Genomic DNA, 109,875 nt, shown 5'->3' on the forward strand with positions numbered 1-109,875 from the left:
TCGAGCTGGATCAAATGGCCAGAGAACATGGGAGGACTCTTACCTCGTTGACTGGTTTTAGGATCATACAATCATAGAATAGTTTGGGTTGGAAGGGGCCTTTAAAGCTCATCTAGTCCAACCCCTTGCACTGAGCACGAACATCTTCAACTAGACCAGGTTGCCCAGATCCACATCCAGCCTGGCCTTGAATGTCTCCAGGGATGGAGCATCCACCACTTCCCTGGGCACCCTGTGCCAGTGTTTCACCACCCTCAGTGTAAAGAATTTCTTTCTCACATCCTGCCTGAATCTCCCCTCTTGTTTAAAACCATCACTTCTCATCCTATTGCAACAGGCCCTGCTAAACGGTATCTTCCCATCAAGATAGTGCTACCAAGCAACAGGGGAACCTGTTTCAACTCCCTCAGTGTCAGGGTGGTTCCCCTAGTGGGAAGAACCTGTCACAGATCCAAGAGTTTCTGTGAACTCCTAAATACCATCTTTGTCCCTCTCACCTCAAAGTGCTTGTTTCTTTGGTGAGAAAGCTCATGAGTACCTCTGAAAAAGATATTTCTTGCCCTAACCACTGTCGCCCTTCCTTAGCACTCCTTGTGTGAGTTGGGATGCCCACATAAGCGATCTACTGTTGGTAACTGCTCAGGGCAGGGTTAGAAGTGTGTGAGGACAGCACAGGGGTCAAAGCTCCTGGGTCTACATAGGAGTGGATGGGAGGAGGAGGTATTTAGATCCAGAAAAGCAGAATGCAGGCTCAGCTGAAGTTCGTTGTTAACTGCCTCAACCAGGCTCCAGTGTCATCAGGCTGCTGGGCCTAGATGCTCACAAGGCTTGCTGGCTGCAGTAGGCTTAGTGCTTGTAATCACACGCTGGCCTTTGGGGTGGATACCAGCAGCGTTTCTTGTCTCAGTGGTAAGAGGTGGGACACTCGAGCTGGACAAGCTGCCTGTGGGGAAGTGGCTGTCTGGTAATGCTCCCTTAGCTGAAAGGCACATCCAACTGACACTGCTTGCAGCCAGCCTCTGATACCCTGTTCTGCACCATCTGGCAAACATGTGGTGCCTTGGACAAGCTGTGGGGGCAACAGGAAGTGGGAGACAAGCTCCTGCTTTCATACTCAGTGCTGGAGCCTGCCAAGTCTAGCAACAGCTTTGCTGCAGCAATGAATACAGGTGCAGGGCTCCTCCAGATGCTCTTCAGCAACGTGGCATTTCAGCAACACACAGCAAGAAAATGCAGTGGCTTTGCCAGCCCTTGATCTCTGTGTGAGACAATCCAGGCTGCCGAGCTGCACACAGCAGCAATCCCTGCTGGCACAAGCATCCTTGAACTTGGCAGCCAGGGAATGTGTCATTCCCGGTTGGTCCAAGCCCTGCATGGGCAGAAATTAAAAAGGAAATGTAGCTGTGCAGCTGATATCCAAGAAGCCTGCCCATCCTCAGCGACGTATGAAATATCCTAAGCCAATAACTTCTTACCATGTTGGTGCTCCTGGGTAACAAGGGCTGGCTGTTACACAAGCCTTGTGCATAGCCATGGAGTCCACAGGCTGGAAAGGATTCGTCTTGTCATACAATCACAGAATGGTTTGTGTTGGAAGGGTGACCTTTAAAGGTCATCTAGTCTTCCCAACTCCCCCCACAGCCTGGCCAGGCATGATCAGTGATCCCGATATGGCAGAGGGCCAGCTGCTGTTACAGGGTAGCCCATGGGCACCCCAAACTACTGAACATAAAAACACACTGCCACATTTCCATGTCTCAATTGCTCCCTTTGCACTAAAGAAGGGCAAGACAAAGTTACCTGGCAGTGGTTGGGCAGTGAATGGAGAGGAGGTGAGCACAGAGCATCTCTTCCCAGCTCTTTCAACATGTGAGCTTTCTTTCCAAGGGTAGCAATGGCAGTAGCAAAAAGCCTGAATTTTACTTCCAGAAGGAATCAGCTGTTGAGCTGAGCAAATTGTGTGATGCTGTGGGGTGGGTGAAAGGAAGGGAGGGAAGGAGGGAGAGCCAAGCCTGACACGGGCCAGAGCAGGAGGGGAGGCACTCACAAAGGCCACTGAGGCAGGATGGGGAAGACAGTAATTACATAAGCACACTTGGCAAGCATCTGTGTGGAGTCAGCTGGGCCCCAGCAGCCCTCCCTCCCCGCGCTGCTAGCCAGGAGCAGCTGAGGATACAGATAACACAGCGCGGGACCCCTCCGGAGGGGACCGGAGGTAAGAGCTCCTCCGCTTCCCCTCCCGGCTTGCAATGCTCTCGGATAGTAGGGACAAAGGGGTGAGGAAGGGGGGAAAGGGAAAGCAGCTGGAAGGGAGAAGCATCCAGGAAGGAGAAGAGAAGGGGGTGTTTCTCTGCCTCTTGGTGCGGTTGGTACCTATGCTCCGGAGGTTTTGGGGAGGGAGGAGCAGTGGAGTGTGAGTGTGTGTATGTTAGTGGGTGGATGCAAGTGTCTGTATGTATAGCAGAGCAGGGGATCCACGTGTGCAGCAGGGAAGCTGAGCTGTATGCATGAGATGGACAGGGAAGGAAACATCAACGTCATTTCCTTCCTTCTATACCTGAGGTAGAGAGGGTTGATAGGATGGAGAAGTCCCTGGGGAGAGCCAGGCTGTATCCCCCTATTTAGTCTGTGTTGGGGGGGTTGCAGATAAGGGAGGAAACGCAGGAGGAGGAGGAAGCAGCTGGTTTTGAGCAGGGATCATTGCAACCCAATCTGGCCAGAGCTTCCCTGGGCTGCCTCCAAGGCCAAGTGTGTGATGAGGAAGAGGGAAGATTGTTGAACACACAAGGTGCCTTCAGGCTTGGTTTGCACTTAAAAGCGTGGCTGGCAGAGAGCAGTTGGATAGCATTATCAAAACTTGTATCTTTGAGCACTCGGCTGTACAAGCCAAGACCTCCTGCAAAGAGGGCTGCCCTGGCAAAACGTTGCTGGTACAGACAGTTCCTTTCAGGGGGCAGGGTGATATTACCCTGGCAAAAAGTGTCTTTAGCGGCATAACTGCTGCCCAGCTGGGCAATGCCACCAGGGCAAGTCTTTGTTTGCTGACTCCCTGTGGGTCCCTATTCAGCTTAGACAAGATATTAACTACAAAGTCCTGCTCGCTGCCCACTGTGAGCTGTTCTTACAGTCAGATGAGACAAAAGCAAAGGCCCCAACTGATGAGGTCCTCTACAGAGCACATTTGCTTGGTTGTAAGCAGGTCAGGAGTGCAGATGGAAATGTCGGATGGAAATGAGGACAATGGCCTCCCTGCTACCTGTTTCCCTTTGGAAAAGCAGAGGAGGGTAGACATAAGGTCAAGGGCTGCAAAAGGGGATAATATAATGGTTGGAAATAAGCCAGGCAGAAACACCCAAGGGAGTGAGGGACTGCAATAGCTTTGATGGGACAGAGAGGAACTTTGCCTTCAGTGTCAGTGTCTGAGCTCTCACGCACCCCAGAAAATTTATTGGCTTTCAATAGTACTGTCAGCTGCCAAAATCCCCACCGGCAGCAGGCAGGAGCAGACAACACAATGGGTCACAAAAAACAGCTTCTGTCAGCTGGCAAGGCTCCATTAGCAAGAAATGTCGCCCTGGCCTTTCCCCCTCTCATTTTCCACAAGGGGAAACTGAGGTACGGGCAAACATGTGAGACTTGCAGTGGGGCTCACTGAATGTCAGTGCTGGAGCTCAGCTAAGAGCTCACGAGCACAGCAGAGGATTTCTTGGTCCTCTTCCCATCCCGGCTGGGAAGCATATTCAGCCCATGTTCATTGAGCTCCAGGCTGACAAGCAGCCTGAGAATATCTCTAGGCTTCCCAGCCCCCATTCCTCCCTTCCCCCCAGCTCGCGGCACATATTTTCCCAGAGTTTTCCGCTTGCTTCTCCAGTGGTGCTGGGGTCCTGCCAAACGCCAGCCACTCTCTGGTAAGCGGGGCCTCCCATTCCCAAACCAAACAAGTGGGAGAAGGAAAACAGCAAAGAGAAGTCCAAGCACACGTAGACACGCACAGAAATCCTTCCCCCTCAGAAACCTTGGAGCCTTCAACAGCTTCTCTTGGAAACTGCTGGAGGCACAGTGCTGACTTGGCACATCTAGGCCCTGCAGGAGAGAGCTTCCTTCTGCCTCCCAGAGATAAATATGTGCATGCTCCCTAGGGTATATGCTTCCAAATCCATTTTTGCTGCTGGGTAGAATCCCCAAAATCTTCCAACAGATTCTGCAGTGTAAGGAAAGCCATCCTGTCCATCCCTCTCTGCACTATGCCCTTCATTCCAAGGTACTGGTGCAGCCACATAGTGCTTACCCCAACAGCATAAGCACGTCAGCTCGACGCCAGGCTGGGGGCAAAGATCACTGCCAGGGTTTGCTTCAGATTCTCAGTTTTGCTGGCAGGCAGCTGGACTCTAACCAGGGAACATGACCGGGTCATGACACACACCAGAGTGCAAGGCTTGGGGCTCTGCCCAGGGAGAGGGGATGACCAGAGAGGGAAAGGACTGATGCCTCTCCCAGTTGGCAGATAAACCTGCTAGAAACTCCATGTGTGGGGCGAGAGGCCACAGTGACGTGCAGAAGAAACAGTGCAGGAGAGAATGAAAGATCAAGAGTGGAGACCAAGTGCGACAAGCACAGCTAGGGAGGGAGTGTGGCCAGGCAAATGAAGGGCTGGGAACCATAGCCCATGGGATAACAGACAAATACAAAGGAGAGCAGAGTCCTGCACCATCCCACCTGAAGGAAAGCATTGGTGCATCTCACCTTGCCTATCCTGAGATGCTCAGGGTGGGACACTGCCCTGCTGCCTGCCCACCGTTTGCACGGGGAGCCTCAATCTGTGCTGCCTGAGTTTGGCTGTTGGAAGAGAGAAGGCAGAGAAAAAAGAGCAAACCACAATACATAAAGACAAGGCACTACCTAGGAAAGAGTTAAAAGGCGCCGAAGCCCAAGCCGGTTTGCAATGGAGGGCGCCCAAAGCCAAGGAGGGAAAGGGAGGGAAAGGAGAGGGGAGGGAGCCGGTCCAAGCCAGCACTCAGCAGTGCCTGTGCCAAGAGCCAGCTTTCTTAAAGCTATGGGCTGTGAGGCCGGCCCTGCAGGCAGAGGGGAGCCCTGGATCAGGGGCTGGGAAGCACCGAGGGGAGCCCTCAGCCTCCCGGGTGAGCTGCCACGCTGCACTGGGGCGCGGGCAGAGGGAAGGGGGGCAGAGACTGCGAGAGGGGCTTGCTCGGCTTGTTTGCGTGTCTGTCTTTCGTAAGCATACTTCTCTGCAGTCTTCCTGCTCTGTGCTTTAGCTCCCTACCCGCTGCAGAGGAGCAGCTCCCCTCGGGTCCGTCCGCAAAAACCCGGCACTGCTCGCTGCTCCTGGAGGAGCCGTCATCCCCTTGGAAAGGTGCTGGGGTTTGGCTGAGAACCCAGCTGAGCTTTGGGACTGGGAGGGATGGGAATTGGTGTGGGGAATGGAAAGAGGCCCCTATGAAGAGAGAGGTGGGTCACACTGCAGCTGGGACAGGGGGGTTGTTGGGCTGGACTCCTGGGAAGAGTTGATACCTGCTGACTGAAGGACTGGAGAAGTGTTTTATAGCCTCCTCATAGATTTAGCAGCCTACCAGAGCATGCTTTTGCAAAAGAGTGGGTGTGGTTTGCTGTGTCTTCTTCCTGTATCCCAGCCTGGAGACTGAACCATCTAGTGGCTCCAGTGGTTTGGCTAATGAGAGTCAAGCCTTCTTCGAGGGCACCTAGTCTCCATTGGTCTGGGCAGAAGGGCATCCTCTTGGGCCATGTGGTTGCTGCGCACATTGAGCCTTCAGGGACTTCAAGCATGTGAACTCCCTCCACAGGACCACAGAAAGCCACAGAAAGATGTTTTGTGGTGATTTCTTCTCCATTGCCCGTATCCTCCGCTTCTTACACCTCTGGCACTTCTTCGTATCCTCCCAGGTCACCATGGACATAATTTACCTGCGCATACCCCTGGCCCTCCTACTTCTCCCTCTTGTGCTTGGGGCACCCACTGATGAACCCAACCTCACAGAACCAGCCTCTGGTACTTGCAAGCGCTGTTGTGACCCACTGGACTCTTCCACAGATGACCCACAGCTCCCCCCGAGGCACCATCACTTGCCCTACCCAGTGCCGGAGGTCCGTCCCTATATCAATATCACCATACTGAAGGGTAAGTGCCCATCTTGGCCATGGGATGTTTTGTGCTGTGACCAAGAGTAATCTGAGCAAAGGGAAGTCAGTGCATCCATGCTGTGAGCTCTGTGTCTCAGGATGCTGCCTGTAACTACCTCTTCCTCCCTCCTAGCACAGGAGTGGCAGTGGGAGTCACTTGCCAAGATGGGAGGACACCTTCCTTGCTTCAGACTTCCAGAGTCCCATAGTGCCTAAGGGAAAGAGAAGTCTCTATCCAGCTGCAAAATAAACATGTTTGGAGGGTAGACATTGGCACCTGGGAAGGCTGTGGGAAAACCTTCTCCAGCTCCATAGATCACATGCATTTTGGAGCAGGAGGAGGGCAAAGGGAGGGAGCAGCTCTTTGTAAGCACCTCCAGGCTAACTGGCAGCAACCCCCAGCTCATTCCACCCTGCTTTGGCTGACTTGGCTAACGGGAAAAGGCTCCCTATTTTAGATCAGCTCCTCCCTTCAGGGCTCCCCTTTTAGCCTTTGCTGTGGGCAAAAGCTTGTTCCCAGCTGGATGCTGCTCCACTCACTTATTGTTGCTCTGTGGTTCCTCTGGGCTAGCTGGGCAGATGTTCCCCCTTCCCTGCCCAGCCTAGAAATAGCTGCAATCCGTCAAGGCTCAGAACTGGGGCAAATAGAAGCCTGGGCCAGAGCAGGGTGTTGCAGGGGGACCTGCATTACCATGCAGGGAATGGAAAGGAGGAAAAGAACAAGACACAAATCTGAGACGCTGTCACTTGTGCTGGAGGCTTCTCTCTGACTCCCATCTCTTCTCTCTATACACAATGTACGTTCTGGTGCTGCTTTCTCTCTGTATTGATGTCTGTCCAAACCCCAGGATAGAACTGCAGTATTAACTATGCAGGACACCTAAAGGATGCTGGTATTGTCAAAGTACCACCACTCTAACTTGCACTGCATCATCACCAAGCCCATCTTGGATCTTTTTCCTCTGACCAGCCTCATTGTTCCTCTCTAGTCATATTCTCCCACAGGCATTAGCACTTCTTCCCCTTCTCCAGCCTACAGCAACAACAGTGTGCACACTACATGGGTAATTGGGCCATAGGGGAGGTGTGTAGCAGGGCAGAGTCAGTCCCTGCCTCCTGTATGCTATTGCAGCATCCTCCTAGAGATAAAGGAGTGTGGAGGACTAAGAAGAGGTCAAGAGCCACAGTAGTACTTTGTACTGCTGGGCTCACTCTCAGGCTGAAGTCTCTTAGGGACAGGTTCTCCTGTCTCCAGCAAGGCCATATCATGTAGTAAGCAGGCAGTTCATAAAGAAGAGAGCCCAGTTGCACCCAGATCTTTGTTAGCTCCTTTCCCATGAAGCTCAATGATAGAATCATAGAATCACAGAATGGTTTGGGTTGGAAATGACCTTAAGATCATCCAGTTCCAGCCCCCCTGCCATGGGCAGGGACACCTCACACTAAACCATGTCAGCCAAGCCTCTGTCCAACCTGGTCTTGAACACCACCAGGGATGGAGCATTTTCAGCCTCCCTGGGCAACCCATTCCAGTGCCTCACCACCCTCACAGTAAAGAACTTCCTCCTTACATCCAATCTGAACTTCCCCTGTTGAAGTTTTAACCTGTTACCCCTTGTCCTGTCACTACAGTCCCTAATGAAGAGTCCATCCCCAGCATTCTTGTAGGTCCCCTTCAGATACTGGAAGGCTGATATTGAGACCCTCATGAGTGTTCCTTTTTCTAGCATTGCCCCATTATGGAGCAGTCCTCTGCCTCCTCATTAGGCTTTCTCTCCACCACTTCCATCTCTCCCTCTGGTATCACACAGGAGTTGTGTCCTCTGCTTTCTCTTGCAGGAGAAAAAGGAGACCGGGGAGAGCCTGGGATGCCAGGGAAATGGGGCAAAGAAGGACCACGAGGTGAGAGGGGAGCCCAGGGCCAGAAAGGCAGCAAAGGACAGATGGGCTTAGCAGGAGACCCGTGCAAGCATCAATATGCTGCATTCTCCGTCGGTCGCAAGAAAGCACTGCACAGCAGTGAGGGCTACCAGGTCTTGATCTTTGACACTGTCTTCGTCAACCTCTACAGCCACTTTGACATGTTCAATGGAAAATTCTACTGCTATGTTGGTGGACTTTACTATTTCAGCCTCAATGTCCACACCTGGAACTTCAAGGAGACCTACATGCACATCATGCACAATGAAGAAGAGGCAGTCATCTTGTATGCCCAACCCAGCGACCGCAGCATCATGCAGAGCCAGAGCCTCATGCTAGAGCTTCAGGAAAACGATGAGATCTGGGTGAGGCTCTACAAGCGAGAGCGGGAGAATGCCATTTACAGTGATGATGTTGATGTGTACATCACCTTCAATGGGTACCTGGTCAAGCCCAGCATTGAGTAACTGCCTCTCCTCCTCCTTGAGGCCTCTATGGCCTTTTCCTTCTTTTTTTCTCTCTCTCTCTCTCTCTCATTACTGCCCGCAACCACTGCAAATCACTTAGAAATGGGCCTGTCAAGTCTCAGGCACTGAGTGTGAAACTTGCCACACTGGCTCCCACCTCACGCTCTCTTGTAGTCAGGCCTGTATCTGTCCACTTACAGTGTGACACTACCATCTCTTGCCCCCTTCCTCATGACCCCAACTTTGGTTATTGGCTTCTTCTAACTCTGCCAGTGAGCTGTGTCTGGCATTCTGGGTCCTAGAGCAGGAGGAAAGCTGAAGTGCTGCTCTTGGGGATGCATCCCTCCTTGGAGCTTTATACACAAAAGGCTGCTGTAGAAAGGGCTAGAAAGTCCCCACTGCTGGGTGCATCCTGGCTTCTCTCCGTCCCAACTAGGCACGCCAGTTTTGCAGCCTGCAACACAGCTTTAATGTCACCTCTCACACCTATAAACCGGAGCATGGACTGGGTTCTGATGACCTCCTGTAGCACAAGAAAGATGTGGGACTGGTGAGAGATGATACTGTCTTTCTAAAAAGGGGACTGATGGCCTTCTGAAGTATGGCATTGGCTTTCCTTAGACACTCTGCTAGGTCACAGTGTCCAGACTGGCTGTAAAGTCTAGGCCTGGTGGCATTGTACTCCTCTGTGCCAACTCTGGTTCTTTGGAGAGGTGAAGGGGCAGACACTCAGCCAGGCCCTTCAGAAGCATCTGCCATTGAGTCAGTAGAGTCCACCACTCTATTTCCACTAGGGATCATAAATACAAAACAAAAGAGAAAGACAACCCTACCATACTTCCCTCCTAAACCTCCCCTGGGGTGCTACTCGGTCTCAATTCCCCAGTAGTGGGAAGCTAGTCCAGACAGTAAGCTTGAATCTGCTTGTCTCTGGCAGATGTACCCCCATGGCCTTCTACTAGTATCACCAGTCACCCCTGACATTTACTGATGCCTCCTGCATGCTATTACAGTGTCCTCCTGAAGGTGGTTCTCCCACACTGGTATTGAGGGACTGCTGTTTCAGAACTTGAGCTGGAGGCTGTAGGGGCAATCACTGCTAAATCAGTTCCACATCTGGTCAGGTTGGCACTTCTTTGCCTCTGTGATGGATCAGAGAGAGAGGTGAGACTACAGCACCTCACCCCCAGGGTGAAAAGTCTTTCCTGCCATTTGGTCTGTGCCCTTTTCTGGCAACCTCATCAGAGCAATGGAGAAAAACATGGCTAAAACAAACTTTCCCTTTTCACTAGGTTGTAAATATCACAGTAGGAAAGGAATGTCAACGGTAGGTTTTTCTAGTACCATTTTTACTGGTCTCACATCCCTCTGGGATTGCTGTTATCCTGGGAGGAGCAGGTGAGGCTGACTCAGCACTTTGGGAAACCTATATCCACGTGTTGTGGTGCTCCATAAACATCAATGCCAAGAGTTGTCTCTTTTTTGAGTCTCAATACAGCATGTATTGAGAAACTGTGAAACTGTATTGAGAAACTGAGAAACAAGCAGGAGAAACTGTATTTCTCCACTGCCCACCACTGATAATGAAGTCTTTTGACTTATCTAGTTCCTGCAGTCTCATGATTAGCTGTAATCTCTGCCTGGGACTTCCAGAGCTCTCCCATAGGAGATAGTCATTGTTTTTCAGGACTAGGTCCAGTACACTCAGCCCAGGCTGGCAAAGGCAGAGGGACCCAGGATAAATGTTAAAAATGAACTTGAGAAGATTTCTGGACATTTTCTCTCTTACCCTCTTCACTTACCCTCCCTGCTTTGCTAAGGAAGCTGTATAGACTGGAATGAATTTCAGGCACTTTCTGCCCTGGATCCTCCCCACCACTGTCACTTGAGGCAGTGGGTATAACAGCAAGGTTTCACTGAGGCAAAGCTGGGTTTTTCCCAGGCAAACATGTGATGATGGGATCATGGGAATGAAAGGAGACTGTGAGTTTCTTCCCCTCCCTTAGTAGGTCAAGCACGTGGAATTGCTCAGTGGCAGGATTTCAGGACATAGCATGCCTGAAAGCAGCATGCTGGAGGAGATGCTCAGGTCCAAATCCCTTTCTCTCTTCCTCAACTGGCTGCAAACCCAGGCATTGTCTATTGACAGTGTATAGTGCCCTCATGTCCCACTGGAGAGAAAAAAGCCTCTCTAAAACACAGTATCTCCAGAAACAAGCTTCCTTCTTCCTCCTTTTCTCTTTGGTGTTTGAATGCCAGTGACAGGTCTCCTGAGCAGCCAGATGGTGCCTGATGCACATGAGAGAGGACGGCAGGGGGACCAAAGGGTGTGTTTAACAGGCTTCTTGGTGCTAAACAAGATGGCAAACCCTTGGTGCTAAATCAGATTTCAGGAGTATTGAGTGCTTTCTGGAAGGTGTAGTAGGCTGAGTTGTAATGTACTGTGGAATTAATGGTGCTTTATGTTACAAAACCAAACAAACTCCAAGAACTTTTGTATATATATTATTTTTTTCAGTGGTATTAAACTTTTTTCGCTGGTTGTTTTTGCACTTACATCTGCTTTTTCCTCCCAGCCTATTCCTTCTATCTCTGGTTATCGCCAAAGAGTGTGATAGAAAAGACAGTGAGCTGAAAGAGACAGGTACAAAATTTAACTGAGTTCTGAAACTTCCCATGACAATCCTTGGCAATATTCTGTTTACTTTGTGGAGAACCGTTACCCTAAGAATATTTAGGGTAGTTTCCTCTTTGCTGGGAAAATTTTAAGCAAATTCAAGGAAAGATTCTTTGGAAATTACCAAAAAAACCCAGGACAATACAATGGGTTATAGGATTAGGGTTCAAATAATTAATTATATTGAGGAAGACTGTGCTAATGCTGGGGTTCTCTAAGGGTTATCAGACTCTTGTGACATTTTCAGCACATCCTTCTATCAAGTACTTTGTCTGTGTATGTGCCTTCTGTTTTCCCTGGGGTGTTTCTCTTTTATTTGGGGTTTGAACTGAGGAGACTCCCGCTGAAGTGGAGAAGTGGACAAGAAAACAAGAGGAAAATCCCATATAGGACCTTCTGGATTGAGTTTAAATCATCTTCACATAGCTTCTCCTGTGGTTTGACATGTACCAGATGCTTTGTTTGGCAAGGGGTGGAAAACATAATTAGTCCAGAGCTAGGGCTATATATATCAAGTAAACGCAATACTTGTCCGGTCAGAGCTCAGCCTTCTTCACAGTTTTTATTTACTTCTCAGAAAACAGGTAGAAATATGTCTTCAGGAAGTGCAGGGGTTGCGCTTGTGCATGTCCCTGGCCCCTTGAGGTGAGATGCTGGTAGATTGGATGCGACTTTATCATACTTACAAAAGGTGAGGAAGGAGGGAGGAGAGGAAACATGTAGCCAGACCTTCTAGAAAAGACTTCTATGATGCCCTCTTTCAAGCTACCCACTTTGAGAAGAAAGCACCACCTGAAAAGCCTCTTCAGTGAAATCCTTTGGGGCTAAGATGCATGGTAAAAGCTGGGGTCTGTAACCAGTGCCACTCATCACACTATGGATGCCTGACCAGGAATTGCTGTAGGTCAGGCTCAGCTAAGGCAAGGTGGAGCCTGCAATGATGTAGAAGGAACAAGGGGTCAGACCTGCTCTGCTGCCCTGCCAGTGAGTGCAGCTGTGCCCTGAAAGCCACGAGATCTCCATTCACCCAGGTCTGGTCTGTTTTCCATGCAATGGCACTGCCCTGTGGTATGTGAGCCTGGGGCTGGTGACAGTCAGGACCTCTCTCATGGGCTGAGAGCAAGAAGCATGACCTGGCATGGGCAGATGCAGCTCTGCTCCTGGGGCCATTCCTCTCTTTTACCCTGACAGGGTGAAGCTCCATTGCAAAGGGCTCTGCGGCCATGTCTCAAGCTTGTTGAAGGTATCTGCCAAGGGGATGGCCCTTTAAACTGGTTTCCTGCTGGTTTGTGGTCTTGCAGATATGAAAGAAGGGGGAGAGTTGGAGAGAGGAGGTAAAGGGCAGGATATGGTGCTATCTCTGGGGAAGAAAGCACATGTCAGGGCCAGCTCAGGAGAAGCTGAAGGTTCTGCAATAGCTCCTTGTCGTGTAATAGCTGTGGGAAATGGGAAGAGAGAAGCAGGGCAAGAAAAGGAGACCTTTGCTTTTACTGGGGGCATTCAGATAGGCACTGGTGAATGTGCCTGCATCCAAAATACCAGGGAGGGCAGGGGCTCAGCACAGCTGGACCTAGCTCTGTATCTCCCTCAACTCTCAGTCACAAGAGGGGCAGCTGTGGGAAAAGTCTCTGGCAGCCCCTTGAGCATCATGATGGTGCAGAGTCTGCCCGACGTCAGGCATTTGTGCACCATTCAGGTGGCCACAACACCAAAACACGTCAGGTTTCCCCTCTGCTCCAGCCTGCTGTCCCTATTCCCCTCCCAAACCACCTGGACAACCTGCTTCACTCACACCTCAGCCTTATTTATCTCACAGAGACCATGGAGGGAGAAAGGGGTGATACAACACCCAAGCCAGCATTGCTCAGTGCTGCAAGCAGAGCCTCTCCCTCCCTCCATGCAGTGCATCGCAGCCAGATACCAGCAGTGGGTTGATCCTGCCCCAGCTCTCCTGTTTTTATCACCTTCCCTTTCCCACTGCTGGCTGGGAGCTGCTGCTGAGCCCAAAGGGCTGGATGTGAACCATGCCTGTGGCTGCGTGGATGATGGGGCAGAGCTGCATCACTGAGGTCAGTCGTTCTACTGCCTCACACGGCATGGCCCACCTCTGACCACAGTGGTGAAATGAGCACTTGCTGAGCCATGGTGGGCTTCAGAGGCCAGCTCAGTGTGCATCCTGCTGTGGCACCCACATGTGTACCCATGCACGTACGAGCCCCATATGGACATCTCTCACCTTCCTGCCAATGGAAACTGTTGCCCTTTGCAAGCCTGGCTCACTCTGAAGATGCTATCAGGTGTGTAGAGGGGGGCTGATGCTCCAGGACTCTTTGGTACACACACTGCTCCCTCACCTGCTGTTGTGCCTCCCCCTTCTCCCACAAGCTCTCTGTGATCTCTTTCCACTCAGTTATATCACAGTGACTGCTAGGGCAGAAGGTTTAAATCAAAGGCTTCTGACAGTTTATCAACCCGCAGACCATCGTGTCGCTTGAGTTCATGTCACTTAACTCACAAATAACCAGGGGATTATTGCAAAATCTCACACTTTTCCCAAGAACTCTTGGGTTGGATAAACTAGGGAGCAGGGGGGTCCCCATCCACCTGGGAAGGCTGGGAATCCAGCTGTGGGTGAGTGGGAGCTGTGAGACTGGGTTGTTTCTTGATTCATTTAGCCTACTTGCATCCATGCCTTCGAGATGCTGACCTCCATCCACCTGAAAGCTGCTGAGGTGCCTCGTCTGCCAGGTAGCCCAGGCAATGCAAACTGGAGTGTACCTCTGAGGTGGGAAGTATGTCCAAGCCTCATTGGATGCTACTGAGGACAGTTGCAACGCTTCAAAGTAGCCAGAGGAAGAGAATGACCACAGTGAGGAAGAAGAGCAGGTCTCCTGTCTGACACACATCCTGTAGGCTTCATCTTCACTGTTCTGGTCCCTGCTCTGAAGTCCTGACTACCTCCAGGTGTTTGGCACAACGCATCCTAGAGCAAGATGTGGGCAAAGCATCTTCCATGGGGTGCCTGAGGCTCTCTGAATTCTCCTGTTTGCCCCACACATGCTTTCCTGGGCTCACGATATTCTCCTGCTCACCCTCACAGAGATGGTTTGATTTTTGCCGCCATATGTCCTTAGTTCTTCCCCTGAAGTAGTGGAGTGGGGCAGATCACTAGGAAGGACTTCCCAGGCAACCAAGCCCTGTGCCCTGCCACCACAGGCAGCAATTCAGCACATCTTCCAGGCCAAGGACCCATAGAATTACGATTCCACACACAGTCCAAAGCGCCTCCCAAGCCCTTGCTTTGCCCCAGCTTCTGGTTCTCTCCATGTGGTACGCTGGTGGCATTGTTTGGCTCTTCAGAAGGCTTACACAGGTTTTTACAGTTGCGCCGTGTTTCAGGCTTGGTCCCATGAGGGTTTGAAGTGGTTTTTTTTGTGTTTCTGAATTCCTTTTGTTCAAAATATGCCAGAATCTGAAGCACCCCCTGACCCTGAGACAAACTTGCTTCTCCTCCTTTATCCCCAGCCCCGCCAGCTGTGGAGGTAGAACAGCTATGCCATCATTGCAATGGCTAGACCAGGCAGGAACAGTGGTGCCTTGGCTCAGCCCCTTGCTCTGGAAGGTGACAACCTGAGCTCTGGGGAAAGGGATAGAAGATTAATGCATTGCCTTCTTTTTGCTACAGGGCTGTTCTGAGCTTGTTTTTCCACTCCTCCCTTTTACATTCCTGTGCCAGCCCTCCACTGCAATGCACAAAGAGGGAGAACTCTCAGTTCAAAGTGCAGGGGAAGCAGTGGGAGGGTCAGGTGAGGACTGAGGAGGGCGAGAGGAAAAGGTCAGTGACGCAAGCCCGAAGCGCTGGCTCTCAGCTCAGCCGTGCTGCTGTTCGTCCGGGTGTGCTATTTCTACCCTGCAACCATTTGCACATCTGGGACCACAACTCCTTCCACTGCCCACGCTCTTCCTCCCCCTGCACAGGGGCTGAGGCAGGGGAGGGATCCTGCACCAGGCTGCCAGCATCACTTCCAAGACCAAAGGGGATAAAAAGGAACCCCAAGCAATCCCTTTCAGCAGCCGCTGGACAGTGAGCATCTCTGATGAAGGAACCTGCTGCCTGCGAAATGGGTGTGGAGAGCAGGAAGAAAGGGGGGATCCTTTCTGGGGAAATGTACTGACACCCTCATCCTTAAAACATGACAGCAATAGTTTAAGTTTACCCTTAGAATTAAGGTCCCTCCTGGGGAGACCATGGCTGAGGGAAGGGACCCCGGTACCTGCGGACATCTGTTGTCCTTGGGAAGGTTCCAGGGTAAGCATTTGAATGGAGCCAAGTGCTTGACCCCCTCCGCGTTACCCCACTGCGTACGTGCGTACGTGCGTGTTTGTGCTCATGGATGTGTGCACAGGTGCAGGCAGAGGCCATGCCCCTTCCACCACAGCCTGCTCCCAGCTGTGGGGCACAACACCTTGCCCAAGATAGCCATCCTAGCCCCATGCTGGCTGCGAGGGAAGCAATTGTGCTTTTGAGCTGCAAGGAGAGGGAGGATGAAATGATGAACTGCTTCAATGCGCTGTGCCTTTTCCTGCTTCCTATGTGGGAGGTACTGGAGCAACAGGAAATGGCGATATTCTAAAGGGCATGCATGCCACTGTCAGGAACTGAAGAGGAGGAATATGACACCCTGGTTTTGTCTTTCTCTCAAGGAATCAAATCCTATTTCCCCTGAAATCTCTTCATCCCATGTTCCAAATACAGGCACAGGTGATGAGATGTGGTGAGATGTGGTTTGGGCTTTGTGTTACAGAAACAAAACTGGAATGTATCACATGTAAAGGCCTCTGTGTCACATCTCTCAATGTGCACCTTTAGGGTCCTCAGAGACCGTAAGTGGGGAAAATAGTAATTTCCACACTGCTTGTTTTTTCTCCCAGGGGTGGTCTTTCAGCGTTCATCAGGATCTGGACTGCCACTAACAAACACTCTTTCCTATTCCAGCCCTGCAGCCAGAAAACAGGCTTTAAATTCCATGCAGGCATACACAAAAGCCTCCTCAGGCTGTAGAGCCACTGTGCTATGGGCAGTTCACCTCAGAGAAAGGAAAAGTGCTCAGAGGAACAAGCCCACAGCTGAAACACTGAGGGATGAGGAGCCCTTTGTGCTGACCTGTTTCACAAGGCAGTACATCTCTTGGGGGAGTGAAGTGTCCTCAAGCCCTTGGGTCAGGTTGTAGACCTGGACTTCACTGTTCCCTTCCATTCCTTCCATACAGGCACACTGGTTGTGGCCATTCCTTATCATATGTTCTGCCTCCCAAGGTGGTGAAGAGAGAATAAAGGGATCCTATGGAGCAATATTAGAAGGGTAAATGGGAAGCCTGGACCTGAGAAACCACAGAGGAGGGGAAAGAATGGCTTTCCTGACTGAGCCTGAGCACCAAGCTGTGGGGAGACAGCTACCTCTAAACAAGTAATTTCTGTTCAGACATTTTAATGACATGAAAGGTAATAACTGCCATAGCCAGAAATCAGTGACCCCAGAAGAGCTTAAGGAAGAGCAGGGGGCTGGCCCTTGGATAAGCATGACATCATTTTAGAGCAAAAGCAACCACCTAATTAACTCCCTTTCTAGGCGCTACTCAGGCACAGAGATGAAAACGGAGAAGGAGCAAGGAGAGCTCTGAGCAGAATGGGGGTGGTTGTTGTAATGATTTTTTCCTCTAGAGAAGGAAGGGAAATGTGATTAAATTGGGAGCAAGCCTCACTAATCAAAGCACTGGAGGGTTTATTCTCAAGAATCTCCTTGCAGTATCATGTCTTGCCTTCAAGCAGTTTTCAATGTACAATAAATCTCTGAATTCTTCTCAGTTTATTAGGTCTGAAGCCATCATTGCTTCATATTAGGCTTGTCAAGCACATAAGCCCCTCTAACTTTAAATAGAGAGAGATAGAACATATTGGCAGGCTGTGAGACAGAGCAGGGCTGTATCTTTCCAACACCGCCCAGGTAACAAGGTAATGATTTCCCTCAAGGACGAGAGCAGTCACTGGTGCTGAACAGCAAATTGGCCAGCATTCAGCTCATTATCTTTCTCAGGCACAGATTTGGCATAAGGCTGATCTCTGAATCAATGCTGCCCTCCTGTAGATCATATATCTTGCACAGGCACTCCATCTTCAATACAGGTCCATGATCTGTAGATGCTCTGGCCATGCATCTTCAGCATTCATCCCCAGGGAACCCTCAGGTACTTGCACAGGCATGGATTAATACTGGAAGTCAATAATATCCTCACAGACACCTATATGTGATGAAGGATCTGGTGCCTGGTCTGTGAATCTCAGTTCATGAAAAAGATGGGAAGATGTCCTTTACGCCCCTTTCTCTGTGTGGAAATTGAGACACAGAGAGGATATGAGAGCTGTACAAAGATGTTGACACTCCCATGGGTACACCACCTTCCTTCCAGTTCACACTGGTGAGTTTCCCATCGCAGGTGCACCATACTAAGACCATCTGCATTCACAGATGCCACATTAGATTCAGCTGACAGAGATCACTTGCGATACTGCTGTGGCTCAAATGCCTGCTGTTTGTCCCATACTATGTCCACAGGATCAGAAAATGGCATAGGTACTGGTATTCTTTCATATTGCTGAGCCCAAGGGCACTGAGAAACAGAGAGTGCCAGGCCCAGGGTCTTCAATAACCCTTCTGTGACAGCCCAGGTCTTCCAGGAGTGTGTGTATGCAGGGACTCCATGTCTGAGCAGCCCTTCTGGCACCACAAGCACCCATTAGGGGGGCAGGCATCCACACAGAGTACCTTTCTTAAAACTTTAATCTGCTGCATGGGCTCCAGCCCTTCTGACCAAAGCCCTGGCACTGTCTAGTTCAGCCTAAACATAATGAGGGGCCAGGGCTCAGGTTCTGAGCCGAGGCGTCTCGTGATTGTCCCATGCTCATGCTCATAATTTCATAGCTGCATGTTCACAGCCAGACAGGCTAAGAGTGAAACTGCTCGAAAGCAGCATGCTTTCCCTCCCACCCTTGTTTCCCCACTTCTCTGGTCCTGTGACCATCACTTTCAGAGAGTGAAAGTGAACACCTCCTCCATCCCCTCCCACCTGTGGCCCCAGACCTGCTGTGGGTGATGGTGCCTGTGAATGCCTCAGCTTCCTACCCCTTCTATCCATGCTCTTCTGCAGCCTGCAAGGATAGGAAATCCCTACTTCTGAATATTTTGTGTATTCATGCATATATTTGATGTTTCCTGCTTTTATCAGGCAGATCTATCAGGACACTTTCTGTGGGACACAAGTTGGAAGGGAAGGAACAGGATTATCATCTGGTGTGTAGGTGGGCCTAACACTTGCTGCCCAGCATGGTTATTCCATTGTGGCACCTGATATGAGAACTTAAACTCCATTGCTTAAATGCCTCTTCACTTTAACATGGCAATGAAGATTCACCCAATGGCTATATTTAGCCTGAAGCAGCAATATTCCTAGGGATGATCAAACAGGAGGAAAAAAATCCTCTTTAACATGGGCCCAAGGTTGTCATTTTGATACAAGTCAAAGCCTCTTTTAGACTTGTAATGTGAACAAATTCAGTAAAAAGCTCACTGATACACCAACCAGTGGTTCCCCACAGGGCCATTTTTATAGTTATTTTTCAGAGTAGAACCACAGTTTAAGGGGAAAATAAGGGCAGATGTAGACTGATGTAGTTTTCAGAAGCTCGCGTGTATGAATGGCAGGAAATTAAATGTAAAGGTTATAGTTTAAACAACATTATTTGGAAAGTACCAAGCCTACAGAACGTCTAGAGGCCTTCACAATGTATCCTGTCAGGAAGCGAGCTTTGGTGGCCATTTGGGCGTCTCTGTCCTCATCCCCTCACCTTCTGCTTGCTCTGCATCCTTCCCACTGCTCCACTCCAGAGCACCGTGGGGTCAGGACACTGAGATGGATCTACTGAGCCTCCCATTACACTGAACTCACCCCTGCTGAGCTGGATGGTTTGTAAACCACAGGCAAGGCATCCCAGTTAGCCTGGGACTCCAATCCCAGCTGAGAGCCAGCAAAGGGAAGGGATGTGCCTAACCTGATGAGAGCTGCTGAATTGAGCAAGCATGGTGTAGTTCGACATCACACAATGCTTCACACTGCTTTGCTCTCTTTATTCTCCCATTCAACTCTGCCATTCTGCAGAGACTCTCATTAGACACGCAACTAGAGATTGAGAAGCTTCAGCAGTGCTGAATGAAAGCAAAATGAAGGAGAAAAATGAGCCTGTGAATAAAAACCTGTCCCAGCCTTGAGGATCTTTAAAACTTACACTGCCCCTGAAACACCATTCTGGCCCAAACAACACCTTTAACCAAACCTCCAACAGCACACTTTTACCGGCCTGCTTTAACACCAAACAACAATGCCGACTAGTGAGTTCACCTATCTCAGTCACCATTATGAGGACAGGAAGGTAATCGCAAGAACACCTCGCATGTGTTTCTGACAATGTGGTTTTGTTTGGCTTCTTACATTACAAATGGCACCATTCCTATCAGTATTGGTGTAAAGAAGATAAGAAAGTGCTAAATTCTCAGCAGCACAACATCCCCGGCAATCAAATCTGAAAACTATGCTTATAGCAAGTGTGTCTGCATCACATGGAGTCTGGACACAGCCATGGTATCACGCCTGGGTAGGAAACCCTTTCCTAATTATGCCACACAGTTGTTGCTTTAGAACATTTTAAATTGTGTTTCCAATGGAAACCAGACATGCTGAGCCTGTCTGTGCCTACACACATCAGTGTTTGTCTGCCTGTTAGCTGATCCAACAGAGCATTCCCCTTCATTTCACGGTTTTGGAAAAGTCAATCAATTCCAGTCACACCTGACAAAGGCAGATCCCTTACTACTGTTAAGCAAAGGTGGAAGGAGAGCTGGCTCTAGATTAGGAGTCTCAGTGGGAAAATCTTCAAGTGACATCAATTCTTCCTAGGTACCAGAAAATCTGCATGAGTACCTAGTGTAGAGACCCAGATCTAGAAAAAAAACAGTCTCCAGGGAATTGGCTGCCCTTCAGCTTTCATGAGACCCCACCTGGAGTACTGTGTACAGTTCTGGTGTCCTCAACATAAGAAGAACGTGGAGCTGTGAGAACAAGTCCAGAGGAAGATGATCAGGGACTGGAGCACCTCCTGTATGAAGATAGGCTGAGAAAGTTGGGGCTGTTCAGCCTGGAGATGAGAAGGCTGCATGGAGACCTCATAGCAGCCTTCCAGTATCTCAAGGGGGCCTATAAGGATGCTGGTGAGGGACTATTCATTAGAGACTGTAGTGATAGGACAAGGGGTAACTGGTTAAAACCTAAACAGGTGAAGTTGAGATTGGATATAAGGAAGAAGTTATTTACTGTGAGAGTGGTGAGGCACTGGAATGGGTTGCCCAGGGAAGTATTGAATGATCCACCCCTGGCAGTGTTCAAGGCTGACGGAGCCTTGGGTGATATGGTTTAGTGTGAGGTGTCCCTGCCCATAGGAGGGCATTGGAACTAGACGATCTTAAGGTCTTTCCAACCCAAATCGTTCTGTGATTCTATGATTCTCAGATGAACAATAAAAAATTGTCTCTTTGTGCTCTTGTTTTCCCAAAGTGATCTGTAGTTTAAAGGAAACTGCTGATTTCTCAGTCTGAAGGACAAATGGGAAAAATGATGGTTAACGTGAATACTCATTCCATTGCAGCCACAAAGTTGGTGATACCAAGAGGATTTCATTGCTTCAGCTGAGGACTTCTGCACCAAAGCAAGCTGTGTTCATTTTAAGAGTTCCTGAGAAAGCTGGTCTGTGCCCTGATAATACATGCCATTACAGCTCCATCCTGGTGGGAACCTCCAGGCTTCAAGCAACACAGAGATTACCACTGAGAGCATCAGCCCATCCTCTCTGCTGCACCTCTTCAACAACTGCTGGCTGATCAGATTCCCTAGTTGCTCACAATGGCCATAACAGGAGTCTTCAGATGATAAGCAAGAGCATCCAAGTGGCACCTTTCAGACTCCTGATCCATGTCATGCATGGTAAGGAAAGAGGTGTTGCACTCCTGACTGCTGGTTAAGTGAGCGTTCAATGTTGGATTAACTGCAGTGCTCTCCCAGAAGTGGCCATGAAGATCCACTATTGCATCCTTCAAACCACTGTTTTGCTCCAACACTGTTTCTTTTTGCAGTCTAATATCTTCCGAGATCCAGTCTCTGGGCTGGTTGCCTGTGACTAAAGACTCATCCACCTCCCACACCCCTTTTCCACTACCTGAAACCAAGATTCCTTTGTTGTTAAAGGAGTTCCCATCCTCCATGTTTATAGAGTCTTTAAAAAGGACCTGCCTGTAGACCTGAGATTAGCCTTTTACAACTTTTGGTCAGCAAAACCTGCTTGCTGGACCTCAGCTCAGGCCTTGAACTGCTCTAGGAGAGAAAGGTGAGGAGTGTGGTTACCATGGTGTATATAAATGGAGATTCTCATCATCTGGCCCCACATCAGCGGCCATCTTCGTGCAGCCCAGACCAGACAGGAAACACAATGTGCTGCACTTCAGAGAACTGTATTTGTGTATGGAAAAAGAAAGGTGTGCAGGAACACATATACATGCACATGCCTATCTGTGAAATGGACAACTATCGGGCTGTGGATTTGCATCTGTGCATCTGTCTTGGCATGGGATGTGATGGCAAAGTCTTCACCCAGGGTAAGATGTCTGTCTGTGGTGAAAGAGTCTTCTAAAACTAACTTGCAGGGCCCATTAGAGGTTATCTGTCTGTGAAGGTGAGGGTGCATTAAGCTTTGGAAGAAGCTGGATGTATTTTGTGCGTCCCTGTCTGGCCTGTTGAGTGGACAAGCTATGCCAAACAGGCACTGAAGCTACTGCAGGGTGGTGCTGCCTGCCTGGACTAGCTGCAAGGCTCAGGTCGGAGGCGGTGATTCCTCATTCTGTGGAGTGAGTGGGGTGTTCCGCTGGGTAGGGAGGCCACAGGATGGGTGTCCCTGTGGTGTCACACCATCTGCAAGCGTGAAGGCTGTGCCTTAAGTTTGTTCACACTCAGCACTGCCGTCGTTCCGCTCCTGCTCAGACCCAGGATGGATCGTCTGAAACTGGGGCACTGACATGGAGCCTGGTTTCATTCTAGTGTTGATTAGGTCAGTGTCTTGAGTTATTCTTCGTAAAGTTGTCCATGGTATTTCTATGACAGACAAACTGCTATCCTCCATTTCAAAGTGATCTGTGCACCTGTGCGGACCATGAGAGTGATATGAGCAATCTGCTTGGGCGTATGGAAAAGGAAGCTGTGGGACTCTTGCCAGTGTCCCAAGAGAATAGGTCCTCCTCTCTCTCTCCCTGGCTCCCCAGCAATAGTTGCAGACTGGTCCCAGTATATCTGAGCACTGCAAACTAACACCTGATCCCTCCACCCTTGTTTCTGCACCTATTGCTTTACCAGCAGGAAGTAGGACGTGGTTTGGGGCTTTTTATTCTCGGCCTCACTAGCCTTTTCGATACTCTGGGGCCTCGTCTCAGTCTGACAAGGCAAGCGAGTGGCAGCTTCCTGTGCAAAGGTGAGAGGGAGAAGACAAATAGAGACTGTGCCTGTACAAGAGGAGCGTACATGCAGAACTGCCAACTCTTGTGCCAGCAGCACTGGCTGACACCTGGACATGCACTGAGCTAGGATATCTGCCTCCATCCCTCTCTTTTCTCCTATCCCTGTTCCACTCACTGATGTCCAGCACCTGCATCCACCCAACTCTGACCCTGCGACCTGATCCCCGGGGACTTCCTTCATCAGGACCTCTTGGTGCCTACAACTGGAAGGTAAAGGGGGTGATGCCAGCTCTCTCCCACATGGGGGGGGCTGATTTGAAAAGCATCTTGGAAGGAGTTTCAGTCTGACAAACTGAATGTCACTGTTGGGGAGGGATGAGCATGTATTTATCTCTCTGTCTCGCCACAGTCCTTTCAAATCATACTCTGCATCTTCACAACCACACCGCCTGCTTTCTTTCACTCTCTTTCTCTCCCCTTTGTGTCTTAATGCATTGTCGTCATGTTTTTCTTCCTCTGAACCTAATCTTTAATCATGAGCAGAATCAATATTATGCCTCATGCCAGCCCTTTATAAATCCTCTCTTCCCACCCCCCTGGTAGTCCCAGTAGGGTCCAGCAGGACTATGTCTTATTTAGCTCAGCTCTGCCTGGGCTCCAAGTTTGGTGAGAGGTAAGCACAGCAGAAAAGCACAGCTCCTTCCAAGGCAGTGCAGGGTCTGCTTCGCAAGGATGGTTCTTGGTTTGTACATGACTGTGTAATGTTTTGTGGTATACTAAAGCCTTGACTTTCCAGAACCCGGTCAACTCTTCCTTCTCCCAGATTTCCCACCCTGTCAGAAACAAACTATTCAAAATCTACCTCCTAAGCCATGAGCTGTGTAACTAACTTTTGTCAGTACCAGAGTCCCCACTTACTCAGCAAGCACCTAGTTATTTCAGCCCTGGTAGGCTTACCAAAGAAAAGATCCTCTTCAAAGCACAAGCCATGTGCAACCAAGGCAGCACTCTCTACCTGAGTCAGCAAGCAGCCTGAAACAGCACATGCAGACTGCTGTGCACACACACACGCATTTTCAGGAGGCATTACTCCTGCAAACAGCCTATCTGTGCTGCACTGCAAATTGTTTCAGTGCTGAGCAAAGCACCCAAGGCAGGAAAACAATGAGGTGGTGAGGGGGGAGCACGGACTCCGGAATGGGAGAGGTATGAGTTCCTGATCCTGGAATATTGCCACTGGCTTTGAGCCCTACCTGAGGACAGTGGATACCTTCTGTGGGATGACATCTTCCTAATTTGCACTGCTGAGACATGTTGGGTAGCATCTTCTCTCTTTCAGTGTGTCACCAGTACAGATGAAGCCCTCTTTGCTGCTTCTGTGTCACCTCTGGCTATTCAGCCTCACACCTCTCTCTGGGGCATCAGACTCAGCACAAGGTAAGAAGTGATTCTCTTCACCTATGCCAGCTATACAAGCAGGGTGGGGAGTCAGACAGAGGAGTGTTTGTGCCAGTGTGTTGTTGTGCAAAGTTCATGTTCTAACATACAACCAGAGGAGTCTATAACAGCTACAGATCTCTTATAAGCACATCAGCCTCCAAGGACAAGAGATAATGGGTTCAAATTTAAACAGGGGAAGCTCAGGTTAGATATAAGAAGCTCTTTACTGTGAGGGTGATGAGGCACTGGAACAGGTTGCCAAAGAAGTGGTAAATGCTCCATGCCTGGCAGTGTTCAAGGCCAGGTTGGACAGAGCCTTGGGTGACATGGAATAGTGTGAGGTGTCCTTGCCCATGGCAGGGGGATGGAACTGGATGATCTTGAGGTCCTTTCCAACCAAACCATTCTGTGATTCTATGACACAGAGGAGTGGCTCTGCCTTTCTTACTTGGAGACAGTTATCCAGCAGAGGAGTCAGTCTGTAGTTTGGGACAGGGCAGGATTGTCTGGTGTGATGGTTAATGCTAATTCAGCCACGTTACTGTCCATATCTTCTCTGCTGACAGGCACCTCCAGCCTCACTTGTTGGTATGATTCACGGGCAGCCCTCTTCTGCGACTGGACCCCAGGCAAGGACCTGGCTGAAGCACCATGCCAGCTGGAGATTTTATCCAGGTTACCCTTCTGTGACAGGTGGGTGACTGGAGAGGGTGAAGAAAGCCAATGTTTTGAATAGGAAGTGTCCTAGGAAGTTTAGCTCTTAACAACAGGCCAGGCGTAGTGGAGTCACAGAGCCAAGTGGCTTTGTCTCGAACTCCATCTCTAACCTCGCATGGGCTGAGATGTGGGCCACTGCTCAGTGTTTGTCATCTAACAGTCCTACACTGTCTAGCACAGCCCACCTTCCAGTTCCATAGCTGTGCCTGTGCTTCATTTCCCAAAAAATCCCTTTTCCTTGGTAGCCACTCCCTGGACTGAAAGGAATTTTTGGTGGAAAAGGAGGATAGGGCAGCTGGAACTAAAGTTATACAAAGTCCCATTGCCAGGATGAGCTGGGATGTTGCACCTTGAGTAACAATAAATGAAGTAAAATAACTTTCCCCTTATCTGCCCTGGCCCCTTTGTCTCTCTCAGTTCATGGTGTTTTCCTCTCCCACATGTCTCCCAGTAGAGGGGTAGGTGTGTGACCAGCACTGCAGTGGGAGCTGGCTAAGTCTGTGTGCTCTCCAAGTATGACACCTCCAGCCAAGAGACTCACCAGCCTACCCCAGGGCTTCCCTGGTTGCCTGTTGTAAGGAAAGGCTCAGTGTGATTCTGGCAGTGGGTAGGTTGCTCATGACAGCCATAGAGACACCTTCAATGGGGTGAGATGGGTGAATGTATTCTGAGGCCTGGTGCATGCACCTTAGAAATCCACATTTGTGTTGCTCCATGGATGTGAATCACAGAGACTGGGGCTGGAATTTGGACCTAATTTGGAACTGTGTTATTGCTTGACCAGCAGGGCTCTAGGACACCACCTCTCACCATCATCAGCAAGTCCAGGCTTGATCTGGCCTTACAGCTGGAGCAGGCAGCTCAGTCTGATACCCCCTCAGCTGTAACTCCACAGATACTTTCCCAACCTGTCACCCCCTGTGCCATGCAAAACAGCTTCCAGCTCACTGGAGTTCTGCTTAAATCCCAGGTTCTCTCTCTTATCTGAAAACATCAAGGAGCACTGTGAATTACTCAAGGCAGAACACACAACAGGACTGAGGAGATGCATCAAGACCTTCAGCAAAAACAATAATGTGTGTAATTCATTTGGGATGTCCTGGATAATGACAAAGTGGACTTTCACATGAGTTTTGGGTGTATAAACAGTGTGACGTCCAGGAGCAGTATAAAAAGCCCAAACCTTACTGCAGTTCTGGAATTGGATTTGGTGTTGTATGCTAATATACATCGCCTCTGCGGGTTCCCTTGCAGGAGAAATTGGCTTCATTGTGAGCTGGGCCATGCTGGACAGACCACATTCAGTGTCCCATGTCCCGGCTACTTGGGCTTGTTCCTAATCCCTTCTTCTGAGGAGGGATGGACATCACCACCAGCTCTGGAGTCACCTCTTGACCTCATTTCCTTGAAGAGGTTAATACCATTTCCCAGATAATTAATTGTGATAAACTCACAACCAGGTCTAATGACAGACAAGCTTTCTTACATTTGCACATCAAGTGCAAAGACAAATTGAATGGTTGGTAAACAGCTCCAAAACCTTTTCATTTTAATCAAGCTGATTTCCTATTGCTATTTTATTACAATTTATTTATTGCTTATTTTATTACATTCCGTATGTGGGCCCTTAGTATTGCTGCATTTCAAGAGTAATATTTAATATTAATGTCATCTCAGTATTACCAATGAAGAAAATGTTTTAGTAAGAGTATTTTTTCTCAATAAATGTCACTCATAGAATGTAACTCCTTTCCTCCTTAGTCAGCACATACAGCAATCCTTGCAAACAGGCATGTTTTTGTGCCCTTCTAACCAATGAACAACAAAATCCAACTACATGAAATCAACTACAGCCACAGATATCACCCATATTTGTTGTCAAGTGTTCCTAAACCTCTTATGTATAGGCAATGCTTAAAAATATGGGTGCTTATTGATGAGACATCAGTGTAACTAATGGTAAATTTTCTTTGCAGGCTCAGTGCTTCACCACTGCAGACAGTCTTACCATGTCAGTCCATTGCCAGGTTGGAGAGAATAGGTCTATACCTGCGCGAGTAGAAGATTTCAGTCCCCTTGCAAATAGTGAGTACCCATCTGTCTTGCAGTCTCTGAAACTTCTGTATTAAATGATAGCTAATTTCTCTTCCCATCCACCCTATGCAGCACCATAGCTGATTTTAGACCAGTGTCTTTTCCTCATCCCCTGCTACAACTAACACAGATGAACCATGTCAGCCCCTGCCACTTGCACCTCTAACATGCAGCACCATGCCAGCCACTTCCTTCCCTGTATCTGGGGCAGTGTTAAATAAGAATGCATTGTGCTAGGACTTCTGGCTTCAATGTCAGCTCAGCTGACCTCCTGAAAAAGGCATAATGTAGGAAAAAAGCAAAGTCTTGCATCTCTTCCCCTGCCCCTCCTACCACATGTGTGCTTCCACCCTCTTTTAAGCCAGCTTTGGCATGCATCAGTCTTTGCTGAAAGGGTTTAACTCACTAATCCAGCAGAAAAACATCTGCTTGGGTCATTTTTTGTTGGACGTGTGAGTTTATCTCTCTCAGGGAGACATCCAATAGAGCTGCTGCAAGGTAAGGCATAAGAAAGCATGGAGAGATTCAGGGGCTGGGAAGGATCAGCCTGGACAGTCTCTGTAACTCCGTGCCCTGTGGCTGTAGGTCTGTCCATACAGTTGCCTTATGGATCACACTCAGAAGACAGGATGCACGGCCATGAGGGATTGACTGCACTGACATCAGGGGCCACTCTCACAGGCTCACAGGAGGAGCTGCCTTTAATGTAGCCCAGAGAGGGCCTTTTACTGTCAGTGACAGTGGGGAAGAAGAGGAAAGAGAGGGAGAGAGCTCCCAGACTCTCTCCCATCGCTGGCTGCAGCCTTCGAGCACAACCAAGACACCAGCCCTGCTGCAGTGAAGTCCTGTTATGGACAGACAGTGTGGAGGTATCAGCCCTGTTCCTTTTCTCTTTCCAGTAAAGCTGAGGCCTCCAAGCAATCTTCAGCTGGTTCACGAAACTGAAAATACCTACAACTTAACATGGAGTCTGAATATCTCCTCTCACTATTTGGATGGGGAGCGGGAATACCAAGTGCGGTACCGAAACACGAGTGAGTCCTGGCAGGTGAGTACAGAGAAGGGTACTGGGACCTGTCACCATACAAAGGACCTGCTCCTGTACCACCCCTCAGGATGAAACCAGCTTTGGTGAAGCTGGAGAGCAGATGACACCCCCCATTCTTTTATCTGTGTCACCTGCTGCCAGTGTTTGTTGATGACATGGAGGCAGATGGGAATCCTGTTTTACTTAGTGCTGTCACAAAGAAATCCAGACAGCTCCAGGACAGAGTGAAAGGGGTGAAAAAAAGCAAAGTGAGGAAGAATTTTCCTCCAGGTTGAACAAGCAGCGCTTGAGGTGTAGGGATCTGAGACAGGTCCTCTGTGAGGGCCTTGGAAGGGATGGTTATGTGAGGCTGTAAGCCAGGATTGTTGATGATGCTCTAATTTTACCCTGCTCCCAGGAGGCCAGGAACTTCACCATTATGCAGGACCAGATGTGGGTGGTGTTTGAGAGCCTTTCACCCAACATGAAATACGAGGCAGCTGTCCGTGCAAGGCCAAGTGCCTCAAGTATCTGCAAAGGCGTGTGGAGCGACTGGAGCGAGACGATACTGTGGAGGACACATGCTGACCGTAAGGATCAGAGTCAGGCAGTCTGACATGGAGGGAAAACAGGGACTCAGGGAAAACAAGGTAGAAGCACCAAAACAGTCTGAGAAGCTGAAGGAAGATGGGTAGGGAGGATGCTGTTGACAGCTTGAAAGGTTGGAAACCATCTGTCTCTCCTAATCTGTTAGGTCAGGCTGGCTCAACAGAGCTTAAGGACAAAGACTTCCTCTCCCCAGCAGAGCCCCTCTGATTTCCAGAAGCCAGGGAATATCCACAAGATGTAAAACAAGGACTGCTTCCCCAAAAGCAATAAGGCCAGATGTTTGACCTGCAGAAGCAGTGGCCAGGACTGGCAATTTCCCAGGTATTAATGTGAACTAGTGACATAAATCCACCTTTCTAAAATGGCCCATTTCGTTGGAGCCATTGATTGATGAGATGAAGTAAAACAGAATGATCAGCTCCTGAAACAAAGGACACTGGAATTGGGAAGCAAAGTCACGCAGAGAGTGGAAGAGACTTACACACATAAAATCATAGAAAGAGTTGGAAAGGACCTTAAGTTCCAACCCCCCTGCCATGGGCAGGGACACCTCAGCCTAGACCATGTCACCCTTGGCTCTGTCCAACCTGGCCTTGAAAACTGCCAGAGACAGAGCATTTATCACTGCTTTGGGCAACCCATTCCAGTGCCTCACCACCCTCACAGTAAAGAACTTCTTCCTTATATCTAACCTGAACTTCCCCTGTTTAAGTTTAAACCTGTTACCCCTTGTCCTGTCACTACCGTCCCTGATAAAGAGTCCCTCTCTGGCATCCTTGTAAGTTCCCTTCAGATACTGGAAGGCTGCTATGAGGTCTCCACACAGATTCTCTTCTCCAGGCTGAACAGGTCTGTTGAGACTTACATCAGTCATTGCTGTGAACCTCATCATTGAGGATACCTCCAGCTTGAAAGACAGTGCCCTGAACAAATCCCTTCAGTGAGTGATTTGCTGTGGTCTCTGTCATTTCTTTCCCAAAAGATAAGCAGATGGAGGTTATTCCTTCTCATGTTACCCCCACTCTGCCCCTGCTCAGCCCCTCCTTGTTGTGTCGCCTGGTGCTGGTATAAACAGAGGAGTTATGTTTAGAAAGGGCACTGTGTTGCTGTGGTGATCAAATTTTGACAGTGTGATGTCAGTGAATAGGATACAGCCGCAAACAGTTGTCATAGCAACCAAGACCCAAAGATAACCAGGGTACCAGAGGCAGAGGAGACAAAGTGATCTGAGTAGTGACTCAAGGACAGGCAAAGAATGTCCTAAAAATGTCTCCTCCTTCTTTTACTCTTCTCTGCTTCCTCACAACTACTCCAGAGATACTCTGCATGCCCAGACCAAGGGCTATGAGGGATGGAGGGAGATGAGGGGGCAGGCAGAGGAGGTAGGCACCAGAATATCAAGACCAAGAAAAGGTGCACTATGAAGATGTGTGTGAAAGAGACAGATTAAGAAAAGTTTGAGATGACACCAGGCAAGCCTGAGGAGTGCTGGCAGCACTGGCAATGTGGGAACTCAGTCTCTTTCTCCTAACCTAAGTGCTAAAATATGATGGAAAGCTGTAACCTAAAGCTTTCCTACAGCCCTCCAAAGAAAGAAGGCAGTCCTTTGACCCCTAACCTTCTCCATCCTTGGCCCTCCTGCCTTCTCAAACCCCATGACTCTGTCTCCCCCATTGACTCATAACACCATTTCAAGTCTCCAGTCCCACTTCAGCTGATTTTAGGACTTGTTGTCTTCCTTTGTAAAGAGACAGACATGTTGATGGGCATTTCAGCTAGTAGACTGTGGCATCTTATCTGTGGCAATCCCCAGCTGTGGTGTTGTTATAAACAGAGAGTTCAAGCTGTTTAGCACAAATTACCTACTAAGTAGACTCTGAAACCCATAGCAGCTCAAAGGCATTCTATATAACACAGCAGAAAATAGTTCAATTTATCTGACCTGTATATTATATATATTATAAAATTATAATAAAGGCCCTGTATATTATAATTATACATAATTTTGTACTATTATATAAAATCATGATAAAGGCTCGCTTTGATCACCTTGAACAGCCATGGAAGGGCTGCAGCTCCTACCTCCAGCATCCTGGCTAAATTTTTACAGCAAATCCCTTTTCTCTCTCATCTTGCAGAAAAATCCCAGCTGGTGCTGCCAATACTAATAGTGAGTACTTGCATCTTTGTGGCCATTGGAACTGCTTTCCTTATTAACTTACGGACCCTGAAATGGTAAATGATAGTTGTTTTCCTCTCTGTTCCTCTCCTGTGTTTTGTGTGTCTTCTCAAAACCCAGCCTATTTTTCACCTGGTGTGATTCAGGATAGAGCGATGTAAAAATAGGGTTTATAGACCAACCCTTTGAGGTTGACATTTGTCTGGGGAGATATATCACCACCCAAGATGATGTGGTTTTACCACCATCATTGCACTGTGCCACGCTCCTGTGACCTTGTGCCATGCCCTCGCTGAATTAAAAACAGCCGCCTTAGAACTTCTGTTGCACAAGGATTACAGTGAGAAGTACAATTCTGCCTCTTCCTTGTCTGTGCAGTCCTGAAGTATCTCATCACATGCTAGTAAACATCTGCCTGACACTTTAAAGATCTCTTTGCCAGCGTTTCTCCCCAGACATTGCTTTTGTTCAGAACTGAAAGTGTCTCACAAGGTTACCCCATGCAATAACACAGAGAATGATGGTGAGGTTAGAAAAGACCATAGGTTTTCTCATCCTAAGGCAGGGGCAAAGAAGCAGGGTGCTGATGTTCATGACAGGGAGCAGGGAGAAATATTCTCAGGGATGAGGTAGCCAAGCCTGGATGACTTCCCTGTAAGGATAAGAGGAGAAGCATTCGGAAGGAAGATGGATACTGAGAATGTCATTGGTCATTGTGTTTAACTTTAAGTCATAACACAAAAGTGAGGAAGTGTTAGCTATATGGCACAGAGAGAGATGAAAAAACCTCCTTTCTTCACAAAGTATAATTAACCGTGGGGAATTGGATGGAGGATAATGCTGAGGTAAGATACAAGGGAAGGATTAGACATGCATGAATAAAAATAGCATCTGCAGTGATGTAAAGTATTTTATATGCAAGAACTAGCGAATTCTGATGCTTCAGAGAGTACACTGATTGCCTCCAGAGGTCAAGAGGGTTTTTCCTCAAAACATCCCACAGCAAAGCTTCAGAAAAGAGCTGACAAGATCAGCCAACCTCTCTGAGAGGCCAAGAAACAAATTAGATCACTTCATGATACCTCAGGGTGACAATGGGCTGGTTCCAGTACAGCAGAGGCATCTGGACTGTTGCAAGACATACTCAGATGGTTTTCATGGCCAGTGTGTCCTAGCAATACCATGTAGCATCCTGCTAACAGGGCAGAGAGTTGTGGCCACAGCTTTGCCAGTGATGGTCCTGCTCAGGCCACCTAGTGCTCAGAGTCACTGTGGTGTCAGCAAAGCAGAGAGGGGGCAACTCACAGTAGCTGAAGCTTGGAAGCAGGGGAGACCTGCCCAGCTTGTCACCAGGACAGGGGCTTAAGGGGGCGGGTGGAGAAGTTAAGGTGACCAGCCAAGGCAGGGAAGAAACCAGTGAACTGTTGGTTGTGCTTCCCCAGGGAAAAGGCTAAGGGCAATGTATTTTCCAATACCAGATTTAACTACCCCATCTCTATACCTCTCATCCCTCAGCTACTACTTTTCAGTCCACTCAAGAGCAAAGACAGCCCTCAGCCTTGCTCTTATTTTACCTGTTCTCCACACCAGAGTAACACCCATGAGCTGCAATACTTTCTCCTACCCCTATCACAGTGCCAGATTGGTCAGGATCAGGGCCCACTTCAATCCTTCTTCCCATTTTCTTTTCTCAAGGTTTAAGAAGATCCTGAAGATTCACATCCCAGACCCTGAGAAGTTCTTCCCCCCACTTGTTTCAGTTCACGGAGGTGACATTCAGGTATGGCACTGGGGATGGAGCCATGTGGATACGAGTGAGCAATGAGGGAAGAGGGTCCAGATAAACACGCCTAAGGGCAAACAGGCAGTTTGGAGACCTACATATGCACACCCAGCACATGTGCCTGTAGCACCAGCTGCCGAGTGCCTTCCAAAACCTGACACTCGGCTGAGGCATCTCTAATTAAAGAACTGAGAAATGGCAAATCACACAAACCTTAGCATGCTGCTCCCTTAACAGGGAGCCCGAGAGAAAACGAGGGGCTTGCAGCAGGGAGCTTGGCCTCTCAGGTCCCCTTCAACACCACTTCAGTCCCTCCCTGACTGCTCTAGGCTGCCTAGATCCTCCTCAGATTTCCTGCTGTGATCTCCTCCTGGCTCTGAGCCTTTCCTCTGCCCCTAACATGAATGGCCATCACTCTGGGTGATGCTCTGCTGTTTTCTGCATGCTTGTTGTCTCTTTTCCTTCCTTCTCCACCTCCACTTTCTCCCTTCTCCTGGTCTCACTGTGAGCACAGGCAGCTGCAAGTAGACAATTACCATTCTGTGCAGCACTAAAGGGAGTGTCAGATGCAAGGCGTGGGAGGTGATCCCAAGGGGCATCTCTCTTTAAGAAGGATGGAAAAAAACTGCAGAAGGTCCAGAGGACAGCAAAGCTTTGGAAAAGCCTAAGTGCAAAAAGGCTTAGAAAGCTTGAACTACAGGGGAAGAGTGCAGAGTAGGGGACTGGGGGTTGTGCAGTGGGCACTGAAGACACTTTCTCAGTGCAGAAAGGACTAGGAAAAGTGGCTTTACTGGCCATAAAGGTAATGAAGTTGGATGTAACCAAAACCAGTTAATTTTTAAAGATACCGATGCACTCATAATGAGTATGGAAATCTAGGCACAGGGGGCCTGGAAGAGTATTTGAGACAAGAAATCTGCATAGTGCCATGCAGATGTATCAGAAACTGGTTCAGCACCTAGGAACAGATTGCATGACAAGCATCTCAGTACTGCTTTTCATGTTTCCACCTTCATCTTACAGCCTTGTGGGTTTTTTTTCTTCCTTTAATTTTATCCTCCATCTTCCATTCACCCTCCAGAAATCTCAAAACATAGGCTTGCAAGATCCACTTTTGATTTCAAAGTGACAGAAAGACATCATTTCTCTGTAAATCCTGCAGATAAGATATCATGAATGCGAATTTCCCTCCCCACCCCCAGCAACGCTTGCTTAGACAAAGAAAAGGTCACTTGATGGCTGTGGGCACTCAGGAGAAGCACTGAGTGTTAAACTTTGTGTTTCTTTCCCATCAGAAATGGCTCTCCTCCCCATTCTCCACATCTTCCTACTGTGTGAACAGCACAACCCCAGAGATCTCCATGCTTGAGGTGATGCAGAAGAATGACCAGGAATCACAGCTTCTACTTTCCAAGGGCACCCTAACTCCTGAACCACCCTTAGAAACCAGTGGCCACTCTGTATCCAGCTGCTTCACTGACCAAGGCTACTTCTTCTTCCCCCTTTCCAACTCCTTTGAAATTGAGCCCTGCCAGGTATATTTCACCTATGAGCCTTTCACCCAGGAGAGCACTGGCAGTGGGAATGGTGAGCCTTACCATGCTTTACCCTCCCCAGGCCTCTGCACACTGGCAGAGGACATGTCAGTGTTGTACCACAACTTCTTGCACTGTATCAAGGCGACCCAGGGCTTACAGAGCAGCTCCCCCATGGAAAAGATGGAAGGAGAATCCCAGCAGGCCATGGTTATTTCTGGGGTTCTCCAGTCAAGTAAAGGCACCTCACCAACACCAGTTCTGAAACAGAATGAGAAGGTGATGGACAAAGCAGCTTTACAGCCTCCGGAGGCCCCATGCCAGCTGGACACTGACTTTCCTGACCCACCAGACCTGGATAACAGCAATACTGTTCATGTAATAGCGGAGAATGGGGAGGCAGACCCTCCAACTGACCCTTGTACACCAGCAGTACATGATATCTCTTCTTCCTCTCAGCCTTCATCTCTAAGGCAAAGCCAGAATGAGGACTCATGCAGAACAGCCTGCTCCAGCCAGGTCCCAAACACTGGTGCCTACCTTTCCCTGAGGGACCTCCAGTCCCAGTACAGCTATTCCTCTGTCTAGGATCTGCCTGGAGGAAACCCACAGGTGGGAAAGGCCTTCTCTGCAGGGAAGGCTGAAATGACAGTTTTTCTATTCAGGGCAAGAATGTGGCTTCAGCATCAGACCCATTGGGACTGTTCTTTAATGAGACTGGAGAGCACAGTTACTCTAGAGGGTTGCAAAACCAGAAAACGGATAGGATGGACAAGGTGTACATTCATGGATGTCTAAATGGGCAAACACCAGTTCCCAAGGTAAAGTGTTAGTGAAACAGACCACTGGAAATGAGAAGACATTTTGTATGGAGAGCTAGGCTAGCAGGCAATAAAGCAACAGATGGGAAATGATAAAGGCACATTAAAGCTGTTCAGTGGCAACACAGCTAACAGAGACATACAAGCCTGATTCTTAGGTATACAGGTCAACAAGGACCCACCTTCGTAACTGAACCTGTTTCTCTGCTGTTACTGTATCTGACAGCATAGAAATCCCTTCCTGAAATGCTCTAGTGCCATCCCAAATTGCACCAGCTTGTTTGTTCATTCCCAGCTCCTTAGTAGGAGGCTGTGCCAGCACTTCCATGCTCTGCATCTTGGTGTGAAATAGCACTCAGCTTTGATGCTGAGCAGCCACATGGTCCATTTGCCTCATCCCAGCCTAAAAACTTCTAATGGGAGGGAGAAATGCCTGAAAAGGTAGATATGAGATTTTGTACAAGGGACAGTAGCACTGCTGGTCAGTGCTGTGGCCAGTGATGAAATGGACGGAGATGTCTGACCAAGGGTATAACTTTTCCTGTGATGTCCCCACTTCAGGTTTAATCAGATATTACATTCTAAGCTACTCAGTCCAGCTTTGGACTTGAGTCTCTAAGGTAGGCTCAGAGCCCCAGCTGTGTCAGCTCTCTAAGGCAATGCCATGTGAAAACAAATCCCCATTATTGGGTTAAAAATAGTGGGGAAATCCCCCCGCACTCTTTTCCCTGGTCTGATGATGGCAGTAAAGAGAACTCACACAATTTCCCATTCTTGCTGCAATATTTTTCATGAAATCGAAAGCCTCTCTGCCATGCTGGCAAAATACAGTTATTTGACTACGATAAGCTGATTGCAGAGTAGATCATCCCACATCCTGTATTAGTGGAAAACATCACAACACTGCTGCCCATTCCTTCCATTGCTGAAGGGAAACCATTGCCTAATTAGCAGTGAAGACGTGGTGAATAAGCCCAGAAAACTAACCCACAAATCAGCACCTTTGCTGAAAAGAAAACCCCAATCCACTCACAAAGAATGGGGATAGCAAAGGCCACATTATGTTTTTTAGTTTTTCCTCTGCATTTGCTGATCTCATTTCAGAAAAAGCTGCTCAACATGGAAGAAAAGTGGCAAGGCAAAGGAAGACAAGCTGTTCTGGTTACACACATCCCTGCATTTAACATCTGTACTGTCTATCTGCTTTCTTGCATATTTCCGGACTACTCAGCAGTGGGAAAATATCAGCCCTGTGCTAAAGATCCTTCTAAGATTTTTTATATCAAAAAGGACAAAGATATCAAACACATTACTTCTGTCACCCCTGTATCACCCAGAACTAATTCTTTCTTACCCCTGTTTGTACAAGCATTGAGCTTCCCCATTGTCACAGTTATAAGCTGTTACCTGACCTTGCATTATGCAGACAGAATGTCATTATGAGTCCCAGCTATGGGGTACCCACTGGCTCGGATTTCACCTCAAAAGTGCTGCTCAGAGGAGCTGAACCTGAATGTAACTGAGAGGGATGGGGGAGCTAAACCTCTCCTCTTATCAGCTTCTTCACCACCTGCATCAAGACGTGGACTGCTCCATTGCCTGCAGGAGACTATAGCTGAAGAACACCCTACAGCTTCCTAGATAAGGAAGCAAAAGGCTTGCCCAGCTGCTTGTTATACATTGAGAATCTTCCCAGATGGACTTCAAAAAGACATGCTGAATACCATGTCCCTGACAGGCAATTTGCTGGTTTACATGGGCCAAGTATCCTAGTTGTATTGATGGTTATTCTGTCCCAGTGTAGATCTTCATAAGCTTTTTAATTTTTCTCTCTTCTGAGTACAAAAGAAAAACTTTGCCTCTTTGCAAATAAAATAAATATTTAGGAATCTACAGTGGGTTTTTGTCCTTTGGTGTGGGGGGAAAGAATTAACAGCTTTTCCAAATAGGTGACTATGCAAAGCTTTGCTCAATATACCTTTAGCCCACCTTCCTACTTGCTCCCCTCGAGGAACCAAACACCTAAACAGAAAGCAGAGTTGGAGGTGATTCTGCCACAAGGCCCTGAGGACCATCCTGCTGGCTCAGTACTTTTCCCCCTCCTTGTGGAAACGCTGACAGGTTTCGAGCTGACAAGCTGTTAGTACTGCATTCGCAGCCATGCTGGGTGTGAATGTGTGACACACTGCAGCAGGAAGTGCTCAACATCAGATCTGATGATAACTGGACCTTTCTTCCAGGAAGACAAGATCATGTGGTCTTGTATGTGAGTAACCCAGGTCTCGAATACTAGAAGCATAACACTCTCAGTGATACAGCACCCTTTCTCTGCTGACTCCCCAAGAGCTCCTCAGAAACATCACACGGGGAGCGGTTCCCTCCAAAGCCGATGTGAAGGCATAGCGTATGGTTCACAGAACCACAGAGATGCTATGATAGTGTCCACCAGTACCAGAGGAAAACCGAGGGGGAACACCAGTACTGTGTGGAAAATACTGAGCTAACAGCCACAAGCATAAGTCCTCTCCTTACCTTAAGGCTAGGGACAGCAATGATAGTAGTCACATCTCTCATCAACTTCTTCCCAAGATACCTTGTTCATACACAGACATTAACTCTCAGTCCTCTCACACATCCCTACTTTTTTTTTTTTACTATGGAGAAGCAGAAAGTAAAGGGTACTTGCAGTAAAGGAATTCATCTGAAGTCAGATCTGATCAAGGTTTTGGGTCCTTGGTTGATTCAAAAGCCTGCCGTGATAGATGTGGTGAGTTTGCTTAGATAGATCAGATTGAGATTCTACATTTTTTATTCTGCTGAAAATAACAGAGAAGGAGGATGTTCCTTTCCAGGAATGCTGGACACAAAAAAGTAAGATCTCTGGATAATACCCTCAGCTGCGTTCTGACCCACTGTGACAAACCCTCATAGTATAAACTTGGGAAAGTTGTATACAAATAAATATATATGTCTACAGAAGTAGCTAGTCCCCAGTTATCTGGGGAATTTTGGATCAAAGTAACTTCTAAAGAGAAACCTGGTCTCTTCAATCTCTTGGGCAGTTCTGAAAGCAGCTCTTAGTGCCATTGCGTGCCTCATTTTCCCATATGTACAGCAATGAGTCAGTTGGGCTAACGACATTGACATATTCCCAAACAAACCCTGCAGCTTTTCATCCACATTTAACATTTATCTACTAGAATCCACCACAAGGCAATGAGAGCAATGGCTTTTTGATCTTCTTGCAGTCCTGAACTAAACCTGAAATAGTGGCAGAGCTGAAAACAGCTATCCCTGCCCAGCTTCCAAACAAGCCCAAATGAGCTCTGGCACAAAAGAACTCAGCCCCAGGTCAATGCCACTGGATGGAGCTCAGTCCCAGGTCAAGAGCTGCCCATGTCCACATTCCCTCCACCCATTTATTGACAGAATAACTCTATTTGCTCTGCTCTAGCTGGATTGTGCTTCCTTTTTTGGAAACCAAAGGGGCATGTACAGAGCTGCGTGGCTGTAAGTAGAAAGTGCTGCAGGTAAGGTAGGTGAGGAGGACCTGGGGCTAGAGAAAAGCAGGTGCTGCAGGGAGGACTGAGTGGCTGTGCAACAGAGTGCAGGGAACCCAGTGCCTGGAGAGTGGCCACCAAGAAGAGCAAGAAAACAAGCCATAGACAGGTTGGGACTGAGAGACACCTGCATGACCACTGCAGTAACCGGACCCACTGCCTACTGTCATCTTCCCTCCTTCAAGCAATCTACACCTGCCAGCCAGCATCTGCTCCATCCCTGTGCTGGGGAGCACACACCATGTGCTTTGTCTCTCCCTCCAATGGGACCAAGGAGGGTAGCTAAGAAATACAGCAGTTGCTCAGCAACAACTTGTCCCCCAAGGAAGACAACGTAAGCTATCTGCACCTGCCTCCTGGGTTGTTCTCCACTCACAGCTGGAGGTGCATCTACCCTGACTTGTTCCAGGCTCAGCCTGTAGATCTTATCCCTGCCCGAGCCTCTGAAACTTCCATTTCAGAGAAGAAAAAACCCATTGTACGGGGTGCACTGACCCATCGCAGCAGGACGGTGCAGGACAAAGGTCGAGCTGAAGGGATATGGCACCACATTATTGATTGCTGAGACAACCTTGAGCTTGGGTAAATAAATGACCTCCTCTCTCCCCCCTCTCCATGTGTGTGTGAGCTGGCTTGCATAGGGGGTGTGGGCCAAGCCTCCCAGGTGGCAACAGGCTTAAAAGGTAGGTGTGCAGCTCCAGGGGAAACCCCAGGCCTACCATCAAAGCTCTTACCAAAGAGACTCTGCTGCTGCTGTTTCCTGCCTTCCTACCTTCCTGCCCTTGCCCCTCTGTCTGCGGTTCTTTGCTTGTACCTGCTGTTTCTGAAGGGATGCTGTGATAGCAGTGAAGTGCCTCTGCTCTTCCAGGCTGCCCAATTTGGTTCACTGGCAAAAAGATACTCTCCAGGGTTTGCATAGAAGGGTGACCCATGAGAAGCAAGGGAGAGCAATCTCTGCTGGGGCTATTTGTACCATATGCCTCTCTAGAAGGGTGTATTAGAGCAGTAGATATGTGGCTGATTGTCCAAGTGCTGATGTCCACCAAGCTGGGTTTAATGTTTTGAAGTGAGCTACCTGGTGCTTGCTTTCTGCAAGCATGTTTTCATGTTGCAAGGAAGCCTGGAGAGCTTGGGACTCAGTAATTGGGAAAAGCAAGGAGACTGAGGAGCCCACTCATACCTATCTTTGGAATGCTTCATATCACCCATGCAAGCTAAAATGTCCATGAGGCAAACCATATCTTCCCACATATGCAACAGGTCACTCCCATTCACTCGTACACACCACTGGGCACAAAGGGGACTCACAGACACGTAGACAGGGCAGAGGCATTTCCCATAACCTCTGTGCCCTCCCACCTGGATGCTTCACACCCCTTTCCTCTCCAGACACAGAGACACAGAAAGCCTTTGGGAGCAGCCATGCACTCAGTGATGGCAGAGGAATGGAGAAGGAAGATGTGTCAGATAACCAAGATCAGTGTGGCTCCCTGCATCAATGGCATTTAGTCTGATGCAGTCAGAAGCAGAGTGGTGGAGAGGAAGCAAAAAAACATCCTGGGGGAGACAAGTGGCAAAGGAAGACAGAAGATGTGCCCTGGCACAAGCAGAGGGTGGTAGGGGGCTGAATGTTTTCTCTCCTCACTAGCTAAACTAGCATGGGCTTACCCCGGGAAACACGGCCTGGTGGGAATGGAAAGGCTTGCATACTTTTAGAGACAGAGACCAAAATGTCACAGCAGGCAAAGTGCAACTTTTGCCTCCCAGGCTGTGGCTGTTTTGTGCAACTTCTGCACACATCTGAGATCATAGATTTTCTATTGTAGTGATTTCTAGGTCAATAAAATACCAGTTTTAAAACTATTCCCAGCCTGGGAGGACAACACCTGTGTCTCTGGAGAAATTCATTATTGTACTCATTTGTGGGTTTGGCAGAAGCAAACCCCAGGGAAAGCCTTTGAAAATTAAGAAATTACCAGGAGGCATAGACAGGACAGTGTCCTGGAAGCCTGTCTCCCATGGAATTAGGAGTTTTACTCATGTTTGCACTGAGTAAAGTCTGATGGCTGGCACACAGATCTCTTGGGGCTGTAGAGAGGAGCACAGAAATGGCAGAGCACCTCTAGAGACAGATGTGAAGGGAAGCAGAAAACTCATCCTGACCATGGAGTGCTGTGTCACTAGATGCCCCTGATGGAGGCTGAGGAACAAGAGGAAGATGCTAACTCCTTCTCAAAGGACAAGTGTGAGACTAACTCACGTGACTGCCTCCGCTACGTGCCCATTGGGATAACCTTTCTTCTGCTGGCTGGAGCTGCTGCAGCTACCTGGTATTTCCTAGGTAAAAACCCAACATGTTTTGTCCCCACACACAAGGTGGATGGGCTGTAGTCAACACAATGCCCACCCCCCAAAATGTGTTAGTAACTCTGGGTGATCTTTACAGACTTATACGCATGGGTAAACCCCTCTCTCCTACATATCAGAAGGGTAATCCAGTAGTGTTTTCTATTGACAGACTACAGACCATGGCACCTGGAGCCGGCTATCCTTCAGTATTACTGTGGCAGCCTCCAGGTCCTCAATCGCCAGTACTCTCCGGACCTTGGGAAGGTGGAGTCCAGAGCCTTCTGGTTGGAGTCAGCAAAGCTCCAGAAGATGGTGAGGCCAATTTCATGACCAGAGCTGGCCCTGAGGCAGTTCAGTGAGTAGAAGGAGGAAGGGGTCAGGTACCCTCATCCAAGTGACAGACATGATGGGTCTCTACAGCAAGAGGGATGGAACATAGGGTTGGCCATAGGTCATTTGCCACTGTAACATTGCACAATAGTTATCAGACGACATTCTCGTTACAGCTGAAGGAACTGATTCGTGCCACAGAGCTGGGTCGATATTACAACTCGAGCACAGTGTATGCCTTTGGGTGAGTAGCACCCACAGCATATTTGCTTGTTCATGTATGAAAGCTTCCAGTCAATTCTACTCTAATTTCATCAAAATCTGGCCGTGACAAACTGCTGCAGTCCCTACCATGGGCTGTAGGCAAGGCTGGGCAGCCCAGATCCAGAATGATTCCAGCATGACAGAGCTGGGGATGTTTTGATGTTTACGTTCATCTGAGGTCATCAGGATGAAAAGCCAAAACTGAGGAATTTTTCAGAGAAGCAAAAGTTCGAGAGAGGAAAAAAATAAAAAAGGGCTTAGCATTCTCAGAATCTAAGCAGATGGAAATTAACTTTTTAACTCAAGAAAGTAATTTTATGGCCTGATTCTAGGCACCAGAAGGGAGAGGCCAGAATGCACCATGGAAAAGGCATTCCAGCCAAGAAGCACAGTCCATGTGGGAATAGGGTAACAGCAGAATTGGACAGATGTGGTACTACAGCTTTGTAGATCAAGAAAGCAGGAATAACTTCCCAACTGACATATATATTGCTTTTGATTTTTTTTTTCCATGGAAAACTACTTCCCTTAACATGTCCTTCAGCTAAGGAAAGCTGCAATTTTAACAAAGCTCCATTTTCAGCTGAAGAAAGAAAAGTTTCACTCTCATTTCCTCCTCTAGCCTTTTACTGAACAAAGGTTTGCTCAGTTTTCTCTGCCATCTGGTTGAACAGAGCTTTCCCAGTCATAGTCTCCTGCAGCTTGAGCCTGCCCAGCATTAATGGCTTGTGGTAAGGTACTGAGTCATAAATCATCCACTTGTCACCACTGGGACGTGACACCATCAAGTCTTGAGCACTTCTTTTCAGCCCCTGGTCAGTAGTAACCAAAGGTCATTTCTGCCTGAAATGAGACCAGTCATTAGAAGAGTCTTGATTAATTATCACATTAATTTGACCACCTACGGTCATCACTAAAGCCAGATGGCATAAAATGGCTTCCTTCCTGAAACAACTGAGCATTAACTAGCACCATGGATGTAGCAGCTCTCCCATCCCACAGAGTGGTTCCTCTGGATCACAGCAGTGATACAGAAGGACAACACAGATAGGTCTGATTTGTGGAAAAACAGCAGGGGGTTAATCTCTGGGGTTTTCCTCTCCAGTGATTCCGGAGAGGAAGACAGAGGATATTTAACATGCTACTTCTCTGTTAGGGAGGGGGCTCTGACCTTCTTCTTCTGGTTTGTCCTCCAAATCCCTGAGAGTCAGCAGCAGGAGATGACTGCCAAGAGGGTAAACACAGTGCTCCACCAGGAGCTCTCCATCAGCTTCAACAGCTCGGGCAGCCTGTCCTACCAGACAGAGTACACGGTCAACCCAGACTCACTGGTTCTGCTGGGTAAGTATCAGCTGCTTGGCTGTGGTCTGAGCAGTCAGGAATGCTCCAAGATATATAAGGTGCTGAAAGGAGGTTAGGAGAACAGGCCAGAGACCACTCCTGAAGGGGATAAGGGAAATGTGAAGAGAACAGGAAAGATGTCAGGATCAGGAGATAGAATTACACGTGTTTCCTCCTGACAGAGAACTGAAGTTTGCTTAAAAAAACCCCAAAACCCTAAAATATTCCTCCTTTGAAGGATTAAAGATTATTAGATATACAGCTGACCATGACCAGCCAGGTAACCTTTTTTTCCTCCCATCAGCTTTGGCTTTTGTGGAGTAAGATCTTACACAGATCATGACTTTGATCAGCTTAGCTCAAAAATAGCAAGCAATTAGGTTTCCTGCTTCCTTTTGGGAGATTATTCCAGGCTATTGATTGAGAGAAGAACAAAGACAACATACCTGAGTCACCACTTGTTTTCCTCTGAGACACAGCATTGTTGCCACTTCATTTCTTGACATATAATATTAAGGATTGGTTTTTTTTTTGCCCACAGTGAAGATCACAGCCTCTTAAAAAAGCTACCCTTACAGAGGTTCTTTAAAATAACTGTTAAATAAACGACTAAGGATGTGTCTATATTCAATGCATCCAAGCCCAATGGAATTTGTATTTGGTCTTTCTAATGAGACTTCTCAGCTTTATCTGATTTCTCTTAGAAAGCCCCAAACCTCACAGGTTTTAAAATACATTGGTTTTCCTTTCTCCTCTTGGGACTCTCATTTCCAAGTTTCTTCTTGATTTCCAAGTTTTTTTCCCCTATACATTTTATCTCATATTTTTCTAAGATGAATCTTATTTTAAATATCCCACTCTCATTTTCTGTAACTTTTCCCTCCATATCTCAATTGTTTTATCTTGGGGGTAATTTTTTGGTGTCCCCAAAGAAAATTTTATTTCCTCAAGATTACTCTAACTCTCTCATCATGTCAAGATCTTATTCTGGAGACACATGAGGGCATGTCCTCCACACTTACCATTAGTCACTTACTTCTACTTATGTGTTTCCAGCATACCAGACCTTATGCTCAACCAATTTAAATTAACTTTCTTAAGAAAGATATCATATTATGCTAAATGCTTCCAAGTCAGCCCATCTAGCATTTTCCTTCTATCTATTCACTTCATAATGTAGCTAATAAACAAAGAAAAATGATGGTGCCATTCTTTAAGCTGTTCCCATTTCCCTCTTATTTGCATCTGTTTCACTGTTTCATTCATTCCAGCAGACCACTCTTCTTTCTGTTTTTGTATTTACACACCAGTTGTAGCTTCTCCAGCTCCTTTTGCCTTGTCTAGTCCTTACCATCACCCTCTCAGAAACACAGTCCAGCAACTAAGGCAAAAACCAGAAACTTCTTATACTGCTGGGACAGGGTGACCTCAAGCCAGTGACTTAACCTCTGGCTTCATTTGCTCTGAAAAATTGGAGTGAAAAAATGGCTAGCTAATAGCAATTAGCACTCCATTGCTTTCTGACAGACTCATTTGCTGACCTGCTTAAATGTTGAGACACAGAGCTGCAAACCATTGACTAGCACAGGAACCTTTCCAATGTTTCATTTTTACTAACACCTCCACTAGCCCCAGGACGCTGCCTTCCCCTTTCTCCCAGAGTTTCAGGGCTACCTTCTCCTTATAGGAACTCGGTCTTATTACCTTCAGATGAAAGAGTACTTAATATCAATTCAGTTTACGTCCTTCCCTACAGCACAGGCATTTCTCTAGGAGCCTGCCTTATGCCGGCAGGATCGTCTTTTCCAACACATCTGGTTTTGCTATGACAAATCTGCTTAGATCTCCCCACAGAATTGCGAGCTTTGCTTAGGAACTACAAAAGACCAAAGCCCTGACCTAGGCAAACCCCCAACAGCAATTCTCACACCCAACTGACCTCATTGTGCCTTTTATTTTGGCAATTATTCTCAGTAGCACCTGATCTCTGGTGGCTTCCAGTTCAGCTGGAAGCCTGGAGCAAAGCCCAGCTCTCCTTAAAATGTTGTCCACCCTGTGACTTTGTTTTGCATTGATCTGTAGTCCTTGCTGGCAGCTTTCTCTGCATCCCCCTTCTCCAGAGGTGGATTCTGTAGGGATGTTGAGTAGCTCATCAACTGGTGGTCACCAAATGAGACCTCCTTCCCCACCCTCAGTAACTCACACACTTTTTAGTGAGGGTTATTAAAACTGGGAGAGCAGGGGAGGGGAGGGAAGATGGTGAAGGCTCTGGGAAGTGGGGTTGTTCCCTGTGGTGTGGTTGGCAGAGGAGCAGGGTGGCTCCCTGTAGCAATGCCCAGGGCATGCTTCTCCATGCTCCTGGGCAGGTGAAGAGGTCCTGGAATAGCACAGAAAAATGGGCAAGGAAGAATGGTAGAGAAGCCCATGGTAGGCTGGAAAGTATGGACTTAGGCTGTTGGGTTTTGGGCAGAGGCCAGAGAGATTTCTCAGAGAGATGGATTGGGTAAGGCATGGCTGGAACAGGTTCCTGAGAGCAGATGGAGAAGTACCTGGAGGATGGCCCGTACTGAAGTTGTGAGCAAGCCATTTACACAAGAAGGAAGGGAGTCATCACCTGCCATGCTAGTATTCAGATGCTACCAGATTTATCTTTTTGTTTATCTTCCTTTATATATTTTCTTTCTAACAGAATCCAGTGTGAAAGACATAGTTGTGCTGAAATCCACTCTGGGTAGGCTATCTTTTCCTTTGCTTTTGAGTTTGTGACTTTATGGGAGGGACTTTTGCAGGGCACAGAAAGCTTCTTGGCTTCTGGAGTTGTAAATCCTGGGAGCAGGAGATGAGAATAGTAGCAAGGGAGCACGAATGCTGTTGCTTGTCTGGATCCAAACTACATGAAGCAGCTACATGCTGGGTGGCTTTGAGCATCTTAACACCTCTGCCCCAGTAGCACACTGTGCAAGGATACCAGCTCCCAGCTGCAGTGCAGCCACCTTAGTCTTATCCTAACGAATCCTAATGAATGAGTCCTAATGAATCCCATCAGATTGCTTGTGGTACTGGTACAACAGCGCTAATCCCAGACCCCATGGAATTCTGCTGAGTAGGGATTCTCCTGCGTGGCTCTGCCTTGGAAGTGTTGTCAGTCATTTAGGGGTCTGTTGCCTTAGCAATGTTTGAAGATGCTTTCAGTAATTTCAGGCAGTGTTGTAAGTGCTGTGTCTGGGAGCTTGCATCAGATATACTGTTAGAAACTCATTTTTAGAGATTATTCAAATTTAGAGACTATTCAAAAATCCTGATATGGAAGCCTGGTGAAACTGGGAAACCAGACGAGAAGGTTGTAAAGCAGTGGAGAATATGGGGGTGAGAGGAGAAAGAGGGGAAGAAGAAAATAGAGCTAGTAGGCAATAACCGCTCTGTGCTGATATTTAAAACCTGCAGTAGTACTAGCTTAACCAAGGAAGAGGGGTCAGTTTTCTAGAGAGAAACTGGGGCAACAGTAAAAAGGGACCGTTGCCATCACAACATATGTAAAAGTGAACTGAAATCACTGGGATGAGTCAGCCTTACCCTGAAATAGGGCTCATTCACATTGATCTCCCAAGAGACAATACCATATCTTAATTTCCCTTACAACCACCACCAAGCCCCGCTTTGCCTCCACTTACATCACCTTGCGGTTTCAATCCCTCTGTCTTTCCTCTGGGTTCAGGTTGCTACAGGTACAGCTATGTCCAGGAGGATGATGTCCTAAGGCTGGAGGGCCCTGACTACCTGGCTTCCAGTTGCCTTTGGCACCTCCATAGCCTCAAGGGCTACATGATCAAGCTGCGCCTGGAGTGGACTCTGACAGACTGCAGGGACCGCTTGGCTATGTACAACACAGCCGGGCCCCTGGAGAAACACCTCATCACCTCGTAGGTAGCTCCTGAGCAGGGCAAGCATGCTGGGGAAGCCGGGCGGGATGGTGCGACACACCACAGCAGGGGAAGGTGTTAGACTGCATCAGAGGAAATTCTCTTTGATGTCGAACCTACCTCATGCTGATGAGCCAAAGTCACTGATGTGGGATATCACAGAGCCAGCCATGCAGTCTGAGAGACTACAACAGTACGAGCTGTCTCTCTGCTGGCCTGTTGTTTGATTCAGTGCCTCACAGCAGGCATGTGCTGTGGATAACACAGACATCCATTGTCTCTTTCTCGTTCTTGTTTATTTCTTGCTTTTCTCCTAACCTTGTACCTCTTTTCCCTAAGGATCTATGGCTGCAGCCGGCAGGAGCCCATTGTGGAAGTCCTTTCATCTGGTCCTGTCATGTCTGTCGTGTGGAAGAAAGCCATGTACAGCTACTATGACCCTTTCATCCTCTCAGCACAGGCAGTGCCCCTCAAAGGTGAGGAAGGCTGGAGGAGGGAGACCATAGGTACAGAAAGGACACAGGTTAATTCCTGCATCACAGCTCCTAGAGGTGCTCCATCCTCATTAGGATCAAAACTCACTCTATATTGCAAGGGTAAAACTGGTCAGTAAAAAAGGTTTGATGTTATTCCCTCACCTGTATTCACACTTTTACATTTTGCTCAAGTCTTCACAGTCCAAGGTCTAGCAAGCAGAGCCCAAGTGATTGTGATACAAGAAGGCCAAGTTCTCAAGCATGGACAAACCAGATACAGCCTGGGCATCACATCCACATGCACTTGCAGATAAATATCAATTCAATATGAGTCTAAAGGAGTAATTTACATTACTATTACTCTCTTTGAACAGGAGACAGGGGTTAAAGGTCTTGCCAGGTACAAATGGCCCCTTGCAGAGGGATTGAAGTGAAAGATCCCAGTCACCTTTAGCATCAAGCCTTAGAGTCCTTTTTCTCCTACAGAGGGCATCCCCAGGCTGAGATTGAGCTGACATGTAGCAGGGCTTTGCATGTCTGTATTTACAGCCTGTGAAGTGAACATAACCCTGTGGGAGAGCCTGGAGCTGCAGGGGAAGATCAGCACCCCACACTACCCCAGTTACTACTCACCCAACACACAGTGTACCTGGCACATGACGGTAAGAGCCAGCTCCCACCAGAGCATCCATCCCACCTCTGAAACCCATGCCCCCATTCAGGGGGATAAAGGGTACAGCTGGTGCTCTTAGTCAGATCTCCTTGAGAAGCAAGCAGAGGGTGGTACCCTGCCCAGCCTCCATGTAATGTGTGTTTCTGAAGGCAAAGGAGTCTAATATTGGCACAACCAGCAGAGCTACCCTGGGCTGCTGCACAGCCCCAGTTTAGAGGGTGCTGCCTTCTGGCCTGCACTGTGGGCTTTGACAGCTTTCCCCTTCACATCCACCCTGCTCATTTCTGTCCTATGGAGTGAGCTGCAGCACTCACAGGAGCCATCAAGAATCTGCTCTGGACCCCTTGCCTGCAGGTCCCATCCCTCGACTATGGGGTCACCTTGTGGTTCGATGCCTACTCGCTCAGCAGACAGAAGCACGAGCTGCCCTGTACCCAAGGCCAGTGGATAATTCAGAACAGAAGGTGTGTCTTGGGGTCCTTGTTTAATCCACCTGGGATTAAACCTCTGCAGGTTCCCTGCTCACTTCAGCCACCAGGTCTGAGGAAGGCCAGGCTATTGCCACACTCATTGTTCATGCTGGTGCCTCTTGCTTTTCTAGCTCTTTTTCAGCCTCTCTCATTCACAAGCTCCCCAATGAGCACATTTCTTGCAGAATTCCTTCAAGTTACCAGCCTGTCTTCTCTGACCTGCTGCTTGCATCAGGCTCTCTAGTTTTCTCCCATGTGTAACCTTGGTGTCCTCCCACATCTCCTGTGTTTGCAAATCTGCCTGTCACCACCTCTGCAATGTTATCTGTGTGCCATTGCCTTCCACCCACCTCTGTACAGACCTTCTGCCTAGCTCCATATCCTCCCGCTTTGACTGCAGCTGCTTTTCCCTACAGGACTTCCCAAAATTAGCACTCATACATAGATGGGGGTTCTGCCACCACCAAGGGCTGCTGCATTCCCATCTCCCCAAAGCGGGCTTGGAGATGGATGGACCCATGGCTTTTGTTTTTCCTCCTACATACTGCAAAATTGCCGCTTTTTCCCTCCGAAACTTGCCCCAGCCTGTCTCATTAATTTCCTCTGCATTCCTTCTGTGGAGGTAACTTCTTTTCCTCTCAAGTGTCTTACCCAGAAGCAATGTTCATCTGCTTTAGGATTTCCACTTTTTCTCTCCCTGCCTTCCTCTCTTAAACTGTCAGCACCACAGTCACAATGACGTGGCTTTTTCAGTAAGATAAATGCAAGGAATTAATTGCTTTCTGTGGTCTGAATTCAGCTTGGAAAGTGGGAAATGTCCAAAGACAGGGTTGCTCTGAACTCTGGATCTCATGCCATAATTGAAGGCATTTTCCCCATACCCAGTCTGTGAGGCCCCCTTCCCACCCCAGCCCCACTGAGCCTACTTGGTTGTCTTCTTCCTCTCTGCCCGAAGCATCCTGCTTGTGTTTGCTCCCCAGGTTGTGTGGACTGAGGACCCTGCAAGCCTACGCTGAGCGGATCTCAGTCACATCCTCTGCTGATATCACCATCACCTTCACCTCACAGATCTCCTTAACCGGCCCCGGCGTACAGGCAGCTTACAGCCTGTACAACCAATCTGACCGTAAGTTCAGGCTCCTGCTGCTCCTCAGTGGGATGGTGGCTGCCAGCTGCCCCTGTGCACTTGGTTTGTGTTAGGATAAACACCAGGCACATCCCATGAGACCTAGATGCCATCAGCACTTCATGCACGTGCTCACAAATGTGCACACACTCATCTCCCAAAGAGAAGAGGCATTTATGTGCAAAAGCTTTTTCTGCACATGTGGCCCTGCCTCATGCTGCAGAGCATCCATGTGCCAAAAACCAAGGTCAGAGAGCTGACTACAGCCTCACTCCAGTGCCCACATCATGGACTGGCCTTGGGAATTCAGTGAGAGACCAGCTTGAAGTGGCTTTTATTTCTGTTATAAAAGCTCTTACAGAGAGCTGTTTCCCGCTCACCTGGGAATCTGCACAAGTGAGAGACAAATAAAACCACGCACAAATACACGTACGTGTATGTGCAAATGCACATCCACAGTCTGTCTTTCCAAGGTTTCTCCATCTCCCTCCTAAAGGGTGCCTGTAACACATACCAGCACCTGAATATGCACACCTGCAACATGTCTAACACAAACCAAGTTTTAATAACAATCCCAAAGGACTTGTTTCAGCTTTCCCACCAATGTTCAGGAGTCAGAGGTACAGCGCCCCAAGAGGGTGGCTGTCCTGGCTCTTGCCCATTGGTATACCGGGAAGCAGGGACAGGGCCCTCCCTCTCCTGGTGTACAGCGTGGTTCTGTTTGCCCTTGTTCAGAGCAGATGATGTGATACACCTGTGGTCAGGGGGTGTGCAGACCCATTTGCAAGCCACAGCGCTCTGCAGCAAGGAAGTTTCCAGTCACTGAGGACTAACTACTCTCTGGCGGTTTCACAGCCTGTCCCGGGGAGTTCCTGTGTTCTGTGAATGGTCTGTGTGTCCCAGCCTGTGACGGGATCAAAGATTGCCCCAATGGGCTGGATGAGAGAAACTGTGGTGAGTGATTTCTTCTCCTCAGTGGTCCCTGCTCTCAGCAGAACACAGCCCCTTGCTGCTCCAATGGCAGACAGAGATGGGGAGGATTCATTTAATCTCAGTACAGCCTTGAACCTCCCCTCCAGGAGCTTAAACCTTTGCATCCTTAAAACCCTCAACCCACTGCTGTATGGCTTCAGCCTGCTCAGGAAGGAACAGCAACACCTCTTGCTCCTGTGTACAGCACAGTCTTCCTGGGAGAAATCCCTAGTGTCCATGCACTAAGTGTTCCAATCAACCCGAAAGAAGTGGAGGCTGTCCCTCACCTTGTCGTGCTCATCCCCTCTTCCCCAGCCCCGACAACCAACTTCAGCCCTGGCCGACAGCCCCCTCTGCTGTCACAGAACTCAGCATCCCCCTTCCAGCCCTCCCATCCTGCCCACATCTCCCCCAGCCCACTCACTGCCCTGCTCTCTCCCCTTTCCCCCCCCCAACCACTAGATCTGTACAGATCCTCACCCGTATATTGCACCCCAGGTTGGGAGCATCTAAGTCCTTAATCAGCCATCAGTTCTTCATGCCAATAGCAGTTAGTAGTGATACAGACACGATTCCTGGCATCCCAGGACTCTTGCAAAGCCCCAGTCTCACAGGAACAGCTATTCAGGCTCATGCATGGCACCTAATTCATCTATTCTCCCATCCCTGGTGTAAGTGGGGGGTTCATCACACTGCTACTACCACTTCGTTTTCATTAGCTGTCCCCTACAGCTGTTTTTCTCAGCTTGGAAGATCCCTGAACCACTGGAGACAGTGGCCAATTATGACAGGTTCAGAGGAAAATATCGAAACATCTAAAGTGAAAGGAAGGAGAAATCTTTCTCACTGAAATTTTCATTCAGCACTGGAAATCTGAGAGCTCTCACAGGAACACTGAGGTTGGGTGGTCCTGCTGACAATGCACCCTGTCCCATCATCTAGCTGTCAGGGCTTTCTTGCTTCCCTCATGCAGACACAGATACATATACACCCTTATGAATATCTAATCCTTCTTGGATCTTGACCCCAGGCATTTCTTGTGTTATTCAGTTCCAAGTTCAGACCAAGACTGAAGAAAAATGTATTTGTTTCTCAGTGCTTTCAAACATCCTTTCATATTTTAAAAAGAAAATAGAAACATCATGATTTCCTTCCTTTCTTACACTCCTGCCACTGTTGCATCTGTTTACTCACTCCATGTCTGTATGGAAATGTCTCTGTCTTTAAAATCAGTCTTCATGTTGTCTCAGATCTTCATTCACCTTTCATCATTAGAAGCCTCATGCTAATTACTGAAGAAATTATAGTCACTGCAATGAGAAAATGCCCTGGAGGTCCTGGCCCATCATATTTGGTGTTGAATAGAGATGCGCACTAACACTTAGCAAGTTCCTGCTATAGAAATCTATAACCAGAAGTCAGTCTGTCATGGATGGGCACCTGAAGACCACCTCCATCCATGCTGTTGGAGCTCATGGGCATTGAGAACTGTTGTTGTTTAGGACTCACCTACCGGAGACTGAGAGGAGCAGCAGGTCTGCAGGGGAAGCAGAGGGTGACAGCAAGGCAGGAGGAACAGTGAGCTCATCGCACAGGATGCAGTCATACAGAACCTGAGAAAGGCGAGTGGACCAGGTCTGGTGATGGCCACCTGGGGTCAACCAAGAGTCTGATGACCTCAAGGCAAGTCCATAGTGATGAGGCAGGTCTGAGGACAAGCCAAGAACTCAAGGAGAGTTAAGTCAGCACCAGCAACGTGTAAGACAGGGTGCAGGCATACCTGCAACATAGATCAGGCAAAGACCACACAGCTGCAACTATACCAGAGCTGGTCTTAATCACACCTTATGTATGAGGTGGGGAAAGAGGTTGCAGGGCCTACTGGTGGATGTAGGACCCTAACCTCATACATGACACCTTCTCTTGCATGGCTAATTCCGAGATGCTTCCCTTCCTTCCCTTGCAGTGTGCCCTGCAAAGTTCCAGTGCCACGAAGACAGCTCTTGCATCGAGTTCAGCAAGGTCTGCAACCTGCAGATGGACTGCACCAACGGGAGCGATGAGGAGCAGTGCAGTGAAGGTAGGGAGGGGACAAATACCTTCCCCTGTGCTCAATCCAGGACTGTCAGTAATGTACCTCCCTCTTGTGAGGTAAAGGCACCAGCAGCGGGTTAACGTGCCCTACCTGATCACTATGTTTGCTCTGATTGTAGCTGACCAAGCTTCTTCAGGACACCCCTTGTCATCATTTTTGGAGTTCCCCAAAGCTCTCTGTTGCCTTCCTCCCCCCCTCCCCCAAAGGACTTTAGGCTGTGCCTACATCCTGCTGCCCTCTCTCTTTGCAGGGGTCCCCTGCGGTCCCTTCACCTACCGCTGTGAGGATGGGACCTGTGTGAAGAAACCCAACCCCGTGTGTGACACCACTGCAGACTGCAAGGACCTGTCCGATGAGAAGAGCTGTGGTGAGGAAATGATCAGTCATACATGTGCCAGACAGGTTTAGGATGCCACAGAGCCCCTTTTTCCACACCACAGTCAGCACCCACCCTCCCTTTTTCCACTACCTTCTCCCTACCCCGGCCCCATGGCAACAGTGCCAGTTCTCCACCCTGCAATGGAAGCAACAAAGAGCCAGCTCTCCATGCTGAGCTGTGAGCAGGCGTTTTCTCTTTGGACAGCAGCTCCCCATCTCCTTCAGGCAGAGGCAGCAGGCCAGATAGATGTGTCTCACACGCCAGGTCCTGCCCACAGGCTGCCTGTTGGACCACAGTGCTGGCTTATGTGAAGTAATGCTATTCTACAAGGCTCCAGCCAGGGAAATCACCTGTGACTGCATGGTCACTGGCAGGAAGAGAGCTTATGTTTTCATTTCCCTGCTTGTTTTATCCAGACCTTTGGTGGGAGGTGAGGGGGAATGACTGTGAGGGCTCCCCAGCAGCACAGCAGGTAGCACAGACATCCCTAGGCTGAGGCTGTGCAGGCAGAGTTCTCCTTGGACTTGTCCTGCACAGTACATAAAGCATCTGCTTGCTGGGCAAAGCAAGGGATTAGAGGTCAAATAAGCAGGATTTAAGTCAGAAAGGAAGGGCAGGCACAGTATATCATGTCCCCTTCCTCCCCTGAAGTACCTGCTGCATCTGCTCTTCCCCAGACTGTGGGCTCCAAGCCCCTCTCAGCAGGATCGTGGGGGGTGAGAATTCTGTGGAAGGGGAATGGCCATGGCAGGCCAGCCTGCAAGTTCGGGGGCGCCACATCTGCGGGGGAACACTTGTTGCTGATCGCTGGGTGGTCTCAGCCGCGCACTGCTTCCAGGATGAGAGGTAAATGGAGAGGGGAGGGTGCCGGGAGGGAGAAGGGCTTGCATTGCTTTCCATGTCATACGTGATGGGAGGATCCTCCTGGCTTGGAGCTGGAGAAAGTGGTATGAACACACACACTGGCGTTTGGGTGTGCGTGCAGGGAAAAAGGGGCAGTGCTGGATTCACAGAGCAGCTTTGGGAGGGAAATGGTAGTGTAAGACACTTCACAGTTCCACCTTTGCTTTGGCTCTGGCTTGTCCCCATGCTATCACAACTTAGCATGTGCTAGGATGGGTCTGGGATGGCATTACCTGTAGAGGATGCTGTTTGGGTCCCATGCCGTTACCTTCAGTATGGTGACACCAGCCTTGGTAGGCCTGGGGCTGTGTTGCAGTTGCACTTCTCACCTCACCCTCCTCCTGCCGTGCTCCTACCTGTGTCCTACAACCCTTCAAGGAAACCCATCAGCACTGGGAGCAGGGCTTTCGAATGGCCCATGCAGGCTGAATTGGCCAGTTTGGAGTGTCCCAATGCAGGACGGATGGGAGCTAGCACAGCCCTGTTAGATAGTTATACTGTTCTCCAAGTATCATCTTGTTAGGCTGTTCCTGGCTGTAGCCCCTGTTCCTGTAAAGGGATGTCATGCCTTTTAATACCCTCACTCCTGAGCTGCTTTTCTCACTTCACTCCCTCTTAGAAATCTCTGAGAGCTTGCTCCCCTTCTCCATCTCTCCTTCTCCTTGCAGCTTTGCTTCACCCACTCAGCTCTTGCTCTCTTCCCTATCACAGTCACTTGCACATGACCAGCCCCACATGCTTGCCTAACCTATATAAACATTTTAGCCTGCTTTGTGAAGGAAAATAAGCAGATGTCAAGTTTCCCATGTGTATGAGCATCTGCCCAAAGTTGCCCCACTGTATGGGCATGCCGAGGCATCAAAAAATATCCCACCTAGTTTCTTCATATCAGTAGCCAAACAAAAAAGAGGCCCCTCTGAGAACAAGTTAATCCATATCAGATACTCCTCAAAACAGAAGTCATCAGGTTCTGCCCATCCTTCTCTGTCCCTGTGATGAGTTAACTTCTCTGCTGCATCCCACAGGCTGGCCTCTGCCTCCATTTGGACAGTTTACCTGGGAAAATACTTGCAAAATGCCACCAGCCACACTGAGGTGTCCTTCAAGGTGATCCGCCTCTTCCTCCACCCTTACTATGAGGAGGACAGCCATGATTATGATGTGGCCCTGCTCCAGCTGGACCATCCTGTGATCATCTCATCCTTAATCCAACCCATCTGCTTGCCTGCTCCTTCTCACCTCTTTGAGCCTGGCCTTCACTGCTGGATCACTGGCTGGGGAGCCCTCAAGGAAGGCGGTAGGTGCAAGGTCTTTGCTGGTGGCCTGCTGTAGCAGAGCCAAGGCAGAAACATAGGTTCAGATGTGGGGTAGGCAGAATAGACTTCTGTTTACCCCAAAGCACTATGCCTCCTTCACCCCCTTTGATTTTGGGTCACAGGTTGGCTAAAGTTACCTACTGAGTACCTTGAAACCTCATTCAGAGAGGACAGCATGGGGACAGCATGCGTTCTTTAATCCAAAGACTAGAATGGTCTTCCAGGAATTAGGGGTCTGTGTAGTGCCTATTCAGCCATGATCACAGCAGGGAGCAGCCCCAGTCTCTAAGCCCAACCCCATGTTTACATAGACATTTGCTTACAGCAGCCTTTTGCCCATGTCAAAGACCATTGAACCTGGATCCCCTCAGCCACATCTATACTATTAAATTCAGTGGGAGTAGTGCAGTGCCCTACTGAAAGTTAGACTGTGATGACAGTGAAAAGCAGAATAGAAGTGGCAGCTTTCAGCATGCAGTGGGATGGGCATGGGCTGGGGATCACCGTAAATGGTGGGAAGCTCCACCATTGCTCACATGCAGTACTTTTGGTGCTGTACCTCTCAGGGCACATCAGTAATGTTCTGCAGAAGGTGGACGTGCAGCTCATCCAGCAGGACATCTGCAGCGAGGCCTATCACTACATGATTTCACCGAGGATGCTGTGTGCTGGGTACCACAAAGGCAACAAAGATGCCTGCCAGGTGACAGAGGAAGTGTGGGATCAGGGTTGACTACCGGAGGTGGGGTGTGTTCCAAGTCTCCCAGACGCACACCATAGCCTGATATAAGGGTAAAAAGACTGTAAAATGCCTGACTCTCCTAACATTTCCTCTGACCTAAGTGTCCAGCAATAGTTCTTGGGACCACTTCTTCCTAGCATCTTTACCTTAGACAAGATCCAATTACACTTAAAGAGTGGAGGGAGAATGGGCTGAAATAAGAAAAGGAGAAGTTTACCTCACACTTCCAGGTCATGTGTTTACATCAGTCTTTTACATCCTCAGCCTCTCTAGCACTTGTTACACACATTGACCTGTATGTTCTTTCATTACTATCAAGTGCAAGGAATTCCTCTGTCTCCCACCCTGCAGGTGTCCAGTCAAATTCCACTAGCTTCCTTCCTCTCCATGTGTTTGGAAATGCCAAACAGCAGCAAGAAACAATGGATCACCATTACCCCATTTTCTTTTCCATTTCTCTAGGGTGATTCTGGAGGTCCGCTGGCCTGCAAGGAACCCAGTGGCAGGTGGTTTCTGGCTGGTTTGGTCAGCTGGGGAATGGGATGCGCACGTCCAAATCACTATGGAGTCTACACCAGGATCACCCAAGTGCTGTCCTGGATGAACCAAACTATGAGCTGAGAAAAGTGCATTTCTGCCTTCTCCCCATGAGACCTACATACACATGGCACTCATTCCTGATCTTCCTCACTTGCCTCTCAGAGAAGGAGAGTTTCTATGTAGGATATTGTCAGACCCAGGATGGTGCCATGGGAGTTGTGGAGAAAAGCAGGCAAACCTTCTCCTCTCAGTGCTTCTTTCCAGGGAGCATCCCAAGGTGTTTTTAGGCCATCCATCCAAAAGAGCTGGGGGGAAAGGGGGGGAGGGGGGAGGTTGGAGACACAACAGACAGCAGCAGGCCCAACTTGATGGAATAAGGGGAGCTGAACTTTCCATGAACCATGTGATCCAGCTGCAATCTTATTCTGCAACATTTGCTGAAAGAAAAATGTGACTGATGTAGTTAGAGATTCCAGTAACTGTGAAATCAATCTGCCTCCCTCTTCCTTCCTGCTGCTCATCCTTCTTCCCCCTTCCCTCCCATCACTCCTCCTCTTCCATCTCCCTAATTGCTTCTTTTCTTAGCCTGTGCGTGCTGCTCAGTGTGCTGCTCAGCTCAACCAGGCAGCTCTTCACATCTCACTGACTCCCAGGCATGAGTCCAGCATCACACCACAGGGCACATGTCCTGCCTCCCTGCTGGAGCAGCACCCAGCCTCTGCTGCTGCGCTTTCCCCAGCAAAATGCCCATCAGAGCAGCCTCCCATCCCCTTCCCTCTGTCCTTTGAAATATCTTTAACGTAAGGGTACCTCAACTGCTTCCATCTCCTAACTCAAGAGAATCCAGGAAGTGGAGGAGAAGGCTTCAGTGCTGAAACAGTAACTGCTATGGGTTTGGGTTTTTTACCGAAGATATATATATGTGTGTGTATATATTTACAATGGGCCACTCTCTGAAATTAGAAACAAAAATAATTTGAGGGGTTTTCTGGCTCTAGTTTGCATTACTTGGTTAAAAATTATCTTGGGGTTTGTATTTTTTTCACCAAACTCCAATCCTGCCAGAGAACTGGTAAAAATTTTCAAACCCTTATGCTCCATTCTCAGCTGTCCCCCAGGCACAATGGGGTCTAGCTAGATAGATGGAGGGTCCTCACTTACTATTATGATTTAGGGCTGCAGATACCAATAATACCCTGTTGACTGCAGTGGAGATGCAGTAGCAATGCAGTGGGAAGTACCTCCAGCCCCCAGAAGACAGGCATAGCAAAAGCAGCTTCTGGTGGCTCCAGGTGATGAATCCAAACTCCTGCAGCTCCCACTACCCCCTTCTGCAGCACTACGTTTCTGCCACTTGAAATGAGAGGCGGCAAGGAACAGAATGTGAATTTTATTCGGGAGTTACAACCTGGTGTCCTCAGGCACAGCAGTGAAGCCAACACCCCGCTCCCCAAGACAGGGATCACCACATCAGATGCCAGCGTGTTCTGGATACACATCCATCTCCTCACCCTGCTGACACAGGGCTGCTCTGGGAGACAGGCAGGGAGGCACCAAGGATGTGATGCCCAGCACAGGGACACCCCACGAGCAGTGCAGGTGGCACAGAAAAGAGCAGTTTGCCCTATGGCCACAAGCCCTGACCTGCAACAGCAAAAGGACAAGGGGTAGTCCTTCTGATGCTGCCACCACCTCGGGGCCACGGTTGCACTCAGGGTGTTGAGGAAGGGCCCGCAAACTGCAATGGCTTATCACTGATGTCCCCAGCAGGGGCCACTGTGACATTAAGGAAAGCCAGCCTGCTAAGCATCGGGGAGGGGTGGGGGGGGGGGCTAGGCACCTAGCCCCTACAGCAGCCATGGGGCTTCATGCAGCATCTGCCTTCCTCCAGGGATGGAGGCTGAGGTCTCCGAGGTCAGTTTGTAAAATAGGGTGAAGGAGACTGGGGGGGGGGGGGGGTGTCACCATAGGGCAGAGGGTCGCCGTATGCTGCAGTACAAAAATAAGGATATAAACAAGAAATGAAAAGTCTGGAATGCAGTGCTGGGATCACATCCTCAGACCTCTGGCTTGTAACAGCTAGAGAATAGAAAGAGAGAAACAAAATCAGTGGCAGGGAAAAAATGAGATTGAGCATAGAGAGAAGAGTGAGAAACAGGAAAATGGAAATTACAGTGGAAATAATAACAGAATCAAAATAAAAGAGATGAGAAGTGAGGGTGGGAGAACAGAGAAAATGAAGGACAGGTACATGTGATTTACATTGACTTTTAAGAGAGTAACAGGTCCCATAGCCATGGACAAGGAGGTTCTTGAACAGGAGAGAGAAATGTCAACCAGCTAACAAGTGCCCTCCACCAGGATGGAGAGTGGCACTTAGCACCTCCGGTTTAACAAGAGTCCCGTGGTTTTCCAGTATGAGAGCAGAATCCTCCTTTTAAAGCATTCTGTACCCAGCCCCACGCATGCCAGTAAGACAGCCTCCTTGAGCAGGAGGCAGAGCAGAGGCTCATTTTGCACACAGCTGTAAGAGCATCTGAAGAGGGGACTATCTGCTTCTGCTCTGCCTTCACCACCCTCTCCCACTGCACTCTTATCCTGCCAAAGGCCATGGGGTTTTGAAAAGTCCAGGGAAGTGAGAGCAGGGAGAGAAAAATAAAAGGCTCCCTTCTGCAAACTGCTTTTGGGCTGGCAGGCAGAGGAGCTGCAGGCAGCAGCCTGGAGAAGCAATCTGGCATGCGTGTCAGGCAGACACGCGGCAGACTTCCCCCCCCCCCCCCCCCCCGCCCCAGTTTGCATCCATTCCCACCAACTCTGCTCTCCTTTCTGCTGTAGAGCCTCTGGTCCAGAGCGGTAGGGCCTGCTTGGCAGGTAAAGACACACATAGGATGAGAATTGGAAAAGCTTCCTTAGAGATGAGTCAACCTCCCCTCCCTCCTTCCCCTCCCCAAGCTCTACAAACCAGGGCCATACCCACAGGAGGGAAGTGAGTCACTCATGCAGAGCTCAGGCTGGCGGGAGCTGAGAGTGCAGACAGGTAACATACCTGCAGAGGAGGAAAAGTGAGGAGCAGAGAGAAACAGGGTCGAGAGCAGGGAATACTTTGAGCCCTGGCAAGCAAAGGATGCTAAGGGAAGGATGCTGGAGAGTGGGACAGGGTGGGAGGGAGGTGACAGTGCTGGGATGGACAAGGAAGGGAGCAGGAAGGATGGTCAGAAGGAAGAAGGAGCTCAGAGCAATCCTGAACAGGTGTACAGTCTGCAAATAAAAGTATAACCATAAATAAACCCAGCAGTTTCAAATACAAAGCAGCAGCCACAGTAACAGCTCTCCTTGGTCAGCTTTGTCTCCCGAGAACTCCTGCTCCTTGAAAGGACTTCCCCATGCCCCACACCTGCCCTAGTCCTTCCCTGCTGCTGGCTGTGAGCTCTCACCAGAAAGGTGGATGGGTCTATGCTGGGGGTTATTTTTATCATTTTCCTCAAGGATTTGCTGCACCTTTCTCCTCTGCTTCTGCTTCTGCCTCTGCCTCCTCCTCCACATCCTGCTCTTCCTCCTCCAGGTCCTCCTCTGTGCTCTGTGGCCCAGCATGCAGGACAAAGGGAAAAAAGAGTGGATACTTGCAAGATGAGCCATGGCAGTTCTTTCTGACACACAAGGGAATAAAGCAATGGTCATGACACTGAAATAAAAAGGGACTTTTCCCCATGGCCAAGACAGCTCTGGGTCAGGGAGCATAGAGATTTGTCTTCCTCCGGAGCATCACATCAGGGCTATCTAACCCACTTACAAGTGCTGTGATCCCACTGCCAAAAAATCACCACTAGTCACTAGTGGTCCTTCCTGTATCCTAGATAACTACAGCATGTCATGCACTGCCACATGTTTCTGTCCTTCCTTCAAAAGGGGAACAGATGATTTCCTGTCTCTTAGGCTGGGACTCAGCAAAAGGAAAGAGAACACTGCAAAACCTTTAGGGAAATCACACTCCACAGGCAGAGTAACACACATAGCATGGTCATGAGGAGGCATGAGGGGGATGTTAGAGTAGCATGAGAGTGCTAGGGTCACTTGCTAAAGCCATTTGCCACACACAGCCAGACACCACCACTCTTAACTCACATTCTTTTTGGGCAATGTGTATAATGCTACAGCGCTGAACACCAGGACAAGCCCCTCTATTCCTCCACTGAGGCGCCCCACAGTCACAGTGGAGAGAAGAAAGAAAGAGGGAGCAAACAAGTAAAGGATGTCATAGGCAAAAGGAGCAGGGCCATAGAAATGTTGGTCTCACCTTGGCTTTGTGGCTGGGCTCAGAGCTCAGGCCACTGGGAGAGTTGTACAGCTCTTTGGAGACCACGCACAGGAACTCTGTCTGATCCTCATTCCCGTAATTATAGGATGAACCAATGTTCACAAGCTAGAAAAGACAAGAGCAAGAATCACAAGCACATGTTATTGCAAACATCCAATCCACCTGGGGAGCAAGGCAGAAAGCCCACCAAGTAGCATGGAGTCCAGTTCACACCCCCAACAGAAAGACCAGGAGAGGAGTCAGTCAGGATGCAAAACAGCTTAATGTCATAGAGCATCCTCCAAACCTCTAAAGAAGGGGCAAAACAGAGCCACTGTTGATAGTACCATCAATGACTGACCCAACAATCTCAGAGAAGAAAGGTGCCTTGCCTGTGTACTGTATGGTATCCACGATCTTTTCCCCAAAAGGCAACTGCTTCCCACCCTCCTCTACCTTCTCCATACCTGCTCAAAGCGCCACCCATCTGACATAGTGGAAACCATCTGAGTGAGCTCCTCTTCCTGGCACTGTAGCACACGGTAGACATGTTTAGGAGGTACCTGACAGCAAAATTGCAGGGCATGTTGACAACAGTGAGATGATAAAGGCTGTTGCCCTCCTGCAGAATGAAGTGGTAGTACCCCTGCTCAACAGATCTTTCCTCTTCCCCATGTCCCAACTTAAAGAGGAGTGAAACCACAACCCAACTTTCTACTATGCTATCACGGGGAGCAAGAATAACATTTCTAGAGAGGAGGGACTGAGCTGAGTGCTTCCTGCATTGTTCCCAGAAGATACTGGGATCTTCTGATAGGGAGTTTGCATTTGTTGTTACAAAGCCATTTATGCAAATGCCACAGATGCTGATGGGGTTTTGAGAACACGAAGTGACTGTGTTGCTGGAGGCTTGCAACCTGAGGCAGACATGATGAAAAGTGAGGTATCAGCCAAAACTCCCAGAAGATGGATTTTAAAAGGTTATTGAGCAAGACAAGGTGTGATTGTGCCATAGGTTTGATTCCTTGTGCCTCACTGTCTGCATCCAACTTTTCCACAGACATATCTTCACCTGTTCCTTCCAGGTTTCTCTACAGGTATCCCCATTCTTTTCACTGTGATTATACTCCCAGGACTCCCAGCACCAGAGCCTTCCTCCACATGACATCTTTACTCTTCTCACTAACATTCTTAGATATCCTACAGCAACCAACTGCCTTCTTCCAAATGGTAAAGGAGCTGATTTGCTTTCAAGAGCTATACCCAGCACTACTTCAGGAGATGCAAAACAAGCCTGTAACTTGTTTATTGCAATTAAAAATTATGATAGCTTGTTCCCTAAAATATTTTGTTATGTAGACATTTGCACACAAATGTAAATTAGTTGCTTCTTACCATTCCTTGCTGCTTCTTCCAGGCCTGCTCTCCCTCTAGACTCAACTCTCCTTTTACACATGCCCTTCTTTGCCCACCCGACACTATCTATTCCTTTGCCATTTCTCTCCATACCTGAGTTACTGTGTAGTCCTTCTCCTCCAGTCGGTCCTTGATTATTCGGATTAAAGGACCAATGTTATAGAACTCAGCTTCTTCTAGCACACCTGAGAAAGACAGGACCACAAAACTCAACAGCCCATCTTTGGCTTTTGGCTTGCAATAGATCAGTTTTGAGCTTCCCAAGATCCTTAGGGAGAAATGACGCTGCAGCCTCGCTTTTCAACAAGTTTCTGTTGCTTGAAACTCTTACTGAAAAGAACAGAACCCTGTCTCTCTGCATTGCATCTCTAATATTCACCCTAATTCCTTATGCTGCCTGATATTACAGAAACAGGTACTGCCAGTGAAGGCTTGTGCAGAGAACTGCTAATACTTTTTCCAGGTAACTGGCCAAACAATGTAGGTTCCAGCCTCTCTAGATGACCACTAATTATCACCTTGTTCGGCCCCTCTCCTAAAGGCAGAGAGCTACAACTTATTCTGGTGCTGTCACTAAAAGACAACCTCAGAACTGTGTTTATTATAATTCTGTACATTTCCTAGATATATTTTTGGACTTCCAACTCATAAAATGACCCTGAAGAAAACTTTTCTTGCATTAGGTAAAAATACTAAGAGAGAGAGGCAAGAAGACTAATCAACATGCAGAAACTGTGCTTGGCAAGGGCTGAACAGCACAGCCTGACTTTGCACTCGGCTCCTTATTAGACCATAGCATCCAACAAAATAACGAGGCATCAGGGACTGCTGGCTGGTAACACCATGATGTTACTGAGTTACCCGTTGGACCTCCTGTAAACCTAAAACAAGAGATGCTTTTTGTCTGGCTTGCTCCACTGGAATTGCTGCAGCCCATGACCCATCACAGTACTAGTAGCATACATTGCATATCATTGATTAACGGTCTTTATTACAGTCAGTAGAGGAGAGAGGCTTGGCTTTGGTCTTCTGGGGGTTCATTCCTTATTAGAAATGTTCAAGCATTAATAGAAAACTTAGTCATGGGGTCTTGTTAAAAGTGGATCAGAAACAAGTAAAAAATGGCTTATTGAGACTGAGAGATCTTGCCTATTTCAGTCTTGGTGGCATCTCTGCTGAATGAACAGTCACAAAGCCACAACACCTGTAGGACACCTTCCTCACCTACTCCAAACCCCTTTAGAATAGGAAACATTGGTATGCTTTCCAAGAGCTGCAGAGATAGCCATCTCAAATCCCCTCATATCAACCTCCAGAAAGAGAATGAGAGACAACAAGATCAACAACAAGGGCTATTGTGTCCTGACTGCAGCAGCGATGTTAGGTGGGAAGCTTATGAGCTCCAAGACTCACCCTCTTCAGCCATATCTTTATCCAGAACCAGCTTCCCATGACGGAGGAAATTCAGTATTGGTCCAAAGTAAGTGGGGTCCCGGTCTATTAGGTATGCACCAGTCTCATCCTAGCAACAGAGATGGACCACGAGGAGAAAGAAAACATGGGAAACTTGTAACCAACCCTCAAATACTCCAAACTATAAGAAAAAATACAAACCTAAGCAAAAAAAAGTCCACTATTTCTAAGACTCTTCAAAAACCATGGGCCACTGACAGTCCCTACCCAAGTCAGCCCAGCTTAGTTTGTAACTCCTCCATTTGTATGTTTAATGGGCCCACCTCAGCATGAACCAACTGAGCTGAGAAAGCCAAAACAACAGCCCTCAGTCTCCTTCTGCAACTGTGCATACAGGCTTGGTGTGAGGGAGCAGAGAGGTCCTTTACAGGGGACAAGGCCGAGGCAGGCAGATACAGCTGGGAGCTAGATACAGGGAATATGGGGTGATGGCGAGGCAGGAGAGCAGGGGTGGAGGGATGTCTTCTCTTTTCCCCAGCTCCAGAAAGACAGGTAAAAGGCTACAACACAGTGGGATCTGGGGAGGGGAAATCCTTCCCAGGAGATGGGGGGAGAAAGAGCAGGCATTTTTCACTCAGCTACTCCTGCAGCTCTCAGAGTCTGCCTCCATCCCTGCATCCCTCCAGCCCTCCCCATGCTGTGGGGTACAGTGCGGGAGGCAACCCAGCTGCCTTACCCGGTCCGACTGCAGCTCCTCGCCCTGGCACAAGCGACACAGGAAAGATTTCTGCTCCCGACACAGGGTCTGCCTGGTGGTGAGGAAGACTGTGCCCCCCACATTGAGCCTCACCCACTTGGCATGAGTGCCAGTGGGTGGTGGGATGCTCCAGGTGCAGCTTAGCCCCACGGCATCCTGCGTGTCCTCCCCGCCCTCCATCCTCATCCTCACACACCCCACACCCCCCCCCAAGCATGCAGGGACTGCCGCAGGTGCTGTCTCCCGGAGAATGCCGGGATCTGTAGTTTATCCACCTCTCCCTCCGCAGTAGCCGTGTTTCCCTGGGGCCAGAGTCCTCTCTGTGACTGCCAAGGGAGTCCTGAGGGCAGAAAGGATGCTCTGTGCTGGAGGATATCACTGCGGCTATAATGGGTGGGCAAAACCACAGCTCCACAGCACTGACTCTCCCTCGCTTTTCTCCTATTCCCATTATCACTAAGCAAGGGCTGCCAGCACTTAGGCGCTGCAGGTTGTTATGCAAAAATCGTCAGCATCTATTTCCACAGATATCCTCTCTGGCTCATTAAAAGGTTCTGGGAACTGTAGTTTGCATGGACATGCACAAAAGGGTTCTGGGAATTGTAGTTTTCCTATGCTTCCATCCCTGCAACTAGGACGTTGTAATGAAGGGGGCTGCACTGTACTACATGACCCCAGCCCTGCGCCTAGCAATCTGCCTGCTTCCAGTCGTGGGTCTTGCCTGAAAGCTTCCTTGGAGTCAGGCAGAACAACCTGCTCCCGGGCAGTCAGCAGATTAAGCCCATCAGCGCTGTACTGCACAGCTTTCCCTTCAGGGAACGTATTAGCTCAGGCTCCCAGCTCAGTACTGCATCAGTTGCCATGCTGTTCTTGCTGCAAGATGTGCAGACAGTTGCCTTCTTGTTAACATATGTATGGACATTTCTGGGAACTGTATCCTGGATCTGCATGAAGTGCTGGCAGGGGGCAGGGATAATTTGTCTTACAGCTCAGAAGAGTCGCTGACTCAGCAAACTCCTCCCGTTAGCACAAACCATGCCAGAGAGAGACCCCTTGCATCCTTCCCCTGTGCTCCTGACATCCTTGTTTGTGTCTGGGCAACAGAGAGCTCAGATTTTAACTGAGCTCTGTGTGTTTCACCTCTGCCCCAGGCACATATCACCCACTGAGGCTGATGTGCCAATACTGCCTTACCAAACCGAGCCCTCGCTCTGCCATTTACTCCTGCCTGAAGCTCAGCAACTCATGTCCCCTGGGACTCTGTTCTCTCCTTGGCACAACACAACCTGAATGAGCTCTCTCTCCAGCAGCTCTGCATTCCCCACTTCCACCTAAGCCCAGCCGTGCTTGCCAGCAGCTCGAGCATATTAGGAATGGATGGGAAAGGCTGATGTTCCAATTGAATGTGCCTCAAAACCTTTCTTCTCCTAAGCAAGTTTCTGGCTTTTCCTTGACAGTGCAATGCAGCACTGCAGAGACACCCTGGTGCCCTGCAGACACTTTATCTTGCACCTAGATCTTTGTGTCTTTTGAGCTGGGGTCTTACTGATGGGAGAGGGTGGGTAAAGAAACATTAAGTTTTACTCTCTTATTCTTTTCTTCTTGTCCTTCCCCCTTCCTTTACTTACAAATCTCTCCCCTTTATCATTACAGGACCTGAAGGCAGCACCACCCTTCCCCCAAATCACCCAGGACTTCCTACACAACAACAGTCTGTGTGTGTACTTTGCTCCTGCTGTGGAGGAGTGCAAAGGGGAGTAGGGGAAGAGAGGGTAACACGGAAAAGGTTTCAAGATCACTGACCTTCAGCTAATTTAGGCACAGGAACAATTTAGCTGCTGCAGGGTCTAAATTCAGATAACTCTGGATCTCCTTCAATTTATATCAGCAGCAGGCCAGCACTGGAGAGACTGAAAACATGGAGAGGATGAAAAATTATTTTTGCCTACTTATATGGAGCAGACCTTGTCCCAGATTAGTGTCCAGATCTTGGACCAGTTTCTACTGAGCAATGGTGTGTGTCAAAGATGCTCAGACTAACACTGACCTGAGCTGAAGCATCACACAGTGCAACCACAACTCTGGGATTGTTGCCCTTCTACTACTCGCTTGGAGTCAAACTATGGCAAACCTGAGGGCTCTCCATGCACTCTGGTGTGCAAGAGTTCCAGGACCTTGTCTGTGCTGGCTGCAGCTCCAGCAGAGAATTAGGGTGAGGACTGTGGCTCTCTGATATGAATGCAGTAGTTGAGGTGGCAGCCTGTAGCCCCTTATCTCCCCCTCCAAGAAATCTGCCCTCCCTCAGTTTTCTTCCTTCTTCTACCAAGGGTTCATACTGTCTCTCACAGCCCCTCAGTTTCTTGCTCCCCTTTAGGTCCATTTCTTGTTCTCAACACCTTCTTCCCCAACCTCTCCCATGCCAATGCTGCTCACAGGTCAGGGATGACCTGTATGCAGAGCACATTTTCTTTTGTCAACATCAGCCTCCAACTGTAGTCAGCACTTAAGTCTTGCTCAGGGCAGGGCCATGATGTGAAATGTTAGTTGGTAAATCTAAAGTAAGGAAAGAGGTCAAGGTACACCACTCCCATTCACGGAGCCTTCTTTTCTGCAACATGTAGCACAAAACTAATTGGAAACCCCCTTAGGCCAGAGTGCTCACCAGGGTACATTAAAATCCTTTTTAGGAGCAAGTTAATCTGTGATGAGTTACCAAATGAAATGCTATGATGACTTGATGGCATGGCCTAAATACAGGCCTGACTTGCACACCATCACCAGATACAGCTCTGAGATGCAACCAGCATGCCCTTGTTAAGGTCCATTAAAACAGAGCAATAAAATAGAGCATAAATAAATGTAAATAATCTAACGGCTGTTCTTCCAGCTTTGATGATACATACAAAGCACATGCACAAAAACAGAGAAAAGAGCAGGCCAGAGCTTATATTGGGCAGTGCAATTGTGTGATAATGCTGTACGGCCCTGGTGAGTACCCAGTTAAATGGCAGGGACATTGCACAGACTAGGGGCATGGAAAAAACTGGACAGCCACTGGGTAGAGAGGTGATGGGGCTGAAGAAGAAAGAGTGAAGGAAAACCAAACAGGGGAGCTCTTGGTTCAGCAGCCAACAGGTCTGCAGTACAAACCTGTAGAGATAGATACACACACACTGCAGAGCTCCATACATATATCGCAGCCTGACAAGTCAGCTGCATACATGACATACATGGTGTATCACTGACATTGCTCTTGTTGATGCACAAGTGGAGACCAGTATGAGGAGTGTTCCTCAGGGGTCAGTGTTGGGACCGATCCTGTTCAACATCTTTGTTGACGACATGGACAGTGGGATTGAGTGCACCCTTCTGCACATTTGATGATGATACCAAGCTCTGTGGTATGGTCAACATGCTGGAGGAAAGGGCTGCCATCCAGAGGGATGAAAGAGGGTAGATTTAGATTAGACATTAGGAAAAATTTCTACACTATGAGGGTGGTGAGGCACTAGCACAGGCTGCCCAGATAAGCTGTGGATGCTCCAACTCTGGCAGCTTTAAAGAATCCAAACCTTTCTATCATTCTTAGGGAATTGTTGCATTGTGCAGTGGGAGTGGGAGCAGGGATCACCCTCTGTTTGCCCAGACAGTGTCACCACTCTGGCAGGCTGGGAACACACATCTGGGATTAAACCTGTGCAATCATTTATGTAGTGAACATACTGTGGCATGAGGCACTGGAGAAGAAACCATCTCATCCCTCTTCTCTATAGAAAGTGCAGAAGGGAGAACACACAAAGCTCTGACGTTTTGCCATTATGCCAACAGTAAACTGGGCAAAGAAAATTCCTTACACTGGTCTTAGGGGTGGGAGGAAGACAGTTCACTTGTAACCAACAGAGCCCAGCTTGGCTGTCAGCTGAGCCAGGCACACTGGAGGAGGAAGAGAAAGGCCCCAAGGCATACATGCAAACTAATCTGTTTCTAATGCCTTGTGCTTTGTGCGGTCTGTGAGCTAAGTCTGTGTGTATATGTGCATCACTCAGCACGTCTGCTGGAAGAGTGCTAGGAGGAGGAGAGAGAACAGAACATAGCACCTGATTGTAAGCTAGGATCAGGAGAGATGAGAGGAACAAGAAAAGCCCCTGCAGGTAATAGCAATTACCATTGCTTATAGAGTTGTCATTAGTACAAAGTGACAGTGTGCTGGCAGAAAAAGGTCTGCTTTAGAATTTGGGAGTTTGTAGGGGAACAAAAGGTTCACTGGGAAGTGGAGTATGAAATAGTGCAACCTGACTACTAGGCAGCAGTAGGGAAGGAAGAGGAAAGCATGGGACAAAGAAGACTTGTGAGGAATAAAGGGCTGTGGGGATTACTTTTGGAGAACCACTTACCAGACTGCTCTTATGAAGTCCAAAACTGCTTCATGACAAGAGTACTGCAGATGGTCACATACACCAATAAACCATTAAAGAGTTTACATGATGGCCTCGGATTCTCAAATTCATATGAAGAGCTGTAAGATCTCCATTCTCAAGTTAGCCACAGATCAGTGTGACCCTCTTCTTACATTAGTGCTGGGGTTTAGGCTATTTTTTGGCCATTATGAGTCTTATCACACCAAAGATATGTTACTCCCCTTTCCATGTGGCAAATTTTCCACAAGAGAGTCATTTATGTTAGTGATTTGCATTTATATCCACTTTTCGCCTTCCCAGTTTCCAGTTCTTACAGGAAACCCACCCACTGAGTCAGGGACATAAAGATCTGCAGAACATTTACAGTCCCAGTGCAAGTCCCCTCAGCTGTTCCATATGTCCAGTAGCATCTGTTATGGCTCAAAATAGGTTTTGCAGTCTCCAGGCTTTGAAAACATTGTCTCAGTCTCCACAAAGTACCCAGTGTTTTGCCTGCAGCCTGACAACAGATCTCAACTAAAAGAAGGCAGAATATGTGAAGATACACTTGGACAGACTTTTGCTATGTGATGTAACAGGGTATACCCTAGAAAGACAAAGTATCTTGTGTGGAGGAAGTTCTCAATTTCTCCTCTGTGGAAGATTCAAGGCACAGCTAAGCATCTGGTAAAACATTTGCCAAAAGCTGGGAAACTGAAGAACCAATGGGATTTCGTGGTTCAAAATCCAGCCAGAAAGGCAGTTGTCTATTGCCAGCCTTGCACACGTACCAGAGAGGAGGAACAGCCCTGCTGGATGTCAACAAACCACACAATCATGATGTAGAGCAAGGGGAGAGGGAAATGTTCTCTGGGTGGATGGCTGGGCTACATTAGATACCTCCATGACACAGGACAGAAAAGCAGCTGTCTTGAGAGGAATCACAGTGATTCCCACTTACCCCAGGGACTGCTGGGGTCAGTGGGAAAAAAAGAAACACAGAGTTTTAACTGCATTACCAAATGTTCCGAAAGAGCAAAAGCCAGTGACTGTCAGAAATGACAACAAACTCTGAAAGAATATGTCAAATTTCTCTACTAATGAAATTTTCCTGGAGAATGGGCACTACTCTGTCTGTTTGTATATAGGAGCCTGAACACATTCACAAAGTTAGCCTTACCTTCCAAACAACACACAGAGTGTTAAAACCTTAATAACCAACTACGTGAAAGACTCTTAGTTAGCATTGATGTGGCTGATGGTTGGAGAAACCAGAATGCCTGGACTGAAAAGATGTCATAAGCCAGATCCTGCTGTAAGATCCCATACTAGATAGCACTGTCTGTGTGTCTTCTTAAAGCATCTTAAAAAGCAGCACCTGCCTTGCCCAGACTGGGAGGCCCCTCCACAGTTTTGCACCACTTGCTGTTCCCAGCCAGTGCTTATCCCTTTGTTTTCATGTCAACACCACACTTCAGCTTTAAAAGTTTCTTTTTAAGTGTTACTTAAGGTTGTAGTTACAGACTGCAATCAGATGTCCTACATGACATGCGGACTAGTTCTTCTCTTTCCCCTGCAGGAAAGAGTTGCTAGAGAATTACCCCACTTGGGATAACACAAAGTGTTGCTGACAGCCTTTAAGAACACAGTGATTGCCTGGGTGGAGAAATTCATAAAGCATGGGAGTGAAAACCTTTCCTTACCAGGAAGGAGAAGAAAATTAATTAAACCATAAATCAGAAAGTCTTAACAATTTGCAGGGCATGCTGTAACCTACAAAGGAAGCCCTTTTGGGAAATCTAAGCCTGAACTAAGTGGAAGCTGGCAAATATAAATGTTTATTATTTTATTCAGATCTGTGTCTGGCACTGTGTACTAAAGGGTCACTCATTTCAGACCCCTGCACACTTATACTGAACACTTGCTATAATGCCAGCCCCAAGTCCCTGAAGAGTTAGGTTGTTAGACTTGTAAGGTTGTTACGTTGTAAGTACAGAAACTGAATACTTTCAAGTCACTGAAGTGAGTAGAAAGAAGGGCCAAGCTTGACTCGTGAACAGGAAGAACAGAAGAAGAAATCACATGGACAGTGAAACACTAGCTCCACAGGAGGTGAGCAACAGTGGAGCTTGCATGCAAGGCAAGCCCAGTTTGTCAGGACTCTGGCCAACGCAGGTCAAAGGAAATGCAAATAAAGACTCTCCAATACGGAAGTATCCAATGGATAGGAGGGGACGCTGCAAATCTGTGACCATAAGCATTCACAGCATCACCTAGAAAGGATGACCCCATCATCCTCAGATGTCCACAGGTACCTGTTGCAATAGGTGCAGAATTTCTTTTCTCTCCCCCTCCCTTTTTTTTTAAGGGGAGAAAATCCTACATAGAACAAATTCTTGATACCCAGGGGGAATTTCAACTCTGAAACGTATGTCAAGGATTTTGGGGAAAAGGTACATGCCATTGTGGGCTGTTCCTCTGCAGGTCTTAGTTTCCTGAAGATTTTAAGGTTATATGGCAAGTGTCACGGAAAAAGCAGAAACACCCATGCAGTCCAATTTTCACCATGTGAGCTGGCAACCAGTCTGAAAAACAGAGCTGTGAGTGACTAACATGGAGTTTTAGGCCAAAAAGCCAATGAACAAGGAGTGAAAGGAGAAGAAGACAAAAGAGAGACACATGCCATTGTCTTTTCTGGGCCAAAGAGCTTGCTGAGGGCAAGAGACACAGTTCTACTCATGGAGACAAGGCAACATCTCATTAAAATCATCAGGACAAAGTGAGCCCATAAAAACAGAATTCCAGAAAAGGAATCACCCAAGCAAGTTACGTAAGTTCCATTCAACAGAAAGACCTTGAAACACATGTTTATTTACCCTTTTTAAATCCCAGGATGTTTTTTCTCAAGGGGAATTCTGGACCATGAGGGTGCAAAATTGGCTAAGTACACATTGCAGTTACAAGTCCAAGTGCAAGAAGACATCCCAACCAAGTATCTTACCTAAGTGCCAACCTGAAAGCCATATTTGCTCCTTTAATAGCTGTCCTTCCCCAAAGTTTTGCATTCAAAATGGCCATAAAGTACATGGATGGCTTCTAGAACAATGGCAGAGAGCAAGGAGGCACAGTTATAAAAGTATGACCATTCTGTGAGTGAACATGGTGCAATGTCCCAAGTCATGAGCTTGGCTTGACTGTTACTTCCCCATGCTACCACCAGCATTCTCTCCCTTCTATGTCATATGGTTAAAAAAGTTTGAGTGTCACAGAATGGCTGAGGTTGGAAGTGACCTTGGGAGGACAACTGGTTCACCCTACTTGCTCAAGCAGGGCCACCTAGAGCTGTGTCCTGGTTTCAGCTGTAATAGTTACTTTTTTGTTCTTATTAGCTGATGCAGTGCTGTTTTGGCTTTAGCCTGAGAACAACGCTGGTAACTCACAAATGTAGTTGTTGCTACGTAATGTCTACTCCAATCAAGGACTTTTCAGTCTCATGTGCTGCCAGTGAGGAAGGGCACAATAAGCCAGGAGCAAGCAGAGACAGGACACCTGACTCAAACCAGCCAAAGGGGTATTCCATACCATAGCACATCATGCCCAGTATATAAACGTGGGGGGAGTCACCTGGAAGTGACTGATCACTACTCAGGCTGGGCTGGGTATCAGTCTGTGGGTGATGAGCACTTGTGTTGTGCATCACTTGTGTTTATTGTTTGTGGGTTTTTTTCCCTTTCTCCTTTTAGTTTTATATTCTCTCCCCTTGTTATTTCCCTTATCATTAGTAGTAGTAGTAGTAGTTTTACCTTATACTTTAGCTATTGGACTGTTCTGAACTTGTAGGGTTTACATTCTTTCGATTCTCCTCCCCATCCCACCCAGAGTGGGGCAGGGAGGGAAGGAGGCAAAGGTGAGTGAACAGCTCCATGATTCTGAGTTACTGGCTGGGCTTAACCCACCAGAAACTGGCTGCTCAGGTCGTTTTAATGCTCCTAAGCAGCAGCAGTAGAATAAGGAGAAAGTGCCAAAACACCATCTGCCCATAATTGTACCCAAAACCATCACCTCAAGTTACTTAGCCAGGAATGCTAAACCCATCTTTTCCACATCCAGTTTCAAGGCAAATTAGCTGCAGAGCTGGGAGATGAAGCAGCTTATTACACTGTCTTCCCTTTTCCCTCAGAAATAATGTTTTCAGGCTGTGCCCGCATGTACCATTCCACCCAGGCCCCATCGTACACAGCAACATCTGGTTTGCCACAGAGGTATGCCCCCAGAGCCACATGGCAGGCAGTGACCCCAGAGCCACACGTGGCTACCAGTGGCTTCAAGAGGTCCACCTTCTTCTCCTGGAACAGACTACGGATCTGCTCAGGGGTCTTCTCTAAGCCAGACTCTGTCAAGAAATCGGTGAAGGGGATGCTTGTCGACCCAGGGACATGACCAGGCTCAATTCCTGGAGGAAAAGCAATACAGATAGGAATTAACCTCTACTGCCTGGGACAAATCTATTGCAAAACCCATTCTCCCTTTTACTGGGAGGAATATTTATTGTTTAGTGTATTCTGTTAAAACAAATACTTTTTTTTTTAAAAGCAAACCTTTGCTTTACTAGATGACCAATTACTCAGGAAGGACGGCTCTAACCTTCAGGTTACCACATAGACACAATCCTGTCAAGTTCTGTTCTTTGTCCACATCTTCCTGGCATCAGAGCAACCCACCCTAATATGACACTGGCTAAAGCACCTCCACAGGCCCTTCTGAAGAGAAGAGTAGCACCAGTACATGAAGAAACCAATGAATATTTTTCAGGTGCATGAAAGACATGTTCCTAACCCCAGCCCCTCATGAGAAAAAAATAAACTGCTTCCCCACTCCTGAATTTTCAAAGAGTAGCGCTTGCTATCAAAAGGAGAAGAGGACAGGAGGACACACTGCCTGAAGCCCCACCCCATAAAGGACAACCATATTTCCTTTCATGACTTCTACAGGAGTCAAACTGATGGGTACCTCATATGAAGCCCCTTTCTATTATGCCAATATCTCAGAAGGCGCATTACCATCTCGGGGCTCTGGCTCTACTCCCCGGAACCGTCCTGCAGCACGCGCATCCACTAGCTGGAAGCGGTGGGAATCCAAATTATCCAAGATGTCCTCATACGTTTTCACCAGGGACTTGTCCAAGGACGCATGGAACTCAGAGGGAGCTACCTGACTTTTCCCAGAGCTCAGTGCATTCCCCTCTCGCTGCCAGTTCTTCAGGCCACCATCCAGAAGGGAGACGGCTTCATGTCCAAAGGCCCGGAACATCCACCACACCCGGGGCGCTGAGAAGAGGCCTTGGTCGCTGCCATCATACACCACAACATGGGAATCATTCCCCACACCCAGCTTCCCCACATACTCAGCAAAGTCATCAGCTTTGGGCAGCATGTGGTCATAAGGTGAAGTACGGTCACTGCACTGGTCAATGTCAAAGAAAACTGCCCCAGGGATATGGCGCTCCTCGAATTCCCGCTTCGGGTCACGCTTCATCTTTGGCAAATACCAAGATGCATCCAAGATTCTCAAGGCCAGACCAGCTTGCTGGGACTTGATGGCTTCTGCAAGCCATTTTGCAGACACCAGAGCACGGTAGAGGAGTTGCTGCGACATTGCTCCTGAGTCCTGGCCAAGATTACCTGATTTCTGGGGTCTCCTTGAATTCACCACACTGCAAAATAAGGAAAAGCACAGATAAGAAACCAGCCTTACAAAAAGGAACTAGATGAAGATGCATTTTGGGAACAAAAACCTGTGTCTGCACTGAGGTGCTGGCTAAGCCTAGAGTAGTTTGAAATGCTCCAGTCCTGAAAAGAAGCTGCACAGAGCTCAGCCCTAACCCTGCCCCGAGCATGACCAGCCATGGTACAGCACTGCCCTCCACACATCCCCCATAGCCCACTTCAGCCCTCCAGCAACCATCAGGCAGCACTGACAGCAACAAGAGGGAAGTGGGGCAGTGCCTGGGGCAGCGCCAGGGCCCCTGATCGGAGGGGATCAAATGCCGCGGGCAGAGAAACAGCTTCACAAGGAGGGCACTCTGCTCCACCGTTGTCACCACAGAATCATAGACTCACAGAAGGGTTTGGGATGGAAAGGACCTTAAGATCATTTAGTTCCAACCCCTTGCCATAGACAAGTACACCTCACACTAGACCGTACTGCCCTTCCCAGAGCACACCTCCAGCCGAGCTCCGACCAGGGCCATGCCGCCCCTCACGCAGGCTGGACCCCCGCCGAGACTCCTCCGGCCCCGGACACCCTCAACCCCAGCGGCGGCGGGGCCGGGGTTCCCTCCCCGCAGCAGGGGTGAAGGAGCGGGACCAGCCCACCACACGGCCCCATACCTCCGTGCTAGGCCTCAGCCGAACAGCGCCAGTCCTCAGTCCCCCCCAGCCATGGCCGCCACCGGGAGGCGGGAGCCGGTACCCTCCCAGCGGGCCGGTCCCGGGCGGTGCCACCCGGCCCCGCACCGCCCCTCGACCCGCGTCCCTCTGCCGCCGCCATTTTGTGCGTGAGTCCCCGCTAGCGGCGCCCCCTCCTGGCTTCGCCGGTCCGAGATGGCGCCGCAGGTCCTCAGCCGGCCGCTGGTCACGGCCAAATGGCTCTCGGAGGCCGTGCGGGCCGGCCGGGTCGGGCCGAGCCTGCGGGTGCTGGACGCCTCCTGGTACCCGCTGCAGGAGCGAGACGCCCGGCAGGAGTTCAAGGAGAGGCACATCCCCGGCGCGTCCTTCTTTGACATCGAGGTGTGCCGGGATAAGTCCTCCCCTTACGACTTCATGCTGCCCAGCGCATCCCACTTCGCCGATTACGTGGGGCACCTGGGGGTCAGTAACAGCACCCATGTGGTGGTGTATGACGGGGACGAGCTGGGCACCTTCTATGCCCCCCGTGCCTGGTGGATGTTCCGGGTGTTCGGGCACAAGGAGGTCTCAGTGCTGAATGGTGGTTTCAAGAACTGGGTGAAGGAGGGTCATCCCGTCACAGCAGAGGTCAGCCAGCCCACCCCGGCTGTCTTTAAGGCCAAGCTGAACACGAGCCTGCTGAAGACCTTTGAGGAGATGATACAGAATGTGGGGTCCCTGCAGTTCCAGGTGGTGGATTCCCGTCCTGAGGGCCGGTTCCTGGGGACCGAGCTGGACCAAGGTAATGGAGGTGGCAACAACGCCTGCCCTGCTCACCAAAGCGGGATGGATGAGTGTTGATAGGAGCCTGGGCATAGCAACTCCTCCCAGCCAGCAAATGGATTTTGCTAATGAACAGGCATGCCTTAGGCTAACTTTGTTGATTTACCTGAAGGGATCCATAGTCGGGCATTCAGATGCCAGTGCCCCCACAGAATGCTTTCCTTGTGGTTGGTTTTAAAGCTGGAGGAGGAAACAGCAGAAAAGGCCTGCAGTCAGTTGGCTCCAGGATCCCCCAATCCACACCCTGCAGAAGTAATCAGGCAGAATGCAACCACAGGAGGCAAGAGCTCCCAGAGTGTGTTCGGTGTCCTGTCTCACACCAGCACACATGCATAAATGATCAGTATTCATATAGGTACCTCTCACCACAATGAATGCAGCAGCAAAACTCCAGGCTTTGGCAAGACAGTAGCACAAAGGACTTTGTCCTTCTTGCTCTGATTCCCAGCAAATAGAGAACTTGCTTGAGCTGCTCTTTGACCTTTTGCTTTAGTAAGAAAAGCCCCAAATCTTTACCAAATGTATGGACTGTCAAGGTCTCTGTTTTGGCTGCCTCAAGAAGCCAGAACAAAAATTGGTTTTATTACCTGGGTCAAACACTGGACATGGAAGCAGCAGGGGTGGGAGAAGTTCTCTGCAAGGGGGACAGCTGGTACGGCAGTGTGCCTGGAATGAAATTGAAGTTGGTTGTTAAAGGAGGTCATTACTGTGTAATTTAAGCCTTGGTATATCCCAGAATAGCCTCCCCTCTGAAAGGAAATCACAGAGATAGCTTAAAAAAACAAAGAAAAAACCAAAAAAAAACAAACCCAGAGTTTCCAAAACGAAGCACAGAAAAGCTCAATGAGAGTTGTTGGGTCTGAGTCGAGCTCCATGCTGCAGGAGCAGCAGTCCTTAGGCAGGGCTGCGCTGCCTTGCAGGTTGGTTGTCATTCAGTTCTGGCTGTTATCTTACATGCATGCAGCTCTACAGCCTAAAATAATTACCATGTCCAAGCCTCAGGTTCATTTGGCTGTAAATGGCTTAGTACACGTGGTTTGCATAAGTGTCTACAGTGAGCCCCCCCCCCCCCAACCACACTCAACCTGTGCAAGACAATGGAAGCTAAAAGAGGTAATGGGAGTGACAGAGGAGACTGTTGCAGGGAGAGAGGGGTTAGGCTTATCACTCATTCTGTTTCTTTGTCTACTGCAACCCATCAAAGTGAAAGTTGAAATTTAACCTCAAGTCACGAATAAAACATTCCTCGCTAAGAGCTGCTGGATTTTGCATTCTCTTTCCCAAAGCAGGAGCTCTCACCAGGTGACAAACACTGCAGCCCCTGACAGCTTCTAGAAAACAGATTTTTCTTTTGAAATGAGTCAGCATGGAACAGTTTATTTGTGGTGGTCCAGTTTTGCTTCCCACAGCAGATCCAACAGGATAAGCATTCCAGCTGCAGCTACTTGTTCCAGAGGAGCTTGACAGCATTCTGAACCAGGCTAGCCAATAGTTATGCTGCAGCCAACAGTGGGTAGAAGGGAGAGCTTATACCTAAAAGAGCAATTCGAAATCGATGCTGATTAATTACAGGGGTCATCCAATTGGAGGAGAAACCTTGCCCACAATTTAGAGAAGAAGAATGGTCTTGAGGTTAAGGAACTTGCTGCGTTCTCAGGTGATTTCAGTTTAATTATTGCCTCAGCTCTTGACTTCCTAATTAAGTCAATTAATCTCTCCAGTTCCATGAACTCCATCTCTGGAAGAGGCTAAGAGGCTAATTTCAGCTGACTCTTTTGCCTCTTTAGTTTTTTGGTTCCCTGTGGTAAGAATCAGTTGTCTCTCTTTTATTTTTATGCAGCGGATACCTTGCCGGGATTTAGACCTAGAGTTTAAAATAAGCCATAATACGTGGTCATTTTTTAGTTGCTGGGAGAGCTTTACTCAAGTTGACAGGGTGCAGAAAAATGCAGGTATTGCTCTGAATGAAAAAGCTTGGATGTTCATGCATGGTGTGCACAATAAGCCAATCAGATGTGCAGCTCTGACCTTTGCACTGAGTGGTTAAAGGTGTCCCTGCACGGGGTTCTGTGTTCCTGGAGGAACTAGTAACTCAAGCCTGCTCACCAGCTGTGATTCAGCAATGATCCAACCAGATTACTCAGGCACTGTAGGGTACATGTCTGTGTGACCAGCGTGAAGTGAGACAATCCCGGGCAATCCAGGGAACAGATGATAAAAGTAATTACATGATGGTTACCAGTGCTGACTCTCTCTGAGTGCTGGGCACTGAAAACAAAGGAACAAGAATTATAGGTGAAGAAATGCATACCAAAAAGTTGCGAATTTCTGAATTCTTTTGCAGACACCTGAGAGAAGAGGGGAAAGTAGCCAGGCAAGAAATCCATCCTGTAAAAAAAAAGCAAAGTCAAAGTCATTTCATGAGCTTCCCACTATTTTTCTTCTCATTCTCAGCCCTTAGATAGTCTTTGTCTCCCCTGCACATACAGAACTCTTTAGGTTTTGCCTGTTTTCCCAGATCTCATTCCTCCTTTCCCCAAACATAAGGCTTTTGCTCAGCTTGAACATTCAGTGGGAATGAGAAAGAAATGTTGCTGCTTCTTCCTTCTCTTCTTCAAGTGGAGTCTGCAGCTGGGAGTGGACTGGCTCTACTTTGACCGTGACTCAAAGCACAACATGGAGAGTGAGAGACTTTACCAAAGTCTGTTTCAACCCACAGGAACCTACAATCCAAAGCTGTCCATTCATGTGGCAAGGCAGACAAGCATCAGCTGCTAGAATTAGCACCGTGGCCCTACTGGTTTTTAGAGTTGAGTCTTCTGGCTGTATATGCACACAGTATTTTGACGTTGGTGGCAACGTGATCTGACTGCAAGGTCTCTCAGCTGGCCAGGACCAAGCTTAAAGTGTTCCTTCTGATGAGATTACGGTAGGTTAGTTGAGATCGCTGATGGTTCCTTTCAAGGCATGCTATTTGAATGGAAGGGAGAGATCAAAGGAGGCGACAGAGGAGGCATTTGGAAAGGAACTGCTAGCTGCAGCTAGCCAACTCCAAAACCACGGGGAATTAAATGTGGACAAGGCACATGTTTTATCTTTTTGACATTAAGAAATTCCATCTGAGCTTTCATTGTAAAGAGAAAGGCTAGAGAGAAGGAGCTGTAGTCATAGCTAGATAAATAGCCAACAAAAATGCCAACAAACGTTTAAGCAGAGAATCTTAACAGATGTGGAGAAGGGGATTAAACAGTGAAGAAGATAACATACTACAGGTTACAAATTATGAGGGAGGATTGCCAGAAGCCAAGCTGAGTGAGGCTTGGCAAAAGGAATTAAGACAAATAACAGAACCTGCTGGAGCAAAGCGAATAAAAAGAGAACAAGGAGAGAAAGAGTAAATAGGGTTGCTATGCAGTTAGCAGGTGTTCCAGATGAAAGATTATGTGTATGCAGCCTCAGAATTACAGAGTCTGTGCTACCTTTTTGGTTTAGTTTTCCCTCCTGAGGAGGAAGAAGCTCAAGAAGCTCTTTACTGTGAGGGTGGTGAGGCACTGGAATGGGTTGTCCAGGGAGGTTGTGAATGCTCCATCCCTGGCAGTGTTCAAGGCCAGGTTGGACAGAGCCTTGGGTGATATGGTTTAGTGTGAGGTGTCCCTGCCCATAGGAGGGGGGTTGGAACTAGATGACCTTAAGGTCCTTTTCAGCCATAAATATTTTATGATTCTATAAGTCTTCAGAGTAAAGGGAGAGGTGGCAAGAAGGGAAAAGAAGTGGAGATTATAATTTATAAAGAGGAAGTATAACCAAAATATATCCATGTGCTCAAATCTGTGATGTAGATGATCTCCATCCCAAATCCGTGTCAAAAATCAGTCACTTGACATTGCAACTCCATGAGGCAAGAATATATTTAATCAGAGGATGGTTCTGTAGGCCAGAAACTGACAAAGTTTGTGTTTGTATTTAGGATAAGAGGTACAGCATGACCTAGGCAGCTCTTGATCTGTTATCCTAACATGGATAGGTTGAAAGGTTTTTTTTTAAAAAAAAAAACAAACAAACAAGGAAAATTATTTTAAATTAAGGCAAAATTGAATAAAATACCTTGGTAAACTTGCACTGCAGCTAACGACTCTATTTCCTTGCCAACAGAATTGATTTGCCAGGTAAGAGAAATGGGAACATACATGCCTGGAAGTTATGTCTGATCTTTTCTTCCAGCCATTGAAAGCACCTTCAAGGTAGACTTGTTCCATTTGGACTTCATTAATACGTTGGGCATAATATTAGAGGGATAATTATTAATTCAATGTGAGAAAAAGGCAAATAGCACAAGTACTGTTAGTTTAAATTAGACTGAATGGGAGATAAGAGAGATAAGAATAGCTTGTGCTGAAAGCTGATCTGTGGGGCTAGAAGTTGCCAGCAGTCCCCATCATTATGCTTCTGTGTTTTATTTCATATTTTCTGAATCATCAAGGCACTGAAAATAGGGAGTTGCTACTGAAATATGCTGCTGGCAGAGCTTTGGGGAGGTTTAAATGATCACATGGGGAGTATTATGTGAGGTACCATCTGCAGTCATAGAATTGACAGGAGGTACAATGCTACAGAGGGCAAGGTTGGATGCTTAGTACCCTGAAATACCTTATTGCGTGTGTTTCTCTTACAAGCTGGAGACCCTACGTTTGGAAGCAATAGAATAGGGTAAGACTTGGATTGGATTAGTTGGCTGCAATGAACTCAAATATGATTTTGCCTTGGAAATAGCAGTTTTTAACCTCCTGTCTACCAGTTGAGATGCTAGGAAATGCCAGTTCCTTACCCAAAAGCCTGATGGTCAGCTAGAACTATTTCTGGGGTGGCTGAGGCAGAGAAAAGCCTGTGATTTCTTACTGGGTTTAGACTAAGGCTGTTGGGAGTGCTAAGTGCTCACTATCAGCATGTAGTAGTAGTAGTAGAGAAGGAGAAAAACTATTTCAGTCACAGGGCAATGTTAACTCAAGGTCAAATGATGTATGGACTGACTGTGATGAACTTAATGTTGGAAATTAATGTTCTTCCTCACGTGGTCAAGGAGGTGCCTCAGTGGGAAGTTTCATGGAAAGAATCCAAACTCGTTCTGGGAAGGGTGCTTTTATGAGAGAAAGCCTATAAAGTGATCACTGTAGTAGCTGGGAGCCAGGCTCTGTAATCCTAGGGTTCCTTCCTGGAGTTTCTGAGGGTGAATACATAAATCTGGTGTGGAGTATACTCTGTGGACGTGAGGCAGGAGCAGACGTGTCCTCTTGCCTGTTCAGATCCCAGATGCATCCATCCTTACCTTCCAGTCCTGTGTTTCTCTGCTCTTGTCCTAGAAATGAGCAAGCTAATAAACTTCCTCAACCACTCAGGAGCACTTTTTAGGCAGTCCAAGGGTTTGTGGTTGTGCAATGTCAGCTCTTTCTTTCAGCTGAACACCAACATACATGGGTAGATACATTTTCTACAGAATTCCTTATCTTTCACTCAGAGTGTGCAAGCACTGGTCTCTGACTCCAACAGACTTTTGAATTTCTGAAGCATGGAAGTCTCTCTATAGATCAAAGACAAAAACTCTGTAAAATGCGACTGTTCTTTTCAGATCTGCTCAGCTCCTAGTTAGGAGCTGTTTAAGGATGGTGAGAGTGTCACAACAGTCTCCAGTAAGACGACCTGTTTTAAGATGTGTGAACAGTCTAGAAAAGCAATCATGACCATGGGGCTTGCAACACTTAAGAACTAAATCGGTGGCTCAGCAAGCTTCTTTGAACCTACCCTTCTAGTTCAGCCCTAAGGACTTCTTGATCTTGGTACACTTCCCAGTGCCCCCGAGTGGTGTGAGAGCATTGTTCTACAGCTCACAGACTTGTGTGTATTGGGATGGTCTCCAGTACTGCAGCAGTCTTGCAGAAATCCCTTGCCAAATGACAGCATTGGGACCATTCATTCTTGTGGGAAGGTGGTAGCCTAACCTAGGCATGTAGTTCTCCAATAAGTTCTGCAGCCTGGGAACTGCAAACAAGGTTTTCTCCCACTCATTTGTATTATTTTTATTTCCCCTCTGTCATACAAACACTGTATTAATGAGCATGGATTTTGCAGTTCTCTGTACTGAAATGATGAACTGTTGTTTTCTGGAAATGGAGAAGATGTGGTAAAAGCATCGATCCAAAATACTGCCTTTTTTTGGTGTGTTGTTTGTTTGTTTTGTTTTTTATGTTAGTCCCTCCAGAAGTCAACAGTTTTTCTGTCCCACCTTCTCCCTGTAATGATAAAGACTTCTGAAGGATGCATGAGGTGACTAGTAGACAACAGTGCCAGGTTTCTAAGGTACTCTGGGAGAATGTATCAAGAGACAAAGATCCATCTGGAACAGGGAGACATATTGCTGACTCAGGGCAACTTTCATTGTCTTTAGGCCCTCAGTCTTTGTCCAGCAGAGCAAAAGTCCTCTCCTCAGTACCCCGTCAAAAACATTTTTTCCCTTATGGCATATCACTAAACTGCAGTGTCATTATGATGTGTCATGTCAATCTCCAGTTAGGTGTACTTTAATCATTTGACTGTGACCAAGGTTCCCTGCCCCAATCTCTCTCATCTCTTGAGATCAGTTACCCTGATGACTTAGGCAAGTGGAAAAATGTCAGTGAAAGGTTAGTGTTTATGTGACTTTCCTAGGGCTGTCTCATTAGAAGTTCAAACCTAGAAACAAAATTCCCTGAAATGCATTTTCAATATATTTCCTGCTCCAATGAGGCTTGATCCAGAGCCTCTCAAAGTCAGTGGAAAAGCTTCTACTCAGTGTTAACAGACTTCGGTTAAGCTTATAGTGACAGAGTGTGAATTTGAAGGGCGTGTTGAAAATCATATCCATCATGTTTTTATATCTGCTTCTTTATAAAAACCTTATTTTTCAGATACAACTTCCAGCTTGCCTGAAGTGCAGCAGCAGAAAAACAGAACCCATGTTGATTTCATTCATGGAGTGGATAAAAAGTGATACAAAATCCATATTCTCACTTCTGTGACCCCGTTTCCCTGGGATAACTGCCTCAGCAGTAATGTGGCTGACGTAAAGGTTGCTTTGCTTTTCTCAAGTATGATTTTAAGGAATAAACTGTGAACAGATAACTGATTTCATGAATTCCACATACAAGCCACACTTCCTGCTTCTGAAAGCTGTGTCACTACACTCTACTGGCATACTTGGGGAAGCTCAGAAATGCATTGCTGCATTGCTCTTTGCACAGATTGCTTAATGCCTCTATCAGGATTTTTTCTGTGGTGGTTCTTTGATTCTGGTCACATGTAGGGCTCTGATTCCTTCCTCTGCTTGCTGTCAAGGGGGAATTAGTTTGCAAATGATCTGGAGTCTTTGACTTCAGCAGAGTTGAGTAATCTTTGTCTTCCTCTTTTTCGCCCCATACTGTGCTGCATCTTCATCATCACCAGAAACAAATGACAATCTTCGAGAAAGTGGGAGTATCTGCAGTGGTGTCTCTTTAATGTCTATCTTGTAGGTGTCTTTCATCACCTACATTAATGTCTCCTTGCTCACGTTTCCTTTTCTTGTTCCCTTTTGTAGGGCTGGAATCTGGTCATATCCCTGGTGCGGTGAACATACCCTTCCAATCATTTCTAACAGAATCTGGCCATGAGAAGAGTATAGAGGAGATCCAAGAAATATTCCGTGAGAAGCAAGTGGATCTCTCAAAGCCCCTGGCAGCTACGTGCCGCAAAGGTGTCACGGCATGTCACATTGCCTTGGCAGCCTTCCTGTGTGGCAAGCGTGATGTGGCTGTTTACGATGGTTCCTGGTCAGAGTGGTTCCACCGTGCCCCACCTCGCTACAAGGTTTCTGAGATGAAGCGCAACAAGGCTTAAAGGGACACTTATTTCTTGGGCAATGAGACCTAGCAGCTGCCTCCAGCCCAGGGTACAGGGCAAGGGAGGAGGTGGAAGTAAAGAAAACACTTGCTGATTTGTATTTTGCTAGTTTTTTTAAGAATGATCAGTAGATTTCTATTGATCTTTCAGTATCTCACAATGAATAAAGTCTAATTCTAAGTTGATGCATCTGTGACTATTTCTAATTCTCTGTTGCCTGTGATCTGCTTGTACTGGGTGGGAAAAGCAGTGTAGTAACATGACAGAAAGCTGCACTCTTCCTTGCTTACTTAAAGATGTTCTCCAGTGGTGAGAGCCCAGGTCCATGGTAGACCAGAATGAATGAAAAATTTGGGGCTGAAATACAGCACAGGAAGCTCAAGCTGTGGTTCTGTCATTGGCTTTAGCCAGCCCACCACCTCCCTTTTTCTAATGTAAAAAACGGGCGCCTTCCTCTTCCTCTCTGATGAATGTCAGTGAGCTCATGTGAAGCATTTGGAGATGCTAGAAGATCCAGTTCTGCTGAAATACAGTCTAGTTGGTTATCATGACTGTGTTAAAAGAGTTTTCAAGAAATCCTGTGTATGTGATAAGAACTTCTGAGCACAGGTTTTTAATGAGACATGAGCCTATTACTCTACTCCTTGTTTGTTTTTTTCAGTCAGCAAAGAGAACCCTGATCTCTGCCATGTTTCTTCTGGTTCCCATAGAGATGACAGCTCATAGATAGAGGGAGGGCTGTTCCCGGGCAACCACCTCTTCAGCCTCCATCCCACCTCTATACTTGGACTTCAGCAGGACCTGCCTGCTGTGATGCCACATCATGGACCAGGTGAGAGAGGTAGTTATGGAAAAGGCTTTGCCTCTTGTTAAATCCTGGATCTTTTCCTTTTTTAAAAAACAAGGGGTAAAAGATCCAATGTAATTTTGATACCCATGGGGCCTCTCAGGTCTGGAAAGTCATTGAAATCTCACATTTTGGAGGCCGAGCCAGATGTGGAAGGTATATGAGACCATTCTTGACCACAATGGAAGAGAGTGGTGCATGATTTCCCACACCTGTCTGAGGAGGTTAATTTTCTGCCTGCAGAAGATAGCTCCCTCTTTTTCCCATGGCTGCACATCAGGGAAGTCAAGTGTTAGGCTATGCTAAACATGCATTTTTGGGTTTCCTTGTGGGCTTTTTTCATTTAGAAAAAGATCAAGTTAAATAATTTTTAGCTCTTTAATCACTGTATGTCTTTTCTGGTATGTAGCCGGTTGTCCCTTACAGAATTGGCTTAGCAAAGGAATGAGTAGACATAGTTCTTTAGCTTCTGTTGTCCAGGAGGATGGTAAAATGTCCTTAAAGTCCTTGGCATCAAGATGCAGGAGTCTCAGAGTGATGCTTTGACTTGGAACCTTCAGGCTCAGAAGTAAAATGAACAAGAGGCAATAACAATAGAATCATATACAGTTACAAACTAGAAAGTAAGAACAGTTGCAGGCTTCAGTATCATTCTGTGCAGGAGGAAGTGGGGAAATGGAAGCTACCGGTGAATGGGATTTGGGAAATGAGCACATTGCCTCATTACGCAGAAATTCTGCTTCAGTGGAAGAAATGGGAAAGGAAGAATTTCTACAACAGCAGACTGGGAAGTTCTGTCCACTGAATATAGTAATAATAACAGACATGTTTTTGTTTTAAGTAGTAGGTGGGAGTTAACAGGAGTTTATTTAGCAACAGAGATTCCTGCACTTTGATCATGCGTAAATATTTGTCTGTTCTTTAAAAAGAATAAAAAGTGATACAGAAAAGCAGCAGATCGTGCCCTGTGAGCCAATACTGCCTTCCTCTCTTCATCTCTTTTGACCCTGTTCTCTCTGTGGGAGAGATGTTGTCTTTTAATGCATTTGCAGAGCACACAGCACTGACTCTTGAAGTCTAAATGATAGAGTTAACTTCAGCTTTAGGATCCCAGTAGTGTACCACACATGCTGCTGCAAAGTACTGGCACAGTGTAAAGCTCAAGTTGTCAGTTCAAGTCAGCCCTGGTGAGTTAACTTCGAAGTGGTAGGTTTCCTGTGTTTTCATTCCAATAACTAGCCTCCGGAGCAGAAAGTAAGGATAGATGTCATTTGACAAATGCAAACATATATCCCTGTCTGAGCCAGATCCCATTTGTACTGCTGCTACTGCTTTCAGGCTCACCATTTCCATATTGAACACTGAGGGCCTTGGCTTCAATTGTCACTTGTCACAGGCTTCACATGGGCTAAGCCTGTAGGATCCTGCTGGAGTGAGGAACACAGACATCAGAAGGACATGACTGAGGGTTAAACAGATATTCCCTCCACAGAAAAGACATGAGCTTCCTCTTAGTGGAGGAGGCTCTTTGCAAAGGCTGGGTGTTGGGTCAGTCACATCAGTAGGACTAGCAAAGCAAAACAAGGGACAGTCTGTGCCAGAATCAAGGCAGAAATCCTGTCTCCAGCCTATCTCTTTTCCTTTGCACAGCTAGCATTGCACAGGCATTTTATGTTTATCACCTCCTGTTCCCATTTTTTCTGGCCTTACTTTAAGGCACCAAAAGAAGGACTTGTTTTACAGCACATGACCAATCTGACAAGCCTAGGTGCTTTAGAATAAAAAACCCTTACATTTTCACTGATTTTTTTTTTTCCAGTTTGGCTTGTGTCTGCTCTTTCATTCTCCAGAAGCACTAGTTGGCCATGTCCTAGGCAGGCTATCCCATGTGAGCTGTTAATGTGAAATCCTGCAGGACTTTGATGCTTGTTTTAATCTGAGAGGATCATCTGTTGTAGGACCAACCATGCAGGCAGGCAGGGACAGCTCTATCTTGGCCTAGAAGGCATATAATACCTCTGAGAATAATCTGTGTCATTTAAAGATGAGCAGGACCACTGTCCCCTTCCTTCCTGTCTCTGGGCCTGACACAGTTTTGTTGCTCTTCCAAGGGTGTGCTAGAGGTTCCAAATCCCCCTGCACCTGATGTGACAGAGAATCATAGAATCATAGAATAGTTAGGATTGGAAAGGACCTCAAGATCATCTAGTTCCAACCCCCCTGCCATGGGCAGGGACACCTCACACTAAACCATGCCACCCAAGGCTTCAACCAACCTGGTCTTGAACACTGCCAGGGATGGAGCATTCACAGCCTCCCTGGGCAACCCATTCCAGTACCTCACCACCCTAACAGTAATGATTCTGAGCTGGAGAACAGTACTTCAGGTAAGCAAGATAGCAGAGAAGCTGTCGCTGCCTTGCAAGGTTGCGAGGCTGCACTGTGCCATTCCCTCCCTTCTTGCTGTCTAGATTTGCATGTACCTTTGTGGGTGAAAACTGCTTGGACAGGGATCCCATGTGCCATGGGCTGACGGGTTAAAATCCCCCCGACCCAAGTATGTCTTCCTCCACTGGTGGACTTGTCTCACTGCCTCCTTGGACAAGCGCAATTTGCCGCTGATGTGCTGTGAATTCTTCAGCAAATACTATGAGCCACAGAGACTGTAAGTGTATGTTCACAAGAGTGATCATGGTCATGGGTTAGAAGAGCCCCTACACGTAACAAAACACAGACCTTTGTGTGCATGTTTGACCACAAGATTTTTGCTTCCACATTTCTGTGCATGTTTATCTCTTAAGAGCACTTAAGACTCTTCAGGAACCTTCACCTGGTTCAGCAGGGAGATTGGTGTAATGCTGCTACATTGTTGTGTTTTTTTCTCTTTCCTTCTTTGAGACTTTTCCCATTTCTTTCGTTATCTAACAATGACACAATGACATACGCAGTTCTTTCCAGCACCATTTACAGTACCACCTGTCATCACAATAGTATCAAATTTGTTGATCTATTATTTTTGTCTTTAAGTGGAACCTGACAAAGAGAAAAAGGAGTATTTTCCAGAAAGTACACACAGGACACCCCAAAGGAACTCCAGCAGAGCTCAGGGAAAAGCAAAGAATCGTGCACCTGCTAAATCCCAGACATCTCTTTCTACAAAGTGTGTTCAGACTAAAAAACAGCAAACAGAATCTCCAGGCCAAAACTCCCCCTGCAGACAGTCTTCATTCAAGAGGACTTGAAGAGAAAAAAGACACTTCTTCCACCAAAGACCCAATAGTGGGGCTTAAGCCAAGAGGGGAGAACAGTACTTCCTGCCTGTCTGAAATACCTATGCAGGGGGAGGCAGAAGAATTAGTAGCAGGCAAGCAGCAAACACTGAGTGCTGGAAGGCCTGGATCTTCCCACAAGACCATCAAAGACAGCTATGAAAAAGCCAAGGAGATGGACAGTACATTAAGTGCCAAAGAATCCTTAACATCATTAGGGACAGATATGAAAGGAGAATGGAACCCCCTTCTGGCAAAGAAAAACAATTTGATCCATGCTAACAGGAAATATAAATTTGCCACAGCAGATGAAGTTACCAGTGAAAAAGAGGTATTGTATCCTTTGTGGCAAGGTTGAAGGCTGTTTTTATGGTATAGCAGGGGGCTGACTGGGTGGGATATTAGCTGTATACTAGCAGTTTCTAGAAGACGCAGGGGAATAGATTTGGGTTTCACGCTACAGGGCAGTGACACATTCCACAGACAGCCTTTCCCATGTCTTCTTTAACTTTGTTTTTCCATCCCCTTTTCATTTATAAGGTTCCTGTAGCCAAGCAAAGCCCTAAATCAGCAAGGCAAAACAATGTGGTATCAGGACCCAGTGCAGAGCTCAGCACCATCATCCCTTTCTAATTCCTCCCCCTCATGCTTTTTACCAGTCCTCCTTATCCCATGCAATTATAGTGCCTACAGAAGCCAGTGAGGGAGACTCAGAGACAGGTCGCAGGGATTAGTCATTGCTCAAAGATCCATGCAGGGCTGGAAATGCCAGGAGTTTGCTGCACTTTGGGAACATGGATTGACTGATTCCATCTTGTTTGTGTTATCAGGATAGGCGAGCTCTGTGCAAAGCAGCATTAATCATGGGACAGAAAAGACTCGGCGACTGCACTGGAATGCAAAAAACCTCCTCAAACTCTGCATCTCTTACTGATTACAACCATCTGGGTTTTAACCTGAGATCAAATATCTTCCAAGGTGAGGGTACACACCTATGCTTGACCTTCAAAGCTGGTTCCATCTACGCTTCACCAGGGCTCAGGGCAGCCACACTGCTTTGAGTAGAGATCTGACTGTAGGTGACCCTCACTTCCCCCTCTTATTCTTTCTATTCAGTCTCTCATTTTCCACACTGTGGTGTTTGAGGAAATGAAAGCAAGAGCCTCCCTTTCTTCTATCCCTTTCTTTTTTCCAAGGAGTGAAAAGTGAAGGTGTATCATGACCCATGTCCTCCATGTTTAGAGCACCCATGTCCTCCATGTTTAGAGCTGACCAAATGGACACTATTTGCAATTCAGTGTTGCCTGTGTAGGCAGATAGGGCCTGGCAGCCGGAAGATACCGTGCTGTACAGAAAGATAAGACCCCTCTCCAGGTAGCCAATAGTGTTTAGGTGATGATACCAGTTTTACAATGCAAGCAGACGGAAATGACATCGTAAACCTAGGCTATATAGCGCCGTGTTCTCTCTCAATAAACGCCATTTGCCGTCCACCACATTGGTGTCTGTGAGCATTTGGACCGAGCGGCCCAAGGGGGGGCCGTCGCGCTGTTCCTGAACCAGGTTGTCACGCCTCTCGAAGGCAACAGCCTGTTATCTCCAGTTCCAATATGGACATTACTTCTCTTCAAGACCTTTAGAGATGTGGGGCTCTGAAATGTCTTCCTGAAACCTCTGTTTCCGAGGTCCCCAGATTGGGAATTAAGCATTCACCCCATTCTTTTTACCATCATACCCAAGAAACTCTGAAATAATTGTCTTCTGATTCCAGTTTCTCATGTACCAGCATGAGAAAGAGTCCTTTTCCTTACACTGTAGCCTTGCTGGGTATTGAAGACAATATTGTCCTGATTATGTGTAGTCACGCAGAAAGGAAGGACATGTTACCCCAGGGAGCACAAAATCATTATTATCAAGGAAATTGTACAATAAAAAGGAAGAACAGGAAAGGATGAGAAATTAAAATAAAGCCCCTCAAATGGCTTAAAGTCATGAGGGGATAAAAAAGAGAAGTCACAGCTAGGATCTGTTTGTTAAGTATTGTGGCAGACAAGGAGCTCAAGTAGGTACCTGAAGTGGTAAGATGGTGTTTTTTGTGGAGCTGTGCTGCTGAATAGGAAGTTACTTACATGAATTGAGAGGATTCAACAGGAAATAAGTGGGCACTTGACTAAAGAAAGGGCACTAGGATACAAATAAAGATGATATTTTGCAGCATCTTCTGTGTGTGTCTCATACGTGAGGAGGAAAAGCAGATAAATTGTCAAACACAAGCTCCCTCCTGGGTGATGAGCCCTTGAAACTGCTGATGTTACTCCCCTGCTCAGTTCCAGGACTGCAGCAGGATGATTTCTATGTACAGTTCCTTATTTGCTGTTCCTTGCAGGTGGCCCACTGGAAAGCCGAAGCTTGATGAAAGATTCCTACACCCCTGATATAACTCAGAGAGTAATCAGGGATCCCAAAAACTGGCACGGAAGGAGGATTGATGAGCTAGGTATGGCTTCTGCCAGAAAAGTACATTGCTGAACTCCTGAGATAGCTGCTGCTTCTGCCAAGGACAGTGGATGCATTTGGGCAAAGGTGTAGGGGGACTAGAAACTGTAATTTTCACAAGAGAGGAGCTCCACAACTGGAAAAATCCATGAGGAATAGTAGCATTGGAAGGGAGGCTGTAACTGAACTATGATTTGCCTTTACAGGAAAATGGCATGAGAAAAATGCCCTAAATTTTAACCTGCAGAAAGCACAGCAGGACAAATATGGGAAGAAAAAAAGCAAGTCTTAGAAGATGAAGGTTCCTGGAGTGCATTCAGCAAGGGATCTTTTTCCTCAGCTAATAAACCTCCATTTAAATCAGTAACTTATTGCTTGCTAGTTTGCCAACAGCGGAGATATTGCTGGTGCTCTTCCCCTCTCAATTAGGGTAGCTTTGAGAAAAGCAGTGCAAAATAGATTTGAACACAAATACCAAAAATATCACTCTTGGTCACTGGTAAGATGGGCCCAATCAGTGTGTGAGGCACATTACCTTGCAGAAGGATGTGGTGGTGAGAGGGGGCCATATAGAAATTCATCTGCTCAGCATATAAGGTGGAGTAAGACCTGTGGGTAGTGTAAGAGGGCGATGGCAGGGAGGTGCACATGCATGTGTGCAAACTCATGTTTGCCAGAAGATTGCTGATACTTCTGCAGCTGCCCAGCAGTTCTGAGAGAAGTATGGAGGATGCACTGGGAATGAACCAGGGTTGTCCAAGAACCTGAATGGTGCTTACCTCTCCCCATACTGAAGGCTGCAAAACCCCTATGCAGGGAAACTTCAGAGCTGTATGTACACAGCTGGACACACCAAGCAAAGAACCAACTCTCTGTTGGTGCTTTCAAGGTAAATTCAAGCTCCCTTGCCAGAAAGGCACCAAACAGTGTTCACTCAATAACCTGAGCACAACTCCATATGGCTGGCATCAGACACCTAAGTGGAGTAGGAGAAGAAGGCTCTCCTCTCTGCCCACCACTCTGGTTTTGTTGTTGCACATGGAGGATTTCGGGGAAAGCTCTTACCCTAGCAGGGAGCAGCAGAAGAGGAGGCATCAGAGTATTCACTAAAGCCCACACTATATTTGCAGGACTAGCCAATGCAAAACGCCCCAGCTTATTCTGCCTAAAGGGAAAAGGAAAGCTGCAAGAAGCCTCCAATCTACAAATCACCCCACAAAGTGAATGGATCCTTACTGAAGCTCTCATAAGCCATACTTGCCTCTGTCAGCCCTTTCTCTAACTCAAACATCTCTCAGAAGCATCAGTCTGTACAATCTGAAGTTCAGAGGGTATATCTAGATAGTAAGCAAGGACCACCCAACAGCTTGAATGATGCAGGACATGCAGAATCTTCTGAGTTTCCTGATGTGTTTTTCTCCCAGTGTTTAATGGCCTTGATATTGCAGGAGCCTGCCTTCCAGCTCCAAAGAGGAGCAGTTTGGTGTAGCAATCACAAAGTGCATGTCTGGGAATAGCGATACCCTGATCTTTTCCATCTGGTCCCAAGCTTTCACCATTTTAAGACTGATGCTTTGCTCCCTAATATGAACTGGTTTGGAGCAGAATTAGGATTGTTACTTCATCCTGCATCAACTGGTGATTAGATAGCAATATGCTGACTTCATAAAATTAGTGAAGGAGATTAAAATGTAACTAATGATAATCAACTGGTAATCATTTCCCACCACCAATAATTAACCATTTAGAATTCCAATGTTTCCAGGCACATGTCCAAGTTTCTCAAATTAAGTAGACTGGCCAAATGGCAGCTTGTAGAAACCTCCCTGTGGGTTTTCCTTGTACATTAGCACAAAGTGGCTCCTGTCTGAGCACACACCACTCCAGCTGAGCAGCACAGCTTTGTAGGAACACCCTGTCCTCTGTGTTGTATCCAGCACTGATGGCCAGCATAATTGCAGGTACATAATAAATGCTGTCTTCTGAGAGCACAGCAGGTCCTGATCCAGAAAACACGGAGCTGAGCAGAAATCCACTGATGTTGCTTGGCATGCTGGAAGCAGGCAGTTCAGGGCACAGTTAGGTAATACACAAAATATAATACGTAGGCTGAATCAGCAGACAGATTTATAGACCTATTTCTAACAGACATTAGAAACAGACATTAGGGCAGGCAGACTGAAGGATTATAATACAGCTTGGAGCGAAGGGCTTTTGCTCCTACTGAAAGGCTCATGAAAAGTCTAGATCAGAAGGGAAACAGCCTGGAAGGTCTTGTTGGTGCACCACTACACACTGCCACAAACTGTGTTGCTTGCCTCCTGCAGTGAATTAAAAGTAATTTTGTACATTTTTTGCAAACTAAAATATTTTTATAAGCACGTCAGTAGTACAGATTGTATAATGCACTGAAATGGGTGACAGCCGTTTGTTGCCAAATGGACATACATGTCGCAAACCCCCCCTTAATCCTCTTTGCTTTGCCAAATATTACTTCCCTGGCAGGGAAAACACTTTCTGATAGGTGACACACTGAAAGCTGCAGAGACAACTGAGATGATAGCTTTCAGTGAGACAGCACAGCTAGCGGGAGCAATCAATACCTGAAGCCTCTGAGTGCTGAACAGACTAATTTAGCCAGAACCTTGGCAAGGACCATTATCCTGTGTGGCACTCCTCTGTGCTGATCAGAGTGCTTTGGGTACCCAAACAGGTCTTTAAAGCCAGCTTTGGAATCTCCAAGTAGCATGTCAGATGCAGTTAAGACAAGGACAGGGCTGAAATAAGTGCTCACTGCAGCTGAAATCTCCCTTCTACCCATTCTTCTGCTCTTAGCAGTTCGTTCCTTCTTGTTTTGTGCTGGTGCTGACACTTCCCTGCCCACACTCTGAACTGGTTCAACTTGATAAACCAGCAGAAAATCAATACAGAAGAAAAAGTTAACGTTTGAACAAATTAAATTTTCTAAACAAAGGACCATGTTGCAGGCATGGCAATGAGTGATGGGGAATGCAGATTTGGGGGAAGAGGAGTGGAAAGGGAGTGGTGGGGGAAATGGCCTTTCACTGCCTTTTTTATGCAGTAGGAAATCAGTTTGTCTCTGCTGTATTCTCACTGAACTCCACTTCGCAACATTGGTAGCTTGTATTTAAGTGATTTTACAAGGTCTGGTCATCGGGTGGCAGCTCTGAGCCATTATTTTTATCTGACAGGCAGAGCTTGTAAAAACAAAAGGGTTCTTCTCTGGTTTAGCTAAACCATTCACCAAAATAGCTATCTAAGAACTGTTTCAGTCAACTATAAACAGTCAATGAACTTGAAATATAATCATACTAAAGCAGTTTGAAATAAAAGAGACCAATTGCATCCAAGCTTCTGTAGCACTTTCCTCATACCTTCTAGTTTCTCTTACAGTAATGGGTATTGCCCAGTTTAGGCTTATTCATCCTGCAGTAGAGGCACAGATCATTTTGCAGGATATCAGTTTTAATAAAGATTTTCTATTCTCCATCCAATCTTTATTTTCTTTCTTTCTTTTCATTTAACCCTCTGACTTCTGCCTGTCTCATGCTATCCTGACCAAATCCAGCCTTTGGTATCTATCTCCACTGTGAATGACTTTTAATGGCTCATTAAAGAAATGGTAACACTGTAAGGACAGGAGATATTCACTGCATGAACTCTTATCAGAGTCTTCAGCCTGCTATTAAATTCAATCCTTATGCTGCAGAGCTTGCACTGAAATAAAACTTAAATTCAGAGCTATATCTATCCTGAGGTAAGCCCAGTATTCCTAAAAGAATGGAGTACTTACTGCTGATCCTGCCTATAATGGGATAAAAGAGAAATCCAGCACTGCCTAAAGTGGCTAGAGATCACAACAAAGAGGTTGAATTGACTTCAGGGATTTCACTCTGAGGGACTGGGGTTGAAATACAATTGTGTCTTAAGTTTAAAGGCATTTAAAACACTTATTGATCAAGAGAGAATGGTGGTTTTGAGGGTTAGGAATTACCTGTGGTATTCCCCTTGATAGTGATAAAGCAAAGTAGCTGTGGAGCATGAAAATAAAAAGAAAGAAGAAAAGGTTTGTTCCTCAAGGTTCTCTTTCTCTTGAGGACTCCTCTCCTATGGACTCCTTTCTGACAGAACCAAGGCTTCATGGACTGAAGCTGCCAAGGGCAACCACGTAGCGTCAGAGATGAGATCACTGCAACTGGAAACAGTGAGAGAGGTTTAAGAGCAACATCTCCTTGCAAATTGGCAGTGGACTCTGTCAGCTCTGGGCAGAACAGGGGAATGGGCTACATTACTAAGAAACTTTCAGATTCCACTGCTGAATTTAGTAAACAGGCCTACCAGTGAGTTGCCATTTTATCCCTTTTAATAACACTCCTTTTAAACCTTTAGATTCATTGCTCTTGAACAGGAAAACTGATTATCCAAGCTCATTATGGTCCCAGGCAGAATCAATTTCTTTCCCTATAACCTGAGAGGCTTGAACTGAAATTGATTACCTATTTTTAGAAAGGAGCCCTAGCTAAATCTAGCTTCTTCCCCTGCCAATCACACCTATCAGGAGAATGCAAAGCAAGCTTATCTAAATGCAGGTACATGGGAAATATGGCCTATTGCCTTTACCAAATACATTCATATAACTAAGAAAGGGGTAGGGTTGCTTGAGATCTTTCACCATGTTGGACTAGAAGCTGGAGAGTAGAGGAAGTGTTTGTGGAAAGAAAATGAGATTATAATGGTTTGTCTTGGTTATCTAAGACCCCCATATGACTCCAGCAGGCTTTTTTGAATCTCAGTGCTGGCTACTTCCCTACTATCTCCTATTACAAGCAAAAAAGACTCGACTTAGTGAAATTAATTTAATTTATTGCCAATCAAATCAGAGTAGGATAATGAGATGTAAAAAACAAGCCTTAAAACACCTTCCCCTCACCCTTCCCTTCTTCCCAGGTTCAACTTACTTCCCAATTTCTTTACCTCCTCCTACTGAGCAGCACAGGGGGATGGGGAATGAGGGTTGCACTCAGTTCATCACATATTGTCTCTGCCACTCCTTCCTCCTCACACTCTGTCCCTGCTCCAGCTTGGGGTCCTTCCCACAGGAGACAGCCCTCCATGAACTTCTCAAATGTGAGTCCTTCCCACAGGCTGAAGTTCTTCATGAACCACTCCAGTGTGGGTTCATTTCCTGGGGTGCAGCCCTTCAGGAACAGACTGATCCAGCGTGGATCCCCCACAGGTTCACAGCTCCTGCCAGCAAACCTGCTCCAGCATGGGGTCCTCTCTCCACCGGTCCACAGGTCCTGCCACAAGCTTTCTCCAGCAAGGGCTTCCCACAGAGTCACATCACGTGAAACAGGATGTGTGTCACACAGCCTCGGTGCAAAGCCTGCTAGAATACTGTTGAAGGACACTGAACACAGCCTAGCCTGGTACAGTCGTGTCCATGTTGTCCACTGGGAATGGTTGCTACCCTGTGCTATCTCCCAAACTGTGTCAGGATGTTATCCTGGAAACCACTAGTTGGCACAGGCCAAACCACGGCAAAGAGAGTGCTGACATCAAAGTAGTGCAAGCAGTTACAAAGCAGTACTTGATACTACATCTTGGCCCTGATTTATTTAGCAGTATAGACTCAGGCAGTGTGACTGCTAGCATCAGCATTTATGCAGCTCTCTAGCTTTCAGTGATGCTTTGCAATTAGTTCTTCAAAGTAAAGGGCCCCTGTCTCTTACAAGCGCTGGATGTGAAGCTAGACAAAGAGAGAAGCAAAGATTTCAAAGAAGTAACAAGCATAATTCATCTTTCCTCCTCATGACTTACAAAAGTATATAGTGAAAAGAGCTGATCCTCTCTCCTAAGAGGCAAATAATCATAATGAAAACAAAGAGTCAATTTACTTTGTCTCAGCCTCCCTGACTGCTCTGTAACCTAGGACAGTTTCCTGAACAGAGCACTATGGTCACCTTCCCACTCCATCTTTGAAGACCTGACACAAATTTGAAGCTGTATGGACAATTTGGAGCTATTTATGATCAGCTGCACTGGCTGGGCCACTGGAGCTTTTCTTCTTCATTCACATTCCACTTTCAAAGTCAGACTTTGCTTCAAGGAGCATTGTCATTCTAGAGGATGAAGAGATAAGGGAATATGTGTATTTTCATAACATGAAGGCTGTGTTCAGGTAGGCTGGGAGGAATTCAGCCAAAATTTCCACCCTATCAGGTCAGTGTTTTTCATTTAAACCTATATCCAAAGGAAATGTAGAGGAAGAAACTAAGTAGGTTTCTATCCTCAGACCTCCAGCCAAGGAAGTCAAGCTCTTGAATGAATTGCAGCTGAAGCAATTCATTACCATTTCCATAGATGTGCTGAAAGGTGTACACAGAGTAAGGAGATACACAGGTGAATATACTTCATCCTTCTCATTGCAGTGGGTGATATCCACGCGCAGCCTGCTCTTAGCCCATGGTTAAGTGAGGAAACTTTCAAGAAAGGAGTAGGGAGGGGGCTTCTTACCCATGTGGTACTTGAAGGCAGTTAATCTGCTCCACCTTCCCAGAAGCGTTCTCCACATTGAAGCCCATGTGGCTGAAGAGACACAATAAAGATTGCAGTCCTTCCAAGAAAAGAGTGACTACATTAAAGCCAGGAAGAACCAAGAGCCATGGGCACAAGGACGATAGTAGCCTATTTGTGATAGACACTCAGGACTAGAACTAGCTTCCAGGCAGCTACGCTGTGTAATTAGTTTCACCAGTTTATCAACCTGTGGTTTAGAAGCTATCTTTTCTAAACAGCTTTTGTCCCAACAAGCTTGCTGTTCTCATTTTTTAAGTCCATGCTGTTTCCCCACCTAAACACAGTAGAAACATTGCCACAGGCAATCTTTAATAGAGTGATGCAGGTTAAAAAACTGCCAATCTGAAAGTATTCCTGGCACCTTCATACCCCTTTGATTTGTTCTAACATCTTCAATGAGTTTTTTCCTCCTTTGTCCTTGCTCCAATCTGCAGATCCTTGTCACATTTCAACCTTCATTCTCCAGCCAGAACAAGCTGAGAGGTGTTTCTCTTTGATCTTCATTAGCATTGCTGCTGTACTGCAAGGATGCAGACTGGACAGCTACTTTGCTAAGAAATCCCAGCTAGCTCAGTGCTGGACCAAATTTAACCCCAGATTAGAGAATGTGTTTTATATAGAGGCATTTCCACCATTAAAGGTTCAATAAAACCTAAGGAAGCAACCTGCATCAAAAGTACCATCCTCAGCCTTCCAGGTGGCACTTCTGCAGGTAGCAGCACTTTAACTGGAACACATATAATGTCTCAGGGTACTTATCATCATACTGGTCCAGCACTCCCTTTGACCACTTTGGATAGCCCTGCTCCATCCCACGCTAACTTCAGGGATCTCCCATGATCCTCCACTCGCTGTACTGATGAGAAGCCACTGTCTCACCCTGGTCTGGCTCACATATGGGCAAAGTAGCTGCTCCCTGGGACAAGGTCCTTGTGGCTGAGATGGCAGCATATTGTGTTGGAGAGCAAGAGTGAGGCAGCTTTCTGGTTTTGGGGGAAAAGAAGGAGAGTCGAGAGGTAGGAAATTGGAGAGCTGGGATATGTGCACTTGAATTAAAATGAAAAAAGGGAAAAAAAAGTGCATACTCCTGGACAGAGAAGCAGCTTCAAGTGTATTTTGCCATTTTCGCAAAGCTCCTGTTGGAATGTGATTTAATCTCATTTGGGAGGGATTCAGGACAAAATCAATTCCACCTCAAGGAAGATCAATGAAGAACAGATCTTCATACTCAGTTCAGGACAAATGGTGTTTCACTGGGTAAGTCTCTTGCAAACAGAAGGACAGCCCCTTCTGCCTGACCTGAAACTACCTTTGTGGCATCTCCTCATAGTGCCTGAGAATGAAAAGGCCATTCATCTGCACAACTTCTACCACAGGCTCTCTACTGCCCAAACCAGGACAGCCCAGCTCCTCCACTCTTACTTCCCAGGGCTCCCAGTCTCTCTTGTAGGTGACTTCATACTCCAGTGCATTGCCCAGCTCTTAGCTTTCCAGCAGCTTTCCATGTCAGCAAGAAGTCTCTTGCTCTCATTGAGCTGATTGAGGGGTTCTGTGGTGGGAGAGTCTGAACTGGTGAAGGTACAACCCATGAGAGGAGATAGTGAGGACAAGGACATGAAGAGGAGAAGAAAATGTCTAGCTGATATTCTCTGAATGGTAGAATCTGGACTGATGGCTGATCACTGCTCTGCTTTTCTTGTTACTGTGGGATTGCACCATTGTCAATGAAGTCAATGCTTTGCTGTCACCCTTAACTCCTAGATCACCTTCCCTTAGCAAGCAAAGGTTGTTGCTTCTGTAATAGTAAGGTTGTACATATGTATGTTATGCAATGCTTACACTAGAGAAGTCAAAGAAGGCAAATCAAATCAATGCAGCTAGGAGTGGGGACAGAAGTTCTGTGAGAATGATGAGACTGCAGTCCTCCATTCAGACTGTAGTGTCCTTTATGCGACAGAAACACTTCTGAGGATTCTAGACTTCAATCCACAGCAAACTGCTAACATATGGAATATGATTCAGTACTCTAGGGACTGTAGCAACACCTTCAAGACTTGAAGAGCTGTCAGGTCAACTCATTAATTAATCCTACAGATTCTTCCTCAAGAATAAAACCAAAATAACTTCTTCCTATTCCTTTTCTGGTTTTCTTCCCATCCTCCAATCTCGTTGCTGTTTACCCCTCCATCTCCTGCTTTTACTATTATTCTTTTTCTCCTTCCCCATCTCTTCTTTTTCTGTCCTTCCTCTCCCTCTTACTATCCATTTTGACTGTTCTGTTTTCTCCTTGAAAGGAAACAGAATTAGCAAAAAGATAGTGCAAGACATAGCCTAATATCTCTGAGAGGAAACCAAATGAGTCCAACATGTACAACTTCTGTTTTCCTCACAGTTTGCTTTGCAGAAATTATTTCAACATAGCTATGCTCTTACTGGCATAAGCCTTCTTTGCCATTCTGCTTAGTTATTATCACCACAGCATCCAGTGTAACACATTCTTCTCCACTTGGATGTAATAATTAACATGTCCTGCCATATTTTGTGTGTGTTCTTATATCAACAGCAGGGGAGAGTGATAGAAAAGATAATGACAACAACTTACTTAGCATGTTCTGCTTCTTGTTCTTCCTCATCCTGTACAGATCCAGCTTTCTCTCTAGCCTGGACATAACACTGATGTTTGCAATCTGTCTCTGAAAGCGAAAACAGTCAGAAGATGAATGGGACTAAAGGAGATAGTGAGAAATGGTAAAATGAGCACAATCTGTGCTACTGTAGTAGAGAAAACATAGACAGAGAAACGAGGAGCTGGATGATGAAATCTGCTGGGAATATCCCCAATGTTATTAATTTTATGGTGCATGGATTTCACAAGTAAAATTTGGCACTTTGTGGGAAAGCCTGAAGGCAAGAGGTCTCCAACAGCAGAGAAGGTTGGACTGTCAGTATGTCACCATTCATCAGAATTTTATCATAAGTCTTATGACTGAGAAAGCCTCAACTGTTTGTCTCTGCTTGCTTGTAAATCAAAATGGTTGTGCGAAGAAAATAAGATGCTGGTCTACAACCTGTGAAGAAAAGCTGGAATTGTTTTTTAAGGGGTAAAATTCATTTTCAAGAAATATTCAGATTCAAAAGATAAAACAAGAGGGTTAAGCTTGACCTTTTTAAGCATCATTGTACTTCCTGCCTTTGAAGCAAAAGGGTCTTATTACACTAGCTAAAACATCAAACACATATTCCCTTTTCTGTTCCTCTCCATCAGACAAGATTCACAGCCATTCTAATACAGTGAACTAAGACCTGATTGATTGTACCTCTGTTTCTCTTCCTGTACTGCAGAGGCCTGATGCTCCATTAAACTTCAACAGAGATGGAAGGCTGGTCAAGCTAAGCCTGAATATAACACAGAAAGTCTGAAAGAGCAGCTCTCCCCAGTGGGAAGCCAGTTGTCTCCTATGAATGATCTTTTGATATTCTCAGTAGGAGGAAATGAGGGTACCAAGATCAACTGGACAATGCTGAATGTGGATTTATTTAGCTGAGCACTCAGCATCAGTGTCCTAGGATCAGCATGATTGAGAGTCCTGGTAAATCTCTGTATAGTTTTTCAATAAGCATGGATCCAAGCTGAATGGGAGGACCTCAAAACCCTAGTCAGTGTAGTGTTGACTTTTGTACCCCATAATGACAGAAAGAATCTGGGAGACATTTAGAAAAACAACTTCTAAAACATAATTATAGATTTTTAAAAGCCACACAAGTGCTCTCACCAATTTACTGTTCTAGCAGTCAAGAGTTGTCTCAGTGGAAAGGTACTAAATACAAGATATGAGTGAGTGCTTTATTGTTTTAGACATAAAGCCAGATGCTTCATTAAGCAGGACATTCAGCTTTTCCTTTGTGGGTTGTTGTCGTGGTGGTGAATACATTCACATGCCTACCGAATAAGCCCACTTGCCTTTGTGAGAGTTATGGCTCTAGGAAGTCGTATGCAAAAGCAAGAGACACCCTCTCTTGGTTAGCTATAATGACATTGAAGCCACAGAAAGGGGACAGCTTCCTGACAAGAAAAATGTATTTGAAAAGTCTAGTGGCTGAAAAATTTGTATCCCTCTATCAGTAAACAAAGACCTCATAGGTGGATTTGCAGACAACCTCCTTTTCCTTTTGTAAAAAAGGCCTGTATATGGAGCAGCTGTGTCTGTGTTGAGGAAAGATTGCTGTTAACTTGTGAGAATGAATGTTCCCTTCCCTGAGAATGCAGAGTCTAAGAACTGGTGCTGGAGTTGCCTCTGCTATGATGGGAACTATGACCCATGGTCAGCTTGGATGAGAGCTCTTTTTTTCAGGAACAGCAGCCAAGAGATAGCAAGAACTCATTTGGCCATTCTCAGCAGCCCTAGGGAAGAGGATTCCCAATCTTGCAGGAAGAACCTGTGCCCAGGCCAAGGTATCTTCTGGTCCAAAAGTGAAGACAAAGGTTCTTTCAATCATAGGTTTACTGCTTGAGAAACAAGAGTCCATGGCATGTGGTACTGTGGATCACATGCTAGGCATGGGAACATAATCCTCCCAACCATCAGAGATATGTGTCAATCTCTAGAAAAATAGCTGTGCAATGTTGTGCTGGTTTTGGCTGGGATAGAGTTAAATTTCTTCATTGTAGCTAGTATGGGGCTGTGTTTGAGATTTGTGCTGAAAACAGCATTTATAACACAAGATGTTTTAGTTACTGCTGAGCAGTGCTCACACAGAGTCAAGGCCTTTTCTGCTTCTTATCCCACCAGCAAGTAAGCTAGGAGTGCACAAGAAGTTTTGAGGGGACACAGCTGACACTAACTGACCCAAGGGGTTTTCCATACCATGTGGCTTCATGCTCAGTGTTTAAAGCTGGGAGAAGATGAAAGTGGAGCATTCAGAGTGATGGTGTTTGTCTTCCCAAGTAACTGTTATGGATGATGGAGCTCTGCTTTCCTGGAGATGGCTGAACACCTGCCTGCCGCTGGAAAGAGGTGAATGAATTCCTTGCTTTGCTTTGCTTGTGTGTGCAGCTTTTGCTTTGCTTATTAAACAGGTTTTATTTCAACCCTCTGGTTTTCTCACTTTTACCCTTCTGATTCTCTTCCCCATCCCTCCAGGGAGGAGTGAGCAAGCAGATGTGTGGTGTCCTGTTACCACCTGAGGTTATACCATGACAAATGGGTACATTTTTCAATATCTTTTATTTCAGTACCTCAGAGGCTTCAACACTTATGAGCAATGACTAAGTTCCTCACTTGCACTGGTGCTGTACCTCTGCCCTGTCAGCTGTGTGATCAACAGGTCTATGTTCCCTGTCCCTTAGGAGGTAACCAGCCCTCACTCTAGTTCTAAAGAAAAGGAGAGTATCCCTCAGAGGCAGGACAAGTTAACAGAAATAATGAAGAAGCACCTGTTGTTGAGGGAAAAAAAGCAGGTTGGAAAAAAATGTTTTCTTTTGGTATAAACCAAAAAAGATATCTGACACTGGGACAGGCAAAGTCACAGCTCAATAGGCAATAGGCAGGCCTACTCAGATCTGAAACTTCAAGACCAGTCAATTTAAGTAAATATACCAGCAGGCTTTTAACATTGCCTAGCCCATGGGTTTTGCGGTCTTGCCTTTACCATTCACAAGTCTTCCATTGATGTACATCTGGAGTGTTTGGTATAGTTGTGGTAGCTACACATGTGTACACTCACAGAGTCTCCTTCTCTTTCTATCACCAAGATGAAAGTAGGAAATAATGGGAAAATGGAGAAATATCAGGCTAAGAGAAAAGGAACAATCATAGAAGACAAAGGAGGAAAAAATAGAGGCAAAGTGCCCAAAATTACCTCACATAGCTCCAACCGCCAAAACCAAGCATGGAGCCAGAAAAAGACTGATAAGATTCTCATCTTTACACTGTTGCACACTAGCATGATTTTATGTCAGTTAAGAACTGCCTGCATCACTGGCTGTTATTCCTCAAATGCAAACCCTACAGCCACTGTTCTTTCTTCTTGTCACCTCATAAAGCAAAACTCAGGTTGTTAACTAGGAGTGTTTGGGCCTTCTGTTGGCCACAGACCACCTCTCCCATCAGCACTGACATGGTCTATTAGTGGCTTCATAGGAAGATAACTTATTAATGCTAAAACTTTCTGCCTCTTCACAGAGGACAAGGACAAAGATTACTGTTTGGAACTAATGATAGAACTTCCCACCCCCTTCCTTCACCTTGAGAGTAAGAAATAACCCCTAAGTTATGAGAAGGAATTAATTATCCATGTTGATTCACCCATCTGATCCATACAAAGTACACCCTGCTGTTCCGTTGAATCACAAACCTGTCCAAAAAGAAACACTTTCATGCCTCTCTTGCCACTTCTACTCACAAAAATGTATTTCTAGTGAATAAAGATTCAGTCCCCCTATTTCCTTACTTTAAGACCTGATTGACAGGATTTTTAAGTCCTTGTTTGTTTGAGGAGAGAGGGCTCCTTGCCAATTCCTTCCCCACAGTAAGAGCACATTTTCCTTACCTGAATGCTGAGTGGTCTTCAAGGCAGGTGCTTCACAGCAGGTGGTTACTTGACTTCCTCATTTATCACTTCACATGGAGTCAGTGCAAACGCAACTGCCAATGGGACACATGCATCCCTACCCCTTCAAATGAGCCTGTGCTTTTATTTCTCTTTCAGTTGTCCTATTGTAGTCTTCAGCACTAAAGCACGTTTAATTTGTTCTCTCTTCCTGTTTATAGCATAGGTCCAGCAATTAGGTTCCTGATCAGATGTCATATAAATAAGAGGAAGAGTAAAGGAATTACTTTTCACTGTTATGTTTTACTTAAACAATTTCCAAGAAATGCCATGTTTTCCCTCATATAAAGTGTAATGATCTCTTAACAGAAGCTGAGCTTTGCTGCTGTTCTCTTTACTTGTGAACTGCACTCAAAATGTGTTCCTTATATCATCCTTCTCCTTGTGTGCAATGTTTTCTGAGAGGAAAATTCATTGCCATAAAGTTAAGTGGTCATTAAATAAAACATTAGTTTACACTGTGAATGTTGCCTTAAAGACACATTGCTGTTACTAAGTCTGACCTGTAGAAAACTGTTTCCAATCAAATAGTAGCACTAGAAGCACGGATTCCGCTTAAACCAAACCCAGTGTAAGGGATTAAGATTCAAGCCACACTCTGATTGCATATTTTAATTTATGTGATAAAATCACTTTGCATCAGTAGAAGTGTGGAAAATACACTCAAACAGAGACAGTGTAATTTAATGTATATTTAGATCTTCTTTTTAATCTTGAAAAAGAAAAAAGGCAGGGGAGTGGTGTCATCTAAAGAAGTGAAAGGCACTAAAGTTTCTTACTGTTTTCTCTAGCCTAGACTGCAGTCTGTGAATAGACTACTACAGTTTTGAGCAGGACCTTTATCAATTAAAAGTCCCAGAGTTCAGGCAACTTTGGGTTACGTCTTCTAGAGCATATGCAATTCCTTATGAATCAGTGGCAGCTGGACGTGTGTCAGAAACACTTTTAAAAAGCTAAAAGAAAAGCAGAGTAAGTCGAAGAGAGGGAAAAGAAGGGAAAGTTACTTTGCCATAATTTTCAAGATATGCTGCTAAAATGAATGTTGCCCACAGTGTATGAACATAAACTCGAGAACGGAGATCTTTTTAATTTGTGGTCCCCAAGGGACCTTTCCTCATGTTTCTTTCACAGCTAAAAAAGAGGTATAAGCTTATTCCTTTAGTTTCTTCTTAACAGGCAGAAGAATTATCCCACTTACATGCGGAGAAAAATTGAGAGCTGGTAGTGAATACTCATGCACTATGCCTCTTGAAACTTCAGTTATTCATAAGTAATTGCCCTTTCTTCTTTTCATGCTTGTTAAGCCCACTCACAGTGTGTGTGATTCCAAGCAGTAGTCTTGTTACTTCTCTCAATTTACTCCAATTAGGTTTTGTTATCCTTAGACACAAAGAATCCACCTATCAAACGGAGTGCTTCTGCAATAGAGCAATGCTTGCTGAGCGTGAGATTAAAGTTCCTTTGGATGGAACTGAGGCATGCCTCTTCAGCAAAGCTGCTACAGTAACTTGCACAGCCCATGACTGGATCAGTGGTAGCAGATTCACCACCGTCAATTAACCCTGTTAGTCTGCATAGAAATCACTGTGCCAAGACATACCTATGCTGCAAGGGCCTGGAAGAGTTGTGCCTTTAGGAAGTCGAAAGGCAACTTTATATAATCAGGCTGTGAAGTGATGCCTTTCTTTTTAAAGGCCTCAGAAAGGGAGTTAACTACTATGTTAGTTCTCTACCTAAAGTGAAATCCAGTAACAAACTTCAGCAGCAGCTTAGGGGAGAGGTTCAAGTAAACTCTTCTGACACAAAGACCAGCAAGGAGGGCTGAGTCTAAATCCCTGGATTTCTTCTGCTTTGTTTGCTGAGCCACAGTGAAAGCAGCTTTCATGGGTATATATAAAAAGCAGTGACCAGATGAATTCAGTGGTGAACTCTGGGATGGACTCTGACCAGAAAGACTTTAATTAATCCTTTCAGAAACCAGAGAATTCTGAACTGACAAGACACCAAAAGGCCATTTGTTATTTAAAAACCTTTTATACCAGAGTGAGATATAACTTGACTGAATAGATGCACAAGTCAAACCTTTCAGCTCCAAGACATGAAGATGAAACTAAATGATCCTTTAGACAACAGGCTACAAGCTCCTGAAAGCAAAGTTTAAACCAGAAAGCTAAAAATGCAGTCCTACACAGTAGCATTCTTCAGTGGTCCTGGTTTTATACACTGTGTTAGATAACAGAAGCTCAGTGCATGATTGATTAAACTGTGTTAGGGGAAAGGGGATTATATTTATTAGTATCTGGTAAATTTTTGAAGCACATTAAGTTAATATAAGACGGGGTCCACCTAATCAAAACAGAATCAGTGCTGCTGACATTTAAGATTAAAACCACTATGAGGCAATTTTAAAAGGAAAACCAAGGAAATCGTGCCAGATGTGGAAAGTAAATCATTCAGATTGACCTGTCTGTGTGGTCTGAAATCACAGAAAGCCTATGACTGAAAATAATGGATAGAATAGAAGGTAAGAAAATAAAACAAAGAAAAGCAATAACCCAGGTAAGCAGAGCATATAAAACCATGCAACTAAATCAAGACAAATGCCCAAATATGCCTACACAAATACTTCCCTTTCAAAATATAGTTTAAATGGCAGAGCTATTGGCAAATGCCTTTTCTGGGAAAAAAAATAAGAACAACCAAAAAACAAAAACAAAACGTAATAGGCATTATGAAAGTTTGATGAAAAGAAGATATTCGATGAACACTAGTACATAAATACACATTTTGTACAAGAACTATAGTTTGCATTTATACAATAATGCTAAAGAAAGTACACTGTAAACAGAGTATGTGTCAACCATTGTGTTTTGCTACAGAATTTCAATGGCTGCAAGATTTCGTGCCACACTAAAAAGAACAGTATATTGTTTGTGCTAGGAGATCAATCATGTGAACAAAAGGAGGTGAACAAAATGCTACAGATGACCAGAGACCCTTAGGGGCTGTAACAATGGGAGAGTCCAATCGTTCTAGACTAAGTAAACACCACAGTGAACCGTGATGAGGCTTTGTGATTTAGTCCATGATTTAGACCGTGATTTAGTCTTCACTGGTAGACTAAACCAGGACAAGGCAAAGGTTTGACCTCTGGAATGAGATCATAGACTCCACTCAACTGTTAGTGAATGCTTTGCCATGGCATTTGTTTATGTCAATGAGCAAGCCAGAGACACTTTACAACATGCAGTGTGGAAGAAGCTACCTTCTGTTGTTGCAGACTATTCCAGGTCAATAGCTTTTACAGCCAGAAATGGACCTTGGTCTATTTTATATGCAAGTACAGATCTAGACACAGCTTCTATTTTTTTAGCCACTATAAGCGATTGCTTCTTAGAACTATTTGTGAAAGCACTCACAAGAAAAGAAACAAACTGATTTAGTGCTGAATAATATACAAGACCTAAATTGAAACAACAAAAAGGCACAATTTACTAGAATAATGTCTTAAAGGCATGCATAAAAAAAAATAAGACTGGCAAAAATGAGCCCAAGAAGCTGTTAAAAGGTCAGATGTTTGCAGTGCCAAAGGGGCTGTTTAAAGATAATTTAAAAATTTGAAAGTGAACTTAGGCCTTTTGTAAATCTTGCTGTGCTATAAAGGTAGGGTTATTGTAGCCTTTATGTTCTGAAAAAGTAAATGAGGCAAGACCTATAAAGAAAAACAATAGCTTATAATGATATTTTCCAAGTAAATCTTTCATTTTAATAAAATATAATTACTTTCTTTACAAGTCTTGCATAACCTACATTCTTACTCAATTACTTTCTTGTAATAAAATCTGTGGACTCTTAAAAAAATCAAGTAATTGCAGTAAATAATCAAACACATTAACAGGCCTCAACATCAGAGAGAAAGAACTATGAAATGCAAGATTTTGAGAAGTACTAAGAGAAGAATCCAGGGAACTACTGACCTGGACAAAAGCTGGCTTTTGTACAGGATAGGTGGTACAAACTTTAATGAAAAATAGAAATAGTAGAGAGAAATGCTCTGGAGAGTAGTTAACAGCTTTTGTAGAGAGTAGTCATGCCTTATAAAACTAGTAGAGTTCTTGGAAGAACTCCAGAAGCAAACAGATACAGGGTTATCCAATTAGTGCATGATACCTAGGTGTCTACAAAGCTTGATGAAGTTCCTCAGCAATTCAGTTCCAAGAAACTAAGAGATAAAAGGAAAGTTCTCTTGTAGATCAAAGTTAGTTAAAGTCAGAAAACAAATGAGATAAATTAATGGTTAGTTTTCATTTTGGAGAAAAGCTTTAAGTGATTTCTCCCAGGAATTTATAATCTTCAACATAACTTTACATGAACTGGGAGACTGAATGATGAGAGATCTCATTATCTCTCACCTGAGAGATCTGGGTGGCTGAGAAAGACACAGTTTTATTTGGGGTGCTGCAGCCTAATGATGATGGAGAAACCACTATGTTATTATGTATAAATGGGGTGTTAAATTAGAACCATAGTACCATAGATTCATAGAATGGGTTGGGTTAGAAGGGTTCAACCCCCCTGCCATGGGCAGGGACACCTGCCACTAGACAAGATTGCTCAAAGCCTTCTCCAGCCTAACTTCAAACACTTCCAGTGATGGGGCATCCACAGCTTTTCTGGGCAACCGGTTTCTGTGTCTCACCAGCTTTCTTGTAAAAAACCTCTTTCTTATACCCAATCTAAATCTATCCTCTTTCAGTTTAAAGCTGATTTCCCTTGTCCTGTTACTACAGGTCTTGGTAAAAAGTCTTTCTCTGTGTTTCTCATAAGCCCCCTTTAAGCACTGGAAGCTGCTCTAAGGTCTCCCCAGAGCCTTCTCTTCTCCAGGCTGAACCACTGCAACTCTCTTACCCTTTCTTCATAGGAGGGGTGATCCAGCCTTCTGATCAGTTCTGTGCCCAGAACTGGACACAGTCCTCCTCTCACAAGGGTGGAACAGAGGCAGAATCACCTCAGCATGCTGGCCACACTTGTTTTTATGCAGTCCAGGATAAAACTAACTTTCTGTGGTGCAAGTTCACAATCTTGGCTTATATCTAATTTTTCATCCACCATTATTCCCAAGTTCTTCTCCATGGGGCTGCACTCAATCAATTGATCAATTCAGTGTTCATAAATATGTAGAAACAGTCCAATTATAGGCTAGTTAAATAATATGTTTCTTGAATATCATATTGAGTTCTTGCCATCTCATCTCTGAGGGAATACTGTAGAGTACTGTGTAGAAACAGAAGAAGTATAGAAGTGTTATCAGAAAAAATACGATCTACAGGAAGAGAGAACAATTACTATGGAATTCTTCTGTTTGGAAAAAGAAACAACGAAGAGATGATTTGACAGAAGTTTATAGTATCTCAGACAGGAAATTATGAATAAGGAATGATGAATTAGTAATTCTCCTACAACAAAAGCAAAAGGAACAGCTTATCATGTAACTGGCACAAAATGAATCCAGGAAAATGTGGGCTTCTTTTTTTTTAAATGTTTTTATTTATAAACAATTTGATTGTTAATTTACTATTAAACATTATGAAGCCAAAAATTAAGTGGTTTAGAAAAGAATTTGTTATATTTCTAAAGACCAGAGCCATTAAGTACATATTATCTACAACAGCTTAGATATAACCTCCACATCAGGAAGGCTCTGGGCCAGGTACCAGGTAAATATATCAGTTGGGATTTAATTATTTACTGTATACCTTTCTGTGTTTACTACACCCTGGCTTTATGCATCCACAGCAAATATCAGCAAACACAGAATACCGGGCAAGATAAAATTACTATTTAGAGTCAATGTGTTAGTATTCTGTTCCTATATTACAGTCTGCTGCAGGTAAAAGGGAAGGAAAGGTTGTCTTTAGATGGTGAAACAGCATTGTGAATCCATCATGAATCTGCAATGAGTGAAATAAACTCAAAACATGCATCAGCATCCTGAATGTAGCAGGACAAACAGGATAGAATTACATTGCAAGGCTACAGCAGATGCAGAAGTGCTCATCTCAAAAGTCTGCAATGGATCTGCATGCTGTGAACAGAGAGCTGCAGTATTTTTTTAAAGGGAATAGAAAAAGCCATATAATTGTTTCAGATA

The 109,875-nt window shown here is 46.7% G+C and overlaps 7 protein-coding genes across 9 annotated transcripts; 5 read left to right on the forward strand and 2 right to left on the reverse strand.

Moving 5' to 3' along the window:
* Positions 1-2,100: 2,100 nt before the first annotated feature.
* C1QTNF6 (C1q and TNF related 6) lies at positions 2,101-11,099 on the forward strand. 3 transcript variants are annotated; one of them, XM_031050168.2, is made up of 3 exons: positions 2,101-2,215; positions 5,920-6,154; positions 7,996-11,099. In XM_031050168.2, the coding sequence occupies exons 2-3, from the start codon at positions 5,926-5,928 to the stop codon at positions 8,541-8,543; spliced, it is 777 nt and encodes a 258-aa protein (XP_030906028.1). In that variant the 5' UTR covers positions 2,101-2,215; positions 5,920-5,925; the 3' UTR covers positions 8,544-11,099. The 3 variants fall into 3 exon arrangements, with proteins under 3 accessions (XP_030906028.1, XP_005150434.1, XP_030906029.1); XM_005150377.3 differs by lacking the exon at positions 2,101-2,215 and adding an exon at positions 5,035-5,138; XM_031050169.2 differs by lacking the exon at positions 2,101-2,215 and adding an exon at positions 5,220-5,371.
* Positions 11,100-23,036: 11,937 nt separating this feature from the next.
* Positions 23,037-34,800, forward strand: IL2RB (interleukin 2 receptor subunit beta). Its single transcript, XM_005150378.2, has 10 exons — positions 23,037-23,098; positions 24,168-24,265; positions 24,835-24,961; positions 25,956-26,061; positions 26,962-27,070; positions 27,979-28,127; positions 28,525-28,696; positions 30,854-30,950; positions 32,590-32,674; positions 33,973-34,800. The coding sequence occupies exons 2-10, from the start codon at positions 24,184-24,186 to the stop codon at positions 34,798-34,800; spliced, it is 1,755 nt and encodes a 584-aa protein (XP_005150435.1). The 5' UTR covers positions 23,037-23,098; positions 24,168-24,183.
* A 5,968-nt stretch (positions 34,801-40,768) lies between these two features.
* Positions 40,769-56,570, forward strand: TMPRSS6 (transmembrane serine protease 6). The gene is made up of 17 exons (XM_005150379.3): positions 40,769-40,934; positions 41,112-41,254; positions 41,449-41,516; positions 42,693-42,877; positions 45,567-45,608; positions 46,593-46,797; positions 47,137-47,273; positions 47,823-47,935; positions 48,301-48,410; positions 49,397-49,542; positions 50,398-50,496; positions 52,481-52,594; positions 52,860-52,976; positions 53,666-53,834; positions 54,917-55,188; positions 55,774-55,910; positions 56,412-56,570. The coding sequence occupies exons 1-17, from the start codon at positions 40,778-40,780 to the stop codon at positions 56,568-56,570; spliced, it is 2,373 nt and encodes a 790-aa protein (XP_005150436.1). The 5' UTR covers positions 40,769-40,777.
* Positions 56,571-58,470: 1,900 nt separating this feature from the next.
* Positions 58,471-71,790, reverse strand: KCTD17 (potassium channel tetramerization domain containing 17). The gene is made up of 8 exons (XM_005155229.2): positions 71,768-71,790; positions 64,349-64,556; positions 63,613-63,721; positions 62,293-62,384; positions 61,251-61,346; positions 60,784-60,909; positions 59,924-60,066; positions 58,471-58,568 (listed from the first exon to the last, which is right to left on the reverse strand). Exons 1-7 carry the CDS (start codon positions 71,788-71,790, stop codon positions 59,971-59,973), a joined length of 750 nt encoding a protein of 249 aa, XP_005155286.2. The 3' UTR covers positions 58,471-58,568; positions 59,924-59,970.
* On the reverse strand, positions 71,598-75,308 carry LOC101876175 (3-mercaptopyruvate sulfurtransferase). Its single transcript, XM_005150380.3, has 3 exons — positions 75,156-75,308; positions 73,827-74,479; positions 71,598-73,219 (listed from the first exon to the last, which is right to left on the reverse strand). The coding sequence occupies exons 2-3, from the start codon at positions 74,419-74,421 to the stop codon at positions 72,921-72,923; spliced, it is 894 nt and encodes a 297-aa protein (XP_005150437.1). The 5' UTR covers positions 74,422-74,479; positions 75,156-75,308; the 3' UTR covers positions 71,598-72,920.
* A 16-nt stretch (positions 75,309-75,324) lies between these two features.
* Positions 75,325-84,088, forward strand: LOC101876340 (thiosulfate sulfurtransferase). The gene is made up of 2 exons (XM_005150383.2): positions 75,325-75,954; positions 83,602-84,088. The coding sequence occupies exons 1-2, from the start codon at positions 75,369-75,371 to the stop codon at positions 83,898-83,900; spliced, it is 885 nt and encodes a 294-aa protein (XP_005150440.1). The 5' UTR covers positions 75,325-75,368; the 3' UTR covers positions 83,901-84,088.
* Positions 84,089-84,839: 751 nt separating this feature from the next.
* CIMIP4 (ciliary microtubule inner protein 4) lies at positions 84,840-90,807 on the forward strand. The gene is given in 6 exon segments (XM_031050205.1): positions 84,840-84,906; positions 87,778-87,931; positions 87,933-88,350; positions 88,850-88,997; positions 90,406-90,516; positions 90,722-90,807. Coding segments are annotated over 6 exon segments (984 nt in total).
* Positions 90,808-109,875: the final 19,068 nt, after the last annotated feature.

The sequence above is a fragment of the Melopsittacus undulatus genome, chromosome 5 (assembly GCF_012275295.1).
Source record: "Melopsittacus undulatus isolate bMelUnd1 chromosome 5, bMelUnd1.mat.Z, whole genome shotgun sequence".
NCBI classification, from domain to species: domain Eukaryota; kingdom Metazoa; phylum Chordata; class Aves; order Psittaciformes; family Psittaculidae; genus Melopsittacus; species Melopsittacus undulatus.

Excerpts from the sequence above, each read along its gene's own strand:
- C1QTNF6 (XM_031050168.2), top strand. The coding sequence starts at position 5,926 with ATGGACATAATTTACCTGCGCATACCCCTGGCCCTCCTACTTCTCCCT. Across the intron at positions 6,155-7,995 it reads CAATATCACCATACTGAAGG|GAGAAAAAGGAGACCGGGGA; the intron begins GTAAGTGCCCAT and ends TTTCTCTTGCAG.
- IL2RB (XM_005150378.2), top strand. The coding sequence starts at position 24,184 with ATGAAGCCCTCTTTGCTGCTTCTGTGTCACCTCTGGCTATTCAGCCTC. Across the intron at positions 24,266-24,834 it reads GGCATCAGACTCAGCACAAG|GCACCTCCAGCCTCACTTGT; the intron begins GTAAGAAGTGAT and ends CTCTGCTGACAG. Across the intron at positions 28,697-30,853 it reads GTGGAGGACACATGCTGACC|AAAAATCCCAGCTGGTGCTG; the intron begins GTAAGGATCAGA and ends CTCATCTTGCAG.
- LOC101876340 (XM_005150383.2), top strand. The coding sequence starts at position 75,369 with ATGGCGCCGCAGGTCCTCAGCCGGCCGCTGGTCACGGCCAAATGGCTC. Across the intron at positions 75,955-83,601 it reads GGGGACCGAGCTGGACCAAG|GGCTGGAATCTGGTCATATC; the intron begins GTAATGGAGGTG and ends TCCCTTTTGTAG.
- TMPRSS6 (XM_005150379.3), top strand. The coding sequence starts at position 40,778 with ATGCCCCTGATGGAGGCTGAGGAACAAGAGGAAGATGCTAACTCCTTC. Across the intron at positions 47,274-47,822 it reads ACAGGCAGTGCCCCTCAAAG|CCTGTGAAGTGAACATAACC; the intron begins GTGAGGAAGGCT and ends CTGTATTTACAG. Across the intron at positions 50,497-52,480 it reads GCTGGATGAGAGAAACTGTG|TGTGCCCTGCAAAGTTCCAG; the intron begins GTGAGTGATTTC and ends CTTCCCTTGCAG.
- LOC101876175 (XM_005150380.3), bottom strand. The coding sequence starts at position 74,421 with ATGTCGCAGCAACTCCTCTACCGTGCTCTGGTGTCTGCAAAATGGCTT. Across the intron at positions 73,220-73,826 it reads AGAGCCAGAGCCCCGAGATG|GAATTGAGCCTGGTCATGTC; the intron begins GTAATGCGCCTT and ends CTTTTCCTCCAG.
- KCTD17 (XM_005155229.2), bottom strand. The coding sequence starts at position 71,790 with ATGGCTTTCAGGTTGGCACTTAG. Across the intron at positions 61,347-62,292 it reads AGGACTACACAGTAACTCAG|GTACCTCCTAAACATGTCTA; the intron begins GTATGGAGAGAA and ends TTTTGCTGTCAG. Across the intron at positions 60,910-61,250 it reads ATGGGTGGCGCTTTGAGCAG|CTTGTGAACATTGGTTCATC; the intron begins GTATGGAGAAGG and ends TGTCTTTTCTAG.